This window comes from Balaenoptera physalus (genome assembly GCF_965194825.1).
Source record: "Balaenoptera physalus genome assembly, chromosome: 7".
Lineage (NCBI taxonomy): Eukaryota > Metazoa > Chordata > Mammalia > Artiodactyla > Balaenopteridae > Balaenoptera > Balaenoptera physalus.
The window spans coordinates 93268779-93390674 of record NC_138886.1 but is presented as its reverse complement, the minus strand read 5'-3'; the positions used below and the strand labels follow the sequence as shown (position 1 = coordinate 93390674).

Here is a 121896-nt window from a genome sequence, read left to right as displayed (position 1 = left end):
CTCTGTTTCCTTCCCCAACACCCCACAATCAGTTGGAGTTCTACTGCAGCTACAGCAGTGAGAGAATATCGTCTCCCAAGAGATTTGGTTGCCATCCTCTGAGGTTTTCAGCCTTCATCTCCCTTGACAAGTTTCCTAACAGTCCTCTCTTCTCACAACACAAAACACGAATACTCTTTCATATCATTTTGATAGTGGTAAACTGACTGACATGGATTCTCAATATGAAAATAATAATCAGACAAGTTTTGCAAAAGGAATGCTACCATGATTCCCATGCAGATGGGGCCATACGCAACGATGAGCCTAGATCGTAAAGAACAAGTGTATGTAATGCAGACAGGAAATTAACAAACTTGTAAGCAGGGCTTGCAGGCTAGGATTTAGATGGAAGTGGGCTTGTCTGAATGGGGATTGGACACTGGTGGATAAACTCTTGGCATTGTGTCAAGGTGCACATCCATCTCATGGGTAGTGGACTTTTAACACCTAGAAAAACCAGGGCTCTAGGATGTTTAGTCCCTTTAACATAAGGAAAGAGAAGAAGATTTTCTGCCTTCTTGTTCCTTACTTCTGTCCTTACCCCTACTAAGCCAAGATGTCCAGTGCTATATGATGGCTCTTCCAAATCCATTTCATCCAAAGAGCCTGCATATTTTGTGTATGTTTACAGTTGGGTTTTCTGTTGGAGCCAAGGTGCACACTTGAGTCTCATCCCTCCAAGTTCTCTTTCTCATAAGGATGAGTAACTGATAATAGCTTAGTATGTTCTGATTTTTTGGTAGTGTTGCCAGATAAAATACAGATTTCGAGTTAAATGTAAATTTCAGATAAACAGGGAAAGACTTTGCAGTAAAACTATATCCAAAATGTTGCATGGGACAAAGTTGTACTAAAAATGAATTCATTGTTTATGTGAAATTCAAAAGTCAAATTCAGTTAGGCATTTGTTACTTTTCTTTACTAGATCGAGCCACCCTATTCTTTCAGGTGCTTTGAAATTTAAGAGACTAGAAAGTCTTGTTCTAGGAATCTAGTGCAGAAAGAGAGGAGCCACGATACCCGTACAAAGACAATCATTGGAAATATCCTCAGATATATTGGAACATATATGAATTTTCATCTAGAAAAAAAATGAAGGAATTTTAAAAAATGAAAACAGATTGCCTTCGTTTTTAGTTGCATGACGTATCTCTGGGAAGATTTTAGTGAAAGAGATAACACTGGTTTCCTCCGGGAAAGAGGATTGGGTTGACAGGGGAAAGAGGTGGGAGGAGGACTCGCCACTGCATATTCCATTTTGCACAATTTAATTTTGAACCATGAGAAGGTGTTGCTCGCTTAAAATATTATACTAAAATCATTTAAAAGGTAAAAAACTCAATCTTTTACAACCATGGAATACTATGAGAAAGACATTTAGTGAATTCTGGTCTTGGACATGGGGGCTGCATGACGGTTTTTTGATGGACGGGGGCTTTCCAGCACAAAGGATCATTAGTAAGGCTGGTCCTGCTGGATGTTGGTTGGAGCACAAGGACCACTCCCTTAGGAGTGATGTACATACAGCAGTCAAAGACACTGGATCTGCTGAGACAATCCTAATTTCAAATACTCAGTTCCATGTGGCCATAAATACCCAAGTGTTTATCAGACTAACAGTTCTGAATTTTGTTCAGAAAGTCTAGTCTCTGTTGAAGTAAGTCAAGAGCCAGGTAGGAAGCAGAGTGTGTTGAGGGACACAAAACTAGGTTGATGGAAAAAGAAGTGAAAGGAAGGGAACATCAAGTCCAACCTCGGTGCCGTGAATCAAAAACAGTCTATAAACTGCGTAAAGAGGCACATGCCAATTGTGTTGCCACTGTGTGAGGTGGAAGGAACTTCCGGTTCTTGCCTACCTGCCAGAGCCCTCGTGGAATGTCTCCCCACCCCCACCCTACCCAGACCCACGTGCCCTCTGCCCCTCCCCCACTGCAGAATGTTTCAGCCACATTCTACTGTTATGACTCAAACCGGCCCCTCCTTCAGTTGGATCCTGAGCGTCTGTTGAAGCAGGTCACTCTCTGGGTCCTGGTCTTGACTTTTCTCATTGAGGCTACCAGGCAGCAGTAGTCCGTGCCCAAGCCTGCAGGATGGCTTCAGAAGGAGGTAAGCCTATAGGCTGGGGGTGTGTTCTCAGAGACCCTGCCATCCCTCACATCCTTTGGGTTCACACGTGACACTTCACGGTGGGCACACAGTTGGACTGAAGTAGAGGGAGAAGAGAGCACTGGACACACGAGGACATTTCACCTGGGGAGACTGGGGAGCCTGAAGAAACCTGAGACTGCACTGGGGAGGAGGGGTCATTGGAGGCGGATCAAGAGGAATTGCCCTGGCTATGGAGAAAGGATGGCAGCAGGCAGGTTGATTCTTTCTAGAAGGGAGACAAGCCACTTTGAAACGTGTGTGTAAGGATGTGTGTGATGTCCTGGTGGTGACACAGGGAGGGTCATGAGGAAAGCCTAGACGTGTCTTGTGTTCCTGAGGCACCTGAAGCTTGCCTCACCATATCTTTCTAAGGGATTTGAACAGGAGCATACTGTATCTAAGGGGGCCGTGGGGAGAGATGGTCTTGGTGAGAAAACTATTCAGTGGGGCTGTGTGTGGCCACACCTGCAGTGAAGTGCCCTCTCCGAGAGCTAGGCAGGAGGTTACTCTAACTGCCGCAGCCCACACCTCGTCCACTCCTCCCAGCCCAAAGCTCACTTCTCAGTTCAGGCAACTGTTGCTTTGGATTCAACAGGGGATGGGCAACCGTGTAACTTCAGCCAAAAGAGGGCTCAGGTTCCTGAGTTGCTCTGAATTGTTCTTCCTTTTGTGGAATCGCAGTACTTCAGACCTACTTCACCTCGTCCAGTATCTCATGGTGGACCCTCAGGCTGCCTTGAGAGGAAGAGTTTGTTCATATTTCCTGTCACTCCTTCATGGACAGGGGACAGATGTGGAGTGGGGTTGTTTCGGGTGGAATGTCTGTGAAGGCTGCTTCCTCTTTTAAAGGGGGAAGGAGTGTAGCCCAGGGGCAGGAAGACGATCTTCTGTGTTATTATTAAACGTCCTATGACACCTGTTCTGGTTAATTAGGTGCACCGTGGTGTGTACCTTGTTCTCATGAACAAGGATGTGATCCAGACAACTTGATCGCCATGGCAACTGGCTTCTGCCTGCTTCTCAGATTGTCTTTCCGTTATTGGGAGCTGGAGGGGGAAGGACCACAGGCGGTCTGTACTCCCATGACCAATGTAACATGACAATTCCCTGGCCCTTGTCTAATCCTCTGCAGCCATCACTGGCTGTGAAATGACAGAATCTAAGGGACACGCGCCAACTTCTCACACACCACTCCCCCCACCCCCGCCTCTTAGGAACAAAACCCCTGAGTGATGACAGTGACTCTGGGTACTGGGGAGGGGGTGGCAGGACCTGGCCCATGTTACGTGTCTGCTGTGGGTTGTTCTGAGATGCAGGTGCATTCTGGGCAGGTGTTATGGGTTTGTATCAGGATTCCATTAGAGAGATATTTTCCAGCATTTTGTTTTGTTTTGTGAGGCTAGGAAAGAAAGAGGGGATTTCTACTGAGCATCAGGAAAAGGAGGACTGAGGAGGAGGTGGGGCCCTAATATTTTACACAATACCTGTCCACAAAGGGCTTTTGGGTGCCTAGAACTTACCTTGGAGAAGGTCCCTACCTGCTAGTACGCCGGCTGAGGGGCATTTCTCACAGAGCAGATGTCCACACAGTTCCAGATCTTGGGAGACAGCCTGTGAGGCTTAGGTGCCAGGGGGTGCCTTAGGGAGGCTCTCCAAGTCAGTGCTTGCTGAGGTGATTTCTTCTCGGCAGACAGGGGTCAGGGACCTTGGTGGATGGGCGCGGGGTCACCAGTGGAATAATTCTCAACTGGAGGTCAGGGCATGAAAATCACTTGAAGACCTTTGCACGCTGCACAGTTTCCCTTGTCCAAGTGTCCCTCACCTGTGGAGATTTACACTCTGATGCCACAGAAAGCCTCAGTCCCACTTGCCCATTCTCCTCCTCCATTCACTCCTTTCCTTTGCCTCAACAGCATGTCCAGTGCTGGGAACGGATGTGACCATGAACCCCGGTGCCTCCTTGTCTACTTTCACGGCAGTGCCCTTCCCTCCACCCATTCCTGGCGCCCAGCACCGGCCACCCTGGCAGCAGCACCTGCCACGTCCCATCACCCCAGCATTCCCTCCTGGCAGCAGCCTGCTGCTGCCAGCTTTCCCCAGGACGCCTATGGTGGCTAATGGTGGCCGTGGCCCCAGTGCCCCTGGGGCTTGCAACCTCACGGTCCAAGTGAGGTCACAAGGGAGGACAGTGGAAGCCCCCCAGTCTCAGACCTTTGTCGTTACTCAGGCCCCCCTCAACTGGAGCGCTCCTGGGGCCCTCAGCAGGAGTGCTGCATGTCCTGCACCCGTATTCATAGCAACCCCTGTGATGGGGACCGTTGTGACTGCTTCAGCTGTTGGAGTTAGTCAGGCTGGCAAGGGAGGCTGGACCCCAGGCTTTCCTCCTCAAGCTCCACCACCAGCTGCCCAGCTGGCCCCTGTCATTCGCCCAGTGAACTCTGGGCCATGGCCACATGGCACTTCCAGGGAGGGCCGCCTGGCCACCAACCAGTCCAACGCCTCGCAGGATGGCTCCTCTAACACCCAGAGAGAGTACAGTAACTTCCTACGTTGGCAGCACATCAAGCCCCTGGCCCGGAGACACTTTCACCTGAGTCCTGATGCAGAAGCTTTTTCCTGCTTTCTCATGTGAGTGAACGCTCAGAGGGTCCTGAGCTTATGGGAGCTTTTAGATAAAGAGGAACTGGGGATGGACTTGCACGTTAGGTTTCTAGGGCTACTGGAAGGAAGGTGTGAGGGCGATGTCCATGCTATGAGAAGGCACATTGTCGGTCACATGGGTGGGCCTGCCAGTCCGTGACATCAGGACTGAAATGTGCCCTATCTCAACGGGTCCCACCACCCTGTGAGTCTGGCCAGCTTGCTCTTCCATGATTCTCATGGTAATATGGACTGAAGACTTGCAGTCAGAGAGGGTCGTGGTGTAAGGTGAGGAGCCAAGGAGTGGATGCCGCACTCTCCTGTGGTGCCGTGTCCTTCATACAGGACGTGAGCGTACATGTCCAGGGGAGGTCACTTCAGAGGAGGGGGAGGAGCGCGGGGCCCAGGAGAGCGCTTTATGCATGCCTCCACTTCGTTGTGGAGAATTCCACTAGGAACAGGGTGATGGTAGAGATCTCCTAAGGGCGTGGGCTCTCTCCCACTAGAGTTGTGAGCCTGGCAGGCATTTCCATCCTAAACCTCCGGTCCCTCGTAAAAAGGGGACAATTACACTTCACTCAGAGGACTGTGCAGAAGACGCCTTGGGCTAATCTATGAAGTGTGAGTAGATTGCTTGGCACATGCCATGCCTCATTGATGATGGTGATTTTTATGATGAAAATGCAGCCTTGAGGAGGAAAAGAGCTCCCCAAGGCACAATGGCCCAGCTCTAGCCTGGGAGTGGATGGTCGTCCTTGAGTGAGTGTGAGGCGGTGACAGCAGTGGCCGGGAAGGCTTGTCTTTGCCCTCCCAGACGCCCGCCTCTCACCCTCCTGTTGCTCAGTCATGCTGTGTTGAGTGATGTGTGGTCCACATGGGCGGGTGGGGTCAGGCAGGTGGGGGCTGGGCTGGGCCCGGAGACTGACCCCGAGGGCTTACAGCTCAGTGCTTCGATCCGTGGCCCGCCTGAATCCCAACATGCCGCTGGAGGAGGGACTGTGGAGGGCCGTGCAGGAATGGCGGCGCTTGAGCAACCTTGACCGGATGATCTACTACGAGAGGGCGGAAAAGTGAGTCAGCGTCCTGGGCCCAGGGGCTGCGTGGAGGGTGAGGCGAGTGGGTGAGGGCAGGGTCTGGCCGTGGGGATGCTCATCAGAGAGGACAGAGGAGAAGGGCTGTCACCCAGCACAGGGGCCCCGCAGCCCAGGGGCCCTGCTGTCCCCCAGAAACCCATCCCTCACCTTGAGAGTTTGAGACTTCTGTCCTTCCTCCACCAGGAGCTCTGCCTTCCCCTGATTTTGACCTACCCTTGCCTTGACATGAAGGTCTCAGGACGGGGCAGGGTGAAGCTGTGAGTCCAGTAGGGGTCCAACTCCGGCCATATGGGCTGGGCCGGGGAAAGAGCTCCACCCGCCAGCCTGCTGCTTCCTTAGTGGTGGGTGGCTGGCGGCCACTAACATAGATTTGGGACCACCTCTCCTCATGAAAAGTGCCCTGAGTGGGTACCCTGGCATCCCTGAAGAGGCTGGGGAAGCCAGCTGTCGTCGGCGCAAGGGTCTCCGGCCCTTCCAGTGTTTGCTCCATGGTAATCCCCTTGGTTTAAGAAACAAAAGCAAACAAACGAGCGCCTCTCAGAGGAAGGGAAGGCCTCTCCTCTAAGCTCAGCATTCACATCGTCCAGCCTCTCCTGGGCCCTGTCTCCAGGTCTATGTTCCAGGACTCTCAGTCCTAGCCCAGTGTCCTGGATTCGGTCAGGGACCCCTGTGGGGAACACATGCCTGTTCCAGCCTCTGGCTGTCAGCCCTTCATGTGGTTCTGGACGGGGACGGGGGGCATGAGGAGGGTGCCCCCTGGGTCAGCCATGTGTCCCGTTGACCTGGTTCAATTCAGCGACCTGGGTCTATGCTGTTGAATGCCCTCCAGTGCTGGTGAGGCAGGAAGGGTCCCAGATCTTGTTATCACTTCCAGGAGCAGCTCTCTGCTGTGGACAGCACCTCACAGGGCCTTGACGGCCCCAAGGCACATCCTGTCCCAGTGCCTCATTCTTGGCTGCCTTTGTTGGGCTCCAGAACCCAGGTCTTTTTCTCAGAGTGGCCTGTGCCTCCGTCACCCCCCAGGTTCATGGAATTTGAGGCCAAGGAGGAGATGCACATTCAGCATTTGCAGTGGATGCAATGCGCGCAGGACGTGCCTCCTCCAGCCCCACCGAAGCTGGATCCTCGGGGGCCCCCAGCCCCGAAAGTGCGCCTTCAGCCAAGCACCCAGGTTCCCACTGGAGCTGAAGGCACAGGTAACAGGGGCCTAGGGTTGGCCACCGTCCCCACGTGGATCCTTTCCTTTCAAGACAGGGGCATTGGTCTTTCAACCAAAACAGCCACCGAGGCGGGATGTGGAGGGGTGGGGTCTCAGCTGCCCTTTGTCACTACGGGGTATTGACTTGGTCAGTTTTGTAACTCCTCTCACACCTCCCTGTCAAAGGACCCCACACGAAGTCTGCCTAAGAAGTGGGCTTGATGGGGAGACCCCTAGAAAATTGGAGGTTCCCCACTTCCTTACTTGTGACTCTCTTAGATGACCCCCTAACCTCCCCTCTCCAACTGTGCATGAGGCTTCAGATGGTCCTGACCCCTCCCACACCCACATCAACGTCCCCCAAACAATGCCCTCACCAACGTGCGCTCGGTGGTCAGGAGGTGGACCGGGAGTCCCTCACCTTCCTTCCCTTCCTCCTGCTCTGCCTCAGCCTGTGCTCCCAGGATGTCCGGCCCCAGGGCCCAGCCCTCGCACCCGAAGCCACACAGATCCCAGCGGACCCTGGAGACCAAGGCACCCAAGGAGATTCCCCCTGAGACTGTGAGGGAGTATGTGGACAGGATGGAGGCGATGGTGGGGCCCGTCCACTCAGCCCCAGGCAAGTCACATGCAGAATGTGGAAAGGACGGAAATGAGCTGAAGCAGGAAGAGGACGACACCTACTTGGACCCGTGTCTCTTGAGCTACACTGACGAGCTGCGTTCCCGGGAACACTCTGTCACCAAGGTAGGCTGGGCCTGGAGCCTGGGGTCTACAAGATGCCAGGGCATGGAACTCTCAGCACCCAAGATCTGGGTTCTGCTCAGGCCGATGGGACTTAAGCTCAGCTCCTTGTTCCTGAGCCTGGTGTTAGGGGAGGTTTACGTAGATGTATGTGTGTATATGTTTGTGTCTGTGTGTATGCCTTTGTGTGTCTGTGTATGTGCATCTGTATATGTGCTCTTTTGTGTGTGACTGTGTATGTGCGTGTGTGTGTGTGTGTGTGTGTGTGTGCTGACCATCCCCGCCTTGTGGAGGAGAGTGGGGGTGGGTCTCTGCTTTTCACTTTCCCTCCTGGTCTTCTTGTGTCACAGGCCACACCTGGCCAAGGATGCTCACAGCCTCTTCTTTCTGTCCAAGGTGGAGGCAGTCATTCACCGTCGATTCCCGGCAGAATTGTTTTCCCCAGACCCACAGTTGGATGTCTTGGCCCTTGCTGAGGAGCTGAAGCAGGAGGAAGGACTCACCCCTGAAGAAGTGAGTCACGGGAGGGAGAGGGACACTTAGGGTGCCAGGGGACTCCAGGGGAGGGGGGACCCCAGGTGATCCAGGGGACAGGGGAAACCAGGTGGCCCAGGGGAGCCAGAGGAGGGAGGGATCGCAGGTAGAACAGGGGAGACAAGGGACACCCAGGAAGACCAGGGCACGGAGGGACCCCAGTGAGCAGGGGAGAGGTAGTGCCCCCGAAAAGGAGGCCCACATGGCTCTGTCCGTCCCTTCCCTGCCTCGGAGGCCTGGCATGGGGAAAGGCCCTCTCTGGGGTGGGTGCAGCGCAGGGTGATAGGAAGGAGAGGATGGGGAGCCGGGAGCGGAGGGAAGGACACACAGCTGGGAATAAGGTGCAGGAGGATGGCAGGAATGCCACCGTGTCTGTATTTGGAGTCTAGTCCTGGGGTCCCCCGTCCCCTCCTCCCCCCCAGGGCCATTGTCCCACTGCCCAGTGCTCCTCCTCTCACACGTGCGCGTGGAGCCGTCACTGTCCTCCTCCCTCCTACCAGCTGGTGCAGAAACGACTCCTGGTCTTGAAAGAGGACGAGGGTGGGCCGGCAGCCCCGAGCCACAGTGCACCCGGAGTGGGCTCAATTCCATCTGAGTCCCACGCCGGCCAAGGTGCCCAGAGGCACGACCAAGACTGCCATCGAGGGGTCAGTGATGAAGCCTGCCCACCAGAGATTGATGTTGAGGCTCTTCATAGGCCCATCCGAACAGACACTGGCCCGTTCGTGCTCAGAGTCTTTGTTCCCTCTCGAGGACGTCAGGCTGGCAAGGGAGGCTGGACCCCAGGCTTTCCTCCTCAAGCTCCACCACCAGCTGCCCAGCTGGCCCCTATCATTCTCCCAGGGAACTCTGGGCCATGGCCACATGGCACTTCCAGGGAGGGCCGCCTGGCCACCAACCAGCCCAACGCCTCGCAGGATGGCTCCTCTAACACCCAGAGAGAGTACAGTAACTTCCTACGTTGGCAGCACATCAAGCCCCTGGCCCGGAGACACTTTCACCTGAGTCCTGATGCAGAAGCTTTTTCCTGCTTTCTCATGTGAGTGAACGCTCAGAGGGTCCTGAGCTTATGGGAGCTTTTAGATAAAGAGGAACTGGGGATGGACTCGCACGTTAGGTTTCTAGGGCTACTGGAAGGAAGGTGTGAGGGCGATGTCCATGCTATGAGAAGGCACATTGTCGGTCACATGGGTGGGCCTGCCAGTCCGTGACATCAGGACTGAAATGTGCCCTATCTCAACGGGTCCCACCACCCTGTGAGTCTGGCCAGCTTGCTCTTCCATGATTCTCATGGTAATATGGACTGAAGACTTGCAGTCAGCGAGGGTCGTGGTGTAAGGTGAGGAGCCAAGGAGTGGATGCCGCACTCTCCTGTGGTGCCGTGTCCTTCATACAGGACGTGAGCGTACATGTCCAGGGGAGGTCACTTCAGAGGAGGGGGAGGAGCGCGGGGCCCAGGAGAGCGCTTTATGCATGCCTCCACTTCGTTGTGGAGAATTCCACTAGGAACAGGGTGATGGTAGAGATCTCCTAAGGGCGTGGGCTCTCTCCCACTAGAGTTGTGAGCCTGGCAGGCATTTCCATCCTAAACCTCCGGTCCCTCGTAAAAAGGGGACAATTACACTTCACTCAGAGGACTGTGCAGAAGACTCCTTGGGCTAATCTATGAAGTGTTAGCAGATTGCATGGCACATGCCACGCCTCATTGACGATGATGATTTTTATTATGAAAATGCAGCCTTGAGGAGGAAAAGAGCTCCCCAAGGCACAATGTCCCAGCTCTAGCCTGGGAGTGGAGGGTCGTCCTTGAGTGAGTGTGAGGCGGTGACAGCAGTGGCCGGGAAGGCTTGTCTTTGCCCTCCCAGACGCCCGCCTCTCACCCTCCTGTTGCTCAGTCATGCTGTGTTGAGTGATGTGTGGTCCACATGGGCGGGTGGGGTCAGGCAGGTGGGGGCTGGGCTGGGCCCGGAGACTGACCCCGAGGGCTTACAGCCCAGTGCTTCGATCCGTGGCCCGCCTGAATCCCAACATGCCGCTGGAGGAGGGACTGTGGAGGGCCATGCAGGAATGGCGGCGCTTGAGCAACCTTGACCGGATGATCTACTACGAGAGGGCGGAAAAGTGAGTCAGCGTCCTGGGCCCAGGGGCTGCGTGGAGGGTGAGGCGAGTGGGTGAGGGCAGGGTCTGGCCGTGGGGATGCTCATCAGAGAGGACAGAGGAGAAGGGCTGTCACCCAGCACAGGGGCCCCGCAGCCCAGGGGCCCTACTGTCCCCCAGAAACCCCTCCCTCACCTTGAGAGTTTGAGACTTCTGTCCTTCCTCCACCAGGAGCTCTGCCTTCCCCTGATTTTGACCTACCCTTGCCTTGACATGAAGGTCTCAGGACGGGGCAGGGTGAAGCTGTGAGTCCAGTAGGGGTCCAACTCCGGCCATATGGGCTGGGCCGGGGAAAGAGCTCCACCCGCCAGCCTGCTGCTTCCTTAGTGGTGGGTGGCTGGCGGCCACTAACATAGATTTGGGACCACCTCTCCTCATGAAAAGTGCCCTGAGTGGGTACCCTGGCATCCCTGAAGAGGCTGGGGAAGCCAGCTGTCGTCGGCCCAAGGGTCTCCGGCCCTTCCAGTGTTTGCTCCATGGTAATCCCCTTGGTTTAAGAAACAAAAGCAAACAAACGAGCGCCTCTCAGAGGAAGGGAAGGCCTCTCCTCTAAGCTCAGCATCCACATCGTCCAGCCTCTCCTGGGCCCTGTCTCCAGGTCTATGTTCCAGGACTCTCAGTCCTAGCCCAGTGTCCTGGATTCGGTCAGGGACCCCTGTGGGGAACACATGCCTGTTCCAGCCTCTGGCTGTCAGCCCTTCATGTGGTTCTGGACGGGGACGGGGGCATGAGGAGGGTGGCCCCTGGGTCAGCCATGTGTCCCGTTGACCTGGTTCAATTCAGCGACCTGGGTCTATGCTGTTGAATGCCCTCCAGTGCTGGTGAGGCAGGAAGGGTCCCAGATCTTGTTATCACTTCCAGGAGCAGCTCTCTGCTGTGGACAGCACCTCACAGGGCCTTGACGGCCCCAAGGCACATCCTCTCCCAGTGCCTCATTCTTGGCTGCCTTTGTTGGGCTCCAGAACCCAGGCCTTTTTCTCAGGGTGGCCTGTGCCTCCGTCACCCCCCAGGTTCATGGAATTTGAGGCCAAGGAGGAGATGCACATTCAGCATTTGCAGTGGATGCAATGCGCGCAGGACGTGCCTCCTCCAGCCCCACCGAAGCTGGATCCTCGGGGGCCCCCAGCCCCGAAAGTGCACCTTCAGCCAAGCACCCAGGTTCCCACTGGAGCTGAAGGCACAGGTAACAGGGGCCTAGGGTTGGCCACCGTCCCCACGTGGATCCTTTCCTTTCAAGACAGGGGCATTGGTCTTTCAACCAAAACAGCCACCGAGGCGGGATGTGGAGGGGTGGGGTCTCAGCTGCCCTTTGTCACTACGGGGTATTGACTTGGTCAGTTTTGTAACTCCTCTCACACCTCCCTGTCAAAGGACCCCACACGAAGTCTGCCTAAGAAGTGGGCTTGATGGGGAGACCCCTAGAAAATTGGAGGTTCCCCACTTCCTTACTTGTGACTCTCTTAGATGACCCCCTAACCTCCCCTCTCCAACTGTGCATGAGGCTTCAGATGGTCCTGACCCCTCCCACACCCACATCAACGTCCCCCAAACAATGCCCTCACCAACGTGCGCTCGGTGGTCAGGAGGTGGACCGGGAGTCCCTCACCTTCCTTCCCTTCCTCCTGCTCTGCCTCAGCCTGTGCTCCCAGGATGTCCGGCCCCAGGGCTCAGCCCTCGCACCCGAAGCCACACAGATCCCAGCGGACCCTGGAGACCAAGGCGCCCAAGGAGATTCCCCCTGAGACTGTGAGGGAGTATGTGGACAGGATGGAGGCGCTGGTGGGGCCCGTCCACTCAGCCCCAGGCAAGTCACATGCAGAATGTGGAAAGGACGGAAATGAGCTGAAGCAGGAAGAGGACGACACCTACTTGGACCCGTGTCTCTTGAGCTACACTGACGAGCTGCGTTCCCGGGAACACTCTGTCACCAAGGTAGGCTGGGCCTGGAGCCTGGGGTCTACAAGATGCCAGGGCATGGAACTCTCAGCACCCAAGATCTGGGTTCTGCTCAGGCCGATGGGACTTAAGCTCAGCTCCTTGTTCCTGAGCCTGGTGTTAGGGGAGGTTTACGCAGATGTATGTGTGTATATGTTTGTGTCTGTGTGTATGCCTTTGTGTGTCTGTGTATGTGCATCTGTATAAGTGCTCTTTTGTGTGTGACTGTGTATGTGCGTGTATGTGTGTGTGTGTGTGTGTGTGTGTGTGTGCTGACCATCCCCGCCTTGTGGAGGAGAGTGGGGGTGGGTCTCTGCTTTTCACTTTCCCTCCTGGTCTTCTTGTGTCACAGGCCACACCTGGCCAAGGATGCTCACAGCCTCTTCTTTCTGTCCGAGGTGGAGGCAGTCATTCATCCTCGATTCCCGGCAGAATTGTTTTCCCCAGAGCCACAGTTGGATGTCTTGGCCCTTGCTGAGGAGCTGAAGCAGGAGAAAGGACTCACCCCTGAAGAAGTGAGCCAGGGGAGGGAGAGGGACACTTAGGGAGCCAGGGGACTCCAGGGGAGGGGGGACCCCAGGTGATCCAGGGGGCAGGGGAAACCAGGTGGCCCAGGGGAGCCAGAGGAGGGAGGGATCGCAGGTAGAACAGGGGAGACAAGGGACACCCAGGAAGACCAGGGCACGGAGGGACCCCAGTGAGCAGGAGAGAGGTAGGGCCCCAGAGCAGGAGGCCCACATGGCTCTGTCCATCCCTTCCCTGCCTCGGAGGCCTGGCATGGGGAAGGGCCCTCTCTGGGGTGGGTGCAGCGCAGGGTGATAGGAAGGAGAGGATGGGGAGCCGGGAGCGGAGGGAAGGACACACAGCTGGGAATAAGGTGCAGGAGGATGGCAGGAATGCCACCGTGTCTGTATTTGGAGTCTAGTCCTGGGGTCCCCCGTCCCCTCCTCCCCCCCAGGGCCATTGTCCCACTGCCCAGTGCTCCTCCTCTCACACGTGCGCGTGGAGCCGTCACTGTCCTCCTCCCTCTTACCAGCTGGTGCAGAAACGACTCCTGGTCTTGAAAGAGGACGAGGGTGGGCCGGCAGCCCCGAGCCACAGTGCACCCGGAATGGGCTCAAGTCCTTCTGAGTCCCACGCCGGCCAAGGTGCCCAGAGGCACGACCAAGACCGCCATCGAGGGGTCAGTGATGAAGCCTGCCCACCAGAGATTGATGTTGAGGCTCTTCATAGGCCCATCCGAGCAGACACTGGCCCTTTCGGGCCCAAAGTCTTTGTTCCCTCTCGAGGACGTCAGGAGGTCTCTCCATTCTGGGCCGGACGGCTCTCCCCTCCCCAGGGTCAAAGGCGCACTGGCCCTCTACTGGGACCCAGGGATGCGTCTGTTCTCAGAGAGGCGTCTCCTATTCCAGCGGCCCGAGGGCCCAGGGACGCGTCCAGTGAGGCCGAGGAGGCGCTCCCCAGCCTGGCCTCCCCCTTGGCCTCTCCGCAGAGCCTGCCGTCTTGCCGGCTGTCCCAGAGTCCTGCCCCTGCCTCAGGCCTGGCCTCCCCTGGAGGTTGGGGGGCCCAGAGTGCTCCCCAGGCCCCCTCCCCTCAGAGAAGAGGCCCCAGCCCAGCTCCACCAGCCGCTCCCAAGTCGAGGAAGCGGGCTCTGTGTGGGCGCCCAGCCGCTGCTGAGAAGCTGCCCATCCCCGGGGCTGGCCACGGGGTCTCTGCGAGGCCAGCCTTGGCTCTGGGGCTGGCTCGCCCCTCACAGCCGAGAAAGAGAAAGCGTGACCCGTTTGTCACAGGGAAGAGGAGGAAGAAGAAGAGGAAGCACTGCAGCCAGTAGGGAACAGCCGGGCCGGCCCTCCAGGGCGAGCCCCCCAGGGCGGCCCCCAGGGGAGCCTAGGGGCTCCTCCTCACCCCAGTGCTGATCCTGGGATTGTGGGGGGTTAGGGAGGTGGGGGAGGTGGGTGTGGGCAGGACCTTCGGAGTGATGTATGAAAATTGTGAATAAAGATAGTTTTGGTGGGAAATGCTCTCAGGCCACTGTCATCTTCTTCGTGTGGAGCTGCTCCACAGAGAGCGATCCTGAGAGGAAGGAAGGGTGAGGGAGGTCACAGGAGCTATGGATCTACAGGTGGCCAAACCTTTCCTCCACATAGACAAGGACTCCTCAGGCTGCCCCTGGGAACGCATAGCTCTCACTTTCCCCAGGGACCCCCTCATCATACCCTTCTCTAAAGCCTGCTTGGCTAGGGGCCTTCTGGGGCATCTGTAGCATCTTCTGCATCCCTGAACCGTCTGGGGAGGGAGAGCTGCTTTTGTGCCTCTCAGCCCTCTGGACACTAACCAGTTTCTAGGACGGAGCCTGGAGACGGCCCTTGTCTTTATGGAGCTGCTCTCTGCTTCCCTGAAGTGGCCAGGCGATGGCGCTGGGGTGACCCTCCGCTCATCCAGGGTTTCCTGTGTGGGTGGCCTGACCAGAGAGGAAAAGTCTTGGCCATGGGGACAGAACTGTCTGCCTCGTCATAGCGGGAGCGTTCTCTAGTCCCACTGGGATTATTGCAATGTGGAGAGTGGTTGAGGCAGCTACCTCTTAATCCCAGTGAGGATGCAACGAGGGGAATGGGCGTGGGGAAATTCATGGGGCACCTGTTACAGGTGTGTCTAAGGGAAACGACAGTTGGGCCCCTTTGTGGAACTTGTGGGATTTCTGTGCAGCAGCATCTCGTTCAACTGAGGGAGGAGGACCCATCTGGCTGTGGCTGTGGGGACTGGCCTTAGGGGCCTAGGGGTGTGCAAAGACACCCCAGAACTACTGTCCCTTCCCTTTCCACCCATGGCTGGACATGTGTGTGTATTGGTATCAACACTGATTTGTATTCCCATAGAAAACAGTTCCTCCTGAACAAACTATGACGGTGTTTCACAAGAACAGCTTGCTCACAGGGGCAGCAGGGGTGGGGGAGAGGTGTCTGTGGCCCCAGATCTGGGTGGGAGCTGGGATCCATGCTGAGGAGTGTAGAGGCCTCAGTCACCGTCCTGCGGTTGCCAGCAGAGACTTTGAATCATCAGAGCAGGGGAAATGACCCGCTCATAAGGGTGAGACGAGCAAACAATGAGGGGCAGGGAGCAGACCCCTGCTGTCTCCCCGAACTGCCCCCCCTCCCAGTCTGCTTAGCTTCCGTCACAGCCTGTGCTGGCCCACCTCTGAAGCCCCTTCCTCCTAAAGCACTCAGATGCTCTGATCTTTTGTAGACCTGCTCTGGGCCTCACCCCCCTTCCCTGCTGGCCAAAGGCTCTTCTCCAGGTTCTGAGTTCTGATTCCTTCCCCAGGACCCAGGCAGGGGTTAGGACAACAGGGACTCCCTGAACATGACCCCTACACCATCAGCATGCAAAACTGGGGCCGCAGGCTTCCGCAGGTGGCATGGCTCTCTGCTGGAACCTGCAAAGAGCTTGGAGAAGAAAGGGGCTCATGTCTCTCCACCTCCACTAATCTGTAGGTCAGCCTCACAGGTCCTCCTCTGTCCAGGTGGGCAGCACATATGTGCTCCCAGCCCTCCTTGACCCTTTGTGAAAGAAAGTTTTTGCAGCTCAGTAGTCTATTAGTCAAGGTGTCTCCGGGCTTGTTCCTTTTGAAGCCCTACAGGAGAATCTGCTTCCTTTCCCTTTCTGTCTTCTAGAGGCTGCCTGCATTCCTTGGAATTAGTCCCTTCTTCCATCTTCAAAGTGCATCACTTTAATCTCTGCTTCCCTCATCACATGGTCTCTCCAACTCTGACTCTTCCTGTGTCCCTCCTATACAAATCTTTGTGTTTATATATAGCCCACCCAGAAAATTTATGATAATCTCTTCATCTCAAGATTTTTTACTTGGTCACAGCTGCAAAGTCCTTTTTTCCATACAAGGTAACATTCACATATTGTCATAGGAGGGGTTAAACACGGACCTTTTTGGGGAACCGTAATTTACCCTACTAGAAGAAATCCACAAGAATACCTATCATCAGAATCCACATGAATAACAGACTATGACCAAGTGGAATTTATTCCAGGATGCAAGCCTGGTTCAATGGTAAAAAATCATCAATGTAATCTACCATACTGAGTCTAAAGGAACACATACTGTCACACCAATTAATACAGAAAAGGCAGTTAACGAAATTCAACACCCATTCATATTAAAAATGCTCAGAAAACTAGGAATAGAAGGTCACTACCTCAACCTAATAAAGAACGTCTACAAAAAACCTACTTCTAACATCACATGAAATAGTGAAAGAAGGAATGTTTTTCCCTGAGTTCAAAAACAAGGTTAGAATGTCCACTCTCATCTCTTAGTTTTCAATGTAGTACTTTAGATTCTAGTTAGTGTAGTACAGTAAGAAAAGGAAAAAAGAGGCATACATATTAGAAAAGAAGAAATATAATTGTCATTATTTACAGATGACATAATTGTCTACATAGAAAATTCCAAGGAATGTATAAGAAAACTCATAATAAATTATAATAAATTGCTTTAGCAGGATCTCAGAATATAAGATCTATACACAACATTGTAAACATTGTTTACATTACATTGTTTACATGTAAACAATGTACATTGTACATTGTTTACATTAATGTAAACATTAATACACAACATTGATCATATTTCCATATACTAGTAACAAACCGAACGATTGAAAACCAAAATTTAAAACATAGTAAATAGGTTCCAGTTCAAGGTGGCAACATGGGAAGATCCTGAACCCACCTCCTCCCACAAACACACCAAATCTACAGCTACATATGGAAAAATTTCCTCTGAAAAAAACTAAAAGATGGTGGAGCAACCCCTTCACATCAGGAAAACCAGAGGGAAACCACATCAAAACAGGTAGGAAAGGCTGAGACACAATTTTTCCATAAATCCCATCCCTGGTGTGGAGACACACAATCAGGAAGGAGCTCAAAACCTGGAGCTTCTCCCTGAGAGGTGAAGGGTTTGGACCCCACATTGGGCACTCCACCTTTTAAGGCTGGCACCTGAGAGATAGACCCCCAAAACATCTGACTTTGAAGACCAACAAGGCACATCCCATGAGACCCACAGGGCTGTGGTGAACTGAGGAACAGCTCTTAAAGGGCCTGTGCACAGACTCACCTGCCCCAGGGCCAAGTGCAGAAGCAGCCCTTTGAAAAGCACTCTGACTTTTTGTGAAAGAGACTCACTTCCCAATTTTAAAGCATTAATCTGAGGAACAGGGGCCTGCTGGAATACTCCCCAGGGACAGAGGCTGGCGGGTGCCATCTTCCTGCTCTCTCTCTGCCTTGATAAAGCTGAAAGGTGCCATCTTTTCCCCCCTTTTTCCTTTGCTGCAGGTGACAACGTTGTGCTCCACCCAGCTGGCTCCTTCTTCCCTGCTCTTCCTCTGTCTTGCTATATATATATATTTTTCTTCTTTTTCTTTTTTTCTTTTCCCTTTTCCCCTTCATTCAGATGGTGTCATCTTTGCACTCTTCCCACCGCCTCACTCCAGCCAGTAAGCATCATCTTCACACTTTCCTTCTGATGTGCTCCAGAGAGCCAGAATCTCCAAGGTGGGAGATCCCATTTTTGTGGTCTCCACTCAGGGGATGCTCCTTGATCACCTGGCTCTGGAGGCCAGGAGGGATCTCTTTTCTGCATCCCATGGGACTGCAACAATTGGAGAGACAGTTCTTGGCAGGATACCACCCCCAGGATGTACCACTACACATCAGACTGAGACACAGTCCCAGCCTTTACATGAAAAAGGCCTATTTGCTAGTAGGGACAAGACTTAAGAGCAGGCTTCAGGTTCAGCACACATCTAGAGGCTACGGATGTGCTCTCAAGGAAGGTAGGCTGGGGGTACCATTTTTCCACCCTCACTCTGCCTTACTACAGTTCACTGGTATCTCCCAGAATGGAGCTTGTACACTTATCTGAAGCCCTGTTTTCTTGTGACTGCTCCCCAGGGAATATCTTCAGATTGCTTGCTTCTGGGGCCCAGCAAGGCTTACACTTGCAATCTCACAGGACCGAATATATTTGTATTCTTTAAAAGCTGTTACCAAATTGTCTGGTTTCCTATCAACCTGAATCTAGGTGCTGACTGAGATCCTCCAGTTTGGGATGCTCACTGGTCTTGGCACACCCTCAACTGCTGGGAGGGTGTGCCAAGTCTATTAAAAATAAACTGCTTAGACAATCACAAAGGTTTGAGAGGCAACCAAGAGTAGACAGTGTTAAATGGCAAGGTTCATCTGTCACACAGCTCTTCAAGACTGGGAGATGTGACTATTTCACTTAATGCATAGAAAACAACACAGAGAGTCAAGCAAAATGAAGAAAGAGAGGACTATACTCCAAAAAAAGAACAAGATAAAACCTCAGGAAAAAATCTTAATGAAATGAACATAAGTAATTTACTTGATAAAGAGTTCAAAGTTATGGTCATAAAAGTGCTCACTGAACTCAGAAGGAAAATGGATGAAAACAGTGAGAACTTCAACAAAGAAATAGAAGATATAAGAAAGTTCCAAATAGAAGTCACCGAACTGGAGAACGCAATAACTGAAGTTAGAAATACAGAAGATGAAGCACAAGAAAGAATAGGTGAACTCAAAGACAGGTCAGAGGAACTCATCCAATCAGAGAATAAGGAAGAAAAAAGAATGAAAATAATTAATATAGCTTAAGGGACTTATGGCACATCAAATGGAATAACATTCACCTTATAGGAACTCCAGAAGGAGAAGAGAAAAAGGGGCAGAAAACATTTGTAGAAATAATATCTGAAAGCTTTTCCTAACCTGGGGAAAGAAACAGACATCCAGATACAGGAAGCCCAGAGAGCTCCAAAGCAGATCAACCTAAAGAGATCCATACCAAGAAATATTAAAATTAAAATGTCAAAGTTAAAGATAACAAGGGAATCTTAAAATCACCAAGAGAAGTACAACTTGTTACATACAAAAGAACTTCCATAAGACTATCATCAGATTTTTTAGCAGATATGTTACAGCTCAGAAGGGAGTGGCACAATATATTCAAAGTGCTGAAAGAAAAATCTTTCCAACCAAGAATACTTCACCCAGCAAATACTTCACCCAGTTATATTCAGAACTGAAGGAGAGATAAAAGAGTTTTCCAGATGACTAAACGTTAAAGGAGTTCATCACCACTAACTCAACCTTACAAGAATTGTTAAAAAAACTTCTTTAAGCTGAAAAGAAAGGGCGCTAATTAGTAACAAGAAAACACATGAAAGTGTAAATCTCACCAGTAAAGGTAAGTGTATATAGTAAAGGTAGTGGATTAATGAATTATAAAGCTGTATGAAGGTTAAAAGACAAAACTCGTAAAAAGACTTATAATTAAAATAATTAGTTAAGGGATATACAACATAAAAACATGTAAAATATGTCATCAAAAACAAAAAATGTGAGGAGGGAGGAGTAAAAACTTTGACCTATAGAATGCATTCAAACTTAAGTTGTTATCAACTTAAAATAGACTGTTAAAATATAAGTTGTTATATGTGAGCTTCATGATAACCACCAAGCAAAAACCTAGAGTAGATGCACAAAAGATAACAAGAAAGGAATCTAAACATACAACTAAAGAAAGTCATTAAGCCACTAAGGAAGAGAGCAAGAGAAGAAAAGAACAGAGAAATCACAAAATTGCCAGGAAACAATTAATAAGATGGCAATAAATACATACTTATCAATAATTATTTTAAATGTAAATGGAGGAAAGGCTTCAATCAAAAGACATAGGGTGGCTGAACGGATTAAAAAAGAAGACCCATCTATATGTGGCCTATAAGAAACTCACTTCAGAGCTAAAGACACACACAGACTGAAATTGAAGGGATGGAAAAAGATATTCCATGCAAATGGAAACCAAAAGAAAGCTGGGGTAGCTATCTATAATTATATCAGAAAAAATAGACTTTGAAACAAAGACTGTAACAAGAGACAAAGAAGGACATTACATATGGATAAAAGGGTCAATCCAATAAGAGTATATAACATTTGTAAGTATTTATGCATCGAACATAGGAGCACCTAAATAAATAAAGCAAATATTAATAGGCCTTAAAGGAGAAATAGCAATACCATAATAGTATGGGACTTGAGTATCGTACTTACATCAACAGATATATCATCCACACAGAAAATCGATAAAGAAAGATTGGCTTTAAATGACATGTTAGATCAGATGGATTTAACATATATATATAACATTCCATCCAAAAGCAACAGAATATACATTCTTCTCAAGTACACATGGAACATTCTCCAGGATAGATCATATGTAAAGCTAAAACCAAATCTTAACAAATTGAAGAAGATTTAAATTATATCAAGCTCCTTTTCTGACTACAATGGTATGAAACTAGAAATTGATTACAAAAAGAAAACTGGAAAATTCACAAACATGTGCAGAGTAAACAACAAATTCCACAATACAGTAAAATGGTCATATAACATGATCCAGTGAGATTTATTCCTAGGATGCAAGGATGGTTCAATATCTGCAAATCAATCAATGTGATATACCACATTAACAACTTGAAGAATGAAAATCATATGATCCTCTCAATAGATGCAGAAAGACTTTTGAGAAAACTCAACATCAATTTATTATAAAAACTCTCAATGAAGTGGGTATAGAGGGAACATACCTCAACATAATAAAGACCATGTATGACAAGCCCACAAATAACATCATGTTCAACAGTGAAAAGCTGAAAGCTTTTCCTCTAAGATCAGAAACAAGACAAAGACGACCACTAAAGTCCTAGCCAGGGCAATTATGCAAGGAAAAGAAATAAAAGGCATCCAAACTGGGAAGAAAGAAGTAAAACGGTTACTATTTGCAGATGACATGACACAATATATAGAAAACCCTAAAGACTCCATCGAAAAACTGTCAGAACTAATAAATGAATTTAGTAAATTTGCAGGATATAAAATCATTATACAGAAGTATGTCACATTTCTACACACTAATAACAAACTAACCAAAAGAGAAGTTAAGAAAACAATCCCACTTACAATTGTATCATAAAGAATAAAAGAAGAATAAATTTAACCAAGGAAGTGAAAGACCTGTACACTGAAACTATAAGACACTGGTGAAATAAATTGAAGAAGACACAAAGATACCCCATGCTCATGTACTGGAAGAATTGATATTATTAAAATGTCCATACTCCCCAAACAATCTACAGATTCAATAAAACTCAATCAAAATTCCAGTGACATTTTTCACAGAAACAGAACAAACAATTCTAAAATTTGTATGGAACCACAAAAGGCCCTGAAAATCTTGAGAAAGAAGAAGAAAGCTGGAAAATGCATGCTCCCTGATTTCAAACTATATTACAAAGCTATAGTAATCAAAACAGTATGGTATTGGTATAAAGGGAGACACATATCAATGAAAAAGACAGAGAGCCCAGAAATAAACCCATTCATATATGGTCAATGAATTTACAACAAAGGAGCCAAGAGTATACAATAGATAAAGGACAGTCTCTTCAATAAATGGTGTTAGGAAAACTGGACAGCCACATACAAAAAATGAAACTAGACCAGTATCTTACACCATACAGAAATTCAACTCAAAATGGATTAAAGAGTTGAATGTAAGACCTGAAACCATAAAAACTCCTAGAATAAAACATAGGCAGTAAGCTCCTTAACATCAATCTTGTCAATGATTTTTTTTTTTTTTTCTTTTTGGGATTTGACACCAAAAGCAAAGGCAACTAAAGCAAAAATAAACAAGTGGAAGTACATCAAACTAAATAGCTTCTGCACAGCAAAGGAAACCATCAATAGAGTGAAAAGGCAACCTAGTGAATAGGAGAAAATATTTGCAAATCATCTATCCAATAAGGGGAGGGGTTAATATCCAAAGCATGTAAAGAATTCATACAACTCAAAAACAAACAAAAAAATTCCAATTAAAAAATAAGCAGAGGATCTGAAAAGACATTGTCCAAAGACGATATACAATTGGCTAACAGGTACACAAAAGGATGCTCAACATCATTAGTCATCAAGAAATTGCAAATCAAAACCACAATGAGGTATCACCTTATACCTGTTAGAATGGCTATTATCAAAAGCAAAGAAATAATAAGTGGTAGCAAGGATAGGGAGAAAAGGGAAACTTTGTGCACTGCTTGTGGGAATGTAAATTTCTGTAGCCATTATGGAAAACAGCATGGAGTTTCCTCAAAAATTAAAAATAGAACTACCATATAATTCAGCAATTCCACTTCTGGGTATTTAGCCAAAGAAAATCAAAATGCTAACTTGAAAAGATATATGCAACCCTATGTTCATTGCAGCATTATTTACAATAGCCAAACTATGGAAACAACCAAAATGTCCAGTGATGAATAAATGGATAAAGAAAATGTGAGGTATATATATATATATATATATATATATATATATAATGGAATATTATTCAGTCATAAAGAAGAATAAAATCTTGCCACTTGTGACAGCATGGATAGACCTTGAGGGTGTTATGCTAAGCAAAATAAGTCACACACAGAAAAACAAACACCGTATGATCTCACATATATGGAATAATGAAAAACAAACAAAACAGACTCACAGATACAGGGAACAGTTTGGTGGTTGCTGGAAGTGGGGCGTGAGGAAGGTGGGCAAAAAGGCTGGAGGTAGTCAAAACATACAAACTTCCAGTTATAAAATAAATATTATAAATCATGTGGATGTAATGCAAAACACGGCAACTCTAGTTAAAAATACTGTACTGCATATTTGAAAGTTTCTAAGAGAATAAATCTTCAAAGTTCTTATCACAAGAAAAAAATTGTAGCAATATATGATGGTGGATGTTAACTAGACTTATTGTGGTCGTAATTTTGCAACATATAGAAATATTGAATCATTATGTTGTCCACTTGAAACTAATATAATGTTGTACGTCAGTTATACCTCAGTTTAAGAAAAATAAAAAGTGCTACAAATAAATATAAATAAATAAATGTATACAATAACTGCCTTCAAACTGAGATGTTTAATATAAATGTTTAAAAAATGTAGATCTGTATAATGAAACCTACAAAACTCTGATGAAAACAATTAAACAAGTGGTAAAAACAAAGTACAGAGGCATATTATTTTCATGGATTGGAAGACTCAATATGGTAAAATATTAATTCTTCCCAAATTGATCTGTAGGTTTAAATGCAATTCCTATCAACTCCCAACAGGTTTTTTTTTTTTGTCACAATAGACAAGCTTATTCTAAAATTTATATCAAAAGTTAAAGGAAGAAAGATGGCAGCAAAATGATGGTCTAGGAAGTTTCAAACTCTCGTTTCCCTACAGAAACATTCAAAACAAAAACCAATCAGAAGCTTCTAAACCAACTCTGTAAGAGCTCTGGAAAATCATCAAAGGTTTCCACAACCAAGCAAATGCCCAATTGGAAAAAATCATCTCCAAAGAGATAGGAAAGTTTTGTGGCCATTTACCTACTCTTGTTCCACTCCTCCCAACATAACAGTGGTCTTAGTCTTGAGCCAGCAGCAGCCTGGTTTCCAGTTCTCCAATTCCAACTGGTTGGAGCAGAGTAGACCTTATTTACAAATTATTGTGTACCACTATTCCAACCTGTCAGGGGGAAACCCGAAAGCCTGAAAGCCTGAAGCAAGATGCTCTTGTCTGTTTTGCATAACACAGAACACAGAAAAATGGCAGGTGCTACTTGTAAAGCTACAAGGCAACTGTAAATGAACTGATGCCTGGGTCAAGAGATTCTGGGTGGAGAAATATAATAGACCATTTAAAGCCCAAGGTAGAAGCTGGAAGTGAGACTATTTGGGAAATTAGGACTTTCAAAGCAGCCTGTATGCAGGGGAATTTAGAAAGCCACATGCAGGACCAGGCATGACATGCTCAGAAAAGTCCTGAGAAGACCTCAAGCTTTCACCTCAGGCTAATCCCTAGGCTCAGAGCAAGCCTAGCTAAGTGGTGAACAAGGACCCCAGCACAGAGCCAATCTGCCGTAATTGGTGGTGGCTGTTCCCTCTTTTTACATGTTTTTATTTATTATTTCAGCTCCTAGACTTCAAGGAAATCTCCATCAGAAAAAAAGCTGGGGGGCTGGAGTCAAGGTGGCAGAGTAGGAGGATGCAGAGTTGGCGTCTCCTCACAGCTAGGACACCTACCAGGTGTTGGTGGGGGACCTCGGACACCTAAGAGGACTGGAGGAACCCCTGAGTGACCCAGTAGGACATGGGGGGAGGGAAGGGGAAGGAGAAGTGGAGGCCAGATGGGACTGGTGCCCCTGAGGGGCAGCTGGAGGAGGGGAGGGATTCCCATGCACAGAGGGGCCCATTCACAACGAGGGGAACAACAGGGACAGAGAGAGACCCTCAGGGGATTGGAGGACCAGAAGGAAATGCGGCCTGCATTTCCCCCCACCCAGTGGGCCTCGGGGAGCCTGCAGATCCCAGGCCTGACGCTCCACACGACAAGGCCCCTTCTGGTCGCACTGAGCCTAGGCCCAGCACACCCCACCCCACACACCCAGGGCCTTTTCCTTTCCCATGTTAGGGAAGTTTTCAACTATAATCTCTGCAATATTTTCTCAGACCCTTTCCTTTTCTCTTCTTCTTCTGGGACCAGTATAATTAGAATGTTGGTACGTTTAGTGTTGTCCCAGATGTCTCTGAGATTGTCTTCAATTCTTTTCATCCTTTTTTCTTTATTCTGCTCCTCAGGAGTTATTTCCACCATTTTGTCTTCCAGATCACTTATTCGTTCTTCTGCCTCAGTTATTCTGTTACTGATTCCTTCTAGTGTATTTTTCATTTCAGTTATTGTGTTGTTCATCTCTGTTTGTTTGTTCTTTAGTTCTTCTAGATCTTTGTTAAACATTTCTTGTATCTTCTCAATCCATACCTCTATTCTATTTCCACAATTCTGGATCATCTTTACTATCATTACTCTGAATTCTTTTTCAGGTAGATTGCCTATTTCCTCTTCATTTATTTGGTCTTGTAAGTTTTTACCTTGCTCCTTCTTCTGTGACATATTTTGTTGCTGTCACTTTTTTTTTTTTTTTAATGAGTGGGATTTTGTTCCTCTGTTATTGATTGTTTGGCCTGAGGCTTCCAAGACTGGAGTTTGTAAGCTGTTGGGTAGAGCTGGGTCTTGGTGCTGAGATGAGGACCTCTGTGAGACCGCACTCTGATGAATATTCCACGGGGTCTGAGCTTCTCTGTTAGTCCAGTGGTTTGGACTCAGAGCTCCCACTGCAGGAGCTTTGGCCTGACCCCCGGCTCGTGAACAAAGATCCCACCTTTGTGGTTCTTTTGTGAATAAGGACACTCCAAACCTAAAAGGTCATTATTTTCTGCTGGGTTCTGCCTCCACTGGGTTCCACCTCTGCTGGGTTCTGCTGGAGCAAACTATCTTTTAATAGTTTTGGTGAATTTAGCATATGACTTCAATTCCTCTCCATTCCCCAAACACAGACTCACTCCCTCTGCTCATCTCTAGAGAAGTCTGCAGACCTTTTGTGCTGCCCATCAGGTCTGGCCCCACCCCCTGTCCCTTTGGACTCACCACACCACACATGGGCCCATGCTCCAGGAACCTAGGGTGGCCTGCTCTCTGCTCCTTTTGTTTTAATTTGCATCAGATGTCAGAGGATGGTGCTTTTGGTTGCCTTACAACTCTCTTGGGGGGTGCTTCCTTGTCTAATTTCATTTAATCTTTACAATAAGCCCACAAGTTTAGAAATCACTTGATTGCAAGTGACCACAATCTCATGCACACTGTCTGAAGCCAAAAGCAGAGGGGTTTCCTAGGAGACAAAGTGACAGAGATAGCCTGCCCATGCTTGGAGTAGCAGAATGATGTCTCAGACCTAAAGGTACCCTCTCTGTACCTTCAGAGCTGCCTGAAGCACCATCTCTACTTCTCAGAACAGCTGCCACTTCCTCCTGGTTCCACGTGTTCCCTTTACTTGCTCATGACCCCAGCAGGACAGTCCCTAAAATGCAGCCTTCACTCCAGGAGTTCCTTAACCTTCTGGTTCTGACCATCTCGGTCCTGGTATCTCTGGTTCTAGATTTTGGTGTCTCTAATGTGTTCAGCCTAAATAAGGTCACACTTCCTCTGAATACATGTGCCCTGATCAAGTCATCTGTGTCTGGAGTAGAGGGAGAAGTGTTTCATGTTAAGAATAGGGAATGTGTTAGTGACAGCTGAATTTTCTAAGGAATGAGAAGCACCAAGATGTACGTGTGTAGGAGGAAAATATAAGTTCTGTTCAGCCAGTGAGGTAGATAGTGCATTTATTCTTAGTTTATAGGTACAGAAACAGACTTAGAAGGTTCAGTAGCCAACCCAAAGCCACTACACAATGGCTTAGCCTTCATAGAGACCAAGAATGTACGTGTATACGTGTGATTTAGGGAAATGGAGATTTAGGTGTGTTTAGTGTACAATACATATATATGATATATATCTATATATGTATTCTATCTCTAAGGCTTTCTTTGGTCTACCTGGATATGCAGATAGGCAGAAGGGCTCAGGGGCTGCAGAGAACTGAGTGCTCCATGCAAGTACAGGGAGAGAATTTCATGGATATGTTTCTTCTTGAAGGGAAAGTATGTTCAATGCGTTTGACATTGGCCGATTGCATGTGGTTCTAGAAAGGAAAACAGGCTGGGCAGCATAGTGACTATGAGCCTGGGTTTGAAGCCTGATACTGCCCTGGGCCAGCTCTGTGACTTCAGAAAAAAATACCTAATGTCTGTGTGCATCTATTTCCTCAAGTGAGCATGAGTAACATAATGCCTAGACCACAAAGATTGTTAATGCAGACTAAACAAAGTAATATTTGCAAAGTACTTAGAACCTTGCCCAGCGCATAGTAAGCACCATAAGTGTATGCTGAAGAAAACCAGAGCAAAAGATATCTTTCCTTCTCTCTTTGTCTCAGGAGAGATTCATCTTCTCTTTCTGTCTCATTTAATGTTTGAAGTTCATCCTACAATCTTACAAATAACTTTTTAACCTGAATCCCTCTTCCTAGTCACGATAACCCTTTGATTTAACATTCTTACTGGGAACTATAATAGAAAACGTTTTTGCATTGGGATAGGTATATTATTTTTCGTGTACTACCTCTTTATTACATTTTGTTTCTATTATTCAGAAGTCAACATGAGTAGACTGAGAAAGAAAGTTCTTGTCTACTATCCAAAAGTAGCTTAGAACTGAATTGTGTTCCACGTCTAGTTAACATCTCAATAACTCAATAACCTTATTAAGCCAATCTTTTGGGTTTTTTTTGTTTTGTTTTGTGTTTAAACATCTTTATTGGAGTATAATTGTTTTCATTGTTGTGTTAGTTGCTGTTGTATAACAAAATGAATCAGCTATACTTATACATATATCCCCATATATCCTCCCTCTTGTGTCTCCTTCCCACCCTTCCTATCCCACCCCTCTATGTGGTCACAAAGCACGGAGCTGATCTCCCTGTGCTATGCAGCTGCTTCCCACTAGCTATCTATTTTACGTTTCGTAGTGTATATAAGTCCATGCCACTCTCTCACTTCGTCCCAGCTTACCCTTCCCACTCCCCGTGTCCTCAAGTCCATTCTCTACATCTGCATCTTTATTCCTGTCCTGCTCCTAGGTTGTTCAGAACCATTTTTTAAAATTAGATTCCATATATATGTGTTAGCATACGGTATTTGTTTTTCTCCTTCTGACTTACTTCACTCTGCATGACAGACTCTAGGTCCATACACCTCACTATAAATAACTCAATTTCATTTCTTTTTATGGCTGAGTAATATTCCATTGTATATATGTGCCACATCTTCTTTATCCATTCATCTGTCGATGGACACTTAGGATGCTTCCATGTCCTGGCTATTGTAAATAGAGCTGCAGTGAACACTGTGGTACATGAATCTTTTTGAATTATGGTTTTCTCAGGGTATATGCCCAGCAGTGGGATTGCTGAGTCGTATGGTAGTTCTATTTTTAGTTTTGTTTTTTTTAACATCTTTATCGGCGTATAATTGCTTTACAATGGTGTGTTCGTTTCTGCTTTATAACAAAGTGAATCAGTTATACATAAACATATGTTCCCATATCTCTTCCCTCTTGTGTCTCCCTCCCTCCCACCCTCCCTATCCCACCCCTCTAGATGGTCACAAACCACCTAGCTGATCTCCCTGTGCTATGCAGCTACTTCCCACGAGCTATCTATTTTACGTTTGGTAGTGTATATATGTCCATGAAACTCTCTTACTTTGTCACAGCTTACCCTTCCCCCTCCCAATATCCTCATGTCCGTGCTCTAGTAGGTCTGTGTCTTTATTCAAGTCTTACCCTTAGGTTCTTCATGACCTTTTTTTTTTCCTTAGATTCCATATATATATGTTAGCATACGGTACTTGTTTTTCTCTTTCTGACTTACTTCACTCTGTATGACAGACTCTAGGTCCATCCACCTCACCACAAATAACTCAATTTCGTTTCTTTTTATGGCGGAGTAATATTCCATTGTGTATATGTGCCACATCTTCTTTATCCATTCATCTGTTGATGGACACTTAGGTTGCTTCCATGTCCTGGCTATTGTAAATAGAGCTGCAATGAATATTTTGGTACATGACCCTTTTTGAATTGTGGTTTTCTCAGGGTATATGCCCAGTAGTGGGATTTCTGGGTCGTATGGTAGTTCTATTTGTAGTTTTTTAAGGAACCTCCATACTGTTCTCCATGGTGGCTGTATCAATTTATATTCCCACCAACAGTGCAAGAGGGTTCCCTTTTCTCCACACCCCCTCCAGCATTTATTGTTTCTAGATTTTTTGATGATGGCCATTCTGACTGGTGTGAAATGATATCTCATTGTAGTTTTGATATGCATTTCTCTAATGATTAATGATGTTGAGCATTCTTTCATGTGTCTGTTGGCAATCTGTATATCTTCTTTGGAGAAATGTCTCTTTAGGTCTTCTGCCCATTTTTGGATTGGGTTGTTTGTTTTTTTGTTATTGAGCTGCATGAGCTGCTTGTAAATTTTGGAGATTAATCCTTTGTCAGTTGCTTCATTTGCAAATATTTTCTCCCATTCCGAGGGTTGTCTTTTGGTCTTGTTTATGGTTTCCTTTGCTGTGCAAAAGCTTTTAACTTTCATTAGGTCCCATTTGTTTATTTGTGTTTTTATTTCCATTTCTCTAGGGGCTGGGTCAAAAAAGGATCTTGTTGTGATTTATGTCATAGAGTGTTCTGCCTATGTTTTCCTCTAAGAGTTTGATAGTGTCTGGCCTTACATTTAGGTCTTTAATCCATTTTGAGTTTCTTTTTGTGTATGGTGTTAGGGAGTGTTGGAATTTCATACTTTTACATGTACCTGTCCAGTTTTCCCAGCACCACTTATTGAAGAGGCTGTCTTTTCTCCACTGTATATGCTTGCCTCCTTTATCAAAGATAAGGTGACCATATGTGCATGGGTTTATCTCTGGGCTTTCTATCCTGTTCCATTGATCTATGTTTCTGTTTTTGTTCCAGTACCATACTGTCTTGATTACTGTAGCTTTGTAGTATAGTCTGAAGTCAGGGAGCCTGATTCCTCCAGCTTCGTTTTTCGTTCTCAAGATTGCTTTGGCTATTCGGGGTCTTTTGTGTTTCCATACAAATTGTGAAATTTTTTGGTCTAGTTCTGTGAAAAATGCCAGTGGTAGTTTGATAGGGATTGCACTGAATCTGTAGATTGCTTTGGGTAGTAGAGTCATTTTCACAATGTTGATTCTTCCAATCCAAGAACATGGTATATCTCTCCATCTATTTGTATCATCTTTAATTTCTTTCAGCAGTGTCTTATAATTTTCTGCATACAGGTCTTTTGTCTCCTTAGGTAGGTTTATTCCTAGATACTTTATTCTTTTTGTTGCGATGGTAAATGGGAGTGTTTTCTTAATTTCACTTTCAGATTTTTCATCACTAGTGTATAAGAATGCCAGAGATTTCTGTGCATTAATTTTGTATCCTGCTACTTTACCAAATTCATTGATTAGCTCTAGTAGTTTTCTGGTAGCATCTTTAGGATTCTCTCTGTATATTATCATGTCATCTGCAAACAGTGACAACTTTACTTCTTCTTTTCTGTTTTGGATTTCTTTTTCTTCTCTGATTGCTGTGGCTAAAACTTCCAAAGCTATGTTGAATAATAGTGGTGAGAGTGGGCAACCTTGTCTTGTTCCTGATCTTAGTGGAAATGGTTTCAGTTTTTCACCATTGAGGACGATGTTGGCTGTGGGTTTGTCATATATGGCGTTTATTATGTTGAGAAAAGTTCCCTCTATGGCTACTTTCTGCAGGGTTTTTATCATAAATGGGTGTTGAATTTTGTCAAAAGCTTTCTCTGCATCTATTGAGATGATCATATGATTTTTCTCCTTCAATTTGTTAGTATGGTGTATCACGTCGATTGATTTGTGTATATTGAGGAATCCTTGCATTCCTGAAATAAACCCCACTTGATCATGGTGTATGATCCTTTTAATGTGCTGTTGGATTCTGTTTGCTAGTATTTTGCTGAGGATTTTGCATCTATGTTCATCACTGATATTGGCCTGTAGTTTTCTTTCTTTGTGACATCTTTGTCTGGTTTTGGTATTAGGGTGATGGTGGCCTCGTAGAATGAGTTTGGCAATGTTCCTCCCTATGCTATATTTTGGAAGAATTTGAGAAGGATAGGTGTGAACTCTTCTCTAAATGTTTGATAGAATTTGCCTGTGAAGCCATCTGGTCGTGGGCTTTTGTTTGTTGGAAGATTTTTAATCACAGTTTCAATTTCAGTGCCTGTGATTGGTCTGTTCATATTTTCTATTTCTTCCTGGTTCAGTCTCGGTAGGGTGTGCATTTCTAAGAATTTGTCCATTTCTTCCAGGTTGTCCATTTTATTGGCATAGAGTTGCTTGTAGTAATCTCTCATGATCCTTTGTATTTCTGCAGTGTCAGTTGTTACTTCTCCTTTTTCATTTCTAATTCTATTGATTTGAGTCTTCTCCCTTTTTCTCTTGATGCGTCTGGCTAATGGTTTATCAATTTTGTTTATCTTCTCAAAGAACCAGCTTTTTGTTTTATTGATCTTTGCTATCGTTTCCTTCATTTCTTTTTCATTTATTTCTGATCTGATCTTTATGATTTCTTTCCTTCTGCTAACTTGGGTTTTTTTTTTGTTGTTGTTCTTCTTTCTCTAATTGCTTTAGGTGCAAGGTTAGGTTGTTCATTTGGGACGTTTCCTGTTTCTTAAGGTACGATTGTATTGGTATAAACTTCCCATTAGAACTGCTTTTGCTGCATCCCATAGGTTTTGGGTCGTCGTGTCTCCATTGTCATTTGTTTCTAGGTATTTTTTGATTTCCTCTTTGATTTCTCCAGTGATCACTTCGTTATTAAGTAGTGTATTGTTTATCCTCCATTTGTTTGTATTTTTTCCAGATCTTTTCCTGTAAGTGATATCTAGTCTCATAGCGTTGTGGTCAGAAAAGATACTTGATACGATTTCAATTTTCTTAAATTTACCAAGGCTTGATTTGTGACCCAAGATATGATCTATCCTGGAGAATGTTCCATGAGCACTTGTGAAAAATGTGTATTTTGTTGTTTTTGGATGGAATGTCCTATAAATATCAATCAAGTCCATCTTGTTTAATGTATGATTTAAAGCTTGTGTTTCCTTATTTATTTTCATTTTGGATGACCTTTCCATTGGTGAAAGTGAGGTGTAAAAGTCCCCTACTATGATTTTGTTACTGTCGATTTCCCCTTTCATGGCTGTTAGTATTTGTCTTATGTATTGAGGTGCTCCTATGTTGGGTGCATAAATATTTACAATTATTATATTTTCTTCTTGGATCAATCCCTTGATCATTATGTAGTGTCCTTATTTGTCTCTTGTAATAATCTTTATTTTAAAGTCTATTTTGTCTGATATGAGAATTGCTACTCCAGCTTTCTTCTGATTTCCATTTGCATGGGATATCTTTTTCCATCCCCTCACTTTCAGTCTGTATGTGTCCCTAGGTCTGAAGTGGGTCTCTTGTAGACAGCATATATATGGGTTTTGTTTTTGTATCCATTCAGCCAGTCTGTGCCTTTTGGTGGGAGCATTTAATCCATTTACATTTAAGATAATTATCGATATGTATGTTCCTATTCCCATTTTCTTAAGTGTTTTGGGTTTGTTATTGTAGGTGTTTTCCTTCTCTTGTGTTTCTTGCCTAGAGAGGTTCCTTTAACATTTGTTGTAAAGCTGGTTTGGTGGTGCTGAACTCTCTCAGCTTTTGCTTGTCTGTAAAGGTTTTAATTTCTCCATCAAATCTGAAGGAGATACTTGCTGGGTAATCTTGGTTGTAGGTTTTTCTCCTTCATCACTTTAAATATGTCCTGCCACTCCCTTCTGACTTGCAGAGTTTCTGCTGAAAAATCAGCTGTTAACCTTATGGGGATTCCCTTGTGTGTTATTTGTTGTTTTTCCCTTGCTGCTTTTAATATGTTTTCTTTGTATTTAATTTTTGCTGGTTTGATTAATATGTGTCTTGGCGTGTTTCTCCTTGGATTTATCCTGTTTGGGACTCTCTGTGCTTCCTGGACGTGATTAACTATTTCCTTTCCCATATTAGGGAAGTTTTCAAATATAATCTCTTCAAATATTTTCTCAGTGCCTTTCTTTTTCTCTTCTTCTTCTGGGACCCCTATAATTCGAATGTTGGTGCGTTTAATGTTGTCCCAGTGGTCTCTGAGACTGTCCTCAGTTCTTTTCATTCTTTTTTCTTTATTCTGCTCTGCAGTAGTTATTTCCACTATTTTATCTTCCAGGTCACTTATTTGTTCTTCTGCCTCAGCTATTCTGTTATTGATCCCTTCTAGAGTATTTTTAATTTCTTTTATTGTGTTGTTCATCATTGCTTGTTTCCTCTTTAGTCCTTCTAGGTCCTTGTTAAATGTTTCTTACATTTTCTGTATTCTATTTCCAAGATTCTGGATCATCTTTACTATCATTATTCTGAATTCTTTTTCAGGTAGCCTGCCCATGTCCTCTTCATTTGTTAGGTCTGGTGTGTTTTTACCTTGCTCCTTCATTTGCTGTGTGTTTTTCTGTCTTTTCATTTTTCTGATATTACTGTGTTTGGGGTCTCCTTTTCACAGGTTGCAGGTTCCTAGTTCCCGTTGTTTTTGGTGTCTGTCCCCAGTGGCTAAGGTTGATTCAGTGGGTTGTGTAGGTTTCCTGGTGGAGGGGAGTAGTGCCTGTGTTCTGGTGGATGAGGCTGGATCTTGTCTTTCTGGTGGGCAGGTCCACATCTGGTGGTGTTTTGGGGTGTCTGTGGCCTTATTATGGTTTTAGACAGCCTCTCTGCTAATGGATGGGGCTGTGTTCCTGTCTTGCTAGTATTTTGGCATAGGGTGTCCAGCACTGTAGCTTGCTGGTCGTTGAGTGAAGCTGGGTCTTGGTGTTGAGATGGAGATCTCTGGGAGATTTTCATCGTTTGTTATTATGTGGAGCTGGAAGGTCTCTTGTGGATCAGTGTCCTGAAGTTGGCTTTCCCACCTCAGTGGCACAGCCCTGACGCCTGGCTGGAGCACCAAGAGCCTGTCCTCCACACGGCTCAGAATAAAAGGGAGAAAAAATAGAAAGAAAGAAAGAAAGACGGTAAAATAAAAGAAAGTTATTAAAATAAAAAAATATTATTAAAAAATTTTTAAAAAGTAAAAAAAACAAAAAAAAAACAAAAAAAAACCGGATGGACAGAACCCTAGGACAAATGGTTAAAGCAAAGCTATACAGACAAAATCTAACACAGAAGCATACACATACACACTCACATAAAGAGGAAAAGGGGAGAAAATAATGTATCTTGTTCCCAAAGTCCACCACCTCAATTTGGGATGATTCGTTGTCTATTCAGGTATTCCACAGATGCAGGGTACATCAAGTTGACTGTGGAGATTTCATCCGCTTCTCCTGAGGCTGCTGGGAGAAATTTCCCTTTCTCTTCTTTGTTCGCACAGCTCCTGGGATTCAGCTTTGGATTTGAACCCGCCTCTGTGTGTAGGTCGCCTGAGGACGTCTGTTCTTCGCTCAGACCGGACAAGGTTAAAGCAGCAACTGATTTGGTGGCTCTGGCTCACTCAGGCCCAGGGGGAGGGAGGGGTACAGATGCGGGCGAACCTGCAGTGGCAGAGGCTGGTGTGACGTTGCTCCAGCCTGAGGCACACCGTGCGTTCTCCCGGGGAGGTTGTTGCTGGATCACGGGACCCTGGCAGTGGCGGGCTGCACAGGCTCCCGGGAGGGGAGGTGGGGATAGTGACCTGTGCTCATACACAGCCTTCTTGGTGGCGGCAGCAGCAGCCTTGGCGTCTCATGCCCGTCTCTGGGGTCCGCGCTGATAGCCGCGGCTCGCACCCATCTCTGGAGCTCCTTTAAGCAGCGCTCTTAATCCCCTCTCCTCGCGCACCAGGAAACAAAGGGGCAAGAAAAAATCTCTTGTCTCTTCGGCAGCTCCAGACTTTTCCCGGACTCCCTCCCGGCTAGCTGTGGTGCACTAACCCCTTCAGGCTGTGTTCACGTCGCCAACCCCAGTCCTCTCCCTGGGATCCGACTGAAGCCCAAGCCTCAGCTCCCAGCTCCCGCCCGCACCGGCGGGTGAGCAGACAAGCCTCTCCTCCAGGAGAGTGCTGGTCAGCACCGATCCTCTGTGCGGGAATCTCTCCACTTTGCCTTCCGCACCCCTGTGGCTGCGCTCTCCTCCGTGGCTCTGAAGCTTCCGCCCTCCGCCACCCGCAGTCTCCGCCCGCGAAGGGGCTTCTAGTGTGTGGAAACCTTTCCTCCTTCACAGCTCCCTCCCACTGGTGCAGGTCCCGTCCCTATTCTTTTGTCTCTGTTTTTTTCTTTTTTTCTTTTGCCCTACCCAGGTACGTGGGGAGTTTCTTGCCGTTGGGGAGGTCTGAGGTCTTCTGCCAGCGTTCAGTGGGTGTTCAATAGGAGCAGTTCCACGTGTGGATGTATTTCTGATGTATCTGTGGGGAGGAAGGTGATCTCCGCATCTTACTCTTCCGCCATCTTCTCAGAAATCTCCAATCTTTTGTTGATGGGCACTTGAGTTGCTTCTATGTCTTGGTTATTGTAAATAGTGCTGCTATGAACATTGGGGTGCATGTGTCTTTTTGAATTAGAATTTTCATTTTTTCTGGATATGTACCTAGGAGTTGAATTGCTGGATCGTTTGTAGTTCTATTTTTAGTTTTTAAGGAAACTCCATACTCTTTTCTATAGTGGCTGCACCAATTTACATTCCCATCTACAGTGTACAATTCCCTTTTCTCCCCATCCTCTCTAGCATTTATTATTTATAGACTTTTTGATGATATCCATTATCTTTGGCCACTTCTTAAAAAGGCATCAGGTAATATATCCTTATGCTTCTTGGAGTAATGAGATTTCTCAGCCAATTTCCTGCACATAGGTGGTTGGGGCACAAGGATTGTTTTATGTCTCAAAATAAATGCTTTTGTTTTTTAGCGCAGGTTGATGACCTCTTTTAATAATATGACTCTGACAAAATCTTACTCAATTTAACTTTCTTTCCAACTGGATTCCAGTCAGCTCCATGTGTCAACAGACATGCCCGTGGTAACTAGAAATAAATTTCCTCCCATACACTTACCTTTCTCTCATCTTATGTCATTCAGAATATAATCAGGAGACAAAACCACACCATTAATTTAAACATATATATATATGTTGTTATGTAAGAAAAAGAGAGTTAAATACTGAAAGGGTAAAAGAGTGCTAGAGCAAGGAGTGTGGTGCACAAAAATAGGACTGTGCTGTAGTGATCAGATGGTGTCCTCCCCAGAGCATCTTACTTTCAATGAACTTATTCAGACAAATAATTGGTTATGGTTGCAGTGCTTTCTTTTTGTGTTGGCGGAGGTAAACTGGCCAGATCATGCCCACACAAGTTACATTTAAAGGATGGAAATTAATTGGAATTCCGTACAGAAGACTAATTATTCCAGGAAGTAAAAAAGCACTGTATTTGGGTATTTAAACATATTCACTCTTGATAGTTTTTTGTACTGTTTATTGGAAAGAAATATTGGTGATATTTCTAGAATAATGGCATGAGGAGCTTATCAAATCCTCTTCCTGAAAAGCAATGATAAAACTGGACAAAATTATCAAAAGCAACAATTCCAGGACTCTAAAAACTGACTATGGTATCAGTAAATTGAGAAGTACTTATTGAAGTAAAAACAAAAATAACAAAAAAACCCCTACTAAACCTTGAGCAATAACAGTGGGAGGCTGTGGCATTATTGCCTATGTCAGTTCTTACCAACACCCCCTTCCCTGGTTCCATGAGCAACAGTAGTTCTGCCAGGGTGGGGCAAGCTGTGAAAATCAGAAGTTTACTGCTGAAGAGGTCTGACTTGATTTGGAACAGAACTCTAGATACCCAATACCTTTGGTCATTGTCAGAAAGCAATTTTGGTGGAAACCAAGGAGGAATGGCAACATTGCAGGTAGTATGAAGTCATGATGTTAGTTGAGGTTAACAGCAGACTGGCAGACTAACCAAAAATTTCACAGAAAAATCCCTAAAATGAGACCACTAGAGTGGGCCATAATAAACTCCCACATGTCCTTGGTGGTCTGGATGTGTGAACACATGTGTAAGGCTGCATACATGCTGGGAAAAAATTGGAGACAACCTTAGCTATCTACACATTCCTGACTGAATGTAAGCTTATGTGCAGGCATGGGGGAGACAGGGTGGTGTCCAATAGAAAATAAAAGCTAGAAAGACTAGCAAAAGCTAGCAAACTTGAATTCTTAATACATTCTCCAACCCACATACAGATACATTGGGAAAGGGTGGAAACCTTACTGACGGAAAGTGTTTTAGTGTAAACATTTTCAATTGACTACTAAGCTATGCTGACACAGGGTTAACCCCTAAAACGATAGGGTTACATAAAAATAAGAATTTTAAAAACTAAAAATCCGAACAGAGACATCAGCAGGGAGACAGATATCATATAATTGATTTAGGCATATCTTTGAAAAGAAGAGACAGCCACAAATCTGAGAGGTAGGAGGAGGCATATCAGAATACAGAATTGCTGTAATATTGTTTCTAAAATGCTTAATTTTCAACAAAAAACATTAAGAGACAAGAAATTGAAACCCATAAAATAGAAACTGCATGGGCTCTAGATATTGGATTTAGTAGACTAAAACTTGAAAACATCTATTATAAATATGTCTAAAAAAAAAGAGAAGGGAACCATGTTTAAAGAATTTAAGAAAAGTATGATGGTAATGACCCACTGAATAGAAAATATTAATAAAGGGATAGAAATTAGTTTTAAAAAGAACCAAGTAGAAAGTCTGTAGTTGAAGGCTTCCAAAATGAAAATTTGTAAATTCAGTAATTTCAACAGAAGATTCAAGATGACAGAAGGAAGAATAAATGAACTTGAAGATAGATTAATAGGAATTATCCAATCTGAAAAATAGAAAGAGAAATAAATGAAGAAAAATGAACAGACTCTCAGAGAGTCATCAGACATATTAATATATGCATAATGGGAATCCCAGAAGGAAAGCAGAGGAAGAAATGGGTAAAAAAAATTTTAAGAAACAACAGCCAAATTTTTTTTCAAATTTGATGAAAAATAATAATATAACAAAACCACAATGAGGCATCACCTCACACTGGTCAGAATGGCCATCATCAAAAAATCTACAAACAATAAATGCTGGAGAGGGTGTGGAGAAAAGGGAACCCTCTTGCACTGTTGGTGGGAATGTAAATTGATACAGCCACTATGGACAACAGTATGGAGATTCCTTAAAAAACTAAAAATAGAACTACCACATGACCCAGCAATCCCACTACTGGGCACATACCCTGAGAAAACTGTAATTCAAAAAGAGACATGTACTACAGTGTTCATTGTAGCACTATTTACAATAGCCAGGACATGGAAGCAACCTAATTGTCCATCGACAGATGAATGCATAAAGAAGATGTGGCACATATACACAATGGGATATTACTCAGCTATAAAAAAGAAATGAAATTGAGTTATTTCTGAGAGGTGAATGGACCTAGAGTCTGTCATGCAGAGTGAAGTAAGTCAGAAAGAGAAAAACAAATATTGTATGCTAACACATATATATGGAATCCAAAAAAAAAAATGGTTCTGATGAACTTATGAGCAGGACAGGAATAATGAAACAGACATAGAGTGTGGACTTGAGGACACGGGGTGGGAAGGGTACGCTGGGATGAAGTGAGAGAGTAGCACGGACATATATACACTACCAAATGTAAAATAGATAGCTAGTGGGAAGCAGCTGCATAGCACAGGGAGATCAGCTAGGTGCTTTGTGACCACCTGGAGGGGTGAGATAGGGAGAGTGAGAAGGAGGCACAAGAGGGAGGGGATATGGGGATATATGTATACATATAGCTGATTCAATTTTTTATATAGCAGAAACTAACAAAACATTGTAAAGCAATTATACTCCAATAAAGATGTTAAAAAATTTAATCTAAAATTCAAGAGACCCAACATACACCAAGTAGGATCAAAGAAATCTGTATCTGGACATATCAAATCAAAGATAAAGACCAAGAGAGAATCTTGAAAGCAGCAGGAGAAAAAAGACTTATCTTACATAAAGGAACAACATTCCAATTAATAGCTGGCTTCTCATTAGAAAAAAAAAACAAAAACTGGAGGACAGTGAGATAAAATACTCAAAGTGCTAAAAGGAAAAATCTGTCAACCAAGAATTCCATACCCAGTCAAACTATCCTTCAAAATGAAGTTGAAATAAGGGTATTTTCAGATTAACAAAGACTGAGATAATTCATTGCTAGCAATCTTGCCTTATAAGAAATACTAAAGAAAGTCTTTCCATATGAAAGAAAAGGATATAGGATGTTAAATCAAATTTACAGGAGGAAATAAAGAGCAAGGAAATGGTAAATATAAGGGTAACTGTAAAAGACTGCATAAATATATTTCCCTATCCTCTACTAACTGAATTAAAAAGGTTAAAGAATGTATAAAGTTTAAATTAAAATATTGTATTGATGATATATCATAGAGATGTAATAAAAATGACAATAACAGCACAAAGGAGGGAAAGTTAATGGAACTATATTGGATGAGTTTCTCTATTACCAAACTTAATAATCTAAAGTAGATTCGGGTAAATTAAGATGCACAGTGTAATGATTATAGCAACTATGATGGTTAATCTTTGTGTCAATTTTACTGCACTACAGGGTGCCCAGATTAAACATTATTTCTGGGTGTGTCTGTGAGGGTGTTTCTGGATGAAATCAGCATTTGAATCGGTGGACTCAGTAGACTGCCCTCCCCAGGGTGGGTGAGCATCATCCAACCTGTTGAGGGCCTGAATAGAACAAAAGGCAGAAGAAGGAAGAATTTGCCTTTTTTTCTTTCTTATTTGCCTGGTTGAGTTGGGACATTGGTCTTCTTCTGCCCCTAGACTGGGATTTACACCATTGCCTCCCCTGGTTCTTAGACCTTCAGACTCAGGCTGAAATTATACCACCGGTTTTCCTGGGTCTCCAGCTTGCAGATGGCAGATCATGGGACTTCTCAGTCTCCATAATCATGTGAGTCAACCCCTCATAATAAAAATCACTCTCTCTCTCTCCCTCTTCTCTCCCTCTCTCCTGATTCCTATTGGTTCAGTTTCTCTGGAGAACCCCAACTAATACAGCAACCACTATGTAAGTAACTGAAAATACAGCTACAAAATCAACAAAGGAATTAGTAGGGCACAATAAAAAAATGTATATAGTGGAAAAGAAAGAAGTAGAGAAGTGAAAGTGTTACCGACCAGGGTTCTTGCCCTCCTTAATCAATAGAAAACGATAAGAGGCCAGACAAGAAATTCAAGCAAGGCTTTATTGGAGCCCCTGCTGCAGCAAGGGGGGAGCCAGAACAAACAACAGTTTCCCTTGTTAACCTGCTCCCTGAGGCGGGGGGGGGGGTGAGCTGGTTCCTTATATGGGGGTGAGGGTAAGGGTGTGTCCAGGGGTTGGGCCAGAGGGGTGGCTTAGGTGGTTTGCCCACCCCTTTGTGATGTTGTGTGCAGGGGGCATGCACAGTACCCTGTTTTTGCTCCCAACCCCCTGTTTTTTCTCCTGGCTCTTCAGAAGTGGCATTTGGGCTTTTTTGGTCTTTTTGTATTTTTTGTCCATAATTTGTCCCAACTGAGCATGCACGCAGTTATTTTTAGTCCCTTATAGTTTCTTTGTATTTTTTGGCTTGAGGAAATGTTTGTCCAGATGCAAGCATTGCGGCACTGCTGCAAAGGGTCCCAGGTCCCAGCCTGTCTCATTTCCCCCTGAGAGACTCTACACCCTTATTCTTAAGGGGTGAGGGGCCAAAAGTCTCTTCTTTTGAAACTTCTTCTTGCTGGACAGGGTCTGCAGACCCTAGCCTACCCTAGAGGTATAGAAATCCCTTGCTGACTGTTCCAACGACCTGTAGGGAGCTGGGCCACTCTCCACTGGAACGGGCTGAATTCCTTGAGCCCTCATGAGTCTTACTTCAAACTGTTAGAGCCTAGAAGACACAAACTTAACCAAAAAGTTAAACAAACAAGGGCTAGAAAGAACAACAATAGCCACTAAAGGGTCTGGAAAGGGAAGGAACCAGGTTAACTTTGGGAGGGCTTCTTTTTTTCTTCTTCTTCTGTTTTAACTGTTGACCAGACAGTGGAGGCAATATCGCCCCTGTTGAAATTGTGAAGCCACTCTGCCTGGGTGTATATTTCCTTAATATTAACTGTTACCTGTCCTGTCACATTGATCCATGTGTAGCAGGAAGTATTAGTTAACCAAGTGCAGCAGGAAGTATTAGTTATCGCACAAGCTGCATCTTGTTCTGCAAGACAAAAGCCAGACAATTGTCAAGAACCGCATCAGCCAAGGAAAAAAGAGAGGTTCCAAGTCTTGTTAAGGCTTCAAATAGGAGTCCAACCCACTACATCATTTTACTTACCTGTCGATGGTGCCTATCTTTTGAATAGGTATCTCAGATTTTCCACTGACTCAGAGGTGTATTGTTCTTCGGTTGTGACCTGTGGGGTTTCTGGAGGTAAAACTTTAGTCTGGACAAATATACGCAACTAGATATATATCCCTTGAAGTTTGACAGCAGTAGGGGTGGCTAAAATTACTTTAGAAGGGCCCTTTCATCTTGGCAATTGTTGGTCTTTGGGGCACCCCTCTTTCCATGTTTTAAGAAGAACTTAGTCCCCAGGGTTTATTTGTGAAGGAACTGCTCCTTCCTCTATATCTTTAGTGGGAGCTGACAGTGCCTTGTGAGCATAATCCTGGATTGCCTTCTGAACTTGTTCTAGATTAATAATATATCTCAGGGTCTGGTTCACTTCCTCATCTGATAGAACATCAGTAGTAAGAAAAGGCCTCCCATAGGTCATTTCAAATGGGCTAAGCTTCAGACCACTCCTGGGGGCTACACAGACCCTGAAGAGTACAATAGGAAGCAAGTTGGTCCAGGGTTCATGAGTTTCTTGGCAGACCTTTGCTAAGGTTTTCTTTATTTTTTAAAAAATATTTATTTATTTACTTATTTGTTTATTTATTTATTTGGCTGTGCTGGGTCTTAGTTGCTGCCTACGGGATCTTTGCTGTGGCATGCAGGATCTTTAGTTTTGCAGCATGCGGGAATCTCTTAGATGTGGCATGCGGGATCTAGTTCCCCAACCAGGGATTGAACCCAGGCCTGCTGCATTGGGAGCAAGGAGTCTCAACCACTGGACCACCAGGGAAATGCCACTAAAGTTTTCTTTAAAGTATTCTTCATTTTCTCTACCTTCCCTGAAGACTGAGGGTGCCAAGAAGTGGCTTGTAGTCTTTCCCTAGGGCCGTTGTGAGCCCCTGTGTGATTTTGGCTATAAAAGAGGGCCCGTTATCACTCTGGAGGGACTTTGGAAATCCAAACTGAGGAATTATTTCTTCTAAAAGGGACTTACACACTTCCATGGCCTTTTCAGGTCGGGTGGGGAGGGCTTCAACCCATCCTGTGAAAGTATCAACAGACACCAGAAGATATTTATATCCTGATCGTGAGGGCATTTGCGTGAAATCTAACTGCCAGTCTTCCCTCAGGCATGTCCCCCGGCATTGAATTGGCCTGAGTAACGAAGTGGGGAGTAGATAGGTCTGTGGGTTATTAGGGGCACATAAATTCCAGGCAAGCATTACTTGTTTTATTGTTCTTTTAAGCTCCTTCCCTGAAAAAGCCTTTTGCATCAAGTCCCATAGTGCACCCCTCCCATAGTGGGTGGCATCATGTAAGCTCTTAGTGAGTTTCCATTGTTGGGCCTCAGGGATTAGCACCCTATCCTCCTTTCTATACCAGCCTGTGCTGCCTTGCTCATAGCTCCATTTCTCAGAATTTTCTCGTTCCTGTGGGGAATAGTGGGGGAGCTAGGGAGTTCAGGGGGCCAATCACTAGGGCCATAACTTGTTCAGGCTCCTGCAATCGAGCTGTCTGTTTTGCAATTTGATCAGCTTTGCTGTTCCCTTGGCTAACAAAAGGCCCCTCCCTGTGATGGCCCCTACAGTGGACTACTGCTACCTAGGTCGGGAGCTGTGCTGTTTCTAAAAGAGTCAAAATCAAATCTTTATGTTTTAGGGGGGAACTTCTAGCGATTACCATTCCTCTTTCTTTCCAAATGGCAGCATAAGCATGGAGAACATGGAACCCATACTTAAAGTCAGTAAAAATATTTAATTTCTTATCCTTCCCTAATTGCAGACTCTCGTTAAGGCAATTAGTTCAGCCTTTTGGGCTGATGTCTGGGGTGGCAGGGCCTTGGCTTCTATGACTTCATCTAGGCTAACTATGGCATACACCACCTTTCAGTTTACCATTTCTACAAAACTGCTCCCATCAGTAAACCATTCGACCTCAGGGCTGTCTAGAGGCTCATCTAGAAGATCAGACCTACTGGAGTAAGTTTGTTCTATGGTCTCTATACACTGATGCAATAAGTCTCCACTCTTGACCACTGGAAGCAGAGTTTATGGGTTTGGGGTTTGACACACCTTTAAGGTAATGTTGGGGGCGTCCATTAGGAGGGCCTGTTATTTTGTTAACCTTCCTCCAGTCAATCAATGTCCTTTGACTTCCAGCACAGATTGTACCTGATGAGAGGTTAACACATCTAAATGTTGTCCCAGGGTGAGCTTGGAAGACCCATTAACTAACAGGGCTGTGGCTGCTACTGCCCGCAGGCAGCTTGGCCATCCCAGGGCCACTGAGTCCAGTTGTTTTGAAAAGTAAGCCCCCTGTTCTCTGATCTGGTCCCAGCTTTTGGGTCAGGACTCCTAGTGCTATCCCTGACTTCTCGTGAATGTATAGGGTAAAGGGTTGGTCCAAATTTGGAAGCTCCAGTGCTGGTGCTCTACTTAATTCAGTCCTTAGAGTCTCAAAGGCCCACTGGTGGTCCTTATTCCATTAAAGGGGTTCTCTTTCTTCTCCCTTTAGAGCCTCATATAGGGGTTTTGCTATAAGGCCATAATTTGGAATCCAGACACAACAGAACACAGCCATCCTGAGAAAGCCTCGAAGTTGCCTCTTTGCAGTTGGAGATGGTAATGCACTAATTGCTGTTTTTTGATATAATTTTTTGATATAATTGGTATTTTGATCTGAATCTTGTTCAGTCTCACTACTTATCAATAAATCATCAACACATTGCAGCAGAGTTCCCTTCTCAAGGCTCAGTTCCCTCAGTTCCCTTGCTAACGTGTTTCCAAAAGATGGGGGCTGTCCCAAATCGCTGAGGAAGCACTGTTCACGTATATTGGGTGGCCTCCAGGGTGTCAGGGTCCCTCCATTCAAAGGCGAAAAGGTATTGAGACTCAGGATGTAGAGGAATACAGAGAAGTGCATCTCTGAGGTCCAAAACAGAGAAGTACTGGGTGCTCCCTGGCACTTGGGTGAGGAAGGTGTGTGTGTTTGGCACCAATGGGTGAATAGGGATGAGTGCCTCATTCACTGCTTGTAAGTCTTGCACAAACCAAAACTCCCCATTAGGCTTCTGAATGGGGAGGATCGGGGTGTTGCAAGGGGATTGGCAGGGCCTAATGAGTCTGTGTTTTAGGAACTTGCTGAGCAGCAGTTGGATTCCCCTCATGGCCTCAGGCTTTAAAAGATCTTTTCCAGGGGTATTTTTCCCCAGGCTTTAACTTTATGTTTATTGGGGGAACAGGTTTTGCCCTTCCTGGCACTGAGGTATCCCAAACTGCAGGATCTACTTGTTCCCTAATTTCTTGGGGAATGTCTTGGGGAATATTTTGATGACCAGCAGGTGGGTCATCTGGGGCTACTAACAGATGCATTCTCTGCTTGAATTCTCTACCTCCTAAGAATATACTAGCTCTTAACTTATTTAGCAAATCTCTTCTGAGGAGGAGGACAGGGCATTCTGGCATATACAAAAAGGAGTGAATAATAGTAATGGACCTGACTCTGTGGGCAAGGGGAGATGCAAATCACCTTACCTTTGGCTGTCTATCAACTCCTGTCACAGTACAGTCTCTGTTGGAGAGGGGGGCAGCTGGCCAAGTCAGAACAGAGCAGGTGGCTCCAGTGTCTACAAGAAATTCAGTTCTCCTACCTGCCACATCGAGGTTGACCCGAGGCTCTGCTGGAGTGATGAGGATGGATCGAGTGGGATCTGGAGCTGGGAAGGCACTCAGGCCCCATCAGTTGGTGTGCAAGAATCTCTCATTGGAGAGAATTGTAAGGACCTGGGGCCAGTCAAGTTTGCCCCTTGGGAGTCTCACAGGAAAGTGCTCAGGACATTCCCCCTTCCAGTGCCCCGCCTTCCAACAAAAGGCATACTTGTTCGAGCCCAGGCAGCTTCTTGGCAGTCTGTCCAGGCTTCTTGGCCCTCCAGCGTCCCTTCGAGATGGTGGGTGGATCAGAGGAGCCAAAAGTTGTGTTTTCTTTTTTAGCCTCTTATCCTTATTGGACTCCTCCATTAAGTCGCGGTTGTTATAGACCTTGAAAGCCTCCTCTACCAAGGTTGACAGTGGGGTTTGGGGCCCAGACTCAAGCTTTTGTAATTTTCTCCTGATAATCAGGAGTAGCCTGGGTGATAAAATTCATGGCCAATAGTGTCCTCCCTTCTGCGGACTCAGGGTCTGTACTGGTGCACTTCCTGAATGCCTCTGTCACTCGGCTCAGGAAGACGGTTGGGTTTTCATCTTTTTCCTTTGCAACTTCTCGGACCTTATCATAATTTACAGGCTTCACCATACACCTTTTCAGTCCTTCTGATAGACAAGTAATGTAATGTCTCATCCTAGCCTGGCCTACATGATCTTCATAGTCCCAGTGTGGGTCATGTTCTGGGACTGGATCCCCACCCACCTGAAAAATTTGGCGGTGTGGATTGGTGGCCAATAGGCCATCTGAGTGTTACCTGGCCTTTCTCAGTATACGCTCCCTTTCATCTGGGGTGCAACAGTAGGCCAGAATAACCATGATGTCCTGCCAGGTGAGAGAGAATGTCAACCCCAGCCTGATAAATTCATCCCTAAACTTGTCAGGGTTCTCTGAGAACCTGTCAAAATTCTCCTTACAAATTCCTAAGTCTCTCATTGAGAAGGAGACATGCACTCCAGTAGTGCTTCAGTTTCCATCAGCTGATTCCTGAAGGGGTAAAGGCCTTGTGGGGCAGAGGTGAGGGCTAACTTTGAACCTGATCCTGGGCGACAGGAAGTTCCACTACGAGTTACCCTGGAGGGACTAGTCTCTCCCTCCTGGGGCGACGGAGGATATAAAGGGACATAAGGAGGCAGAGATTGGGATTGGTCAGAGGGACCCGGAGAAATAGGTGGCTCCGGAGGAGTAGGTGGCTCCGGGGAAGCAGGTGAAGCTTGGTTTCCCCCCTGAGGGTCGGAGAAAGCTAGAAGGGGATCATTTAAAATGTCGGGAGTGTTTCTGATTCCCCAGGCTTTTGATTACAGGAGACCCATAGAGCGGGGTTTTGGTAAAGGACCATGAAGGTTTATTTTGGGGGGTGGGGGCAGCCCCATGTGGTTTGTGGGATTTTAGTTCCCCGACCAGGGATCGAACACATGCCCTCAGCAGTGACAGCTCAGAATTCTAACCACTGGACCGCCAGGGAATTCCCAGGACCATGAAGGCTTGAACATAGGGAGCCTCAGTCCATTTTCCTGTCCTGCAACAGCAGAGATCCAATTGCAACACAGTATTATAGAGACCCATTTTCAGACCATTTTTCTCCATTCCCCGACTTATACAAGGGCCAGGCAATGTTACAATAGAGTTTAAACGTTTCCCTTTTCAGCCCGTCTATTTTGAAAGTTTCCAATTTTTAAGGATACTCTCCAGAGGTGTTTCTTCTGGCTTAGAAGAGGATCATCCCATGTTGAATAACATGCAACCGAGAAAAAGTGCTCCTAGAAATGAAGTCCAGTGTCCCAGAGACATTTACCAGGAGGCTTTTGTCCAATAACGTTTCCCTATGCTGGGGGTATTCCTCGAGTTTGAGCATCTATAAAACCTAGGATGTGGGCTGCTTGGAAGTGGCCACCCAATAGGTGATCTGTAACAAGGTATGGGCTGCCAAGGCCTTGAGTGAAAGGGGTCCTAGAGGTGCAAAAAAGGAACTCCTGGAGGAATTGGAGTTGGGTGCAATGGAAAATGCCATTGGGGTCAGGACCTAAGGGCCTACGTTGGGAGTATTCCCACAGGGGATTTTTTTTGGACATAGAATAAGGTGAGAGACTAGACAGCAGAAAAACCTAAAACCCTTTCCCCTCTCTGTTTGACAGCTATGATAAAACTGGGGAGAGCCTGATGATTCCATCTGACACAGGCAACAATGAGTTTAGACAATGTTTCCCATGTAATTTAACACACCAAATGAACCCAATTAGTTTAGGATCTCTCTTTGGGAGGCTCCAGGGGCCCCATGAAGCATCCCAAAGTTAACTGGAAGTCAAAAGAATTTCAATTAGAATTTGATATTTGGGAAATCTGTCAAAAATTTCCAAAAGTTTTAAAACATCCAGTCAAAGACAATCATAGGCTGCTGTGAAACAATTATTCCTTGAGCTAAGGTGAAAAAAAAAAAAAGGATTCCAAAAGTAAATGCAGATCACTTAAAGGCACAGAAACTCACACAATCTGTTATCAAAAGGAGCATTCGAGGAAATCTTTGTTCTCTTATGAGAGAAAGAAACCAAATCCAGTCTTATATCAGCCTACTCTTGATAAAATCCGGTTACCTAATTAAATTTAATCCAACCTTAGAAAATTCCAACCACATAAAACATTCTCTTCTCAGTGTTCCTTTTCTGCAAATCTTCTGTAACTTTCTGTAGCCATATTTTGTCCCTTCTTTTTTCCATTCAGAAATAACCAGCTATAGGACAAAAGCACATTTTTCCATTTAACGAAATACATTTCCATTCCACATACCTTCTTTTCTGAAAGCACACATCTTACCTTCCTTCTGTCACAATGAAATGTCTTTTACATTAGCATTCCCTGATTGGAATAGCCCATAAATGCTTGGGAAGATCCCATGTATCTTCCCAAAGCACAATTTCTTTCCTTAATGTGATGTAAGATATGTGTCTAATAAACCCAAACATCCTTACTTTCCCTCTCACAAGAAAACAAAAGTAGGTAAATTTAGACCTGTTTAGCAATTGATGTTCCAATATTTCATCTTATTTGAAATGGCCTGGATACTCAATGGATTCCTATCATTTAACTTAATTTAGTTTCAAGTTACCAAAATTTGGAGGGACTGTTCTAGATGGACATTTGGAAAACATGATTATTCCCACTGAGTTTACTAAAAAGCTCTTATCCAGTCATATTTACTTAAAAGTTTAATCATATCAGGTTATTTTCCTTGCTAACAGATTTTATCACAGAAATAATATGCACTTATGGACTTCCAGTAACCCTAGGTAGGATAGAAGTATTATACTTAATGTTGATAATACAGACTGGTCTGTATTAATTTAACCCACAAGCTTAAGCCACACAAGTTAATTTTTACAAAATCAGAGATCTCTTAGTTTTCCTGCTTGAATTTAAAAAGGTCTCTTTTTTTCCCTCAGTCTGGGGGACTACAGATGGATCACGGAGTCCCTGAGAGTCCAGGCAGAACAGTTACATTGCAAAGGCAGAGGAGAGAGGTGCAAGCCCCTCTCTTCTTTTTTTGTTCTTTAAAATCCCACTAAGTAACCCAAGGCTGGAGTCGAGTCTGAGACAATGTGGGATCCGTTTGTATTTCAGGGTTTAAGAGCTTCACCATGCCCACAATGTTAGCAGAGACTTGTAGGAGCAGTTGGACAGACAAAACTCATAAAACAAAGATACCAATGACAAAAACTTAGACACAAACAAGAAGTTTTCAGGATAAAGGGGATGGGAGTGCAGGTATAAGGACCAAGGGAGAGGTAAAGGGAGGAGGGACAGAAAAGACTGTAAAAGAGAAAGAGAAAGAGAAAGAGAGAGATTGCCGTTTCAACCTGACCCTGCAGTTGTCTCTTCAGGCACCAACCTGCAAGCTTTCAGAAAGGGCCACTGAAGGAGGGTGCACCCTGTCCACTGCCCACCGGGGTGATCGAGCCTGGAAACCAGACAGTTGTATTTCATCTGTAGGAACCTAACCCACAGGTGGGACTCTCACCCATGCATACACCAGTTTATAGAAATCTGCTGTAGCACTGCAGCAAAGGGTCCCAGGTCCCAGCCTGTCTCAAAAGTGGGGGGAAAGATAAGAGACATACAGAAAACAAATACCAAAGTGGAAAATGTAATTCCAACCATATCAATAATCACATTGAATGTGAATAGATGAAACAAAGTTAAAGACAAAGATTGATAGACCATATTTGAAAAGCAAGGTCCTTAAAATATAGTCTCTAAGAAGTGGAGGAAAGAAAGGTGGGAAGGAAGGAAGGAAGGAAAGAAGGGAAAAAGAAATAAAAGAAGGTAGGAGAGAAAGAAGAAATTAAAGGCATCCAACTTTAAATGGCAGAATTAGAACTTTTATTACAGAGGACATGATCCTATGTGTTAGAAAACACCAATGATCCCACCAAAACAAAATACAACAAAACAAAACAGACTAGAATGAATAAACAAGTTTAAGAAGGTCACAGGAAACATTTCTTATAAAAATAAATTTCATTTCTATATACTAAGTACAAAAATATGAAAAGGAAATTAACAAAATGATTTCATTCACAGTAGCATGGAAAAGAATAAAATACTTAGAAATAAATTTAATAAAGAGCTGCAAGATCTGTACACTGAAAACTACAAAACATTGCTGAGAGAAGTTAAAGATCTATATAAACAGAAACATTTCTTGTTCATAGATCAGGAGACTTCATATTATCAAGAAAGCAATTCTCGGACTTCCCTGGTGGTGCAGTGGTTAAGAATCCTCCTGCCAATGCAGGGGACACAGGTTCGAGCTCTGGTCCAGGAAGATCCCACGTGTCGCGGAGCAACTAAGCCCATGAGGCACAACTACAAGCCAGCACTCTAAAGACGGTGAGCCACAGCTACTGAGCCGTGTGCCACAACTACTAAAGCCCACGTGCCTAGAGCCCACGCTCCACAACAAGAGAAGCCACCACAATGAGAAGCCTGCACGTTGCAACCAAGAGTAGCCCCCACTCACCACAACTAGAGAAAGCCCACACGCAGCAACGAAGACACCACGCAACCAAAAATGGATAAATAAATAAATAAATAAATTTTTAAGTAAAAAAAAGAAAGCAATTCTCCTCAAATTGATCTATAAATTCAATGCAGTGCCTGTGAATATTCTAGCAGGCTCTTTTTGTGTAGAATTTGACAGCTGATCCTACAATTCATATGGAAATGCAAAAGATGCAAAATAGCCTAAACAGTTTGGCAAAAGAATAAAGCTGGAGAACTTTCACCACCTGACGTCAAATTCTACTACAATACGTATTAATCTAGACAGTGGGTTTCAGGCACAAGGAAAGGAATACAGTTCAATGGCACAGAATTAAGAGTCCAGAAATAAAACAATTTTTATTATGAATTGATTTTCAACAGAGGTCCCAAGACAATTCAATACAAGAAAGACTAACCTTTCTTTTTTTAACCAAGGAAAGGTGCAGGGATAAATGGATATCCACAGGAAAAACCCAAAGCAAAGAAACAGAAACTTACATCACACTAGACAAAAATGAACTAAAACTTGATCACAGATCCACATGTAAGAAACAACCTCTAAGATTTCTCAAAGAAAACATAGAAGAAACTCTTCATGATCTATTAGATATAACATCAAAAACATGATCCATACAAGAAAAGATTAGTAAATTAGACTTCATCAAAATTAAAAACTTTTGCTCTTTGAGCACCACTGTTGAAAGAATGAATAAACAAGCTACAGACTTGGAGAAAATCTTGCAAATCACATATCTGATAAAGAACGGGATCTTGCCGTTTGCAACAACATGGATGGACCATGAGGGTATTATGTTAAGTGAAGTAAGTCAGACAAAGGCAAGTACTGTATGATTACACTTATATATGCAATCTAACAAATAAAACAAATGAAGAAACCTAACAAAACAGAGACAGAGTTATAGATACAGAGAACAAACAGGTGCTTGCCAGACGGGAGAGTGTTGGGGGAAAGAAAGCAATAGGTGAGGGAGATGAAGAGGTACAAAATTTCAGTTGCAAAATAAATGAGTATGAAATGTACACTGTGGGGAATATAGTCAATAATTATGTGATATATTTGTGTGGTGACATATCATAACTATACTTATCATTTTGAAATGTACAGAAATAACCAATCACTATGTTGTGTAACAGGAACTAACATAGCATTTCATTGTACATCAATTATACTTCAAAAACAAACAAATTCATAGGAAAGGAGATCGGATTTGTGGTTACCAGAGGCCGGAGATTGGGGGAGGGAGAACTGGTTAGCTGCAGTCAAAGGTACAAACTCCCAGTTATGCAATAAATAAGTACTAGGGATGTAATGGACAACATGATAAATATAATGAACACTGCCGTATGTTATACATGACAGTTGATAGAGTAAATCCTAAGAGTTCTCATCACAAGGAAAAATTTTTTTTTCCATTTCTTTAATTTTGTATCTATGTGGGATGATGGATGTTCACTAAATTTATTCTGATGATCATTTCATGATGCATGGAAGTCAAATCATTATGCTATACACCTTAAGCTTAAAAAAATTTAAAAAAAGAAAGAATGGACCTCAGTTAATATTAATGTCTCAATATTGGCTCACTAGTTGTGATAAGTGTGCCATAGTAATATAAGATCTTAATATTAGGGGAAAGTGGGTGAGGGGGATCTTGGAACTCCTTGTACTGTCTTTGCAACTTTTTCATAAATCTAAAACAAAAAGTTTATTTAAATATAAATAAATAAATAAATTTTAAAAAATGTACAGAAAATCATTGAATTGTCCCTTGTATAATAATAAGTGAACTTCATGGTATATAAATTATATCTTAGTAGAGTTGTTTAAAAGGTTCTGAAGAAGGTCAGGGTGGGCTGAGGGCTGGGCTGAGGCGGGGTCAGGGCAAGGTCAGGCAGGGCCAGGCTGGGGTCAGGCGGGAGTCAGCAACCCTGGCAATGGGCACGGAGGCGTGGATCGCCCAAGGCCGAGGCCAGCCTGTGGCCCTTCTCTGGCTGCTGCTGCTGCCCGTGGCCACCCTGGAGCTGCGAGGGTCCCCGGCCACGGCCACGGCCGCCCCCGGCTGGGCTCCAGGCGCGGGCGGAGCGGTGGAGGGCAGCGCTCCGACTCCGGAAGCGCAGCGGCTGGCCCCGGGAGCCACAGGTGCGTTGGGGCCTCTGTTGAGGGCTGAAACGGCCTAAACTGCAGGGCCTGAGGGGGCCGGCTGTGACCAGGGCCTGGGTGCCCTGAGTCACTGAATTTCATCTTTTCTCTGCCCTGGCCAACAACCGGGCAGCCCAGAGACCCCCTCAACACAGGTGGGTCACCGACTCCCCACTGTGGAGCCTCTGGGTGGGAAGTGCCTCTGTGGGACTCTGGGACCTCTGTGGGACTGTGGAAGTGGGGACATAGCAGGGTCTGACCCTGAGGCTGGGTGGCTGGGTGGAGGAAAGCACCAGGACTGATGAACGAGTGGCCCTGAGTCCAGGGCCGCGGGTCTCATTCCCCTCCGTGAGGCCCTGGGAGCGCAGACCCTAGACCAAGATGCCCGCTCTCAGGGGGCCTGGGCACACCCCCTGCCCTCCCAGGTGTGAGTCCTAGAGCCAGGGCTGTCTTCATTAGCCCACTCCCTCTTCTTTTAGAAATGTAGAATCCTGAGTCAGAGAGGGGGAATGACTTTCCCCAGCTCACACAGCACCACAGACTGCAAATCTCCCTCCCTAAGACACCGGGGTGACATGGAGGAGGCACAGGCCCTTAGAAGCCATGATCTTGAGCAAGTAATGTTGGCAACTTCTGAGACCTTTAGCTCGTTGATCTACAAGAGTAGGCATTGAGGTGTGCTAGTTGAGGGAAAGAAGGTCTGTGACGCGCCCAGCCCTTGGCAGCCTCACTCGGGGATGTCCTTCTCCCTGCAGATGCTGCTGTGAGCTGCTTGGCTACCCTAGGTCCCCCCTTGCCCCATCCCACCAGACCTCTGGGTCCTCATCCCCTCAGGGCTTGCTCTGTCCAATTCTCAGGGGCAGCCAGTGAAAGTAGAGTCCAGGTAGCGCTGTCATTTTGGCTAGGCCACTGGACGCTTGGCCTTGGTTTTCCCATCTATGAAGTGGACAGGGCCTTCCTGGTAGTGGCATTTGGGGTACTACTAGTGTCTCTTTCGTAGGTGGCAGGGGAGTCTCCACAGTGTGCGGGAAACCCAAGGTGATGGGGAAGATCTACGGTGGCCAGGACGTGGTGGCTGGCCAGTGGCCATGGCAGGCCAGCTTGCAGTACCAGGGCTCACACGTCTGTGGAGCTGTCCTCATTAACTCTCGCTGGGTCGTTTCCACTGCCCACTGCTTTCTGAAGTAAGTCCTCCTTCCAGGGTGCCAGCACAGGCACTGGCAGGGGAGGGGGATATGGGGGAAGAGGAGAAGAGGGGTGATGGGCATCCCACGTCAGCTCCTCTGGGCTTTTCTCTGGGGCAGTCTGTGGCCTTCAGATGCATGTCATTCCTGCCTTTGGCCTGTGTACCCTCCACCTGGACTGGCCTCCCTGCTCACCTGCTCAGATCCGCCTCATGCTCTGCCATCAGCCCCTGTGCCTGTGCTTCAACACAGATGTGCCTCAGGAGAGTGGCAGTGTCCGTCCTGGCTGCCATGCAGTGTGGACCAATCTCAGATCACAGCTTCTTCTTAACGTCCCCACATTTCCAGGTGTCAGATTCTAGGCAGGGACCTGGGACCGCATGTGTGGCCAGCAGCTGGGCAATTCTTCTTATTACTCCTGCACAACTGTGTGCCCAGGAGTAGTCATGGCCGCTGGTGTGCGTTGTGGGGAGCCATGGTGCCAGGCTGCATAGGTGGGAATTGGGGCTCCCTGGGAGAGTGACATGGCTGCTCAGGAGTCTAATTCCCCTGGCCGTCCTGGGTCTGGCTCAGTGCCTGGGTCTGAACAGATGAGGAGGGGTCCCCAGGGAGTTGGGGCATCACAGCCCAGGTCTGGGAGCTGGAACTTTCGGAGCTTAGAGTCCTATTGGCGCCTACTCCATACGACGATCCATGCAAGCCCCTTTGGGACATCAGGGGTGGCAAGTCCCCACCTCACCCTCTCTCCATCCTGTCACAAGAGAAGGCCCAACATGGGTGAGAAGGGCAGATGCCTGGGCTGGGGGTTCCGGAGAAGGGCTATGCAGAGCGAGGGGCTTGCTGGAGGGGAAGGGTTTGGGCAAGGGGAGCATGAGTGGGTCTCCAGGTGGACGAGCCGTGCAAACAGTCAGGGAGGTGGGAAGTTTCAGCACCTGTGTTCAGGCAACAAGGCAAGGTTCTGTTTCCTGCACTCATTTGCTCATTTATTTAACAAATCTTTTGTGAGTCCTTATAACTAAGTGGAGAAGCAGCCCCTGGGCAGGAAGGTGTTTAAAGAAAGGAGAGGTCAGGAAGAGTGTGGGGCCAGAAGGTGGACTGTAGGGAGTCTTGGGAAGGGTAAAGTTAGAGCTGGGATTGAGCCAGAACTCCTCCTGTGTACAATCAAAGACCTTCATTTGATACGCCACCAAGGATCTTTCCAGCACAAGGATTCAGTGCTCCTCTGATTCTAGTGTGTGATGGAGAAGCCGTGTGTCTGAGGTTGTAAGTAGAATAGCAATTAGCCCCAAGAAAGAAGGACTCCTGAACGCTAGAAATGGGGAGATAAAAGCTGTCTAGCATCATGTGGGGTAGAGGCCTGTGGACAGTTAGATGAGGATGCAGGGAAAGAGCTAGCCCACACGCAGAAATGATGGTGACAATGTGCCCTTCTTCCTCCAGAAAATCTCATGCCCCGGAGAACTACCGGGTTCTGTCAGGAAGCACCCAGCTGCACCAGCACACCCAGCACACCCGAGAGATGTCACTGAGCCGGATTATCATGCACCCAGACTTTGAGAAGTTACATCCCTTCGGGAGTGACATAGCCATATTGCAGCTGCTCTTTCCTGTGAATTTCACCTCCTACATCATCCCCGCCTGCCTCCCAGTCCCTGGCATGCAGCTACCCAGTAACTCATCCTGCTGGATAACTGGCTGGGGGATGCTCAACGAGGAAAGTGAGAGGGTGTAGGAGAGTCGGGTTGGGGGCAGATGAGGGTGGGGAGGAGGAAGGGGAGAAGGACAAAGGAGGGAAGAAGGGAGGTGTGGCTCCTCCTGAGGGGTCCCCAAGCAAAGAGGCACTGGACCTTGGCCCACTAAGCGTCATTTCTAGAGGAGTGGACCATTCTAGTTCTAGTTCTGAAAGTGTGTGATGGTAAAGCTTCAGTGTTCCCTAAGTGCAAAGGTTTACACTGAAAGTCTGGGAATCTTTGACTTTTGGAATCAAGATTCTGGGTTCTTGAAGTCTTTCTGGTTCTGGATTCCAAGCTTTTAATCAACCATGGATCTGAGATGACTTGATTCAACTCAAAGGTCATGCTTGGGGCCTGGTCCATTGCAGGCCACTGACAAACAAACACCCTGATTTCCCATTGCCACAAGAGGAGCTTGGGAAAAGTGGAAGGAAAACACACGTACGACTTCTGACCTCTGAGCCTGCCTGATGAAGTTAGAATGATTATGACTTAAGAGTGTTTCACTCTCTGAACCTCACTTTGCTCTTCTCCCAACACAGCTCAGCTATCTACTTTGGAAGCTTGTTAGGTGCACTGCATAACGCAGGAAAAAAATTATGTTTTTTAAGATTGAAAGAGGAGAAATGTAGGCAAAGACTTATGAGCCAGAGTCTTTATTAAAGAACGGAGTATTTATGGTTGGGGGAAATGCTTATGGTGCAAAATTAAGGGGAAAAAGAATATATATTTTAATTATTTGTAGGGTCATAATTTGGTACCGTGTTTCTCAACAGAGGTGCTACAGGCATTTTGAACAGACCCTGTCTTCATTGGGTGGGAAGTGCCAGCATCCCTGGCCCTTGCCTACTAGTATGTCATGAACACTCCCTAATCATAGGACAAACAACCAGGTTCCCAGCATTCTCACACCACATACACAACACATACACACACACACACACACACACACACACACACACAGACTGTTCCTCCTTGAGGACAGAAACCCTGTCTTTCTTGTTTTAATATCCCAGCCTGTGGCCCGGGCAGGGCCAGGCACCTTGTAGGTACCCCACTGCTGCCACCCTGGTCCTATAGACCATAATTGCTTGCCTGTACCTCCAGACTGGTCTCTGAGATCCCACCCTGTGTGCTATACTTTAGTCTCCACATAGCTGTCTGAGTGTTTTCTTTAAAGCAGGAGTCATGCCAGTTCCCTGCTCATTACCCTCAGTGCCTTCTCATTTATACCTAGAAAAAAGTCGTAACTCCCTGCCTTGGCTCTCAGACCCTGTGTAATGTTGGCCCCAGTTCCTCTCTGCTCATCTCCTACTACATCCCTCACCCACACCATCCCAGCCAGCAGGCCTCCTTCCTGCTTGAAAATGCCAAGGCCATCGCCACCTCAGGGCCTTCACCTTAGCTGCCTCCCTGGCCTCACTTGCTCTCCCTGCTAACCTTGGCATGACTCACTTCTTTACATGTACAACTCAGCTGCTCCTCTGAGGAGTTTTACTTGATCATATGAGCTAAAACAGGCAACCTCTAATAGCATATGTCCCTGTTTTATTTCCTTTACACCACTTATTAGATCTAAAACAATTCTACTTATTTACTTCATTTACTCTGTTGATACAAAAAGCTCAGCTTCTCTGTACACCAGTGCTAAATAGAATCTTGGAGATAGAGTTTTGGGTGAAGTAGAAAAGGATAGCTTTATTACTTTGCCAGGCAAACGGGGACACAGTGGGCTCCTGCCTCGAAAAACTGTGTCTCTACTTGGAGAGGATAGTGAGAAGTTTCACAGTAATGGTTCAAAGAGGGCGTGATCAGCTCTTGGACGTCCTGCTGATGAGGTGGGGGTGAGGTAAGTAAGAGTCAGCATCATCAACCTTCAGGTTCCAACTGGTCTGGGGTCTACATGCTTGTGGGCAGCATACCATTGTTAATCACTAACTTCTCCCACCTGGAGGGGGTTTCAGTATCTGCAAAACAGCTCTAAGAAATTGTTTTGTATATCCATTGTTGGGGAGCCAGGACCTTGCCCCAAGGCTGCACTGTGTTTCTCTTGACTGTTTCTCACTGGTCTCGCATCCCCTCCCTTCCCTGATTAACAACTGCTTGAATCTGTCCGTTGGAACTCAGAGAAGGTCATGGAGGCTGAATGAAGTCTATTTCCTGTAATCAAAGAAATGGGGAACACAGAAAGCCTTTGTGCCCAGGAGCCCCTCAGGGCCCTGCTCGGTATCCCTGTCTCCCCCAACTAAGAATGTTCCTGTGTATCATTAGTGTCTAAAAGATACTGAACACAAGGACAGAGGAATAAATGAGTGATTGGATGAGAGGGTGGATGGGTGAAGGGTAGGTGGGAGGATGAGTGGGTGGAAGGAAAGATGGGTGGGTGGGTGAAAGGATGGTAGGCAGAGATAGTTGGAGTGAGTGGAGATGGATCAAAAGATGGGTAAATGGGCAAATGGATGGAAGCGTGAGGGGATGAATGGGACATGAGGAAAGAGGAAAGATAGGTAGATGGATAGAGGAATTGGTGGATGGATGGAAAGGTTAATGATAGACAAATGGAGAGCGGATGGGATGGTCTGTGAAAGGGTAGGTAGGTTGGTGAATGGTTGCTAAGCACCACTGAGTGGCATGTGTTGGTGGGATTTGCCTTTTTCCTTTGTAGACTAGGAGAGGTGTGGTCTATTGCTATGAGGGAGGTGGAGGGAATAGGATGAGTTTGGAAAAGTTTGAGAAAAGGGGGAGGGCTTACTAGGCATAGGTAGAAGCCTGAAACAGTGCTGAAGGCTCAACTGTGCTGAGAAAAGTCCATGTTGAAGTGGTGAACAGTAAGGCAGAGTAGCCTGTAGCTAAGCCACAGCACCCTTCGCTGATTTCCTCCTTATCCTCGCAGCGCCTCTGCCCGAACCCTTCCATCTCCAGGAGGGTAAGGCGGGCTTCATTGAGAACAAGTTTTGTAATATATTTTACGGACTTAGAAAAGGCAAGAACTTCTCCGTGCATGAGGACATGCTGTGTGCTGGGGACTTCTCGACAGGAAAGGCCATCTGCCAAGTGAGTAAGGTCATTTCTGTTCTTCCCTTGCCTGTTCTCAGGGCCTCAGTTTCCCTAGGGGAGGGGCTGTGTTGCCTCTACTGTCTTTGTGGAGACCCCTGGGACTTCCCATTTCCTCCCTCCACATGTCTTCCTGGGCTCAATTCCTTGGCAGTGTCCCCCAGGATAGCCCCTTCCTAAGCCCCTTGCACATAAGGGCATCTACTGGCAGCACCCTCAGACAGCATCTTTTTATGAGGCATACCTTAAATTTTTAATTTAAGTATAACATACATACAAAAGAATCTATTCATGCTGTTTTCATAAGTTGGATGAACTTTCACATAGTTACGCAACAGATGACCAATACCCCAGAGGTCCCACTCACACCTCCTTCCTATCACCAACACCCAACAGAAACCGCCATCTTCACTTTTGACAACTTAGATTAGATTCTGAATATTCCATAAATAGAATTTATTTCCAGTTGTCAATCTTTCGTGTCTTTATATTTGTGAGATTCATCCAAACTGTTAAATGTAGTTATAGTTTGTTGAGTCTCATTGCTCTACAGGACTCTATTGTGTGAATTGAATTCTATGATCAGTTCTACTCTTGATGGGTATTTTAGAGGTTTCCAAGTTTTTCATTTCGTTTCACTTCCAAATATTTTATCTTCTATTTCACAGAAACCCTTGAGTAGAATTGTTGAATTAAAAGGTATGTGTATATTCAGCTTTGGCAGATATTTCCTAACAACATCTCCAAAGTGGTTGCACCATTTCCACTCATTCCAGCAGTGGATGAGAGTTTAATATTTATTTATTTTATTTATTTATTTTCCTTATTTTTTTTGGCTGTGTCGTGTCTTAGTTGCACCACAAGGGATCTTTCCTGAGGCATGCGGGATCTTTCGTTACGGTGCGCGGTCTCCTCCGGTTTCTCTCTGGTTGTGGTTCTCAGGCTTCTCTCTAGTTGTCGCGTGTGGGTTTTCTCTCTCTAGCTGTTGTGCGTGGGGCTCCGGAGTGCATGGGCTCTGTAGTTGTGGCATGCAGGTTCTCTTGAGGCGCACGAGCTCATTAGTTGCGGCACGCTGGCTTAGTAGCCCCGCGGCATTTGGGATCTTAGTTCCTCAACCAGGGATTGAACCCGCGTCCCCTGCATTGGAAGGCAGATTTTTTACCACTGGATCACCAGGGAAGTCCTGGATGAGAGTTTATATCCTCGCCAACACTTTGCACTTTCCATCTTTTCTCATTTTGATAGCTTATGGTGGTTTGCATGTCCCTGATGACAAGTTAAATGTACTTTCATATGTTTATTGTCATTGGATGTCTTCTCTAAAGTTTCCCTTCCAGATTTTCCCCCCTCTCACTTTTCTGTTGGGTTGTCTTCTTTTCCTTTAGGGGCTCTTTGTGTATTTTTACATATTACAGGTATGAGTCCACTGTTGGATATTTGAATTGTAAACATTTCTTTCCTCTCTCTGTAATGCCCAATTTTAGAGGTGGGCAAACAGGTCCGGAGAGGGAAAGTCGCTACCCTAAAATAAGGCAGCACAACCTGGTCCCCCGTATTCTGACTCCAAGCCTGACCTGACCTCCACCATATCCGCCTCAGGGCCCAGCCTCCCAAGCTGGCATCATGTGCGGAGCTCTTGCATAGATGGCATTGTGGAGTGGAGGGGAGAGTATTAGGGTTCTGGAGTTAGAGACACTGCTCTGCCCTGAAGGTCTTTTCACTTTCTGAGCCCATGTCCTCATTTATACTGTAGGATTCTGAGGCCTCCTTCATGGGATTGTCGAAAGGATGGTGTAGTGGGTTGGATAGTGTCCCCTACATTTGTAACCATTTGGGATCTCAGAAAGTGACCTGATTTGGAAATAGGTCTTTGCAGGTGTGATTAGCTAAGAATCTCGAGATGATACCATTTTGAATTTAGAGTGGGCTGAGGGATAGACAGAGAGGTACTTGATTTCAGACTTCTGGTTTCCAGAACTGTGAGAAGAGAAATTTCTGTTGTTTTTATAGTGACCCAGTTTGTGGTAATATGCTTTGGCACCCCAGGAAATGCACACAGGAGGGATGGGATGCGCCTGGTCCTTGAGAAGGCCTCACGGACAGCTGTTTTCACGGCAGCCCAGTGGAGCTGCTGAGCCAGAGGGAAGAAGCTTGGCCACCTGCCCTCCTGGTAGGAGGTAGACCCAGCTTTCTTGGTTCCCAGTGCACAACCCATGGCTGTCTGGCTTGGGCCGTTGTTCTCACAGAGTCAGCTGCACCTGCAGGTGAAATAAAGGGCTGAGTCCCCCGAGTCCCCATCTGGCTGTCACCGTAGACCTCCCTTCCAGCCTGGAGAGGTCATGGCCATGGAGTTCAGGGCCGGAGCCCTTTGCCTGCTTGCCTGCTGGACATCCATTCTGCCTCTTGACCCCACCCCCTCTCGTTTCTCCCCAGGCTGAGGACACCATTGAGCTGGACACCCAGGAGCCCCAGCACATGGCCCCTCCTGCCCCCCTTAGCCTTTCAGTCACCACAGCCTGTCTGAGAGGTTCCATCTAGATTCATCTTCTGTCACATGCCTGCTCTGGTCCCAACCTCCAACCGGGACTCTCTTCTCTCACTGAAGTGCCCTCCCCCAGCACAGGACACCCAGAAACAAGTCTGAGGAGAGACAGACCCCAGGAGCACTCAGTGCTCAGACTGTGGGGCAGGACAGAGCTGGGTCCAGTCTTCAGTCTGTAATTTAGTGATTATGACCTTCGATAACCCGTGAAATGGGGTTGCTAACGGCCTCCACTTAATAAGGTCCTTATAGAAGATTCAGTACTGTGCCTGGCATTCAGTAGGTGCTTAACATCTGCTGGCTTTCAATCTCCTGGCCTGGTCTGCCTCCCTCTATCTGAATTGTACCTGTTCTCCTGGGCCTGTCTTAGACCTGTCCTCTCACCCAAGGTAGAATTCATTGCTCTGGCCCTGCCCAACACACACACACACACACACACACACACACACACACACACACACACATACACACACACACACTGTTTGCTGCGTGTCTTCAGTAGTGCAAAGTGCACCTCGCTTTGCGTGGGATACATTAGTGTTGGGCCTTCCTCTGCCTTCTGAGAACTCCCCAGGGGCTAGGAGGCTATTGGAGCCCTTCCCATCTCCCTCGGACTGGCCCAGAATCCATCATAATATAGACAACCACATGGCTCATCTGCACGAATCCCTGAGGCCTGGAGTGGACAGGGACCAGGCCTTCCCCTGGCCTTGAACAGCTTGGGGTGGGTACACTGTGGGGAAGGCTAAGGGCACCCCAGCTAGGGAGCACAGAGGGGAAGAGCTGAGGTGATGATGGCACATTCCCAATCTCCAAGAAGACCCCGTGTATGACTTTCTTGGGTCTGCGGTGACAAATCACCTCAAAGTGGGTGGCTAAAACAACAGAACTTTATTCTCTTACCTTTCTGGAGGTCAAAAGTCTAAAGTCAAGGTGTTGGCCGGGCTGGTTCCTTCTGGAGACTCTAGGGGAGAATGTTTTCTTGCTTTTGCTAGCTTTTTCGAGGCCGCCAGCATTCCTTGGCTCATGGCCCCTTCCTCTGTCCCCAAAGCACATTGCTCCTACCTCTGCTTCTGTCATCACATCTCCTCCTCTGACTCTGGCCTCCTGCCGCCCTCTTTCCTCATGAGAATCTTTCTGATTACATTGGGTCCACCCAGATAATCCAGGATAGTCTTCCTATTTCAAGCTCAACTCCATCACAGCTGCAGAGTCCCTTTTGCCACGTAAGGTAACATAGCCAAAGGGTCCAGTGATGAGGATGGGCATCTTTGAGGGTTATTTTTGGCCAGCTACACCATGTACCCTTCTCTCTCCTTCAAGCCACCACTTCCCCCACCCCCTCCTCAGCTGGAGATCTTCTCATTTCACTGAGAACGCCAAAGCAATCAATCAGCCTAGAGCCCATTCATCTTGCCAGCCCCACCCTAGCATCTTCCATCTCTCCTGAGCCTCATGGCCCATCTCAGCCAGTCTGTCCTGGAGCTCTGGGTGCCCAAAGGCACTCCTGCTCCACGTCTTCTGTCTCCCTCTTTCCTGGCTCCTGTGTAAACGTGCAACAGCACTCTCCCTCCTGCAATTGCCCAGTTTCTCTGCCTTCCTTCCCCAAAAGACTCACAGCAGCACTGAATCTAACCCACTCCACCCAGGAGTGTCGCCAATGTGCCACCAGAGCCACATGACCAACATCCCCAAGAGCCTGTCTTGCCAGAGCCACCTGTGGACCTGAGTCCTCCTCTCACTCAGCACTTCAGCAAGTCTCACTCCCATTTCCTGGGCACCAGGACTAGCCAGCTACTCTGCTGTGCACCTGGTCCCCTCCCCTCCCACCTCTAAATGCTGGAGAGCCCAGGGCTCCGTGCTCAGCCTGCTGCTTCCCCTCTGCAGTTCCTCCCTGGTTGGTGAGAAAGGCTCAGATTTGAAAGGTCCTGTTGCCTCCTTCAACATATTGCCCCAAATCTGACTGTTTCTTACTGCCCTGGCCCCTCCCCATCAGTAATCTCTCACCTTCCCTCCTGTAGCTACCTCCCAACTGGTTCATTCTCCACACAGCACCAGAGTGATCCAGGTGCTAGACATAACCTAGACAGTTCTCCATGGGGGTCAATTCTAACCCCCCACCATAAGGCCCTGTGACCCCATGTCCCATCTATCCCCCTTGCTCCGCACACATCACTGCTCTTCCTCCCCCCCACCTGGCTCAACCCTCCTCTCCTCGTCTGCACTTACTGCTCCCCCTTCTCCTGCATCAGAAAGTTAGGTTGTTTCTTGCCTGGAGTCTCAGCACAGGAAAGCTTTGTGCCTCCACCCTATGAAGTGCCCTTCCCTTCCTGTCCTGTCCCTTCCATGGCTTGTTTCCACATGTCACATCTGACAATGGCAGGCTAATTGGCTTATTTACAAAAGCACCGCAAAAGAGGAGCCTTGTCATTTCACCGCTGTGCCCAAAGGCGGAGGCTGCCCTGGATGCTGGATGTGCGTGTTGGACAGGTGAGTGGAGGAGCAGCAAGCATGGCTATGGCCCCTGCTCCCCCACCCCCACCCCCAAGGATGGGACCTTCGCTTTGGCTGATGAGTGAGGGGATTTCCAAGCAGATTGTCCTGCCCTGACAGCATTTTAGGACTTCAGCAGCTTTCTGGGGACCCCCATCTTCTCCCCGAGCAAAACAGGCTGCCTCCACCACGCCTGGGTAGGGGCATTTTCTGAAAATGTTCAACCAAGAAGTTGAGAGAAAAATGAAAGGCCTAACTAAAGGAATGAAAAAGGAGGAGGACCCACGTGGGCACATGCTGCTGCAGTTCAGGGTATTGCAAGAGCTGGGGACTGACACAGCTTTAGCTGGCCAGGCTTTACTCACAGAGCAGCTCTCTTGGGCCCTACGGTGCAGCTGTCCCTTCTCGGCCTTGGATAGTGCCCGTCCTGGACCACCAGGGCCTCGCTGGGCACAGAGGTCCATATGTTGATAGGTTTAGATCAATGATTGTCCTGAGGGTCAATCAGGAACTTCCTATAGCACGATTCCACTGCCTGCCTGCATGGCCTAATAGGGCTGCTCGGCAGTGGGACGCTGGTGTTGGGACTTCCACAGAGGTGCACCTGAGTGAGCCTGGATGGCAGAGACTCATAAGCCCCACCTTGCTACCTGGTCTTCTCAGACCTGGCTCAGTCACCCACATGAACTCCCATCTCTTTCCTAGGGCGATTCCGGGGGGCCCCTCGTCTGTGACTTCGCCAGTGCCTGGGTTCTGATGGGGCTGTCCAGCTGGGGCTTTGACTGCCGTCATCCCATTTACCCCAGCATCTTCACCAACGTCACCTACTTCACCGACTGGATCGTCGAGATCCAGAGACTCACACCTCTCCCTGAGCCCACGTCCGCTCCTCCTCAGGCCCTGTTTCCATACCAGACTCTGCAGGCTGCGGGCTCGCCTGGGCCTGGCACAGCCTTTGTGCCTCCACAGAGCTGGCCCCTGCTGTTGTTCATGCTTGGGGCCGTATGGAAAGCCCTGCAGTGATCCCCCAAGCCCCTCTGCTCTTGCTCTCTGCCTCAGGGTCCAGTCTCCTCGCTGGAACCTTCTGCCTCTCCCCTCCCGCAGCCCCATCACCTTTCAGTGGTCCGTTCTTCGCTTTCCTGTCCAACTGCTGCCACCCCACGAACCAAGCATGAAAAAAACAAATACAAACTAATGAAAGAGTCATCTTGCTCCTGTCTTGGGGCCCTATTGCCCGCTGTGATCCTCAGCACTCACCCTTTCCCTTGAGGTCTGTTGTCTGACTCCGTGGTCAAGGAAACAGGACCGGGCAGGGAGACTATCCCAGGAGGAAAGCAGGAGTGAGGACACTGAAGGAGTCCAGCTGGGGAGAGAGAAAGGTGTCTTCACTTGCAGACACCACTCCTGCCATGGGGGTGCAGAGGCCTTCAGAGGAAGGATATGTCAGCTCCACCTGCCATAACAAATACCACAGGCAATGTGGCTTAAACAAGAGGAATTTATCACCTCACAGTTCTGGAGCCCAGAAGTCTAAAGTCTCTCTCCTTGGCTGATAGATGGTCATCTTCTCCCTGTGTCCTCACATTGTCTTCCCTCTGTGTGTTTCTGTGTCCAAATTCTCCCTTCCTATAACGGCACCAATCATATTGGATTAGGGGCTACCCTAGCGACCTCATGTTAACTCAATTATCTCTTTAAAGGCTCTACTCCAAATAAAGTCACATTCTGGGGACTTCTCTGGAGATCCGGGGTTTAAGACTCCACGTTTCTATTGCATTGGGCACGGGTTCCATCCCTGGTAGAGGAACTAAGATCCCACATGCCACATGGTGCAACCAAAAAAAAAAATGTCACATTCTGAGGTACTGGGGTTAGGACTTCAACATATGTATTTTGGGGGGGGGGCATAATTCAGCCTTTAATAGGAAGTAAGACATTTTGCCAGGTGTCTGTAGTACAAGGGAGTAAGGATCTTTCCCAAAGTAAAGAACCGTCACTCGTGGGATTTGGAGGAACAAGGACCAGCTCCCTACGGAGGTAGACGGAAGTTCCCAGAGTGCGGGACAATTGAGTTGGACTGGAGTACATGACCCAGGCCATGAGGAAGGGGCTTCCAGCCTGCAGCATAGAGGGCTGTTGAATGTGGCGGGTCTAGCAGAGTAAGTGGGAAACAGAGAGAGGAGGCCTGATGCCAGGCTGAGGTGCAGGCTGGCAGTCCTCAGACCTCTGCTCCTAGAGTCCACTTCCAGCACCCTCCTCACCCACCCCCATGCTCCTGCTCTCCACAGTCTGAAGGGGCCCAACTCACTGCCCCCCAAACCCACATGACACTGCTCTCTTCTGTGTAGGGGCCCAGGCCAGCCTGGCCCAAGATGTCCACAGACCTTCAGCAGTTGGAGCCTGGTGTCTCCTTTCTGCTTAGCTGACTCAGGACTTAGTGGCCTGGCAATAAGCCTTGAATCAATGTTCTAGTCATCCTTCCTACCAATATGCCTGACGCAGAGTCCTTGTGCAGCCATCGGGATCCCAGGAGGCCTCGCAATGCACCCGCCCCAGCCTTCCTAACCCATGGTAATGTGGTAAATTTCCCATTTAGCACATATCCAATATGGACTAGATGCCATTCAAAGGGTTCAGTGGAAGTTCTTTCCAATCCTGGCATTGCCCAAATATCCTGAACCCTCACTGGCAGGTGAGCACAGATGGACTCGTATGCACATGAACACTGGGATGCCACTGGCTGGACCCAGGACCCTGCACAGGAGCTCCCTTCCCAAGATGATCTTGGGAGGCCTCAAGAAAGTGTCTTCCCAGCGTCCACACCTGTCTAGGCATTGCCGCACTCCCTGCCTCTGGCCATCCCTCTGGCTGGAGCTCTACCACTGAGGTACCACCACACCTAGCAGGAGAGCCTTTGGGCACCCAGAGCTCCAGGACAGACTGGCTGAGATGGGCCATGAGGCTCAGGAGAGATGGAAGATGCTAGGGTGGGGCTGGCAAGATGAATGGGCTCTAGGCTGATTGATTGCTTTGGCGTTCTCAGTGAAATGAGAAGATCTCCAGCTGAGGAGGGGGTGGGGGAAGTGGTGGCTTGAAGGAGAGAGAAGGGTACATGGTGTAGCTGGCCAAAAATAACCCTCAAAGATGCCCATCCTCATCACTGGACCCTTTGGCTATGTTACCTTACGTGGCAAAAGGGACTCTGCAGCTGTGATGGAGTTGAGCTTGAAATAGGAAGACTATCCTGGATTATCTGGGTGGACCCAATGTAATCAGAAAGATTCTCATGAGGAAAGAGGGCGGCAGGAGGCCAGAGTCAGAGGAGGAGATGTGATGACAGAAGCAGAGGTAGGAGCAATGTGCTTTGGGGACAGAGGAAGGGGCCATGAGCCAAGGAATGCTGGCGGCCTCGAAAAAGCTAGCAAAAGCAAGAAAACATTCTCCCCTAGAGTCTCCAGAAGGAACCAGCCCGGCCAACACCTTGACTTTAGACTTTTGACCTCCAGAAAGGTAAGAGAATAAAGTTCTGTTGTTTTAGCCACCCACTTTGAGGTGATTTGTCACCGCAGACCCAAGAAAGTCATACACGGGGTCTTCTTGGAGATTGGGAATGTGCCATCATCACCTCAGCTCTTCCCCTCTGTGCTCCCTAGCTGGGGTGCCCTTAGCCTTCCCCACAGTGTACCCACCCCAAGCTGTTCAAGGCCAGGGGAAGGCCTGGTCCCTGTCCACTCCAGGCCTCAGGGATTCGTGCAGATGAGCCATGTGGTTGTCTATATTATGATGGATTCTGGGCCAGTCCGAGGGAGATGGGAAGGGCTCCAATAGCCTCCTAGCCCCTGGGGAGTTCTCAGAAGGCAGAGGAAGGCCCAACACTAATGTATCCCACGCAAAGCGAGGTGCACTTTGCACTACTGAAGACACGCAGCAAACAGTGTGTGTGTGTGTATGTGTGTGTGTGTGTGTGTGTGTGTGTGTGTGTGTGTGTGTTGGGCAGGGCCAGAGCAATGAATTCTACCTTGGGTGAGAGGACAGGTCTAAGACAGGCCCAGGAGAACAGGTACAATTCAGATAGAGGGAGGCAGACCAGGCCAGGAGATTGAAAGCCAGCAGATGTTAAGCACCTACTGAATGCCAGGCACAGTACTGAATCTTCTATAAGGACCTTATTAAGTGGAGGCCGTTAGCAACCCCATTTCACGGGTTATCTAAGGTCATAATCACTAAATTACAGACTGAAGACTGGACCCAGCTCTGTCCTGCCCCACAGTCTGAGCACTGAGTGCTCCTGGGGTCTGTCTCTCCTCAGACTTGTTTCTGGGTGTCCTGTGCTGGGGGAGGGCACTTCAGTGAGAGAAGAGAGTCCCGGTTGGAGGTTGGGACCAGAGCAGGCATGTGACAGAAGATGAATCTAGATGGAACCTCTCAGACAGGCTGTGGTGACTGAAAGGCTAAGGGGGGGCAGGAGGGGCCATGTGCTGGGGCTCCTGGGTGTCCAGCTCAATGGTGTCCTCAGCCTGGGGAGAAACGAGAGGGGGTGGGGTCAAGAGGCAGAATGGATGGCCAGCAGGCAAGCAGACAAAGGGCTCCGGCCCTGAACTCCATGGCCATGACCTCTGCAGGCTGGAAGGGAGGTCTACGGTGACAGCCAGATGGGGACTCGGGGGACTCAGCCCTTTATTTCACCTGCAGGTGCAGCTGACTCTGTGAGAACAACGGCCCAAGCCAGACAGCCATGGATTGTGCACTGGGAACCAAGAATGCTGGGTCTACCTCCTACCAGGAGGGCAGCTGGCCGAGCTTCTTCCCTCTGGCTCAGCAGCTCCACTGGGCTGCCGTGAAAACAGCTGTCCGTAAGGCCTTCTCAAGGACCAGGCGTATCCCATCCCTCCTGTGTGCATTTCCTGGGGTGCCAAAGCATATTACCACAAACTGGGTCACTATAAAAACAACAGAAATTTCTCTTCTCACAGTTCTGGAAACCAGAAGTCTGAAATCAAGTACCTCTCTGTCTATCCCTCAGCCCACTCTAAACTCAAAATGGTTTCATCTCGAGATTCTTAGCTAATCACATCTGCAAAGACCTATTTCCAAATCAGGTCACTTTCTGAGATTCCAGATGGTTACAAATGTAGGGGGACACTATCCAACCCACTACACCATCCTTTCGACAATCCCATGAAGGAGGCCTCAGAATCCTACAGTATAAATGAGGACATGGGCTCAGAAAGTGAAAAGACCTTCAGGGCAGAGCAGTGTCTCTAACTCCAGAACCCTAATACTCTCCCCTCCACTCCACAATGCCATCTATGTAAGAGCTCCGCACATGATGCCAGCTTGGGAGGCTGGGCCCTGAGGCGGATATGGTGGAGGTCAGGTTAGGCTTGGAGTCAGAATACGGGGGACCAGGTTGTGCTGCCTTATTTTAGGGTAGCTACTTTCCCTCTCCGGACCTGTTTGCCCACCTCTAAAATTGGGCATTAAAGAGAGAGGAAAGAAATGTTTACAATTCAAATATCCAACAGTGGACTCATACCTGTAATGTGTAAAAATACACAAGGAGCCCCTAAAGGAAAAGAAGACAACCCAACAGAAAAGTGAGAGGGGGGAAAATCTGGAAGGGAAACTTTAGAGAAGATATCCAATGACAATAAACATATGAAAGTACATTTAACTTGTCATCAGGGACATGCAAACCACCATAAGCTATCAAAATGAGAAAAGATGGAAAGTGCAAAGTGTTGGCGAGGATATAAACTCTCATCCAGGACTTCCCTGGTGATCCAGTGGTAAAAAATCTGCCTTCCAATGCAGGGGACGCGGGTTCAATCCCTGGTTGAGGAACTAAGATCCCAAATGCCGCGGGGCAACTAAGCCAGCGTGCCGCAACTAATGAGCTCGTGCGCCTCAAGAGAACCTGCATGCCACAACTACAGAGCCCATGCACTCCGGAGCCCCACGCACAACAGCTAGAGAGAGAAAACCCACACACGACAACTAGAGAGAAGCCTGAGAACCACAACCAGAGAGAAACCGGAGGAGACTGCGCACCATAACGAAAGATCTCGCATGCCTCAGCAAAGATCACTTGTGGTGCAACTAAGACACGACACAGCCAAAAAAAAAATAAGGAAAATAAATAAATAAAATAAATAAATATTAAACTCACATCCACTGCTGGAATGAAGTGCAACCACTTTGGAGATGTTGTTAGGAAATATCTGCCAAAGCTGAATATACACATACCTTTTAATTCAACAATTCTACTCAAGTGTTTCTGTGAAATAGAAGATAAAATATTTGGAAGTGAAACGAAATGAAAAACTTGGAAACCTCTAAAATGCCCATCAAGAGTAGAACTGATCATAGAATTCAATTCACACAATAGAGTCCTGTAGAGCAATGAGACTCAACAAACTATAACTACATTTAACAGTTTGGATGAATCTCACAAATATAAAGACACGAAAGATTGACAACTGGAAATAAATTCTATTTATGGAATATTCAGAATCTAATCTAAGTTGTCAAAAGTGAAGATGGCGGTTTCTGTTGGGTGTTGGTGATAGGAAGGAGGTGTGAGTGGGACCTCTGGGGTATTGGTCATCTGTTGCGTAACTATGTGAAAGTTCATCCAACTTATGAAAACAGCATGAATAGATTCTTTTGTATGTATGTTATACTTAAATTAAAACTTTAAGGTATGCCTCATAAAAAGATGCTGTTTGAGGGTGCTGCCAGTAGATGCCCTTATGTGCAAGGGGCTTAGGAAGGGGCTATCCTGGGGGACACTGCCAAGGAATTGAGCCCAGGAAGACATGTGGAGGGAGGAAATGGGAAGTCCCAGGGGTCTCCACAAAGACAGTAGAGGCAACACAGCCCCTCCCCTAGGGAAACTGAGGCCCTGAGAACAGGCAAGGGAAGAACAGAAATGACCTTACTCACTTGGCAGATGGCCTTTCCTGTCGAGAAGTCCCCAGCACACAGCACGTCCTCATGCACGGAGAAGTTCTTGCCTTTTCTAAGTCCGTAAAATATATTACAAAACTTGTTCTCAGTGAAGCCCGCCTTACCCTCCTGGAGATGGAAGGGTTCGGGCAGAGGTGCTGCGAGGATAAGGAGGAAATCAGCGAAGGGTGCTGTGGCTTAGCTGCAGGCTACTCTGCCTTACTGTTCACCACTTCAACATGGACTTTTCTCAGCACAGTTGAGCCTTCAGCACTGTTTCAGTCTTCTACCTATGCCTAGTAAGCCCTCCCCCTTTTCTCAAACTTTTCCAAACTCATCCTATTCCCTCCACCTCCCTCATAGCAATAGACCACACCTCTCCTATTCTACAAAGGAAAAAGGCAAATCCCACCAACACATGCCACTCAGTGGTGCTTAGCAACCATTCACCAACCTACCTACCCTTTCACAGACCATCCCATCCGCTCTCCATTTGTCTATCATTAACCTTTCCATCCATCCACCAATTCCTCTATCCATCTACCTATCTTTCCTCTTTCCTCATGTCCCATTCATCCCCTCACGCTTCCATCCATTTGCCCATTTACCCATCTTTTGATCCATCTCCACTCACTCCAACTATCTCTGCCTACCATCCTTTCACCCACCCACCCATCTTTCCTTCCACCCACTCATCCTCCCACCTACCCTTCACCCATCCACCCTCTCATCCAATCACTCATTTTTTCCTCTGTCCTTGTGTTCAGTATCTTTTAGACACTAATGATACACAGGAACATTCTTAGTTGCGGGAGACAGGGATACCGAGCAGGGCCCTGAGGGGCTCCTGGGCACAAAGGCTTTCTGTGTCCCCCATTTCTTTGATTACAGGAAATAGACTTCATTCAGCCTCCATGACCTTCTCTGAGTTCCAACGGGCAGATTCAAGCAGTTGTTAATCAGGGAAGGGAGGGGATGCGAGACCAGTGAGAAACAGTCAAGAGAAACACAGTGCAGCCTTGGGGCAAGGTCCTGGCTCCCCAACAATGGATATACAAAACAATTTCTTAGAGCTGTTTTGCAGATACTGAAACCCCCTCCAGGTGGGAGAAGTTAATGATTAACAATGGTATGCTGCCCACAAGCATGTAGAGCCCAGACCAGTTGGAACCTGAAGGTTGATGATGCTGACTCTTACCTACCTCACCCCCACCTCATCAGCAGGACGTCCAAGAGCTGATCACGCCCTCTTTGAACCATTACTGTGAAACTTCTCACTATCCTCTCCAAGTAGAGACACAGTTTTTCGAGGCAGGAGCCCACTGTGTCCCCGTTTGCCTGGCAAAGTAATAAAGCTATCCTTTTCTACTTCACCCAAAACTCTATCTCCAAGATTCTATTTAGCACTGGTGTACAGAGAAGCTGAGCTTTTTGTATCAACAGAGTAAATGAAGTAAATAAGTAGAATTGTTTTAGATCTAATAAGTGGTGTAAAGGAAATAAAACAGGGACATATGCTATTAGAGGTTGCCTGTTTTAGCTCATATGATCAAGTAAAACTCCTCAGAGGAGCAGCTGAGTTGTACATGTAAAGAAGTGAGTCATGCCAAGGTTAGCAGGGAGAGCAAGTGAGGCCAGGGAGGCAGCCAAGGTGAAGGCCCTGAGGTGGCGATGGCCTTGGCGTTTTCAAGCAGGAAGGAGGCCTGCTGGCTGGGATGGTGTGGGTGAGGGATGTAGTAGGAGATGAGCAGAGAGGAACTGGGGCCAACATTACACAGGGCCTGAGAGCCAAGGCAGGGAGTTACGACTTTTTTCTAGGTATAAATGAGAAGGCACTGAGGGTAATGAGCAGGGAACTGGCATGACTCCTGCTTTAAAGAAAACACTCAGACAGCTATGTGGAGACTAAAGTATAGCACACAGGGTGGGATCTCAGAGACCAGTCTGGAGGTACAGGCAAGCAATTATGGTCTATAGGACCAGGGTGGCAGCAGTGGGGTACCTACAAGGTGCCTGGCCCTGCCCGGGCCACAGGCTGGGATATTAAAACAAGAAAGACAGGGTTTCTGTCCTCAAGGAGGAACAGTCTGTGTGTGTGTGTGTGTGAAATGTGGTGTATGTGTGGTGTGTATGTGTTGTGTATGTGGTGTGAGAATGCTGGGAACCTGGTTGTTTGTCCTATGATTAGGGAGTGTTCATGACATACTAGTAGGCAAGGGCCAGGGATGCTGGCACTTCCCACCCAATGAAGACAGGGTCTGTTCAAAATGCCTGTAGCACCTCTGTTGAGAAACACGGTAGCAAATTATGACCCTACAAATAATTAAAATATATATTCTTTTTCCCCTTAATTTTGCACCATAAGCATTTCCCCCAACCATAAATACTCCTTTCTTTAATAAAGACTCTGGCTCATAAGTCTTTGCCTACATTTCTCCTCTTCCAATCTTAAAAAACATAATTTTTTTCCTGCGTTATGCAGTGCACCTAACAAGCTTTCAAAGTAGATAGCTGAGCTGCGTTGGGAGAAGAGCAAAGTGAGGTTCAGAGAGTGAAACACTCTTAAGTCATAATCATTCTAACTTCATCAGGCAGGCTCAGAGGTCAGAAGTCGTACGTGTGTTTTCCTTCCACTTTTCCCAAGCTCCTCTTATGGCAATGGGAAATCAGGGTGTTTGTTTGTCAGTGGCCTGCAATGGACCAGGCCCCAAGCATGACCTTTGAGTTGAATCAAGTCATCTCAGATCCATGGTTGATTAAAACCTTGGAATCCAGCACCAGAAAGACTTCAAGAACCCAGAATCTTGATTCCAAAAGTCAAAGATTCCCAGACTTTCAGTGTAAACCTTTGCACTTAGGGAACACTGAAGCTTTACAGTCACACACTTTCAGAACTAGAACTAGAATGGTCCACTCCTCTAGAAATGACGCTTAGTGGGCCAAGGTCCAGTGCCTCTTTGCTTGGGGACCCCTCAGGAGGAGCCACACCTCCCTTCTTCCCTCCTTTGTCCTTCTCCCCTTCCTCCTCCCCACCCTCATCTGCCCCCAACCCGACTCTTCTACACCCTCTCACTTTCCTCGTTGAGCATCCCCCAGCCAGTTATCCAGCAGGATGAGTTACTGGGTAGCTGCATGCCAGGGACTGGGAGGCAGGCGGGGATGATGTAGGAGGTGAAATTCACAGGAAAGAGCAGCTGCAACATGGCTATGTCACTCCCGAAGGGATGTAACTTCTCAAAGTCTGGGTGCATGATAATCCGGCTCAGTGACATCTCTCGGGTGTGCTGGGTGTGCTGGTGCAGCTGGGTGCTTCCTGACAGAACCCGGTAGTTCTCCGGGGCGTGAGATTTTCTGGAGGAAGAAGGGCACATTGTCACCATCATCTCTGCGTGTGGGCTAGCTCTTTCCCTGCATCCTCATCTAACTGCCCACAGGCCTCTACCCCACATGATGCTAGACAGCTTTTATCTCCCCATTTCTAGCGTTCAGGAGTCCTTCTTTCTTGGGGCTAATTGCTATTCTACTTACAACCTCAGACACACGGCTTCTCCATCACACACTAGAATCAGAGGAGCACTGAATCCTTGTGCTGGAAAGATCCTTGGTGGCGTATCAAATGAAGGTCTTTGATTGTACACAGGAGGAGTTCTGGCTCAATCCCAGCTCTAACTTTACCCTTCCCAAGACTCCCTACAGTCCACCTTCTGGTCCCACACTCTTCCTGACCTCTCCTTTCTTTAAACACCTTCCTGCCCAAGGGCTGCTTCTCCACTTAGTTATAAGGACTCACAAAAGACTTGTTAAATAAATGAGCAAATGAGTGCAGGAAACAGAACCTTGCCTTGTTGCCTGAACACAGGTGCTGAAACTTCCCACCTCCCTGACTGTTTGCACGGCTCGTCCACCTGGAGACCCACTCATGCTCCCCTTGCCCAAACCCTTCCCCTCCAGCAAGCCCCTCGCTCTGCATAGCCCTTCTCCGGAACCCCCAGCCCAGGCATCTGCCCTTCTCACCCATGTTGGGCCTTCTCGTGTGACAGGATGGAGACAGGGTGAGGTGGGGACTTGCCACCCCTGATGTCACAAAGGGGCTTGCGTGGATCGTCGTATGGAGTAGGCGCCAATAGGACTCTAAGCTCCGAAAGTTCCAGCTCCCAGACCTGGGCTGTGATGCCCCAACTCCCTGGGGACCCCTCCTCATGTGTTCAGACCCAGGCACTGAGCCAGGCCCAGGACGGCCAGGGGAATTAGACTCCTGAGCAGCCATGTCACTCTCCCAGGGAGCCCCAATTCCCACCTATGCAGCCTGGCACCATGGCTCCCCACAACGCACACCAGCGGCCATGACTACTCCTGGGCACACAGTTGTGCAGGAGTAATAAGAAGAATTGCCCAGCTGCTGGCCAGACATGCGGTCCCAGGTCCCTGCCTGGAATCTGACACCTGGAAATGTGGGGACGTTAAGAAGAAGCTGTGATCTGAGATTGGTCCACACTGCATGGCAGCCAGGACGGACACTGCCACTCTCCTGAGGCACATCTGTGTTGAAGCACAGGCACAGGGGCTGATGGCAGAGCATGAGGCGGATCTGAGCAGGTGAGCAGGGAGGACAGTCCAGGTGGAGGGTACACAGGCCAAAGGCAGGAATGACATGCATCTGAAGGCCACAGACTGCCCCAGAGAAAAGCCCAGAGGAGCTGACGTGGGATGCCCATCACCCCTCTTCTCCTCTTCCCCCATATCCCCCTCCCCTGCCAGTGCCTGTGCTGGCACCCTGGAAGGAGGACTTACTTCAGAAAGCAGTGGGCAGTGGAAACGACCCAGCGAGAGTTAATGAGGACAGCTCCACAGACGTGTGAGCCCTGGTACTGCAAGCTGGCCTGCCATGGCCACTGGCCAGCCACCACGTCCTGGCCACCGTAGATCTTCCCCATCACCTTGGGTTTCCCGCACACTGTGGAGACTCCCCTGCCACCTACGATAGAGACACTAGTAGTACCCCAAATGCCACTACCAGGAAGGCCCTGTCCACTTCATAGATGGGAAAACCAAGGCCAAGCGTCCAGTGGCCTAGCCAAAATGAAAGCGCTACCTGGACTCTACTTTCACTGGCTGCCCCTGAGAATTGGACAGAGCAAGCCCTGTGGGGATGAGGACCCAGAGGTCTGGTGGGATGGGGCAAGGGGGGACCCAGGGTAGCCACAGCAGCTCACAGCAGCATCTGCAGGGAGAAGGACATCCCCGAGTGAGGCTGCCAAGGGCTGGGCGCGTCACAGACCTTATTTCCCTCAACTAGCACACCTCAATGCCTACTCTTGTAGATCAAAGAGCTAAAGGTCTCAGAAGTTGCCAACATTACTTGCTCAAGATCATGGCTTCTAAGGGCCTGTGCCTCCTCCATGTCACCCCGGTGTCTTAGGGAGGGAGATTTGCAGTCTGTGGTGCTGTGTGAGCTGGGGAAAGTCATTCCCCCTCTCTGACTCAGGATTCTACATTTCTAAAAGAAGAGGGAGTGGGCTAATGAAGACAGCCCTGGCTCTAAGACTCACACCTGGGAGGGCAGGGGGTGTGCCCAGGTCCCCTGAGAGCGGGCATCTTGGTCTAGGGCCTGCGCTCCCAGGGCCTCACGGAGGGGAATGAGACCCGCGGCCCTGGACTCAGGGCCACTCGTTCATCAGTCCTGGTGCTTTCCTCCACCCAGCCACCCAGCCTCAGGGTCAGACCCTGCTATGTCCCCACTTCCACAGTCCCACAGAGGTCCCACAGTCCCACAGAGGCACTTCCCACCCAGAGGCTCCACAGTGGGGAGTCGGTGACCCACCTGTGTTGAGGGGGTCTCTGGGCTGCCCGGTTGTTGGCCAGGGCAGAGAAAAGATGAAATTCAGTGACTCAGGGCACCCAGGCCCTGGTCACAGCCGGCCCCCTCAGGCCCTGCAGTTTAGGCCGTTTCAGCCCTCAACAGAGGCCCCAACGCACCTGTGGCTCCCGGGGCCAGCCGCTGCGCTTCCGGAGTCGGAGCGCTGCCCTCCACCGCTCCGCCCGCGCCTGGAGCCCAGCCGGGGGCGGCCGTGGCCGTGGCCGGGGACCCTCGCAGCTCCAGGGTGGCCACGGGCAGCAGCAGCAGCCAGAGAAGGGCCACAGGCTGGCCTCGGCCTTGGGCGATCCACGCCTCCGTGCCCATTGCCCTGCTTGCTGACTCCCGCCTGACCCCAGCCTGGCCCTGCCTGACCTTGCCCTGACCCCGCCTCAGCCCAGCCCTCAGCCCACCCTGACCTTCTTCAGAACCTTTTAAACAACTCTACTAAGATATAATTTATATACCATGAAGTTCACTTATTATTATACAAGGGACAATTCAATGATTTTCTGTACATTTTAAAAAATTTATTTATTTATTTATATTTAAAGAAACTTTTTGTTTTAGATTTATGAAAAAGTTGCAAAGACAGTACAAGGAGTTCCAAGATCCCCCTCACCCACTTTCCCCTAATATTAAGATCTTATATTACTATGGCACACTTATCACAACTAGTGAGCCAATATTGAGACATTAATATTAACTGAGGTCCATTCTTTCTTTTTTTAAATTTTTTTAAGCTTAAGGTGTATAGCATAATGATTTGACTTCCATGCATCATGAAATGATCATCAGAATAAATTTAGTGAACATCCATCATCCCACATAGATACAAAATTAAAGAAATGGAAAAAAAAATTTTTCCTTGTGATGAGAACTCTTAGGATTTACTCTATCAACTGTCATGTATAACATACGGCAGTGTTCATTATATTTATCATGTTGTCCATTACATCCCTAGTACTTATTTATTGCATAACTGGGAGTTTGTACCTTTGACTGCAGCTAACCAGTTCTCCCTCCCCCAATCTCCGGCCTCTGGTAACCACAAATCCGATCTCCTTTCCTATGAATTTGTTTGTTTTTGAAGTATAATTGATGTACAATGAAATGCTATGTTAGTTCCTGTTACACAACATAGTGATTGGTTATTTCTGTACATTTCAAAATGATAAGTATAGTTATGATATGTCACCACACAAATATATCACATAATTATTGACTATATTCCCCACAGTGTACATTTCATACTCATTTATTTTGCAACTGAAATTTTGTACCTCTTCATCTCCCTCACCTATTGCTTTCTTTCCCCCAACACTCTCCCGTCTGGCAAGCACCTGTTTGTTCTCTGTATCTATAACTCTGTCTCTGTTTTGTTAGGTTTCTTCATTTGTTTTATTTGTTAGATTGCATATATAAGTGTAATCATACAGTACTTGCCTTTGTCTGACTTACTTCACTTAACATAATACCCTCATGGTCCATCCATGTTGTTGCAAACGGCAAGATCCCGTTCTTTATCAGATATGTGATTTGCAAGATTTTCTCCAAGTCTGTAGCTTGTTTATTCATTCTTTCAACAGTGGTGCTCAAAGAGCAAAAGTTTTTAATTTTGATGAAGTCTAATTTACTAATCTTTTCTTGTATGGATCATGTTTTTGATGTTATATCTAATAGATCATGAAGAGTTTCTTCTATGTTTTCTTTGAGAAATCTTAGAGGTTGTTTCTTACATGTGGATCTGTGATCAAGTTTTAGTTCATTTTTGTCTAGTGTGATGTAAGTTTCTGTTTCTTTGCTTTGGGTTTTTCCTGTGGATATCCATTTATCCCTGCACCTTTCCTTGGTTAAAAAAAGAAAGGTTAGTCTTTCTTGTATTGAATTGTCTTGGGACCTCTGTTGAAAATCAATTCATAATAAAAATTGTTTTATTTCTGGACTCTTAATTCTGTGCCATTGAACTGTATTCCTTTCCTTGTGCCTGAAACCCACTGTCTAGATTAATACGTATTGTAGTAGAATTTGACGTCAGGTGGTGAAAGTTCTCCAGCTTTATTCTTTTGCCAAACTGTTTAGGCTATTTTGCATCTTTTGCATTTCCATATGAATTTTAGGATCAGCTGTCAAATTCTACACAAAAAGAGCCTGCTAGAATATTCACAGGCACTGCATTGAATTTATAGATCAATTTGAGGAGAATTGCTTTCTTTTTTTTACTTAAAAATTTATTTATTTATTTATTTATCCATTTTTGGTTGCTTTGTGTCTTCGTTGCTGCGTGTGGGCTTTCTCTAGTTGTGGTGAGTGGGGGCTACTCTTGGTTGCAACGTGCAGGCTTCTCATTGTGGTGGCTTCTCTTGTTGTGGAACGTGGGCTCTAGGCACGTGGGCTTTAGTAGTTGTGGCACACGGCTCAGTAGCTGTGGCTCACCGTCTTTAGAGTGCTGGCTTGTAGTTGTGCCTCATGGGCTTAGTTGCTCCGCGACATGTGGGATCTTCCTGGACCAGAGCTCGAACCTGTGTCCCCTGCATTGGCAGGAGGATTCTTAACCACTGCACCACCAGGGAAGTCCGAGAATTGCTTTCTTGATAATATGAAGTCTCCTGATCTATGAACAAGAAATGTTTCTGTTTATATAGATCTTTAATTTCTCTCAGCAATGTTTTGTAGTTTTCAGTGTACAGATCTTGCAGCTCTTTATTAAATTTATTTCTAAGTATTTTATTCTTTTCCATGCTACTGTGAATGAAATCATTTTTTTAATTTCCTTTTCATATTTTTGTACTTAGTATATAGAAATGAAATTTATTTTTATAAGAAATGTTTCCTGTGACCTTCTTAAACTTGTTTATTCATTCTAGTCTGTTTTGTTTTGTTGTATTTTGTTTTGGTGGGATCATTGGTGTTTTCTAACACATAGGATCATGTCCTCTGTAATAAAAGTTCTAATTCTGCCATTTAAAGTTGGATGCCTTTAATTTCTTCTTTCTCTCCTACCTTCTTTTATTTCTTTTTCCCTTCTTTCCTTCCTTCCTTCCTTCCCACCTTTCTTTCCTCCACTTCTTAGAGACTATATTTTAAGGACCTTGCTTTTCAAATATGGTCTATCAATCTTTGTCTTTAACTTTGTTTCATCTATTCACATTCAATGTGATTATTGATATGGTTGGAATTACATTTTCCACTTTGGTATTTGTTTTCTGTATGTCTCTTATCTTTCCCCCCACTTTTGAGACAGGCTGGGACCTGGGACCCTTTGCTGCAGTGCTACAGCAGATTTCTATAAACTGGTGTATGCATGGGTGAGAGTCCCACCTGTGGGTTAGGTTCCTACAGATGAAATACAACTGTCTGGTTTCCAGGCTCGATCACCCCGGTGGGCAGTGGACAGGGTGCACCCTCCTTCAGTGGCCCTTTCTGAAAGCTTGCAGGTTGGTGCCTGAAGAGACAACTGCAGGGTCAGGTTGAAACGGCAATCTCTCTCTTTCTCTTTCTCTTTCTCTTTTACAGTCTTTTCTGTCCCTCCTCCCTTTACCTCTCCCTTGATCCTTATACCTGCACTCCCATCCCCTTTATCCTGAAAACTTCTTGTTTGTGTCTAAGTTTTTGTCATTGGTATCTTTGTTTTATGAGTTTTGTCTGTCCAACTGCTCCTACAAGTCTCTGCTAACATTGTGGTCATGGTGAAGCTCTTAAACCCTGAAATACAAACGGATCCCACATTGTCTCAGACTCGACTCCAGCCTTGGGTTACTTAGCGGGATTTTAAAGAACAAAAAAAGAAGAGAGGGGCTTGCACCTCTCTCCTCTGCCTTTGCAATGTAACTGTTCTGCCTGGACTCTCAGGGACTCCGTGATCCATCTGTAGTCCCCCAGACTGAGGGAAAAAAAGAGACCTTTTTAAATTCAAGCAGGAAAACTAAGAGATCCCTGATTTTGTAAAAATTAACTTGTGTGGCTTAAGCTTGTGGGTTTAATTAATACAGACCAGTCTGTATTATCAACATTAAGTATAATACTTCTATCCTACCTAGGGTTACTGGAAGTCAATAAGTGCATATTGTTTCTGTGATAAAATCTGTTAGCAAGGAAAATAACCTGATATGATTAAACTTTTAAGTAAATATGACTGGATAAGAGCTTTTTAGTAAACTCAATGGGAATAATCATGTTTTCCAAATGTCCATCTAGAACAGTCCCTCCAAATTTTGGTACCTTGAAACTAAATTACGTTAAATGATAGGAATCCATTGAGTATCCAGGCCATTTCAAATAAGATGAAATATTGGAACATCAATTGCTAAACAGGTCTAAATTTACCTACTTTTGTTTTCTTGTGAGAGGGAAAGTAAGGATGTTTGGGTTTATTAGACACATATCTTACATCACATTAAGGAAAGAAATTGTGCTTTGGGAAGATACATGGGATCTTCCCAAGCGTTTATGGGCTATTCCAATCAGGGAATGCTAATGTAAAAGACATTTCATTGTGACAGAAGGAAGGTAAGATGTGTGCTTTCAGAAAAGAAGGTATGTGGAATGGAAATGTATTTCGTTAAATGGAAAAATGTGATTTTGTCCTACAGCTGGTTATTTCTGAATGGAAAAAAGAAGGGACAAAATATGGCTACAGAAAGTTACAGAAGATTTGCAGAAAAGGAACACTGAGAAGAGAATGTTTTATGTGGTTGGAATTTTCTAAGGTTGGATTAAATTTAATTAGGTAACCGGATTTTATCAAGAGTAGGCTGATATAAGACTGGATTTGGTTTCTTTCTCTCATAAGAGAACAAAGATTTCCTCGAATGCTCCTTTTGATAACAGATTGTGTGAGTTTCTGTGCCTTTAAGTGATCTGCATTTACTTTTGGAATCCCTTTTTTTTTTTTTTTCACCTTAGCTCAAGGAATAATTGTTTCACAGCAGCCTATGATTCTATTTGACTGGATGTTTTAAAACTTTTGGAAATTTTTGACAGATTTCCCAAATATCAAATTCTAATTGAAATTCTTTTGACTTCCAGTTAACTTTGGGATGCTTCATGGGGCCCCTGGAGCCTCCCAAAGAGAGATCCTAAACTAACTGGGTTCATTTGGTGTGTTAAATTACATGGGAAACATTGTCTAAACTCATTGTTGCCTGTGTCAGATGGAATCATCAGGCTCTCCCCAGTTTTATCATAGCTGTCAAACAGAGAGGGGAAAGGGTTTTAGGTTTTTCTGCTGTCTAGTCGCTCACCTTATTCTATGTCCAAAAAAAATCCCCTGTGGGAATACTCCCAACGTAGGCCCTTAGGTCCTGACCCCAATGGCATTTTCCATTGCACCCAAGTCCAATTCCTCCAGGAGTTCCTTTTTTGCACCTCTAGGACCCCTTTCACTCAAGGCCTTGGCAGCCCATACCTTGTTACAGATCACCTATTGGGTGGCCACTTCCAAGCAGCCCACATCCTAGGTTTTATAGATGCTCAAACTCGAGGAATACCCCCAGCATAGGGAAACGTTATTGGACAAAAGCCTCCTGGTAAATGTCTCTGGGACACTGGACTTCATTTCTAGGAGCACTTTTTCTCGGTTGCATGTTATTCAACATGGGATGATCCTCTTCTAAGCCAGAAGAAACACCTCTGGAGAGTATCCTTAAAAATTGGAAACTTTCAAAATAGACGGGCTGAAAAGGGAAACGTTTAAACTCTATTGTAACATTGCCTGGCCCTTGTATAAGTCGGGGAATGGAGAAAAATGGTCTGAAAATGGGTCTCTATAATACCGTGTTGCAATTGGATCTCTGCTGTTGCAGGACAGGAAAATGGACTGAGGCTCCCTATGTTCAAGCCTTCATGGTCCTGGGAATTCCCTGGCGGTCCAGTGGTTAGAATTCTGAGCTGTCACTGCTGAGGGCATGTGTTCGATCCCTGGTCGGGGAACTAAAATCCCACAAACCACATGGGGCTGCCCCCACCCCCCAAAATAAACCTTCATGGTCCTTTACCAAAACCCCGCTCTATGGGTCTCCTGTAATCAAAAGCCTGGGGAATCAGAAACACTCCCGACATTTTAAATGATCCCCTTCTAGCTTTCTCCGACTCTCAGGGGGGAAACCAAGCTTCACCTGCTTCCCCGGAGCCACCTACTCCTCCGGAGCCACCTATTTCTCCGGGTCCCACTGACCAATCCCAATCTCTGCCTCCTTATGTCCCTTTATATCCTCCGTCGCCCCAGGAGGGAGAGACTAGTCCCTCCAGGGTAACTCGTAGTGGAACTTCCTGTCGCCCAGGATCAGGTTCAAAGTTAGCCCTCACCTCTGCCCCACAAGGCCTTTACCCCTTCAGGAATCAGCTGATGGAAACTGAAGCACTACTGGAGTGCATGTCTCCTTCTCAATGAGAGACTTAGGAATTTGTAAGGAGAATTTTGACAGGTTCTCAGAGAACCCTGACAAGTTTAGGGATGAATTTATCAGGCTGGGGTTGACATTCTCTCTCACCTGGCAGGACATCATGGTTATTCTGGCCTACTGTTGCACCCCAGATGAAAGGGAGCGTATACTGAGAAAGGCCAGGTAACACTCAGATGGCCTATTGGCCACCAATCCACACCGCCAAATTTTTCAGGTGGGTGGGGATCCAGTCCCAGAACATGACCCACACTGGGACTATGAAGATCATGTAGGCCAGGCTAGGATGAGACATTACATTACTTGTCTATCAGAAGGACTGAAAAGGTGTATGGTGAAGCCTGTAAATTATGATAAGGTCCGAGAAGTTGCAAAGGAAAAAGATGAAAACCCAACCGTCTTCCTGAGCCGAGTGACAGAGGCATTCAGGAAGTACACCAGTACAGACCCTGAGTCCGCAGAAGGGAGGACACTATTGGCCATGAATATTATCACCCAGGCTACTCCTGATTATCAGGAGAAAATTACAAAAGCTTGAGTCTGGGCCCCAAACCCCACTGTCGACCTTGGTAGAGGAGGCTTTCAAGGTCTATAACAACCGCGACTTAATGGAGGAGTCCAATAAGGATAAGAGGCTAAAAAAGAAAACACAACTTTTGGCTCCTCTGATCCACCCACCATCTCGAAGGGACGCTGGAGGGCCAAGAAGCCTGGACAGACTGCCAAGAAGCTGCCTGGGCTCGAACAAGTATGCCTTTTGTTGGAAGGCGGGGCACTGGAAGGGGGAATGTCCTGAGCACTTTCCTGTGAGACTCCCAAGGGGCAAACTTGACTGGCCCCAGGTCCTTACAATTCTCTCCAATGAGAGATTCTTGCACACCAACTGATGGGGCCTGAGTGCCTTCGCAGCTCCAGATCCCACTCGATCCATCCTCATCACTCCAGCAGAGCCTCGGGTCAACCTCGATGTGGCAGGTAGGAGAACTGAATTTCTTGTAGACACTGGAGCCACCTGCTCTGTTCTGACTTGGCCAGCTGCCCCCCTCTCCAACAGAGACTGTACTGTGACAGGAGTTGATAGACAGCCAAAGGTAAGGTGATTTACATCTCCCCTTGCCCACAGAGTCAGGTCCATTACTATTATTCACTCCTTTTTGTATATGCCAGAATGCCCTGTCCTCCTCCTCAGAAGAGATTTGCTAAATAAGTTAAGAGCTAGTATATTCTTAGGAGGTAGAGAATTCAAGCAGAGAATGCATCTGTTAGTAGCCCCAGATGACCCACCTGCTGGTCATCAAAATATTCCCCAAGACATTCCCCAAGAAATTAGGGAACAAGTAGATCCTGCAGTTTGGGATACCTCAGTGCCAGGAAGGGCAAAACCTGTTCCCCCAATAAACATAAAGTTAAAGCCTGGGGAAAAATACCCCTGGAAAAGATCTTTTAAAGCCTGAGGCCATGAGGGGAATCCAACTGCTGCTCAGCAAGTTCCTAAAACACAGACTCATTAGGCCCTGCCAATCCCCTTGCAACACCCCGATCCTCCCCATTCAGAAGCCTAATGGGGAGTTTTGGTTTGTGCAAGACTTACAAGCAGTGAATGAGGCGCTCATCCCTATTCACCCATTGGTGCCAAACACACACACCTTCCTCACCCAAGTGCCAGGGAGCACCCAGTACTTCTCTGTTTTGGACCTCAGAGATGCACTTCTCTGTATTCCTCTACATCCTGAGTCTCAATACCTTTTCGCCTTTGAATGGAGGGACCCTGACCCCCTGGAGGCCACCCAATATACGTGAACAGTGCTTCCTCAGCGATTTGGGACAGCCCCCATCTTTTGGAAACACGTTAGCAAGGGAACTGAGGGAACTGAGCCTTGAGAAGGGAACTCTGCTGCAATGTGTTGATGATTTATTGATAAGTAGTGAGACCGAACAAGATTCAGATCAAAATACCACTAGGGTCCTAAATTTTCTGGCAGAAAGGCGATATAAAGTCTCTCCAACAAAGGCTCAGATCTCACAGCAGTGGGTTCAATATTTAGGATTTGTTTTGACCCCAGGGGCACAAGCCCTGGCCATAGATCAAAAAACAGCAATTAGTGCATTACCATCTCCAACCGCAAAGAGGCAACTTCGAGGCTTTCTCAGGATGGCTGTGTTCTGTTGTGTCTGGATTCCAAATTATGGCCTTATAGCAAAACCCCTATATGAGGCTCTAAAGGGAGAAGAAAGAGAACCCCTTTAATGGAATAAGGACCACCAGTGGGCCTTTGAGACTCTAAGGACTGAATTAAGTAGAGCACCAGCACTGGAGTTTCCAAATTTGGACCAACCCTTTACCCTATACATTCACGAGAAGTCAGGGATAGCACTAGGAGTCCTGACCCAAAAGCTGGGACCAGATCAGAGAACAGAGGGCTTACTTTTCAAAACAACTGGACTCAGTGGCCCTGGGATGGCCAAGCTGCCTGCGGGCAGTAGCAGCCACAGCCCTGTTAGTTAATGGGTCTTCCAAGCTCACCCTGGGACAACATTTAGATGTGTTAACCTCTCATCAGGTACAATCTGTGCTGGAAGTCAAAGGACATTGATTGACTGGAGGAAGGTTAACAAAATAACAGGCCCTCCTAATGGACGCCCCCAACATTACCTTAAAGGTGTGTCAAACCCCAAACCCATAAACTCTGCTTCCAGTGGTCAAGAGTGGAGACTTATTGCATCAGTGTATAGAGACCATAGAACAAACTTACTCCAGTAGGTCTGATCTTCTAGATGAGCCTCTAGACAGCCCTGAGGTCGAATGGTTTACTGATGGGAGCAGTTTTGTAGAAATGGTAAACTGAAAGGTGGTGTATGCCATAGTTAGCCTAGATGAAGTCATAGAAGCCAAGGCCCTGCCACCCCAGACATCAGCCCAAAAGGCTGAACTAATTGCCTTAACGAGAGTTTGCAATTAGGGAAGGATAAGAAATTAAATATTTTTACTGACTTTAAGTATGGGTTCCATGTTCTCCATGCTTATGCTGCCATTTGGAAAGAAAGAGGAATGGTAATCGCTAGAAGTTCCCCCCTAAAACATAAAGATTTGATTTTGACTCTTTTAGAAACAGCACAGCTCCCGACCTAGGTAGCAGTAGTCCACTGTAGGGGCCATCACAGGGAGGGGCCTTTTGTTAGCCAAGGGAACAGCAAAGCTGATCAAATTGCAAAACAGACAGCTCGATTGCAGGAGCCTGAACAAGTTATGGCCCTAGTGATTGGCCCCCTGAACTCCCTAGCTCCCCCACTATTCCCCACAGGAACGAGAAAATTCTGAGAAATGGAGCTATGAGCAAGGCAGCACAGGCTGGTATAGAAAGGAGGATAGGGTGCTAATCCCTGAGGCCCAACAATGGAAACTCACTAAGAGCTTACATGATGCCACCCACTATGGGAGGGGTGCACTATGGGACTTGATGCAAAAGGCTTTTTCAGGGAAGGAGCTTAAAAGAACAATAAAACAAGTAATGCTTGCCTGGAATTTATGTGCCCCTAATAACCCACAGACCTATCTACTCCCCACTTCGTTACTCAGGCCAATTCAATGCCGGGGGACATGCCTGAGGGAAGACTGGCAGTTAGATTTCACGCAAATGCCCTCACGATCAGGATATAAATATCTTCTGGTGTCTGTTGATACTTTCACAGGATGGGTTGAAGCCCTCCCCACCCGACCTGAAAAGGCCATGGAAGTGTGTAAGTCCCTTTTAGAAGAAATAATTCCTCAGTTTGGATTTCCAAAGTCCCTCCAGAGTGATAACGGGCCCTCTTTTATAGCCAAAATCACACAGGGGCTCACAACGGCCCTAGGGAAAGACTACAAGCCACTTCTTGGCACCCTCAGTCTTCAGGGAAGGTAGAGAAAATGAAGAATACTTTAAAGAAAACTTTAGTGGCATTTCCCTGGTGGTCCAGTGGTTGAGACTCCTTGCTCCCAATGCAGCAGGCCTGGGTTCAATCCCTGGTTGGGGAACTAGATCCCGCATGCCACATCTAAGAGATTCCCGCATGCTGCAAAACTAAAGATCCTGCATGCCACAGCAAAGATCCCGTAGGCAGCAACTAAGACCCAGCACAGCCAAATAAATAAATAAACAAATAAGTAAATAAATAAATATTTTTTAAAAAATAAAGAAAACCTTAGCAAAGGTCTGCCAAGAAACTCATGAACCCTGGACCAACTTGCTTCCTATTGTACTCTTCAGGGTCTGTGTAGCCCCCAGGAGTGGTCTGAAGCTTAGCCCATTTGAAATGACCTATGGGAGGCCTTTTCTTACTACTGATGTTCTATCAGATGAGGAAGTGAACCAGACCCTGAGATATATTATTAATCTAGAACAAGTTCAGAAGGCAATCCAGGATTATGCTCACAAGGCACTGTCAGCTCCCACTAAAGATATAGAGGAAGGAGCAGTTCCTTCACAAATAAACCCTGGGGACTAAGTTCTTCTTAAAACATGGAAAGAGGGGTGCCCCAAAGACCAACAATTGCCAAGATGAAAGGGCCCTTCTAAAGTAATTTTAGCCACCCCTACTGCTGTCAAACTTCAAGGGATATATATCTAGTTGCGTATATTTGTCCAGACTAAAGTTTTACCTCCAGAAACCCCACAGGTCACAACCGAAGAACAATACACCTCTGAGTCAGTGGAAAATCTGAGATACCTATTCAAAAGATAGGCACCATCGACAGGTAAGTAAAATGATGTAGTGGGTTGGACTCCTATTTGAAGCCTTAACAAGACTTGGAACCTCTCTTTTTTCCTTGGCTGATGCGGTTCTTGACAATTGTCTGGCTTTTGTCTTGCAGAACAAGATGCAGCTTGTGCGATAACTAATACTTCCTGCTGCACTTGGTTAACTAATACTTCCTGCTACACATGGATCAATGTGACAGGACAGGTAACGGTTAATATTAAGGAAATATACACCCAGGCAGAGTGGCTTCACAATTTCAACAGGGGCGATATTGCCTCCACTGTCTGGTCAACAGTTAAAACAGAAGAAGAAGAAAAAAAGAAGCCCTCCCAAAGTTAACCTGGTTCCTTCCCTTTCCAGACCCTTTAGTGGCTATTGTTGTTCTTTCTAGCCCTTGTTTGTTTAACTTTTTGGTTAAGTTTGTGTCTTCTAGGCTCTAACAGTTTGAAGTAAGACTCATGAGGGCTCAAGGAATTCAGCCCATTCCAGTGGAGAGTGGCCCAGCTCCCTACAGGTCGTTGGAACAGTCAGCAAGGGATTTCTATACCTCTAGGGTAGGCTAGGGTCTGCAGACCCTGTCCAGCAAGAAGAAGTTTCAAAAGAAGAGACTTTTGGCCCCTCACCCCTTAAGAATAAGGGTGTAGAGTCAGGCTGGGACCTGGGACCCTTTGCAGCAGTGCCGCAATGCTTGCATCTGGACAAACATTTCCTCAAGCCAAAAAATACAAAGAAACTATAAGGGACTAAAAATAACTGCGTGCATGCTCAGTTGGGACAAATTATGGACAAAAAATACAAAAAGACCAAAAAAGCCCAAATGCCACTTCTGAAGAGCCAGGAGAAAAAACAGGGGGTTGGGAGCAAAAACAGGGTACTGTGCATGCCCCCTGCACACAACATCACAAAGGGGTGGGCAAACCACCTAAGCCACCCCTCTGGCCCAACCCCTGGACACACCCTTACCCTCACCCCCATATAAGGAACCAGCTCACCCCCCCCCCCGCCTCAGGGAGCAGGTTAACAAGGGAAACTGTTGTTTGTTCTGGCTCCCCCCTTGCTGCAGCAGGGGCTCCAATAAAGCCTTGCTTGAATTTCTTGTCTGGCCTCTTATCGTTTTCTATTGATTAAGGAGGGCAAGAACCCTGGTCGGTAACACTTTCACTTCTCTACTTCTTTCTTTTCCACTATATACATTTTTTTATTGTGCCCTACTAATTCCTTTGTTGATTTTGTAGCTGTATTTTCAGTTACTTACATAGTGGTTGCTGTATTAGTTGGGGTTCTCCAGAGAAACCGAACCAATAGGAATCAGGAGAGAGGGAGAGAAGAGGGAGAGAGAGAGAGTGATTTTTATTATGAGGGGTTGACTCACATGATTATGGAGACTGAGAAGTCCCATGATCTGCCATCTGCAAGCTGGAGACCCAGGAAAACCGGTGGTATAATTTCAGCCTGAGTCTGAAGGTCTAAGAACCAGGGGAGGCAATGGTGTAAATCCCAGTCTAGGGGCAGAAGAAGACCAATGTCCCAACTCAACCAGGCAAATAAGAAAGAAAAAAAGGCAAATTCTTCCTTCTTCTGCCTTTTGTTCTATTCAGGCCCTCAACAGGTTGGATGATGCTCACCCACCCTGGGGAGGGCAGTCTACTGAGTCCACCGATTCAAATGCTGATTTCATCCAGAAACACCCTCACAGACACACCCAGAAATAATGTTTAATCTGGGCACCCTGTAGTGCAGTAAAATTGACACAAAGATTAACCATCATAGTTGCTATAATCATTACACTGTGCATCTTAATTTACCCGAATCTACTTTAGATTATTAAGTTTGGTAATAGAGAAACTCATCCAATATAGTTCCATTAACTTTCCCTCCTTTGTGCTGTTATTGTCATTTTTATTACATCTCTATGATATATCATCAATACAATATTTTAATTTAAACTTTATACATTCTTTAACCTTTTTAATTCAGTTAGTAGAGGATAGGGAAATATATTTATGCAGTCTTTTACAGTTACCCTTATATTTACCATTTCCTTGCTCTTTATTTCCTCCTGTAAATTTGATTTAACATCCTATATCCTTTTCTTTCATATGGAAAGACTTTCTTTAGTATTTCTTATAAGGCAAGATTGCTAGCAATGAATTATCTCAGTCTTTGTTAATCTGAAAATACCCTTATTTCAACTTCATTTTGAAGGATAGTTTGACTGGGTATGGAATTCTTGGTTGACAGATTTTTCCTTTTAGCACTTTGAGTATTTTATCTCACTGTCCTCCAGTTTTTGTTTTTTTTTTCTAATGAGAAGCCAGCTATTAATTGGAATGTTGTTCCTTTATGTAAGATAAGTCTTTTTTCTCCTGCTGCTTTCAAGATTCTCTCTTGGTCTTTATCTTTGATTTGATATGTCCAGATACAGATTTCTTTGATCCTACTTGGTGTATGTTGGGTCTCTTGAATTTTAGATTAAATTTTTTAACATCTTTATTGGAGTATAATTGCTTTACAATGTTTTGTTAGTTTCTGCTATATAAAAAATTGAATCAGCTATATGTATACATATATCCCCATATCCCCTCCCTCTTGTGCCTCCTTCTCACTCTCCCTATCTCACCCCTCCAGGTGGTCACAAAGCACCTAGCTGATCTCCCTGTGCTATGCAGCTGCTTCCCACTAGCTATCTATTTTACATTTGGTAGTGTATATATGTCCGTGCTACTCTCTCACTTCATCCCAGCGTACCCTTCCCACCCCGTGTCCTCAAGTCCACACTCTATGTCTGTTTCATTATTCCTGTCCTGCTCATAAGTTCATCAGAACCATTTTTTTTTTTGGATTCCATATATATGTGTTAGCATACAATATTTGTTTTTCTCTTTCTGACTTACTTCACTCTGTATGACAGACTCTAGGTCCATTCACCTCTCAGAAATAACTCAATTTCATTTCTTTTTTATAGCTGAGTAATATCCCATTGTGTATATGTGCCACATCTTCTTTATGCATTCATCTGTCGATGGACAATTAGGTTGCTTCCATGTCCTGGCTATTGTAAATAGTGCTACAATGAACACTGTAGTACATGTCTCTTTTTGAATTACAGTTTTCTCAGGGTATGTGCCCAGTAGTGGGATTGCTGGGTCATGTGGTAGTTCTATTTTTAGTTTTTTAAGGAATCTCCATACTGTTGTCCATAGTGGCTGTATCAATTTACATTCCCACCAACAGTGCAAGAGGGTTCCCTTTTCTCCACACCCTCTCCAGCATTTATTGTTTGTAGATTTTTTGATGATGGCCATTCTGACCAGTGTGAGGTGATGCCTCATTGTGGTTTTGTTATATTATTATTTTTCATCAAATTTGAAAAAAATTTGGCTGTTGTTTCTTAAAATTTTTTTTACCCATTTCTTCCTCTGCTTTCCTTCTGGGATTCCCATTATGCATATATTAATATGTCTGATGACTCTCTGAGAGTCTGTTCATTTTTCTTCATTTATTTCTCTTTCTATTTTTCAGATTGGATAATTCCTATTAATCTATCTTCAAGTTCATTTATTCTTCCTTCTGTCATCTTGAATCTTCTGTTGAAATTACTGAATTTACAAATTTTCATTTTGGAAGCCTTCAACTACAGACTTTCTACTTGGTTCTTTTTAAAACTAATTTCTATCCCTTTATTAATATTTTCTATTCAGTGGGTCATTACCATCATACTTTTCTTAAATTCTTTAAACATGGTTCCCTTCTCTTTTTTTTTAGACATATTTATAATAGATGTTTTCAAGTTTTAGTCTACTAAATCCAATATCTAGAGCCCATGCAGTTTCTATTTTATGGGTTTCAATTTCTTGTCTCTTAATGTTTTTTGTTGAAAATTAAGCATTTTAGAAACAATATTACAGCAATTCTGTATTCTGATATGCCTCCTCCTACCTCTCAGATTTGTGGCTGTCTCTTCTTTTCAAAGATATGCCTAAATCAATTATATGATATCTGTCTCCCTGCTGATGTCTCTGTTCGGATTTTTAGTTTTTAAAATTCTTATTTTTATGTAACCCTATCGTTTTAGGGGTTAACCCTGTGTCAGCATAGCTTAGTAGTCAATTGAAAATGTTTACACTAAAACACTTTCCGTCAGTAAGGTTTCCACCCTTTCCCAATGTATCTGTATGTGGGTTGGAGAATGTATTAAGAATTCAAGTTTGCTAGCTTTTGCTAGTCTTTCTAGCTTTTATTTTCTATTGGACACCACCCTGTCTCCCCCATGCCTGCACATAAGCTTACATTCAGTCAGGAATGTGTAGATAGCTAAGGTTGTCTCCAATTTTTTCCCAGCATGTATGCAGCCTTACACATGTGTTCACACATCCAGACCACCAAGGACATGTGGGAGTTTATTATGGCCCACTCTAGTGGTCTCATTTTAGGGATTTTTCTGTTAAATTTTTGGTTAGTCTGCCAGTCTGCTGTTAACCTCAACTAACATCATGACTTCATACTACCTGCAATGTTGCCATTCCTCCTTGGTTTCCACCAAAATTGCTTTCTGACAATGACCAAAGGTATTGGGTATCTAGAGTTCTGTTCCAAATCAAGTCAGACCTCTTCAGCAGTAAACTTCTGATTTTCACAGCTTGCCCCACCCTGGCAGAACTACTGTTGCTCATGGAACCAGGGAAGGGGGTGTTGGTAAGAACTGACATAGGCAATAATGCCACAGCCTCCCACTGTTATTGCTCAAGGTTTAGTAGGGGTTTTTTTGTTATTTTTGTTTTTACTTCAATAAGTACTTCTCAATTTACTGATACCATAGTCAGTTTTTAGAGTCCTGGAATTGTTGCTTTTGATAATTTTGTCCAGTTTTATCATTGCTTTTCAGGAAGAGGATTTGATAAGCTCCTCATGCCATTATTCTAGAAATATCACCAATATTTCTTTCCAATAAACAGTACAAAAAACTATCAAGAGTGAATATGTTTAAATACCCAAATACAGTGCTTTTTTACTTCCTGGAATAATTAGTCTTCTGTACGGAATTCCAATTAATTTCCATCCTTTAAATGTAACTTGTGTGGGCATGATCTGGCCAGTTTACCTCCGCCAACACAAAAAGAAAGCACTGCAACCATAACCAATTATTTGTCTGAATAAGTTCATTGAAAGTAAGATGCTCTGGGGAGGACACCATCTGATCACTACAGCACAGTCCTATTTTTGTGCACCACACTCCTTGCTCTAGCACTCTTTTACCCTTTCAGTATTTAACTCTCTTTTTCTTACATAACAACATATATATATATGTTTAAATTAATGGTGTGGTTTTGTCTCCTGATTATATTCTGAATGACATAAGATGAGAGAAAGGTAAGTGTATGGGAGGAAATTTATTTCTAGTTACCACGGGCATGTCTGTTGACACATGGAGCTGACTGGAATCAAGTTGGAAAGAAAGTTAAATTGAGTAAGATTTTGTCAGAGTCATATTATTAAAAGAGGTCATCAACCTGCGCTAAAAAACAAAAGCATTTATTTTGAGACATAAAACAATCCTTGTGCCCCAACCACCTATGTGCAGGAAATTGGCTGAGAAATCTCATTACTCCAAGAAGCATAAGGATATATTACCTGATGCCTTTTTAAGAAGTGGCCAAAGATAATGGATATCATCAAAAAGTCTATAAATAATAAATGCTAGAGAGGATGGGGAGAAAAGGGAATTGTACACTGTAGATGGGAATGTAAATTGGTGCAGCCACTATAGAAAAGAGTATGGAGTTTCCTTAAAAACTAAAAATAGAACTACAAACGATCCAGCAATTCAACTCCTAGGTACATATCCAGAAAAAATGAAAATTCTAATTCAAAAAGACACATGCACCCCAATGTTCATAGCAGCACTATTTACAATAACCAAGACATAGAAGCAACTCAAGTGCCCATCAACAAAAGATTGGAGATTTCTGAGAAGATGGCGGAAGAGTAAGATGCGGAGATCACCTTCCTCCCCACAGATACATCAGAAATACATCCACACGTGGAACTGCTCCTATTGAACACCCACTGAACGCTGGCAGAAGACCTCAGACCTCCCCAACGGCAAGAAACTCCCCACGTACCTGGGTAGGGCAAAAGAAAAAAAGAAAAAAACAGAGACAAAAGAATAGGGACGGGACCTGCACCAGTGGGAGGGAGCTGTGAAGGAGGAAAGGTTTCCACACACTAGAAGCCCCTTCGCGGGCGGAGACTGCGGGTGGCGGAGGGCGGAAGCTTCAGAGCCACGGAGGAGAGCGCAGCCACAGGGGTGCGGAAGGCAAAGTGGAGAGATTCCCGCACAGAGGATCGGTGCCGACCAGCACTCTCCTGGAGGAGAGGCTTGTCTGCTCACCCGCCGGTGCGGGCGGGAGCTGGGAGCTGAGGCTTGGGCTTCAGTCGGATCCCAGGGAGAGGACTGGGGTTGGCGACGTGAACACAGCCTGAAGGGGTTAGTGCACCACAGCTAGCCGGGAGGGAGTCCGGGAAAAGTCTGGAGCTGCCGAAGAGACAAGAGATTTTTTCTTGCCCCTTTGTTTCCTGGTGCGCGAGGAGAGGGGATTAAGAGCGCTGCTTAAAGGAGCTCCAGAGATGGGTGCGAGCCGCGGCTATCAGCGCGGACCCCAGAGACGGGCATGAGACGCCAAGGCTGCTGCTGCCGCCACCAAGAAGGCTGTGTATGAGCACAGGTCACTATCCCCACCTCCCCTCCCGGGAGCCTGTGCAGCCCGCCACTGCCAGGGTCCCGTGATCCAGCAACAACCTCCCCGGGAGAACGCACGGTGTGCCTCAGGCTGGAGCAACGTCACACCAGCCTCTGCCACCGCAGGTTCGCCCGCATCTGTACCCCTCCCTCCCCCTGGGCCTGAGTGAGCCAGAGCCACCAAATCAGTTGCTGCTTTAACCTTGTCCGGTCTGAGCGAAGAACAGACGTCCTCAGGCGACCTACACACAGAGGCGGGTTCAAATCCAAAGCTGAATCCCAGGAGCTGTGCGAACAAAGAAGAGAAAGGGAAATTTCTCCCAGCAGCCTCAGGAGAAGCGGATGAAATCTCCACAGTCAACTTGATGTACCCTGCATCTGTGGAATACCTGAATAGACAACGAATCATCCCAAATTGAGGTGGTGGACTTTGGGAACAAGATACATTATTTTCTCCCCTTTTCCTCTTTATGTGAGTGTGTATGTGTATGCTTCTGTGTTAGATTTTGTCTGTATAGCTTTGCTTTAACCATTTGTCCCAGGGTTCTGTCCATCCGGTTTTTTTTTGTTTTTTTTTTTGTTTTTTTTACTTTTTAAAAATTTTTTTAATAATATTTTTTTATTTTAATAACTTTCTTTTATTTTACCGTCTTTCTTTCTTTCTTTCTATTTTTTCTCCCTTTTATTCTGAGCCGTGTGGAGGACAGGCTCTTGGTGCTCCAGCCAGGCGTCAGGGCTGTGCCACTGAGGTGGGAAAGCCAACTTCAGGACACTGATCCACAAGAGACCTTCCAGCTCCACATAATAACAAACGATGAAAATCTCCCAGAGATCTCCATCTCAACACCAAGACCCAGCTTCACTCAACGACCAGCAAGCTACAGTGCTGGACACCCTATGCCAAAATACTAGCAAGAGAGGAACACAGCCCCATCCATTAGCAGAGAGGCTGTCTAAAACCATAATAAGGCCACAGACACCCCAAAACACCACCAGATGTGGACCTGCCCACCAGAAAGACAAGATCCAGCCTCATCCACCAGAACACAGGCACTACTCCCCTCCACCAGGAAACCTACACAACCCACTGAATCAACCTTAGCCACTGGGGACAGACACCAAAAACAACGGGAACTAGGAACCTGCAACCTGTGAAAAGGAGACCCCAAACACAGTAATATCAGAAAAATGAAAAGACAGAAAAACACACAGCAAATGAAGGAGCAAGGTAAAAACACACCAGACCTAACAAATGAAGAGGACATGGGCAGGCTACCTGAAAAAGAATTCAGAATAATGATAGTAAAGATGATCCAGAATCTTGGAAATAGAATACAGAAAATGTAAGAAACATTTAACAAGGACCTAGAAGGACTAAAGAGGAAACAAGCAATGATGAACAACACAATAAAAGAAATTAAAAATACTCTAGAAGGGATCAATAACAGAATAGCTGAGGCAGAAGAACAAATAAGTGACCTGGAAGATAAAATAGTGGAAATAACTACTGCAGAGCAGAATAAAGAAAAAAGAATGAAAAGAACTGAGGACAGTCTCAGAGACCACTGGGACAACATTAAACGCACCAACATTCGAATTGTAGGGGTCCCAGAAGAAGAAGAGAAAAAGAAAGGCACTGAGAAAATATTTGAAGAGATTATATTTGAAAACTTCCCTAATATGGGAAAGGAAATAGTTAATCACGTCCAGGAAGCACAGAGAGTCCCAAACAGGATAAATCCAAGGAGAAACACGCCAAGACACATATTAATCAAACTATCAAAAATTAAATACAAAGAAAACATATTAAAAGCAGCAAGGGAAAAACAACAAATAACACACAAGGGAATCCCCATAAGGTTAACAGCTGATTTTTCAGCAGAAACTCTGCAAGTCAGAAGGGAGTGGCAGGACATATTTAAAGTGATGAAGGAGAAAAACCTACAACCAAGATTACCCAGCAAGTATCTCCTTCAGATTTGATGGAGAAATTAAAACCTTTACAGACAAGCAAAAGCTGAGAGAGTTCAGCACCACCAAACCAGCTTTACAACAAATGTTAAAGGAACCTCTCTAGGCAAGAAACACAAGAGAAGGAAAACACCTACAATAACAAACCCAAAACACTTAAGAAAATGGGAATAGGAACATACATATCGATAATTATCTTAAATGTAAATGGATTAAATGCTCCCACCAAAAGGCACAGACTGGCTGAATGGATACAAAAACAAAACCCATATATATGCTGTCTACAAGAGACCCACTTCAGACCTAGGGACACATACAGACTGAAAGTGAGGGGATGGAAAAAGATATCCCATGCAAATGGAAATCAGAAGAAAGCTGGAGTAGCAATTCTCATATCAGACAAAATAGACTTTAAAATAAAGATTATTACAAGAGACAAATAAGGACACTACATAATGATCAAGGGATTGATCCAAGAAGAAGATATAATAATTGTAAATATTTATGCACCCAACATAGGAGCACCTCAATACATAAGACAAATACTAACAGCCATGAAAGGGGAAATCGACAGTAACAAAATCATAGTAGGGGACTTTTACACCTCACTTTCACCAATGGAAAGGTCATCCAAAATGAAAATAAATAAGGAAACACAAGCTTTAAATCATACATTAAACAAGATGGACTTGATTGATATTTATAGGACATTCCATCCAAAAACAACAAAATACACATTTTTCACAAGTGCTCATGGAACATTCTCCAGGATAGATCATATCTTGGGTCACAAATCAAGCCTTGGTAAATTTAAGAAAATTGAAATCGTATCAAGTATCTTTTCTGACCACAACGCTATGAGACTAGATATCACTTACAGGAAAAGATCTGGAAAAAATACAAACAAATGGAGGATAAACAATACACTACTTAATAACGAAGTGATCACTGGAGAAATCAAAGAGGAAATCAAAAAATACCTAGAAACAAATGACAATGGAGACACGACGACCCAAAACCTATGGGATGCAGCAAAAGCAGTTCTAATGGGAAGTTTATACCAATACAATCGTACCTTAAGAAACAGGAAATGTCCCAAATGAACAACCTAACCTTGCACCTAAAGCAATTAGAGAAAGAAGAACAACAACAAAAAAAAAACCCAAGTTAGCAGAAGGAAAGAAATCATAAAGATCAGATCAGAAATAAATGAAAAAGAAATGAAGGAAACGATAGCAAAGATCAATAAAACAAAAAGCTGGTTCTTTGAGAAGATAAACAAAATTGATAAACCATTAGCCAGACGCATCAAGAGAAAAAGGGAGAAGACTCAAATCAAGAGAATTAGAAATGAAAAAGGAGAAGTAACAACTGACACTGCAGAAATACAAAGGATCATGAGAGATTACTACAAGCAACTCTATGCCAATAAAATGGACAACCTGGAAGAAATGGACAAATTCTTAGAAATGCACACCCTACCGAGACTGAACCAGGAAGAAATAGAAAATATGAACAGACCAATCACAGGCACTGAAATTGAAACTGTGATTAAAAATCTTCCAACAAACAAAAGCCCACGACCAGATGGCTTCACAGGCAAATTCTATCAAACATTTAGAGAAGAGTTCACACCTATCCTTCTCAAATTCTTCCAAAATATAGCATAGGGAGGAACATTCCCAAACTCATTCTACGAGGCCACCATCACCCTAATACCAAAACCAGACAAAGATGTCACAAAGAAAGAAAACTACAGGCCAATATCAGTGATGAACATAGATGCAAAATCCTCAGCAAAATACTAGCAAACAGAATCCAACAGCACATTAAAAGGATCATACACCATGATCAAGTGGGGTTTATTTCAGGAATGCAAGGATTCCTCAATATACACAAATCAATCGACGTGATACACCATACTAACAAATTGAAGGAGAAAAATCATATGATCATCTCAATAGATGCAGAGAAAGCTTTTGACAAAATTCAACACCCATTTATGATAAAAACCCTGCAGAAAGTAGCCATAGAGGGAACTTTTCTCAACATAATAAACGCCATATATGACAAACCCACAGCCAACATCGTCCTCAATGGTGAAAAACTGAAACCATTTCCACTAAGATCAGGAACAAGACAAGGTTGCCCACTCTCACCACTATTATTCAACATAGCTTTGGAAGTTTTAGCCACAGCAATCAGAGAAGAAAAAGAAATCCAAAACAGAAAAGAAGAAGTAAAGTTGTCACTGTTTGCAGATGACATGATACTATACAGAGAGAATCCTAAAGATGCTACCAGAAAACTACTAGAGCTAATCAATGAATTTGGTAAAGTAGCAGGATACAAAATTAATGCACAGAAATCTCTGGCATTCTTATACACTAGTGATGAAAAATCTGAAAGTGAAATTAAGAAAACACTCCCATTTACCATCGCAACAAAAAGAATAAAGTATCTAGGAATAAACCTACCTAAGGAGACAAAAGACCTGTATGCAGAAAATTATAAGACACTGCTGAAAGAAATTAAAGATGATACAAATAGATGGAGAGATATACCATGTTCTTGGATTGGAAGAATCAACATTGTGAAAATGACTCTACTACCCAAAGCAATCTACAGATTCAGTGCAATCCCTATCAAACTACCACTGGCATTTTTCACAGAACTAGACCAAAAAATTTCACAATTTGTATGGAAACACAAAAGACCCCGAATAGCCAAAGCAATCTTGAGAACGAAAAACGAAGCTGGAGGAATCAGGCTCCCTGACTTCAGACTATACTACAAAGCTACAGTAATCAAGACAGTATGGTACTGGAACAAAAACAGAAACATAGATCAATGGAACAGGATAGAAAGCCCAGAGATAAACCCATGCACATATGGTCACCTTATCTTTGATAAAGGAGGCAAGCATATACAGTGGAGAAAAGACAGCCTCTTCAATAAGTGGTGCTGGGAAAACTGGACAGGTACATGTAAAAGTAAGAAATTCCAACACTCCCTAACACCATACACAAAACGAAACTCAAAATGGATTAAAGACCTAAATGTAAGGCCAGACACTATCAAACTCTTAGAGGAAAACATAGTCAGAACACTCTATGACATAAATCACAACAAGATCCTTTTTTGACCCAGCCCCTAGAGAAATGGAAATAAAAACACAAATAAACAAATGGGACCTAATGAAAGTTAAAAGCTTTTGCACAGCAAAGGAAACCATAAACAAGACCAAAAGACAACCCTCGGAATGGGAGAAAATATTTGCAAATGAAGCAACTGACAAAGGATTAATCTCCAAAATTTACAAGCAGCTCATGCAGCTCAATAACAAAAAAACAAACAACCCAATCCAAAAATGGGCAGAAGACCTAAAGAGACATTTCTCCAAAGAAGATATACAGATTGCCAACAGACACATGAAAGAATGCTCAACATCATTAATCATTAGAGAAATGCATATCAAAACTACAATGAGATATCATTTCACACCAGTCAGAATGGCCATCATCAAAAAATCTAGAAACAATAAATGCTGGAGGGGGTGTGGAGAAAAGGGAACCCTCTTGCACTGTTGGTGGGAATATAAATTGATACAGCCACCATGGAGAACAGTATGGAGGTTCCTTAAAAAACTACAAATAGAACTACCATACGACCCAGAAATCCCACTACTGGGCATATACCCTGAGAAAACCACAATTCAAAAAGGGTCATGTACCAAAATATTCATTGCAGCTCTATTTACAATAGCCAGGACATGGAAGCAACCTAAGTGTCCATCAACAGATGAATGGATAAAGAAGATGTGGCACATATACACAATGGAATATTACTCCGCCATAAAAAGAAACGAAATTGAGTTATTTGTGGTGAGGTGGATGGACCTAGAGTCTGTCATACAGAGTGAAGTAAGTCAGAAAGAGAAAAACAAGTACCGTATGCTAACATATATATATGGAATCTAAGGAAAAAAAAAAGGTCATGAAGAACCTAAGGGTAAGACTTGAATAAAGACACAGACCTACTAGAGCACGGACATGAGGATATTGGGAGGGGGAAGGGTAAGCTGTGACAAAGTAAGAGAGTTTCATGGACATATATACACTACCAAACGTAAAATAGATAGCTCGTGGGAAGTAGCTGCATAGCACAGGGAGATCAGCTAGGTGGTTTGTGACCATCTAGAGGGGTGGGATAGGGAGGGTGGGAGGGAGGGAGACACAAGAGGGAAGAGATATGGGAACATATGTTTATGTATAACTGATTCACTTTGTTATAAAGCAGAAACGAACACACCATTGTAAAGCAATTATACGCCGATAAAGATGTTAAAAAAAACAAAACTAAAAATAGAACTACCATACGACTCAGCAATCCCACTGCTGGGCATATACCCTGAGAAAACCATAATTCAAAAAGATTCATGTACCACAGTGTTCACTGCAGCTCTATTTACAATAGCCAGGACATGGAAGCATCCTAAGTGTCCATCGACAGATGAATGGATAAAGAAGATGTGGCACATATATACAATGGAATATTACTCAGCCATAAAAAGAAATGAAATTGAGTTATTTATAGTGAGGTGTATAGACCTAGAGTCTGTCATACAGAGTGAAGTAAGTCAGAAGGAGAAAAACAAATACCGTATGCTAACACATATATATGGAATCTAATTTAAAAAAATGGTTCTGAACAACCTAGGAGCAGGACAGGAATAAAGATGCAGATGTAGAGAATGGACTTGAGGACACGGGGAGTGGGAAGGGTAAGCTGGGACGAAGTGAGAGAGTGGCATGGACTTATATACACTACGAAACGTAAAATAGATAGCTAGTGGGAAGCAGCTGCATAGCACAGGGAGATCAGCTCCGTGCTTTGTGACCACATAGAGGGGTGGGATAGGAAGGGTGGGAAGGAGACACAAGAGGGAGGATATATGGGGATATATGTATAAGTATAGCTGATTCATTTTGTTATACAACAGCAACTAACACAACAATGAAAACAATTATACTCCAATAAAGATGTTTAAACACAAAACAAAACAAAAAAACCCCAAAAGATTGGCTTAATAAGGTTATTGAGTTATTGAGATGTTAACTAGACGTGGAACACAATTCAGTTCTAAGCTACTTTTGGGTAGTAGACAAGAACTTTCTTTCTCAGTCTACTCATGTTGACTTCTGAATAATAGAAACAAAATGTAATAAAGAGGTAGTACACGAAAAATAATATACCTATCCCAATGCAAAAACGTTTTCTATTATAGTTCCCAGTAAGAATGTTAAATCAAAGGGTTATCGTGACTAGGAAGAGGGATTCAGGTTAAAAAGTTATTTGTAAGATTGTAGGATGAACTTCAAACATTAAATGAGACAGAAAGAGAAGATGAATCTCTCCTGAGACAAAGAGAGAAGGAAAGATATCTTTTGCTCTGGTTTTCTTCAGCATACACTTATGGTGCTTACTATGCGCTGGGCAAGGTTCTAAGTACTTTGCAAATATTACTTTGTTTAGTCTGCATTAACAATCTTTGTGGTCTAGGCATTATGTTACTCATGCTCACTTGAGGAAATAGATGCACACAGACATTAGGTATTTTTTTCTGAAGTCACAGAGCTGGCCCAGGGCAGTATCAGGCTTCAAACCCAGGCTCATAGTCACTATGCTGCCCAGCCTGTTTTCCTTTCTAGAACCACATGCAATCGGCCAATGTCAAATGCATTGAACATACTTTCCCTTCAAGAAGAAACATATCCATGAAATTCTCTCCCTGTACTTGCATGGAGCACTCAGTTCTCTGCAGCCCCTGAGCCCTTCTGCCTATCTGCATATCCAGGTAGACCAAAGAAAGCCTTAGAGATAGAATACATATATAGATATATATCATATATATGTATTGTACACTAAACACACCTAAATCTCCATTTCCCTAAATCACACGTATACACGTACATTCTTGGTCTCTATGAAGGCTAAGCCATTGTGTAGTGGCTTTGGGTTGGCTACTGAACCTTCTAAGTCTGTTTCTGTACCTATAAACTAAGAATAAATGCACTATCTACCTCACTGGCTGAACAGAACTTATATTTTCCTCCTACACACGTACATCTTGGTGCTTCTCATTCCTTAGAAAATTCAGCTGTCACTAACACATTCCCTATTCTTAACATGAAACACTTCTCCCTCTACTCCAGACACAGATGACTTGATCAGGGCACATGTATTCAGAGGAAGTGTGACCTTATTTAGGCTGAACACATTAGAGACACCAAAATCTAGAACCAGAGATACCAGGACCGAGATGGTCAGAACCAGAAGGTTAAGGAACTCCTGGAGTGAAGGCTGCATTTTAGGGACTGTCCTGCTGGGGTCATGAGCAAGTAAAGGGAACACGTGGAACCAGGAGGAAGTGGCAGCTGTTCTGAGAAGTAGAGATGGTGCTTCAGGCAGCTCTGAAGGTACAGAGAGGGTACCTTTAGGTCTGAGACATCATTCTGCTACTCCAAGCATGGGCAGGCTATCTCTGTCACTTTGTCTCCTAGGAAACCCCTCTGCTTTTGGCTTCAGACAGTGTGCATGAGATTGTGGTCACTTGCAATCAAGTGATTTCTAAACTTGTGGGCTTATTGTAAAGATTAAATGAAATTAGACAAGGAAGCACCCCCCAAGAGAGTTGTAAGGCAACCAAAAGCACCATCCTCTGACATCTGATGCAAATTAAAACAAAAGGAGCAGAGAGCAGGCCACCCTAGGTTCCTGGAGCATGGGCCCATGTGTGGTGTGGTGAGTCCAAAGGGACAGGGGGTGGGGCCAGACCTGATGGGCAGCACAAAAGGTCTGCAGACTTCTCTAGAGATGAGCAGAGGGAGTGAGTCTGTGTTTGGGGAATGGAGAGGAATTGAAGTCATATGCTAAATTCACCAAAACTATTAAAAGATAGTTTGCTCCAGCAGAACCCAGCAGAGGTGGAACCCAGTGGAGGCAGAACCCAGCAGAAAATAATGACCTTTTAGGTTTGGAGTGTCCTTATTCACAAAAGAACCACAAAGGTGGGATCTTTGTTCACGAGCCGGGGGTCAGGCCAAAGCTCCTGCAGTGGGAGCTCTGAGTCCAAACCACTGGACTAACAGAGAAGCTCAGACCCCGTGGAATATTCATCAGAGTGCGGTCTCACAGAGGTCCTCATCTCAGCACCAAGACCCAGCTCTACCCAACAGCTTACAAACTCCAGTCTTGGAAGCCTCAGGCCAAACAATCAATAACAGAGGAACAAAATCCCACTCATTAAAAAAAAAAAAAAAGTGACAGCAACAAAATATGTCACAGAAGAAGGAGCAAGGTAAAAACTTACAAGACCAAATAAATGAAGAGGAAATAGGCAATCTACCTGAAAAAGAATTCAGAGTAATGATAGTAAAGATGATCCAGAATTGTGGAAATAGAATAGAGGTATGGATTGAGAAGATACAAGAAATGTTTAACAAAGATCTAGAAGAACTAAAGAACAAACAAACAGAGATGAACAACACAATAACTGAAATGAAAAATACACTAGAAGGAATCAGTAACAGAATAACTGAGGCAGAAGAACGAATAAGTGATCTGGAAGACAAAATGGTGGAAATAACTCCTGAGGAGCAGAATAAAGAAAAAAGGATGAAAAGAATTGAAGACAATCTCAGAGACATCTGGGACAACACTAAACGTACCAACATTCTAATTATACTGGTCCCAGAAGAAGAAGAGAAAAGGAAAGGGTCTGAGAAAATATTGCAGAGATTATAGTTGAAAACTTCCCTAACATGGGAAAGGAAAAGGCCCTGGGTGTGTGGGGTGGGGTGTGCTGGGCCTAGGCTCAGTGCGACCAGAAGGGGCCTTGTCGTGTGGAGCGTCAGGCCTGGGATCTGCAGGCTCCCCGAGGCCCACTGGGTGGGGGGAAATGCAGGCCGCATTTCCTTCTGGTCCTCCAATCCCCTGAGGGTCTCTCCCTGTCCCTGTTGTTCCCCTCGTTGTGAATGGGCCCCTCTGTGCATGGGAATCCCTCCCCTCCTCCAGCTGCCCCTCAGGGGCACCAGTCCCATCTGGCCTCCACTTCTCCTTCCCCTTCCCTCCCCCCATGTCCTACTGGGTCACTCAGGGCTTCCTCCAGTCCTCTTAGGTGTCCGAGGTCCCCCACCAACACCTGGTAGGTGTCCTAGCTGTGAGGAGACGCCAACTCTGCATCCTCCTACTCTGCCACCTTGACTCCAGCCCCCCAGCTTTTTTTCTGATGGAGATTTCCTTGAAGTCTAGGAGCTGAAATAATAAATAAAAACATGTAAAAAGAGGGAACAGCCACCACCAATTACGGCAGATTGGCTCTGTGCTGGGGTCCTTGTTCACCACTTAGCTAGGCTTGCTCTGAGCCTAGGGATTAGCCTGAGGTGAAAGCTTGAGGTCTTCTCAGGACTTTTCTGAGCATGTCATGCCTGGTCCTGCATGTGGCTTTCTAAATTCCCCTGCATACAGGCTGCTTTGAAAGTCCTAATTTCCCAAATAGTCTCACTTCCAGCTTCTACCTTGGGCTTTAAATGGTCTATTATATTTCTCCACCCAGAATCTCTTGACCCAGGCATCAGTTCATTTACAGTTGCCTTGTAGCTTTACAAGTAGCACCTGCCATTTTTCTGTGTTCTGTGTTATGCAAAACAGACAAGAGCATCTTGCTTCAGGCTTTCAGGCTTTCGGGTTTCCCCCTGACAGGTTGGAATAGTGGTACACAATAATTTGTAAATAAGGTCTACTCTGCTACAACCAGTTGGAATTGGAGAACTGGAAACCAGGCTGCTGCTGGCTCAAGACTAAGACCACTGTTATGTTGGGAGGAGTGGAACAAGAGTAGGTAAATGGCCACAAAACTTTCCTATCTCTTTGGAGATGATTTTTTCCAATTGGGCATTTGCTTGGTTGTGGAAACCTTTGATGATTTTCCAGAGCTCTTACAGAGTTGGTTTAGAAGCTTCTGATTGGTTTTTGTTTTGAATGTTTCTGTAGGGAAACGAGAGTTTGAAACTTCCTAGACCATCATTTTGCTGCCATCTTTCTTCCTTTAACTTTTGATATAAATTTTAGAATAAGCTTGTCTATTGTGACAAAAAAAAAAACCTGTTGGGAGTTGATAGGAATTGCATTTAAACCTACAGATCAATTTGGGAAGAATTAATATTTTACCATATTGAGTCTTCCAATCCATGAAAATAATATGCCTCTGTACTTTGTTTTTACCACTTGTTTAATTGTTTTCATCAGAGTTTTGTAGGTTTCATTATACAGATCTACATTTTTTAAACATTTATATTAAACATCTCAGTTTGAAGGCAGTTATTGTATACATTTATTTATTTATATTTATTTGTAGCACTTTTTATTTTTCTTAAACTGAGGTATAACTGACGTACAACATTATATTAGTTTCAAGTGGACAACATAATGATTCAATATTTCTATATGTTGCAAAATTACGACCACAATAAGTCTAGTTAACATCCACCATCATATATTGCTACAATTTTTTTCTTGTGATAAGAACTTTGAAGATTTATTCTCTTAGAAACTTTCAAATATGCAGTACAGTATTTTTAACTAGAGTTGCCGTGTTTTGCATTACATCCACATGATTTATAATATTTATTTTATAACTGGAAGTTTGTATGTTTTGACTACCTCCAGCCTTTTTGCCCACCTTCCTCACGCCCCACTTCCAGCAACCACCAAACTGTTCCCTGTATCTGTGAGTCTGTTTTGTTTGTTTTTCATTATTCCATATATGTGAGATCATACGGTGTTTGTTTTTCTGTGTGTGACTTATTTTGCTTAGCATAACACCCTCAAGGTCTATCCATGCTGTCACAAGTGGCAAGATTTTATTCTTCTTTATGACTGAATAATATTCCATTATATATATATATATATATATATATATATATATATATATATATACCTCACATTTTCTGTATCCATTTATTCATCACTGGACATTTTGGTTGTTTCCATAGTTTGGCTATTGTAAATAATGCTGCAATGAACATAGGGTTGCATATATCTTTTCAAGTTAGCATTTTGATTTTCTTTGGCTAAATACCCAGAAGTGGAATTGCTGAATTATATGGTAGTTCTATTTTTAATTTTTGAGGAAACTCCATGCTGTTTTCCATAATGGCTACAGAAATTTACATTCCCACAAGCAGTGCACAAAGTTTCCCTTTTCTCCCTATCCTTGCTACCACTTATTATTTCTTTGCTTTTGATAATAGCCATTCTAACAGGTATAAGGTGATACCTCATTGTGGTTTTGATTTGCAATTTCTTGATGACTAATGATGTTGAGCATCCTTTTGTGTACCTGTTAGCCAATTGTATATCGTCTTTGGACAATGTCTTTTCAGATCCTCTGCTTATTTTTTAATTGGAATTTTTTTGTTTGTTTTTGAGTTGTATGAATTCTTTACATGCTTTGGATATTAACCCCTCCCCTTATTGGATAGATGATTTGCAAATATTTTCTCCTATTCACTAGGTTGCCTTTTCACTCTATTGATGGTTTCCTTTGCTGTGCAGAAGCTATTTAGTTTGATGTACTTCCACTTGTTTATTTTTGCTTTAGTTGCCTTTGCTTTTGGTGTCAAATCCCAAAAAGAAAAAAAAAAAAAAATCATTGACAAGATTGATGTTAAGGAGCTTACTGCCTATGTTTTATTCTAGGAGTTTTTATGGTTTCAGGTCTTACATTCAACTCTTTAATCCATTTTGAGTTGAATTTGTGTATGGTGTAAGATACTGGTCCAGTTTCATTTTTTGTATGTGGCTGTCCAGTTTTCCTAACACCATTTATTGAAGAGACTGTCCTTTATCTATTGTATACTCTTGGCTCCTTTGTTGTAAATTCATTGACCATATATGAATGGGTTTATTTCTGGGCTCTCTGTCTTTTTCATTGATATGTGTCTCCCTTTATACCAATACCATACTGTTTTGATTACTATAGCTTTGTAATATAGTTTGAAATCAGGGAGCATGCATTTTCCAGCTTTCTTCTTCTTTCTCAAGATTTTCAGGGCCTTTTGTGGTTCCATACAAATTTTAGAATTGTTTGTTCTGTTTCTGTGAAAAATGTCACTGGAATTTTGATTGAGTTTTATTGAATCTGTAGATTGTTTGGGGAGTATGGACATTTTAATAATATCAGTTCTTCCAGTACATGAGCATGGGGTATCTTTGTGTCTTCTTCAATTTATTTCATCAATGTCTTATAGTTTCAGTGTACAGGTCTTTCACTTCCTTGGTTAAATTTATTCTTCTTTTATTCTTTATGATACAATTGTAAGTGGGATTGTTTTCTTAACTTCTCTTTTGGTTAGTTTGTTATTAGTGTGTAGAAATGTGACATACTTCTGTATAATGATTTTATATCCTGCAAATTTACTAAATTCATTTATTAGTTCTGACAGTTTTTCGATGGAGTCTTTAGGGTTTTCTATATATTGTGTCATGTCATCTGCAAATAGTAACCGTTTTACTTCTTTCTTCCCAGTTTGGATGCCTTTTATTTCTTTTCCTTGCATAATTGCCCTGGCTAGGACTTTAGTGGTCGTCTTTGTCTTGTTTCTGATCTTAGAGGAAAAGCTTTCAGCTTTTCACTGTTGAACATGATGTTATTTGTGGGCTTGTCATACATGGTCTTTATTATGTTGAGGTATGTTCCCTCTATACCCACTTCATTGAGAGTTTTTATAATAAATTGATGTTGAGTTTTCTCAAAAGTCTTTCTGCATCTATTGAGAGGATCATATGATTTTCATTCTTCAAGTTGTTAATGTGGTATATCACATTGATTGATTTGCAGATATTGAACCATCCTTGCATCCTAGGAATAAATCTCACTGGATCATGTTATATGACCATTTTACTGTATTGTGGAATTTGTTGTTTACTCTGCACATGTTTGTGAATTTTCCAGTTTTCTTTTTGTAATCAATTTCTAGTTTCATACCATTGTAGTCAGAAAAGGAGCTTGATATAATTTAAATCTTCTTCAATTTGTTAAGATTTGGTTTTAGCTTTACATATGATCTATCCTGGAGAATGTTCCATGTGTACTTGAGAAGAATGTATATTCTGTTGCTTTTGGATGGAATGTTATATATATATGTTAAATCCATCTGATCTAACATGTCATTTAAAGCCAATCTTTCTTTATCGATTTTCTGTGTGGATGATATATCTGTTGATGTAAGTACAATACTCAAGTCCCATACTATTATGGTATTGCTATTTCTCCTTTAAGGCCTATTAATATTTGCTTTATTTATTTAGGTGCTCCTATGTTCGATGCATAAATACTTACAAATGTTATATACTCTTATTGGATTGACCCTTTTATCCATATGTAATGTCCTTCTTTGTCTCTTGTTACAGTCTTTGTTTTAAAGTCTATTTTTTCTGATATAATTATAGATAGCGACGCCAGCTTTCTTTTGGTTTCCATTTGCATGGAATATCTTTTTCCATCCCTTCAATTTCAGTCTGTGTGTGTCTTTAACTCTGAAGTGAGTTTCTTATAGGCCACATATAGATGGGTCTTCTTTTTTAATCCATTCAGCCACCCTATGTCTTTTGATTGAAGCCTTTCCTCCATTTACATTTAAAATAATTATTGATAAGTATGTATTTATTGCCATCTTGTTAATTGTTTCCTGGCAATTTTGTGATTTCTCTGTTCTTTTCTTCTCTTGCTCTCTTCCTTAGTGGCTTAATGACTTTCTTTAGTTGTATGTTTAGATTCCTTTCTTGTTATCTTTTGTGCATCTACTCTAGGTTTTTGCTTGGTGGTTATCATGAAGCTCACATATAACAACTTATATTTTAACAGTCTATTTTAAGTTGATAACAACTTAAGTTTGAATGCATTCTATAGGTCAAAGTTTTTACTCCTCCCTCCTCACATTTTTTGTTTTTGATGACATATTTTACATGTTTTTATGTTGTATATCCCTTAACTAATTATTTTAATTATAAGTCTTTTTACGAGTTTTGTCTTTTAACCTTCATACAGCTTTATAATTCATTAATCCACTACCTTTACTATATACACTTACCTTTACTGGTGAGATTTACACTTTCATGTGTTTTCTTGTTACTAATTAGCGCCCTTTCTTTTCAGCTTAAAGAAGTTTTTTTAACAATTCTTGTAAGGTTGAGTTAGTGGTGATGAACTCCTTTAACGTTTAGTCATCTGGAAAACTCTTTTATCTCTCCTTCAGTTCTGAATATAACTGGGTGAAGTATTTGCTGGGTGAAGTATTCTTGGTTGGAAAGATTTTTCTTTCAGCACTTTGAATATATTGTGCCACTCCCTTCTGAGCTGTAACATATCTGCTAAAAAATCTGATGATAGTCTTATGGAAGTTCTTTTGTATGTAACAAGTTGTACTTCTCTTGGTGATTTTAAGATTCCCTTGTTATCTTTAACTTTGACATTTTAATTTTAATATTTCTTGGTATGGATCTCTTTAGGTTGATCTGCTTTGGAGCTCTCTGGGCTTCCTGTATCTGGATGTCTGTTTCTTTCCCCAGGTTAGGAAAAGCTTTCAGATATTATTTCTACAAATGTTTTCTGCCCCTTTTTCTCTTCTCCTTCTGGAGTTCCTATAAGGTGAATGTTATTCCATTTGATGTGCCATAAGTCCCTTAAGCTATATTAATTATTTTCATTCTTTTTTCTTCCTTATTCTCTGATTGGATGAGTTCCTCTGACCTGTCTTTGAGTTCACCTATTCTTTCTTGTGCTTCATCTTCTGTATTTCTAACTTCAGTTATTGCGTTCTCCAGTTCGGTGACTTCTATTTGGAACTTTCTTATATCTTCTATTTCTTTGTTGAAGTTCTCACTGTTTTCATCCATTTTCCTTCTGAGTTCAGTGAGCACTTTTATGACCATAACTTTGAACTCTTTATCAAGTAAATTACTTATGTTCATTTCATTAAGATTTTTTCCTGAGGTTTTATCTTGTTCTTTTTTTGGAGTATAGTCCTCTCTTTCTTCATTTTGCTTGACTCTCTGTGTTGTTTTCTATGCATTAAGTGAAATAGTCACATCTCCCAGTCTTGAAGAGCTGTGTGACAGATGAACCTTGCCATTTAACACTGTCTACTCTTGGTTGCCTCTCAAACCTTTGTGATTGTCTAAGCAGTTTATTTTTAATAGACTTGGCACACCCTCCCAGCAGTTGAGGGTGTGCCAAGACCAGTGAGCATCCCAAACTGGAGGATCTCAGTCAGCACCTAGATTCAGGTTGATAGGAAACCAGACAATTTGGTAACAGCTTTTAAAGAATACAAATATATTCGGTCCTGTGAGATTGCAAGTGTAAGCCTTGCTGGGCCCCAGAAGCAAGCAATCTGAAGATATTCCCTGGGGAGCAGTCACAAGAAAACAGGGCTTCAGATAAGTGTACAAGCTCCATTCTGGGAGATACCAGTGAACTGTAGTAAGGCAGAGTGAGGGTGGAAAGATGGTACCCCCAGCCTACCTTCCTTGAGAGCACATCCGTAGCCTCTAGATGTGTGCTGAACCTGAAGCCTGCTCTTAAGTCTTGTCCCTACTAGCAAATAGGCCTTTTTCATGTAAAGGCTGGGACTGTGTCTCAGTCTGATGTGTAGTGGTACATCCTGGGGGTGGTATCCTGCCAAGAACTGTCTCTCCAATTGTTACAGTCCCATGGGATGCAGAAAAGAGATCCCTCCTGGCCTCCAGAGCCAGGTGATCAAGGAGCATCCCCTGAGTGGAGACCACAAAAATGGGATCTCCCACCTTGGAGATTCTGGCTCTCTGGAGCACATCAGAAGGAAAGTGTGAAGATGATGCTTACTGGCTGGAGTGAGGCGGTGGGAAGAGTGCAAAGATGACACCATCTGAATGAAGGGGAAAAGGGAAAAGAAAAAAAGAAAAAGAAGAAAAAAATATATATATAGCAAGACAGAGGAAGAGCAGGGAAGAAGGAGCCAGCTGGGTGGAGCACAACGTTGTCACCTGCAGGAAAGGAAAAAGGGGGGAAAAGATGGCACCTTTCAGCTTTATCAAGGCAGAGAGAGAGCAGGAAGATGGCACCCGCCAGCCTCTGTCCCTGGGGAGTATTCCAGCAGGCCCCTGTTCCTCAGATTAATGCTTTAAAATTGGGAAGTGAGTCTCTTTCACAAAAAGTCAGAGTGCTTTTCAAAGGGCTGCTTCTGCACTTGGCCCTGGGGCAGGTGAGTCTGTGCACAGGCCCTTTAAGAGCTGTTCCTCAGTTCACCACAGCCCTGTGGGTCTCATGGGATGTGCCTTGTTGGTCTTCAAAGTCAGATGTTTTGGGGGTCTATCTCTCAGGTGCCAGCCTTAAAAGGTGGAGTGCCCAATGTGGGGTCCAAACCCTTCACCTCTCAGGGAGAAGCTCCAGGCTTTGAGCTCCTTCCTGATTGTGTGTCTCCACACCAGGGATGGGATTTATGGAAAAATTGTGTCTCAGCCTTTCCTACCTGTTTTGATGTGGTTTCCCTCTGGTTTTCCTGATGTGAAGGGGTTGCTCCACCATCTTTTAGTTTTTTTCAGAGGAAATTTTTCCATATGTAGCTGTAGATTTGGTGTGTTTGTGGGAGGAGGTGGGTTCAGGATCTTCCCATGTTGCCACCTTGAACTGGAACCTATTTACTATGTTTTAAATTTTGGTTTTCAATCGTTCGGTTTGTTACTAGTATATGGAAATATGATCAATGTTGTGTATTAATGTTTACATTAATGTAAACAATGTACAATGTACATTGTTTACATGTAAACAATGTAATGTAAACAATGTTTACAATGTTGTGTATAGATCTTATATTCTGAGATTCTGCTAAAGCAATTTATTATAATTTATTATGAGTTTTCTTATACATTCCTTGGAATTTTCTATGTAGACAATTATGTCATCTGTAAATAATGACAATTATATTTCTTCTTTTCTAATATGTATGCCTCTTTTTTCCTTTTCTTACTGTACTACACTAACTAGAATCTAAAGTACTACATTGAAAACTAAGAGATGAGAGTGGACATTCTAACCTTGTTTTTGAACTCAGGGAAAAACATTCCTTCTTTCACTATTTCATGTGATGTTAGAAGTAGGTTTTTTGTAGACGTTCTTTATTAGGTTGAGGTAGTGACCTTCTATTCCTAGTTTTCTGAGCATTTTTAATATGAATGGGTGTTGAATTTCGTTAACTGCCTTTTCTGTATTAATTGGTGTGACAGTATGTGTTCCTTTAGACTCAGTATGGTAGATTACATTGATGATTTTTTACCATTGAACCAGGCTTGCATCCTGGAATAAATTCCACTTGGTCATAGTCTGTTATTCATGTGGATTCTGATGATAGGTATTCTTGTGGATTTCTTCTAGTAGGGTAAATTACGGTTCCCCAAAAAGGTCCGTGTTTAACCCCTCCTATGACAATATGTGAATGTTACCTTGTATGGAAAAAAGGACTTTGCAGCTGTGACTAAGTAAAAAATCTTGAGATGAAGAGATTATCATAAATTTTCTGGGTGGGCTATATATAAACACAAAGATTTGTATAGGAGGGACACAGGAAGAGTCAGAGTTGGAGAGACCATGTGATGAGGGAAGCAGAGATTAAAGTGATGCACTTTGAAGATGGAAGAAGGGACTAATTCCAAGGAATGCAGGCAGCCTCTAGAAGACAGAAAGGGAAAGGAAGCAGATTCTCCTGTAGGGCTTCAAAAGGAACAAGCCCGGAGACACCTTGACTAATAGACTACTGAGCTGCAAAAACTTTCTTTCACAAAGGGTCAAGGAGGGCTGGGAGCACATATGTGCTGCCCACCTGGACAGAGGAGGACCTGTGAGGCTGACCTACAGATTAGTGGAGGTGGAGAGACATGAGCCCCTTTCTTCTCCAAGCTCTTTGCAGGTTCCAGCAGAGAGCCATGCCACCTGCGGAAGCCTGCGGCCCCAGTTTTGCATGCTGATGGTGTAGGGGTCATGTTCAGGGAGTCCCTGTTGTCCTAACCCCTGCCTGGGTCCTGGGGAAGGAATCAGAACTCAGAACCTGGAGAAGAGCCTTTGGCCAGCAGGGAAGGGGGGTGAGGCCCAGAGCAGGTCTACAAAAGATCAGAGCATCTGAGTGCTTTAGGAGGAAGGGGCTTCAGAGGTGGGCCAGCACAGGCTGTGACGGAAGCTAAGCAGACTGGGAGGGGGGGCAGTTCGGGGAGACAGCAGGGGTCTGCTCCCTGCCCCTCATTGTTTGCTCGTCTCACCCTTATGAGCGGGTCATTTCCCCTGCTCTGATGATTCAAAGTCTCTGCTGGCAACCGCAGGACGGTGACTGAGGCCTCTACACTCCTCAGCATGGATCCCAGCTCCCACCCAGATCTGGGGCCACAGACACCTCTCCCCCACCCCTGCTGCCCCTGTGAGCAAGCTGTTCTTGTGAAACACCGTCATAGTTTGTCAGGAGGAACTGTTTTCTATGGGAATACAAATCAGTGTTGATACCAATACACACACATGTCCAGCCATGGGTGGAAAGGGAAGGGACAGTAGTTCTGGGGTGTCTTTGCACACCCCTAGGCCCCTAAGGCCAGTCCCCACAGCCACAGCCAGATGGGTCCTCCTCCCTCAGTTGAACGAGATGCTGCTGCACAGAAATCCCACAAGTTCCACAAAGGGGCCCAACTGTCGTTTCCCTTAGACACACCTGTAACAGGTGCCCCATGAATTTCCCCACGCCCATTCCCCTCGTTGCATCCTCACTGGGATTAAGAGGTAGCTGCCTCAACCACTCTCCACATTGCAATAATCCCAGTGGGACTAGAGAACGCTCCCGCTATGACGAGGCAGACAGTCCTGTCCCCATGGCCAAGACTTTTCCTCTCTGGTCAGGCCACCCACACAGGAAACCCTGGATGAGCGGAGGGTCACCCCAGCGCCATCGCCTGGCCACTTCAGGGAAGCAGAGAGCAGCTCCATAAAGACAAGGGCCGTCTCCAGGCTCCGTCCTAGAAACTGGTTAGTGTCCAGAGGGCTGAGAGGCACAAAAGCAGCTCTCCCTCCCCAGACGGTTCAGGGATGCAGAAGATGCTACAGATGCCCCAGAAGGCCCCTAGCCAAGCAGGCTTTAGAGAAGGGGATGATGAGGGGGTCCCTGGGGAAAGTGAGAGCTGTGCGTTCCCAGGGGCAGCCTGAGGAGTCCTTGTCTATGTGGAGGAAAGGTTTGGCCACCTGTAGATCCATAGCTCCTGTGACCTCCCTCACCCTTCCTTCCTCTCAGGATCGCTCTCTGTGGAGCAGCTCCACACGAAGAAGATGACAGTGGCCTGAGAGCATTTCCCACCAAAACTATCTTTATTCACAATTTTCATACATCACTCCAAAGGTCCTGCCCACACCCACCTCCCCCACCTCCCTAACCCCCCACAATCCCAGGATCAGCACTGGGGTGAGGAGGAGCCCCTAGGCTCCCCTGGGGGCCGCCCTGGGGGGCTCGCCCTGGAGGGCCGGCCCGGCTGTTCCCTACTGGCTGCAGAGCTTCCTCTTCTTCTTCCTCCTCTTCCCTGTGACAAACGGGTCACGCTTTCTCTTTCTCGGCTGTGAGGGGCGAGCCAGCCCCAGAGCCAAGGCTGGCCTCGCAGAGACCCCGTGGCCAGCCCCGGGGATGGGCAGCTTCTCAGCAGTGGCTGGGCGCCCACACAGAGCCCGCTTCCTCAACTTGGGAGCGGCTGGTGGAGCTGGGCTGGGGCCTCTTGTCTGAGGGGAGGGGGCCTGGGGAGCACTCTGGGCCCCCCAACCTCCAGGGGAGGCCAGGCCTGAGGCAGGGGCAGGACTCTGGGACAGCCGGCAAGACGGCAGGCTCTGCGGAGAGGCCAAGGGGGAGGCCAGGCTGGGGAGCGCCTCCTCGGCCTCACTGGACGCGTCCCTGGGCCCTCGGGCCGCTGGAATAGGAGACGCCTCTCTGAGAACAGACGCATCCCTGGGTCCCAGTAGAGGGCCAGTGCGCCTTTGACCCTGGGGAGGGGAGAGCCGTCCGGCCCAGAATGGAGAGACCTCCTGACGTCCTCGAGAGGGAACAAAGACTTTGGGCCCGAAAGGGCCAGTGTCTGCTCGGATGGGCCTATGAAGAGCCTCAACATCAATCTCTGGTGGGCAGGCTTCATCACTGACCCCTCGATGGCGGTCTTGGTCGTGCCTCTGGGCACCTTGGCCGGCGTGGGACTCAGAAGGACTTGAGCCCATTCCGGGTGCACTGTGGCTCGGGGCTGCCGGCCCACCCTCGTCCTCTTTCAAGACCAGGAGTCGTTTCTGCACCAGCTGGTAAGAGGGAGGAGGACAGTGACGGCTCCACGCGCACGTGTGAGAGGAGGAGCACTGGGCAGTGGGACAATGGCCCTGGGGGGGAGGAGGGGACGGGGGACCCCAGGACTAGACTCCAAATACAGACACGGTGGCATTCCTGCCATCCTCCTGCACCTTATTCCCAGCTGTGTGTCCTTCCCTCCGCTCCCGGCTCCCCATCCTCTCCTTCCTATCACCCTGCGCTGCACCCACCCCAGAGAGGGCCCTTCCCCATGCCAGGCCTCCGAGGCAGGGAAGGGATGGACAGAGCCATGTGGGCCTCCTGCTCTGGGGCCCTACCTCTCTCCTGCTCACTGGGGTCCCTCCGTGCCCTGGTCTTCCTGGGTGTCCCTTGTCTCCCCTGTTCTACCTGCGATCCCTCCCTCCTCTGGCTCCCCTGGGCCACCTGGTTTCCCCTGCCCCCTGGATCACCTGGGGTCCCCCCTCCCCTGGAGTCCCCTGGCTCCCTAAGTGTCCCTCTCCCTCCCCTGGCTCACTTCTTCAGGGGTGAGTCCTTTCTCCTGCTTCAGCTCCTCAGCAAGGGCCAAGAGATCCAACTGTGGCTCTGGGGAAAACAATTCTGCCGGGAATCGAGGATGAATGACTGCCTCCACCTCGGACAGAAAGAAGAGGCTGTGAGCATCCTTGGCCAGGTGTGGCCTGTGACACAAGAAGAACAGGAGGGAAAGTGAAAAGCAGAGACCCACCCCCACTCTCCTCCACAAGGCGGGGATGGTCAGCACACACACACACACACACACACACACACACACACACACACACACATACATGCACATACACAGTCACACACAAAAGAGCACTTATACAGATGCACATACACAGACACACAAAGGCATACACACAGACACAAACATATACACACATACATCTGCGTAAACCTCCCCTAACACCAGGCTCAGGAACAAGGAGCTGAGCTTAAGTCCCATCGGCCTGAGCAGAACCCAGATCTTGGGTGCTGAGAGTTCCATGCCCTGGCATCTTGTAGACCCCAGGCTCCAGGCCCAGCCTACCTTGGTGACAGAGTGTTCCCGGGAACGCAGCTCGTCAGTGTAGCTCAAGAGACACGGGTCCAAGTAGGTGTCGTCCTCTTCCTGCTTCAGCTCATTTCCGTCCTTTCCACATTCTGCATGTGACTTGCCTGGGGCTGAGTGGACGGGCCCCACCAGCGCCTCCATCCTGTCCACATACTCCCTCACAGTCTCAGGGGGAATCTCCTTGGGCGCCTTGGTCTCCAGGGTCCGCTGGGATCTGTGTGGCTTCGGGTGCGAGGGCTGAGCCCTGGGGCCGGACATCCTGGGAGCACAGGCTGAGGCAGAGCAGGAGGAAGGGAAGGAAGGTGAGGGACTCCCGGTCCACCTCCTGACCACCGAGCGCACGTTGGTGAGGGCATTGTTTGGGGGACGTTGATGTGGGTGTGGGAGGGGTCAGGACCATCTGAAGCCTCATGCACAGTTGGAGAGGGGAGGTTAGGGGGTCATCTAAGAGAGTCACAAGTAAGGAAGTGGGGAACCTCCAATTTTCTAGGGGTCTCCCCATCAAGCCCACTTCTTAGGCAGACTTCGTGTGGGGTCCTTTGACAGGGAGGTGTGAGAGGAGTTACAAAACTGACCAAGTCAATACCCCGTAGTGACAAAGGGCAGCTGAGACCCCACCCCTCCACATCCCGCCTCGGTGGCTGTTTTGGTTGAAAGACCAATGCCCCTGTCTTGAAAGGAAAGGATCCACGTGGGGACGGTGGCCAACCCTAGGCCCCTGTTACCTGTGCCTTCAGCTCCAGTGGGAACCTGGGTGCTTGGCTGAAGGCGCACTTTCGGGGCTGGGGGCCCCCGAGGATCCAGCTTCGGTGGGGCTGGAGGAGGCACGTCCTGCGCGCATTGCATCCACTGCAAATGCTGAATGTGCATCTCCTCCTTGGCCTCAAATTCCATGAACCTGGGGGGTGACGGAGGCACAGGCCACCCTGAGAAAAAGGCCTGGGTTCTGGAGCCCAACAAAGGCAGCCAAGAATGAGGCACTGGGAGAGGATGTGCCTTGGGGCCGTCAAGGCCCTGTGAGGTGCTGTCCACAGCAGAGAGCTGCTCCTGGAAGTGATAACAAGATCTGGGACCCTTCCTGCCTCACCAGCACTGGAGGGCATTCAACAGCATAGACCCAGGTCGCTGAATTGAACCAGGTCAACGGGACACATGGCTGACCCAGGGGGCACCCTCCTCATGCCCCCGTCCCCATCCAGAACCACATGAAGGGCTGACAGCCAGAGGCTGGAACAGGCATGTGTTCCCCACAGGGGTCCCTGACCGAATCCAGGACACTGGGCTAGGACTGAGAGTCCTGGAACATAGACCTGGAGACAGGGCCCAGGAGAGGCTGGACGATGTGAATGCTGAGCTTAGAGGAGAGGCCTTCCCTTCCTCTGAGAGGCGCTCGTTTGTTTGCTTTTGTTTCTTAAACCAAGGGGATTACCATGGAGCAAACACTGGAAGGGCCGGAGACCCTTGCGCCGACGACAGCTGGCTTCCCCAGCCTCTTCAGGGATGCCAGGGTACCCACTCAGGGCACTTTTCATGAGGAGAGGTGGTCCCAAATCTATGTTAGTGGCCGCCAGCCACCCACCACTAAGGAAGCAGCAGGCTGGCGGGTGGAGCTCTTTCCCCGGCCCAGCCCATATGGCCGGAGTTGGACCCCTACTGGACTCACAGCTTCACCCTGCCCCGTCCTGAGACCTTCATGTCAAGGCAAGGGTAGGTCAAAATCAGGGGAAGGCAGAGCTCCTGGTGGAGGAAGGACAGAAGTCTCAAACTCTCAAGGTGAGGGATGGGTTTCTGGGGGACAGCAGGGCCCCTGGGCTGCGGGGCCCCTGTGCTGGGTGACAGCCCTTCTCCTCTGTCCTCTCTGATGAGCATCCCCACGGCCAGACCCTGCCCTCACCCACTCGCCTCACCCTCCACGCAGCCCCTGGGCCCAGGACGCTGACTCACTTTTCCGCCCTCTCGTAGTAGATCATCCGGTCAAGGTTGCTCAAGCGCCGCCATTCCTGCACGGCCCTCCACAGTCCCTCCTCCAGTGGCATGTTGGGATTCAGGCGGGCCACGGATCGAAGCACTGGGCTGTAAGCCCTCGGGGTCAGTCTCCGGGCCCAGCCCAGCCCCCACCTGCCTGACCCCACCCGCCCATGTGGACCACACATCACTCAACACAGCATGACTGAGCAAGAGGAGGGTGAGAGGAGGGCGTCTGGGAGGGCAAAGACAAGCCTTCCCGGCCACTGCTGTCACCGCCTCACACTCACTGAAGGATGACCCTCCACTCCCAGGCTAGAGCTGGGACATTGTGCCTTGGGGAGCTCTTTTCCTCCTCAAGGCTGCATTTTCATCATAAAAATCACCATCGTCAATGAGGCGTGGCATGTGCCAAGCAATCTGCTCACACTTCATAGATTAGCCCAAGGCGTCTTCTGCACAGTCCTCTGAGTGAAGTGTAATTGTCCCCTTTTTACGAGGGACCGGAGGTTTAGGATGGAAATGCCTGCCAGGCTCACAACTCTAGTGGGAGAGAGCCCACGCCCTTAGGAGATCTCTACCATCACCCTGTTCCTAGTGGAATTCTCCACAACGAAGTGGAGGCATGCATAAAGCGCTCTCCTGGGCCCCGCGCTCCTCCCCCTCCTCTGAAGTGACCTCCCCTGGACATGTACGCTCACGTCCTGTATGAAGGACACGGCACCACAGGAGAGTGCGGCATCCACTCCTTGGCTCCTCACCTTACACCACGACCCTCTCTGACTGCAAGTCTTCAGTCCATATTACCATGAGAATCATGGAAGAGCAAGCTGGCCAGACTCACAGGGTGGTGGGACCCGTTGAGATAGGGCACATTTCAGTCCTGATGTCACGGACTGGCAGGCCCACCCATGTGACCGACAATGTGCCTTCTCATAGCATGGACATCGCCCTCACACCTTCCTTCCAGTAGCCCTAGAAACCTAACGTGCGAGTCCATCCCCAGTTCCTCTTTATCTAAAAGCTCCCATAAGCTCAGGACCCTCTGAGCGTTCACTCACATGAGAAAGCAGGAAAAAGCTTCTGCATCAGGACTCAGGTGAAAGTGTCTCCGGGCCAGGGGCTTGATGTGCTGCCAACGTAGGAAGTTACTGTACTCTCTCTGGGTGTTAGAGGAGCCATCCTGCGAGGCGTTGGACTGGTTGGTGGCCAGGCGGCCCTCCCTGGAAGTGCCATGTGGCCATGGCCCAGAGTTCACTGGGCGAATGACAGGGGCCAGCTGGGCAGCTGGTGGTGGAGCTTGAGGAGGAAAGCCTGGGGTCCAGCCTCCCTTGCCAGCCTGACTAACTCCAACAGCTGAAGCAGTCACAACGGTCCCCATCACAGGGGTTGCTATGAATACGGGTGCAGGACATGCAGCACTCCTGCTGAGGGCCCCAGGAGCGCTCCAGTTGAGGGGGGCCTGAGTAACGACAAAGGTCTGAGACTGGGGGGCTTCCACTGTCCTCCCTTGTGACCTCACTTGGACCGTGAGGTTGCAAGCCCCAGGGGCACTGGGGCCACGGCCACCATTAGCCACCATAGGCGTCCTGGGGAAAGCTGGCAGCAGCAGGCTGCTGCCAGGAGGGAATGCTGGGGTGATGGGACGTGGCAGGTGCTGCTGCCAGGGTGGCCGGTGCTGGGCGCCAGGAATGGGTGGAGGGAAGGGCACTGCCGTGAAAGTAGACAAGGAGGCACCGGGGTTCATGGTCACATCCGTTCCCAGCACTGGACATGCTGTTGAGGCAAAGGAAAGGAGTGAATGGAGGAGGAGAATGGGCAAGTGGGACTGAGGCTTTCTGTGGCATCAGAGTGTAAATCTCCACAGGTGAGGGACACTTGGACAAGGGAAACTGTGCAGCGTGCAAAGGTCTTCAAGTGATTTTCATGCCCTGACCTCCAGTTGAGAATTATTCCACTGGTGACCCCGCGCCCATCCACCAAGGTCCCTGACCCCTGTCTGCCGAGAAGAAATCACCTCAGCAAGCACTGACTTGGAGAGCCTCCCTAAGGCACCCCCTGGCACCTAAGCCTCACAGGCTGTCTCCCAAGATCTGGAACTGTGTGGACATCTGCTCTGTGAGAAATGCCCCTCAGCCGGCGTACTAGCAGGTAGGGACCTTCTCCAAGGTAAGTTCTAGGCACCCAAAAGCCCTTTGTGGACAGGTATTGTGTAAAATATTAGGGCCCCACCTCCTCCTCAGTCCTCCTTTTCCTGATGCTCAGTAGAAATCCCCTCTTTCTTTCCTAGCCTCACAAAACAAAACAAAATGCTGGAAAATATCTCTCTAATGGAATCCTGATACAAACCCATAACACCTGCCCAGAATGCACCTGCATCTCAGAACAACCCACAGCAGACACGTAACATGGGCCAGGTCCTGCCACCCCCTCCCCAGTACCCAGAGTCACTGTCATCACTCAGGGGTTTTGTTCCTAAGAGGCGGGGGTGGGGGGAGTGGTGTGTGAGAAGTTGGCGCGTGTCCCTTAGATTCTGTCATTTCACAGCCAGTGATGGCTGCAGAGGATTAGACAAGGGCCAGGGAATTGTCATGTTACATTGGTCATGGGAGTACAGACCGCCTGTGGTCCTTCCCCCTCCAGCTCCCAATAACGGAAAGACAATCTGAGAAGCAGGCAGAAGCCAGTTGCCATGGCGATCAAGTTGTCTGGATCACATCCTTGTTCATGAGAACAAGGTACACACCACGGTGCACCTAATTAACCAGAACAGGTGTCATAGGACGTTTAATAATAACACAGAAGATCGTCTTCCTGCCCCTGGGCTACACTCCTTCCCCCTTTAAAAGAGGAAGCAGCCTTCACAGACATTCCACCCGAAACAACCCCACTCCACATCTGTCCCCTGTCCATGAAGGAGTGACAGGAAATATGAACAAACTCTTCCTCTCAAGGCAGCCTGAGGGTCCACCATGAGATACTGGACGAGGTGAAGTAGGTCTGAAGTACTGCGATTCCACAAAAGGAAGAACAATTCAGAGCAACTCAGGAACCTGAGCCCTCTTTTGGCTGAAGTTACACGGTTGCCCATCCCCTGTTGAATCCAAAGCAACAGTTGCCTGAACTGAGAAGTGAGCTTTGGGCTGGGAGGAGTGGACGAGGTGTGGGCTGCGGCAGTTAGAGTAACCTCCTGCCTAGCTCTCGGAGAGGGCACTTCACTGCAGGTGTGGCCA

General features: G+C 45.9%; 2 protein-coding genes, 1 long non-coding RNA gene and 1 pseudogene across 6 annotated transcripts; 2 read left to right on the top strand and 2 right to left on the bottom strand.

The window, feature by feature from the left end:
- Nucleotides 1-300: 300 nt before the first annotated feature.
- Nucleotides 301-14408, top strand: LOC309664311 (NUT family member 2G-like; the record flags this gene model as incomplete). Its single annotated transcript, XM_082469492.1, has 6 exons — nt 301-326; nt 4042-4818; nt 10393-10504; nt 12244-12489; nt 12891-13007; nt 13529-14408. The coding sequence occupies 6 exons, from the start codon at nt 301-303 to the stop codon at nt 14321-14323; spliced, it is 2073 nt and encodes a 690-aa protein (XP_082325618.1). The 3' UTR covers nt 14324-14408.
- A 24435-nt stretch (nt 14409-38843) lies between these two features.
- On the top strand, nt 38844-64684 carry LOC309664257 (putative serine protease 47). 2 transcript variants are annotated; one of them, XM_082469415.1, is made up of 4 exons: nt 57663-58529; nt 59198-59228; nt 63478-63561; nt 64270-64684. In XM_082469415.1, exons 3-4 carry the CDS (start codon nt 63538-63540, stop codon nt 64585-64587), a joined length of 342 nt encoding a protein of 113 aa, XP_082325541.1. In that variant the 5' UTR covers nt 57663-58529; nt 59198-59228; nt 63478-63537; the 3' UTR covers nt 64588-64684. The 2 variants fall into 2 exon arrangements, with proteins under 2 accessions (XP_082325540.1, XP_082325541.1); XM_082469414.1 differs by lacking the exons at nt 57663-58529; nt 59198-59228; nt 63478-63561 and adding an exon at nt 38844-40259.
- Nucleotides 58793-70611, bottom strand: LOC309664258. 2 transcript variants are annotated; one of them, XR_014265704.1, is made up of 4 exons: nt 70510-70611; nt 65071-65190; nt 64822-64927; nt 58793-60787 (listed from the first exon to the last, which is right to left on the bottom strand). It is a non-coding gene; the product is annotated as an uncharacterized lncRNA (long non-coding RNA). The 2 variants fall into 2 exon arrangements; XR_014265705.1 differs by lacking the exon at nt 64822-64927.
- Nucleotides 70612-73571: 2960 nt separating this feature from the next.
- Nucleotides 73572-76693, bottom strand: LOC309665201 (putative serine protease 47 pseudogene; annotated as a pseudogene). Its single transcript has 3 exons — nt 76489-76693; nt 75304-75487; nt 73572-73863 (listed from the first exon to the last, which is right to left on the bottom strand). The product of its transcript is annotated as a putative serine protease 47 pseudogene (transcript).
- Nucleotides 76694-121896: the final 45203 nt, after the last annotated feature.

Excerpts from the sequence above, each read along its gene's own strand:
- LOC309664257 (XM_082469414.1), top strand. The coding sequence starts at position 40,233 with ATGGGACTTCTCAGTCTCCATAATCAT. Across the intron at positions 40,260-64,269 it reads TTCTCAGTCTCCATAATCAT|GGCGATTCCGGGGGGCCCCT; the intron begins GTGAGTCAACCC and ends TCTCTTTCCTAG.